Genomic DNA, 121,896 nt, shown 5'->3' with positions numbered 1-121,896 from the left:
AAAACAGACCACTTTAAAAAAAAATCAAATTTAGGAATCCTATCTATCTCTATCTCCTATTATGTGGACCTCGGTGTATCTGCCATTATGTTGCAGGGATGCACTTATTGCTCTTATTGTACATTATCACTGTAACTAATGGCATTGTGTGTAGGAATTTTATCTTGTGTTCTGTGTTTGTGTTGCAAACTAAACCAACCCAAAAAGAAACGTGTATTTTCCAGAATTCATCCTCTAACTTGACCCTGAGCGGAGCATGATGTGGCCTGCTTATCTTCTGTGTAATAATTTTTTATGTCCAATATCTGAACTTAATTTGCTCATATTATTTTTAATGTGTGTATTGTAAAGTTTGAATGGTGCATGATGCGTGGGCAAGAGAGCAGGACCACAGTTTGTCTGTTTAACTGCCATGAGGTCGACAATGAGAGGTGTCATGCTGACAGATGTAGAAGCCTCTCTGCCTCCTGTGACCAATCACTTCCTCTAGACAATTCATTTAGGTCTTTATGTATTCGGCAGTTTCACACTTACAAGTCAAACCACAGCTGCAACACTCATACTGCAGTCTGAAGCGTTCTTCTGTCATTTTCTACTCTCATCTTTACTAACTATGATGTTAAAGGGTCGCATGGGTGGATGGTCTCTTATCTTCTTGGCTATTATTTCAGGTAAGTTTGATAATATTCAAATTTCATTTTGTTCTGTTTTTTTGTCCTTTCTGTGTAACAAAAAATAAATAAATCTGTATTTATGTTGTTAGAGGAATACTGGAGGATTCTACACCCTCTACTTCCAAAATGCAGTTTTTCACTTTGAGCTCCCAAACCAAGACTATTATGTCACAGATGTAGAAATCAACTTCCATGATGAATCAACTAATGTTTTATCAAGTGCTTCATTCTGTAATAATGTGCACACATGCAGGGAGGTCCATAGTGCTGCGAGTGGATGATTTATATGTCTTTAATATTTTGAAATGGAATGTATGTTTCATTTTTTTCTTGTGATGTTTGCTCGTACTTGTCCCTTCCTTCTTCACACCATGGTGGTAGCTTTGGTTAGTGTCTTTCTCAGTCTGTGGTTTCAGCAAACGTGGGGCTATGACAAAGACAATGTTTTTCATGTCGTGTAGCAGTTCCACCACTACAAACTCTAATTCATGTTCATATGTCTTAGAAATGGAGGCTGTTAGAGAGCAGATTGTGTCAAAAATATGAAAACAATCAACAAAACAGCTGCCATTGTTTGTTTTTTTTGTTTCCAACATTTGCAGTAGAATAAAAAAACAGTACTACTACTACTACTACTACTACTACTACTACTACTACTACTACTACTACTACTAATAATAATAATAATAAATAATAATAAGAATAATAATTATTATTATATTATTATATTATTATTGTTTGTTATTATGAATTAATAAATAAAAGAACATACCGTACAGGCAAACCAAAAAAAAAGATCTGTATCTAAAATGAATAGAGCAGCTCCTGTATTCTGCCCAGCCTTTCCTCCCACAGTTCATCTGGCATTGAAACCCCTAATTCCCTAGGCTTCCCTGAGATGACTGGCTTCCACTGGTGTCGGAAAAGCAGTGACAAAGCGAAAGATCAAATGTTTAGAGTCTGGCTTTTTGTAAATTCTGAGATACACTCCTGTACAAAATGCCTGACTTGAAGGTAACAATAGAAATGTTTTTGAGGAAAGGGATATTTGGCATGGAGGTGAAGAAATTAAGCAAATTTATCACCTAAATGAAGATCACCAATACAGCACAGCCATCTCCCCCTCTGGTCCAGAAATATATATCATCAGCGCCGGCTTCAACAAGTGATTGTATGCAATTGAGCTGTGACATTTACTAATCCAAGACAAGCTGCCATAGTTAAATAACTGTAACTGTGATATCATGGTGTGAGCAGAACAAAAGACAGCCTAATTATTACTGTAGACTACAAATTAAAAAAAAACCTTCAGGGTGAAGGTTTTTTTTATTTATTTGTTTTTATTTGCTAATACAAGATTGTGTTCAAACTCTGCCTGTGCCTCCAATCCCAACAGGCTCACTGTGTGTCAACTAGTTGCACAAAATTTTACATTTTTGTAGGAATTTGCAACACTTGACTCGTCCTGCATTATTACATAATGTTGTGACCCTGTCTGTGAGAGGGCCATCACACTCTTTATTGTGCTCTAATGCCAAATATTTATGATGAAACTTGTTCTATTTGCATAAGAAGAACAAAAGCATCCTCCACTTTTGTACTCTACGTGCATCCTGTTAATCTAAACTCTCTCAAGAGAAAAACTAGGATTGTGAGTGGTAATAATGTATTGATTTTTAAATACTACATTTTTATATGATAATGAAAAAAATCAGGTGATGAACAGACATTGAGAGTGACATGTCTTTTCTTCTACTAGGTGTTCACCTCCAGAGAAATGACAGCTCTGTCCAGCCAGCCTCTGACTCTGAGCCGCCCTCTGAGGCTCAGGTCTACCGGGCCATCTTGCAACCTTCAGAGGCCATTCCTCCAATTGGTACCAAATTTTATTACAAACAATTAAACAAGCTTAACAGCTCATCTGTTGTGGAAGGAATTACAGTAAAGATGTTAAAGGAATGGATTAGTGATGGACTGAAGCAGGTTTGACAATTCTAGTATCAGATCCCTGCAGTATAGCGGGCGGCAGTACAGAAGTCAACAACGTACAACATTATAAGGACATAAAAACAATTTTATCCCCTTGATATAATGCATGAATTATCTGTAATGCAGTTAGTTTACTTGAACTCTGGTTTAGTTTAACTGTAAAACATCAATGTGTTCATTTTTTTTCTCATAGAGTAAAAAGAATAAAAGTGACTAAATAAAATATTTAGAAGTTAAAATATACTAGGACAATACTACTGTATTTAATGGTATCCAATGTATTATTGTATTTAGTATTTTCTATGGCGTGTGTGTGTGTTTGTGCACAGGGACCTACGTTCTGGAAAACAAGGACGGGAAATGCTACATCAAAGCCACTCTGGGAGTGGAGTTCATTGTCATTGAAAAGAAGGTTAGAGGCTGTGACCGGCTCAGCACTCTGTGCGTGTGTGTGTGATCAGTTTTCTAGTATTTCAGCACTTTTTGCTAAATGTGTGTGTTTGTGTCAGCATCTCTTTGTGAGGTGTTACATGTCGGCTTCACTGTAAAAACTGTAAAGATGTAAAATGACCATCAGCTCTTTTTAGAGAATGAGCATTGCGTGTACTCAGGTTGATTCAACTGACATATCAACTCTCATGTGTCTTCAGTATTCATGTCATATTGCCACTAAGTCACATTTTTGGCCTAGAGAACACACACTGACTTGCCTTTTGATACAAAGCAATATTTCTCTCCTATGCCTCAGAGGTGGTATTTAAGCCTGGATCCCTCCAGGGTCACGACCTCTGGTTACTGTGGACGAAGCTCTGCTGTATTGTCCCTCACACTTCCCGACAACAGTGCCAGTCTGCTGTTCACCTTTGTAAAGGTACAAAACACATACTAACATATAAGCATATTCTTCTCTGGGTGAAGTTTATATGTTCTCCCACAGTCTGAAGATATTTTTTCTTTTTATCTGTTCAGAAGTCACTGCTTTTTGAATCAGTTTCAACTTGTGTATTTTTGTCCACAGGACAAGAAGGTTTTCTACGTCAGCAAGCTGGATGTTAAACTGACTACGCCTGTCTGCGAAGAATGTGCCAGTAAGACCCCAGAGAGAGAGAGCAGATAAGATATAGCTTACAGTACAAACACTGAGAGTGTAATTGTCCCCGTCTTACTGTGCTCCTCTTCCTCACAGATAAGAATTACTCAGGTGTGATGGACCATGAGAAGCTGTTTAAAACAGCTAACGGACAGAGCTTCAGTTGCAAATCTGAGAATCTGTTTCTGACTTCGTCCCAGTTGTGGATCAAGCTGGTTCCACTGCAGATGCAGGCCTTCAGTCTGTCCAAAGGACAGTATGGAAAAGGTGATCATTTGAGTTCTTAGACTTGTTTTTCCAGTTACAGTGACAGTGTAAAACCACACATACAAACTCACTGATGGCCGTGTGACAATTACCACCCTGATCAGTCACTCAGAGAATCAAAAGCGTCAATCTCAGTTTCTAAAAACAGTTGTTCCAATCCATGCTTTCTATCGGGTTTTATTGTCTCATAGATCTGGAACAGGACTGATGCTGATAAAAATACATATAATCTAATGAAAGCCTGGATGGTGGCTGTTTTTTTTATTGGTTGAAAAGACAGGCCTGGAGACTTTTAAGAATCAGACACAGTTTTTCACAGTGTGATAATAAGTCCCATGGACTATGTTTAAGCCCCTCGAGAATCTGCTGCAGAACAGTAGGCCTTGTGAAACAATGGTTTAGTGAGGCTGTGCACAGTCACAAATGATGGAAGACAATAGCTAAAAGCAGAGGAGCGACTGTACCTGTGAACTGCAGCTTTCGTGGATAAGGATGCCTGAGTGGTTCAAGTGGTTAATGAGACACATAAGCAAAATAAACATGCGGAAAGTGACGAAATATGACACATGTTCCTATTTCTACTTAAATCAAGCTCCTTATTTGTCCTAAATCCTTCTCCTTTTCCTTCCTCTTCCTGCTCTCCTCCTCTCTTTTGATTCAGAGGTGGAGTGTTGGGCTGACTTCAACAAGCGAGTTATTCCCATCGTCATTGGGGCCACGGTGGTGGGCATCCTCCTGATTGCTTTGCTGACCTACCTGATGGTCAAAGACCGCCGTAGACAAGGATATGACAGGATCTGAGCTCACCCTGAAACTGGATGGAGATTTACTCCAGCTCACAGAACATTTCATTCTCAGTTCTTCCATTGCCTTTGGAAGCTGAATTACTCTTTGCATTTCATTTTACTTTCATTTTGCTTCCAGTGATATTTTTTGTTGATTGTTGTTGCATTATTCAAAAGTTGTTTAATAAAATTGAAGTGGGCTAATTTGTTAAAGAGCTTATAATTCTACTTCTTGTAGTATTTTATATCATCTGGCTTTAATACTGCAGAATAAACATCACACTTTTTCAGTTTCATTTCATTTCTGTGGTTGGCTGCACTATGTTGGCTACAGTGAGCATTAAAACATTAAAATGTGTTTTTGTTTTGAATAAAATATATTTTGTTTGTTCTTTTAACTGTGAAGGTAATACCTAACTCAAACTTATTATAATGTAGCCTATATTTTTTAAACAAATTTCTGTGTGTGAATATTGTTTTTCAAGCAGTTGTTGTCATGTTTCTGAAATAAAATGAGCTTTATTCAATGCGCGTGGTTTCCCTTTATTACAGTTTTTCTCAATTGTTAAAACACTAAAACCCCAGAGTTGCCCGAACTCATTTAGCCAATTGTGCAGTTTGTTGTCAATACCTTCAACCATTTCACGTGGTAAAACACAATTTGCGGATCTCACTTACACAAAACTCTAAACAAATTCTCATTGTCAAAGCACATTCTGCACTCTAATGCACATGTCATCCATACTGGTAAACATAAGTGGCAAAAATTAAATACAAATAGAGCAGACATGTCATTGATTGCAGTTTTTCTCAAGTGCTAAAACACAATTTCTGAAACCTTGCTCCATTTTCTGAAAACATTCAACACAAAACCTCATCTTCAAGCACTATTTTCAAAACCTCTGACTCCTCTTGCAAAATCAAACTTTGCCTCAAAACAGTTTTACCTGCGCTCAGACACTGTTCTTAAATCATAAACAGAGCCATGGATTTTTGTGTTTTAGCAGTTGAGAAAAACTGTAAACACAGCCACTCAAAATTGATTTCACTGGTACAAATGATGTGACACAGCCAATATAGGCCAGTTCAGAGAGCAAACAGGTTGTTGAAGGTGGGAATGAGAAAGTCTGAGAATGGACACAAGAAACTATGTGAGAGGAGGAGTACATATGCAAGGTGGAGGACGAGGAGGAATAGGAGGAGGACAAGAAAGAAGAAGAGGAGGACGCAGAGGAAGAGGAAGACAAAGAGTGGAAACATCCATGAAATTCGAGCAACAATCATAGGCCGTGTTCTTGTCCATGGACTGACAATGAGGGAAGCAGGAGTGCAACCCAATCTGTATACTACTGTATTTTTATAATTGCAAATTTACTGTACTACACTACATGCAGCTGTTTCAATAGACATCTGTGAAATTCATAGCTGTATGTATTGTACTGCATGAATATTTTTTGTAACTGCACATCTACTTCTTGTAGAATTGCAATAAACAGACTGTCTGGCCCTGAACATTGTGCTTTCCATTTGTTTACAGTACTGACTGCTTAATAGAGTTTGACTGGTTGCAGGTTCATATCAACAAAGAACAAGAATTACAGGATCACAGAGACAAAGGACAAGTTTGTAAGATGCAGGGCACAGTACTGTAAAAATAGAGGTACAAGGAGGAGGAAGAACAAAAAAAAAATATACAAAGAGCAAAGCAGAGTAGTAATTTTTGATCAATTTTGAGCTATTGTTTTCGTTCATCAAAAGACAATTACAGAAAAATATGAAATTTGTTTGGAGATTAAAAATGTACTCCTTTCTATTTTTTGGTGTATTGTTTACTGACTGCTTGATGGTGTTTATCATTTTGATCGCTTTGTTTATGATTTGATCGCAGTGTATGAGCACAGGTAAATCTGTTTTGAGCTAGATTTTGAGTCAGAGGTTTTGTAAATGGTGCTTGAAGATGAGGTTTTGTGTTTAATGTTTTCAGAAAAACTGAGCAAGGTTTCAGAAATCGTGTTTTATAGCTTGATAAAAAACTGCGCGCGTAGAAACGCCGCCACCTGCTGGTGTCTGTTGGTAACTGCAGCTCCCTCCCCGCCTCCGTATCTCTTCTTCTCATTGGCTGTCGACACTACGAGTACACGGAAAGGTCATAAATGATAATACACGAATTTACAAGCGTGTAGCAGTGCTTATTTGTGCCAGTGTAATATTTTAAGACTCGACGTGTTTATCTCCGGGTTAAGCTGAGTGATTTGAAGCAGTCCAGACAGGAGCGGACTGTGTATGAGCTGTGTGGTTAAATACCGCTTCGCCTTTTTCTCCTCAGCCGGTCAGTCAGTTAGCTACCTAGCGGCTAGCCTCAGCAGCTAGCTGGTAGCTATGGCTGCAGTTATTCTGAGTTTCCCAACTCTGCAGGGTCTGAGGGTGTTTACACAGTGAGTACATCAATGACACGGACTGCTGTCGTTTTGAAAAAAAGTCCCTCTCCAGCGTTACCTCATACTAACCAGCTTTATTTAAAAACAACTTATTTTTAGCGTTAGCTGGCAGCTATCAAGTTAGCAGCGTTGACGCTGTTATGAGCTAACCTGACAGATGCAGCTTCATGCACTTCACACAGGCAGATATCTGCAGGGCCTCGTGGTTAATGACGGGGATAATATCATGTTATTTGTTCCTTCAGCACCAGCATGTTGGTGAAACGTGTTTCATGTTACGCGGTGATGAGTCAGATCAGAGCTGAGCAAGGTTAAATAAAGGTAGCCACCTGCCAGCTAGCATGGCTACTGTCACATTCAGCCCAGTCAGTCAGGCTTTGCTCTGTAGTCGGTGTACGTGTTGTTTGAGAGACTCTCCTCCATGGTATGACGTTATTTTTTTGTAAACATGTGGTCTGCACAACTATGAATGGATCTGAACTTGTTGTCCCCTCCTCTCCTTTTAGAAAACTGTCATGGACCAAAAGAGGCGTGAGGCTGGTTTCAGGAGGTGAGTAAATGAAACGCACCCTGTAATATTATAAGCAATCATAACGCAAGTTTGCTCTGTTGTAAACTCTGTTTGTTATAAATTGTCTTTCGTAGCAGAGTTGTTGACATTTGTGTGCGGTGCAAGAGATGTTTGTGTGTCTGGGATATAAACTTTGTTGCCTCTCCTCCTTAGATCTAAGCTCGTTAACATGCTCATACAGTGTTATGGTGATATGTAAAAAAGTGGAACAAACTAATATCAATGTTTATAGTTTATATAATGTCAGAAAATAGAGATAAATTCCCTGCATTAGTTTTCTGGCGCTCATGGCGTCGACCTCATGACAGATCCATTTAGCTCAAGTCCAAAACACAAACATGATCAAGTTTCTGCAGTGATCATGTCAAATTTTACCCAAACAGATGATTGATGATAGTTGCAAGCTTTTGCATTTATTAAGTCAAAGATCATGACTGTTTTTTTTATTTTAAGAATGTTTTGTTGTCGTTTTGGAAAAAAAATCTCTGCTGTATTGTCTCCAGGGGTTGGAAGGATAGAAAAGGTGCTGATCGCCAATCGAGGAGAGATCGCGTGTCGTGTGATGCGCACGGCCAAAAAGATGGGCGTCCGCTCCGTGGCCGTGTACAGTGACGCAGACAGACACTCCATGCATGTGGCCATGGTGAGATGCTGAAGAGCTCTCGCTTGCACAATACGCTGTCATTTCTAGTCATCTGCTTCTTTGCTCCATGTGTTCTTCTACACTTTCTGCAGCTGCTTAAACAAACACAATGAGACAGTATGTGATGCTCAGTCATAGTTTTCAAACAGGCTGTTTTTGCTTTGGTTTGTTTGTAGGCAGATGAAGCCTATCACATCGGCCCTCCTCCCTCACAGCAGAGTTACCTCTCTATGGAGAAAGTTTTGGAAGTGGCAAAGAAGTCTGGATCACATGTGAGTAATCTTCTACTTGTTGTGAAGTGTTTTGGGCCTGAGAAGTGACGTTTTCATTTTCCTTTAGCTCTGTTGGACTTTAACAAGAAGGGTAGATTCTGACTTTTATTAAATCCCTTTACCTCTTCTTCACTTTGGACTGTTTGTCTTTAACAGGAAACCAACAGGTTTCATTGATAAATGTGATGCTGAAGAAAACGTGTGTGTGTGTGTGTGTGTGTGTGTGTGTGTGTGTGTGTGTGTGTGTGTGTAGGCGGTCCACCCTGGTTATGGCTTCCTGTCAGAAAACACAGAGTTTGCGGAAGCGTGTAAACAGGAAGGAATCATCTTCATTGGGCCACCTTCCTCTGCCATCCGAGACATGGGCATTAAAAGGTAACAAACACAAAACAATACACATTTATAGTCTCCTGTCTCTAATTAAAACAGAATAAAATAATTGTCTTATGTTTTTTGGCACAAGCATTATTGATCCTTGTGGAGGAATTGTTAGCAGAAGCAAAAATGAATCCGCTTAACTTTTATTGCTTTGTCTCTCCTTTTTTTTTTTTTCAGCACATCCAAACACATCATGTCAGCGGCTGGGGTACCGATTATTGGTGGTTACCATGGCGAGGACCAATCGAATGAGAGGCTACAAGCAGAGGCTGCACAGATAGGATACCCTGTGATGATTAAGGCAGTCCGTGGAGGAGGAGGGAAGGTGAGAGGACGTGAAATATCTAAATAACTTTGACAAAACAACGTTAGAAAACATAAAATAACCTACTGTGTGTGTGTGTGTGTGTGTGTGTGTGTGTGTGTGTGTGTGTGTGTGTGTTTTTAGGGGATGCGTATTGCACGGTCAGACTCTGACTTCTTGGAGCAGTTGGAGTCGGCGAGACGAGAAGCCAGAAAATCCTTTAACGATGACGTCATGCTGGTTGAGAAGTTTGTAGAGGATCCAAGGTGATTTGTATTCATACTGCTAATCGGCCAGTTCTACCACCTTGTTATGTGTATTTATGTTCACATAAAAAAATATTAACTTTTATAACTTGAACTCTGTCTGTTTGTCTCCTGTAGACATGTAGAGGTTCAGGTCTTTGGAGACATGCACGGTAATGCTGTCTATCTGTTTGAGAGAGACTGCAGCGTCCAAAGGAGACATCAGAAGATCATAGAGGAAGCACCGGGGGTGAGTGAGGAACGGTGGTCACGTATGAGGGATTGATTAGGGAACTGTGAACATTTAAAAAAAGGTTTCTCTTACAAAGATGGCATACGAGGAACCCAGTCATGAAACCAATCAGCAATCGTCTGTAAACAATTTAGTCTTTGGGGCGCAACAGCCAATGTTTTGAGGCTTCCAGTGTAGCCAAGACTTCCTCTTCAGCCTGATTAGACTTTATATATGAGAATGACAGGGAAAAACATATTTCAGGTGATCTGTATAAACAGATATCTGCATATAATTGTAGATTAAAAAAACAACAACTAGTAAAAAGCCTGATCGTTGTCAGATGATGGATCGCTTCACAATGACCGTTTAGCTGCATGCAACCAAAACTCTCAAATGTGATTAGTCAATTCTACCCACACTGTTAAATGTTTGACTATATTTTCACTCGACTTCTATGTGGAATCTTTCAGCCTGGTATTAGTCCTGAGGTTCGGAGGAAACTCGGAGAGGCAGCAGTCAAAGCAGCTAAGGCTGTCAGCTATGTCGGGGCAGGTGAGACGCACAAACACTCACCTGCACACATCTCACCACAGTGCCTCAGTCCCACAACACACCTTCTTATTGTTTGTCTTCCTGTGTAGGCACGGTGGAGTTTATAATGGATGCACAGCACAACTTTTACTTCATGGAGATGAACACCAGGCTGCAGGTGGAACATCCTGTCTCTGAGATGATCACTGGAACAGATCTGGTGGAGTGGCAGCTCAGGGTGAGAGTTGGAGGGGGAAAAAGGAGGGAATGCTGTTTGACGACAAAGTTTTGACGTCAGTCACACTCAGTACACTAAATCCCCTCCAGGTGGCAGCAGGGGAGCGCCTGCCTCTCCTCCAGGATGACATCATTTTGTCGGGACACTCTTTCGAGGCTCGCATCTACGCCGAGGACCCAAACAACGACTTCCTTCCAGGGGCGGGACCTCTGCTGCATCTCTCCACCCCTCCAGCAGACCAGCACACACGCATAGAGACTGGAGTCAGGGATGGTAGGAGTCTAGATCTAACTCGATCCTTTCTTTATGCAACAACATTCTGTACTGGCTGATTACACATAAAGATCTCTGATATGAAGTAAAGAGACAAGACAGAAACTCGGATGTCAGTAATGAACTTGTGCTACAGAGCTGCACAATGGACTGACTAAAAGGCACATTCACACATTCAGCTGATGCAGTCGTCATGTTTGAGTTGTTTCCACAGATCGTGGCCAAAATCGTGGTCCACCAACATCTGGTGCACTACTGCGCTCATACTGCAACAATAGAACGTGGACGTTTGATTTTAGCGTTTTGAGTTTCGGCTTCAGAACTACCATAATGCAAACATACTGAGAGCTTGACGAGTGATGCAGTGTTTGTGTGTGTGTGTGTGTTTTCAGGGGACGAGGTGTCGGCACATTATGACCCAATGATCGCCAAGCTTGTGGTGTGGGGAGAAGATCGATCAGCTGCATTAAAGAAGCTGCGATACTGCTTAAGACAGTACAATGTAAGAAGACGGCGACTGAACCCTGAAGTGTAGCATTTGATTTTAGATTGTACAATACATGCACAAACTGTAACTCATCCTCTCTGTCCTCTCTGCTGTCCCGTCTTCAGATCGTAGGGTTGAACACTAACATCGACTTCTTGCTGAGTCTTTCGGGCCACCCGGAGTTCGAGGCTGGAAACGTGACCACCAGCTTCATCCCTCAACACTATGCCGACCTCTTCCCCACCCCGAGAGCTCCTTCTGCGGAAACAATCTGCCAGGCTGCCCTGGGCCTGGTGCTGCAGGAGAGGAAACACACACAGGAGTTCACACAGACCTCCACTGGTGAGTGGATAACAAGTGATTTATGACACATTTGACTTGGAAAAAGTAAAGTAACGGTAAACTAAGTGCACATGATTTGTGATTTTTATTATTATTTTCAGATCCATTCTCCCCATTTGGCTCCAGCAGCGGCTGGAGGAGCAACATTCAGTTTAACAGAAACATGACACTACAGCTGGGAGACAAAAGTAAGTGACAGACATACGGTGAGTCTTTATCACCCGCTAGTTTATGGAAAGGGAGGGTGGAGGAGAGGTAAAGCAGGAAGAAAAGAGCCATAGAGAAGCAGAAATTTGATCAGCAGGATCCAAGTTATTTTTTGTTTTTCTTCTTCTCATTCTTTAAAATGTAACAAAATAGCACAATAGAGATAGTTAGTAATAATTTATCAAATTATCTTCCCACTGATAGACCAAAATAAAATATGTCTCCATTAGATACTTCCTCCTTCTTTTTTTTTTTTTCAATTAATTGTTTCCTTCGCATTGTTCAATGAGCTCTTTATACTTTCTAATGCAGAGTGAGGTGAATATAATCTAATATTATAAGAATTGTGTTCAGGTCTTTAATGTCTTTAATGTCTTCTCAAATGATAATCCAAACTTTAATTATAAAAAAAACATGTATTACGTTTTCCTCACAGAAATTAATGATATGCAGATATAGCTTCCTTTAAAATCAAGAAGATGACGCTTTGGTGACACCTAGTGGTACTCTGAGGATACATGTATATGTACACACACACACAGACACACACACACACAGTTAGTATGCGGCAAACAATCTATAATAAATACAGATAATACTGTACATGGATTATTTTGGTGTCTGTGTTCTCATTACTTGATCATTGGGCCTGTCAATACAAAAAAACAAACAAAAAAACGTTGAGGTAAAGAATGACAGAGGTAAGAGTTAAATCATCTGTTCTATTAGATGAAGAAATCCTCTTTTAATTTTAATGAGCAGATCAGTATCGTTAGGGTCGACTCATAACTATGGATCTGATTCATTTAATGACTGTTTGAATAATTAAGTTTGGAGCTGCTCTGCTCTGTGACAGTCTGTTAATGAACTCATATTCATTATTCAATGTTTCTATTAAAAATGTCACCGCGAGGCCAAAAATAAATCCCCCGGCTGCAGCTGTGTCAGTGTGATGATGATGATGATGTTCAGCTAACGCCGCTGGATGAAGTTACTGCGCTGTCTCCTCTTGTTGGCTTCAGTCCTCCTCTGTTTGGACATTTAGAATTCCAAAACATTTCCTCCTGTGTGTTTGTTTCCGTAGAAGTCGACGTGGTTGTCGTCTACAACAAAGATGGAAGCTATGCGATGCAGGTGAGCTGGAATATGTCCTCCATCATCCATATCCATCATCATGAATCACTCTTTATGTTTTTTTTTTGTGTTTTTTGTTTTTTTTTTTGGTTGATTTTCACAGGAAAATACCCAGATTTGCAGTCGATTGACAAGTCTAACTATTTTTTGTGGCGCTTTCATGTCTCACAGCCTTTATCAGTAAACTGAATACTGAGCAAAGTCCAACACGATTAGTAGGAGTAAGAGGTGAAGACCGAGGTGAATCTGCCCCCTTCACATTTCTAATAAATGCGTTTCTTCCTTCAGATTGGTGAGGAGGTGTACCATGTGACGGGAGAGGTGGAGATGGAAGGTGGAGTGTCATTCCTGCACTGTTCTGTCAATGGTGTGAAGTCTCGTCCCAAACTGGTGATCCTGGACAACACGGTGCACCTGTTCTCCATGGTATGAATATACATTTACACATGTTCTTATTCAAGTCAGTATCACACAGAATGAAACCAAACCACACGTCAACTTAACAAGAACTACATTTCACCTGTCACTGCAGAAACTGTCTTTAGCATCTGTCTTTGAAGACATGCGACTGTGGACAGACACTCAACGTCTGACATCTGGGGAGCGTTCAGATCCTCTCAGTGCAGCTGCCACTTAACTGTCATCTCTGTCTCTGACATCTTTACATCTTTCCCGCAGGAGGGAAGCTCAGAGGTGTCCGTCCCAGTGCCCAAGTATCTGGCAGGTGTGAGCGGCTCTGGAGCTCAGGGTGGAGCTGTGGCGCCCATGACTGGAACCATAGAGAAGGTGAGTTTGGTCATCTTAGAACGGTCTGGATTTCATTTATGTCATGCAAAGGAATGTTTCTTTTTCTTCAGGCCAAACCAGCTGTCTCTCTAGAGTCATTCAATAGTGAATTTTAAATTGAAATCACTCTATTATTTATGCTTATTTTCGATGAAGCATAAACAAAGAGGAGGTGAGAGGTGTGCAGCCCTCACTGCAGCTGCTCCTTCTTGTTTCATCACTATTCGTGATATTTCAAACTGACCTGCTGTCAAAAAAAGAAGCAGAAGCTCACTGACAAAGTCATTGAATTTCCTGTGATTCCTTCATAATAAAAGTCCAAAAAAGTTGCTTTTAATATGAAGCTGCAGCAGTAGTAAATGTTTGGTTTGCATTTTTTCCAGGAATGCGTGACCACACACAGTTTGTAAAACTGCAAATACATAAATATTGCAGTACTAACAGGCTCAGTTATATTCTGTCCCATTCTGCGATAAGCAAAACACAGAATTACAGCAGTCTAATTAAGAAGACATAATTACTTCCTCATTATATTTGAGATACAATGTCCAAACAAATAATAATAATGACCTGTTGTGTTGTGTTCAGGTGCTTGTGAAGGCCGGAGACAAAGTGGCTGTAGGAGACCCACTGATGGTCATGATCGCCATGAAAATGGAGGTGAGGGACTCCTGCTGCCTCACACACACACACACACACACACACACACACACACACACACATCCCTTCACTTGGTGTATCACATGTTCACACACTCTGCCACGCGCTGTCGTGTGTAATAATGTTGTTTTTGTCTCGGCAGCACACGATTCGGGCACCCAAATCCGGCGTGATCAAGAAGGTTTTCTTCAGCGAGGGCTCTCAGGCCAATCGCCACGCTCCTCTGGTCGAACTGGAAGAGGAGGCGGAGGAGGAGGAAGGGGGAAGCCAGTGAACGCACTCAAACACACAACCACACCCACAAACGCACACTGACACGTAGGAGGGAGACAGAACTAGTTACTGTGACAACTGGAGGGAAATGAGTCAATCTTAAAGTCAGGACGTCAACCTTCAGTTTGGTTCAGTCTGGAGTGGATGAGATAAAAAAAAATACCGTTCATGCTTTAGGATCCAAAAAACATTTAGGAAGGTCAGAAACGGTCACAGTGACCTGAAACATTTCTGGGTTTGACAACACTGCACAAATCTCTAATGTCCAGTTGCTTTTACATCCACATGTTACCTTTATGTTTGTTTCTGCTTTTCTTTTTCTCGTCTCATTAAATGTTTGCAGTAATCAGTAAATCTCTGATGATAATTTCAGTTTTTCCCCTCATGTTTCCTGTCTGTGTGTCTGACAGCGATGTAGTGTTAGTTGAAGAGCGAGCATTCTCCTGTTCAGTACAGTTTAATGCACTTTTGTACTGTCCCTTCTATGCACACTGTGTGCTTCTTTATCTTTACGCAGTGACACAGCTAAGTAGTGGTTTGTGATCATATCTGATGTAGAAGAAAATAAATAATGATGAATAAATGAGGTGGGACATTTGCAGAATCATGCTGTAGTGGTCTATAGGACTGGGGGTGGGGGACTTCATATTTATGTGACCTTTACTGAGCGAATCAACAAAGTTATTGTCACAGTCCAGTAAGAACCATGTAACACACGCTCCTCTAGAGCTGTCCTATCACATGTAAATATACTAAACCTGCCAGTATTTAAAAATGCGTGGTCACTGAGCTTAAACCAAGACCGTTGTTCTTCGTCATTAAAAATGAAGCCACATGACTTTTACTGGACAGTGATGATTAGAGGAAACAGGCTGGATGTAAACTTATTTTTGGTGTGTGAGAATATTTTGGGTTGATTCACACTTTTTGTCCTTCCAGACTTTATCAGCTACCCCCGAAGTGTGTTCGCTCTTATAAAACCAGCTGTAAGCCTGTTGTAGAGGCGATTATAACATTTCACTAAAATTGGGAGTCTAAAAAAAAACAAAACACTCCAGAATCATCAAACGATTCCCAACTTTTACAACCAGATTTGGCTCTGACGTGGAGAGAACCCTTAAAGGATGAAATGTCGGTCACAGCTGGCTTTGGACAGATGTTCTGTTTCTGTGTAAATCCTCCATCAGTCCAAGTGATTTTTTAGCCCACAGACCACGTGTGAACTTGACCTGTTTCTGCTGATCGCTCTCTTCTTACTAACTGGTGTGTTACGAGGCCTTGTAGACTAAAACTGATCAACACCTGTGGTCCGTTTGTTCATTCTGTAGATGGATGATTAGTGTTTGGTTTTTTTTGTTTTTTTAATGATATTGTAGTGGTCAGATACTGTAATAAAAATATTTCAAAAGTAAGCACAGCCTTGTGTCATGGTAATTATGTTTGAATGTGGGTTGTTTACTTCTTATTTTAGCTGATAAGACCTGTTTGTGTGTGTGTGTGTGTGTGTGTGTGTGTGAACTCTGGGACTGATTGATCCTTCACTGTGGAGGTCTAATCAATCAGAGTAAGTGATAATGCATCAGTGATGCAGTAGCTCAGCAGAGGAACAACCACATCTTGATGTTTCATGGAGCGGCTGCTCTGTCATGGAGGTGTGGAGTTTGCATGTTCTCCCCAAGTTCTCTCCGGGTACTCCAGCTTCCTCCCACAGTCCAAAGACATGACCTTAACAGGTAATTAGTATCAATGTTAACGCCTGTTTCATGTCAACATGGCTGCTGTAAAAAAGGTCTATTCTACGCATGTGTATGCAGACACTTTATTTGTAAGGGACATTACTTTCCAATAAATCGCAAAGGAAAGGGTTAAGGTTGCTCACAGCTGGAAAAAGTCTGATTAATTGTGGTGAAACAGCTTCAGAATCATCTTTAAAAAACAAAACTATTAAGAAGTTGATGGAAACATTTTTTTATTTCCTCTTAGTTTAATTAGTTTATTTTAATTAAAGTTTAATTGGCAGTGGAAAGTACTTTTCCCATTCCTGCCACATAAATCACTTCTGACAGTTGTTTCTGATGAACAGTTTGTTGTGCTGAAAAGTTTCAGGGTTGCAACTATGTTCATTATTATGATCGATCGATCAATCAATCAAAATATATATAAATAAAAAAAGTTGATTAATTTAGTTTCATTTCATCTCTTCATAAAAACTCAAGTCATTTATTTAAAAAGTAAAGACGTGCCAGCTTGTGAGTGATTTATATACTTGACTCTGTAACGGAACACGTCTCTTCAGGTCATGTTGGAGTACATCTGAGTCCGTTGCATTAATTGTTGCTGTCTGCCTCATTAACTACGTTAGGTTTCTCTGAAATTGCTCGTCTGTTTGGTCCTGGTCCGTTAATGTCGACTTCTCACATCATAACAACAGTTAAAAGAATGCAGTCACACTCCAAAGACCCATTTCTTAAAAATGTATTTATTTCGTAAATAGAACTGCATCTTCATAAACATCAGCTATAAGACAGATTTACAGACAAGAGGAGGAGGAGGGAGGACAGACACGTCAATAGATATCAGTCAACAGAAGACTGATGATGGTGGTTTATTAATTGTCTGGAGCAGCACGATTTACTGATGAGAACAAAAATGATTCCAACAAACCATCTCCCTGCAATGACATGATCTGCAGCCTCGTGTGCTGATGCTGAGTCACAGGACATTCTGCTGCAGAAAAGTGATCGGTTGACATTTTAATTTAGGCTCCTCGTTTTAGCTGATTTGATCAAGGAAACTTTAATTTGATTCAAGTCCTCAAACCGTGGCTGAGTTTTCCAAGAGCATCTCTGCACTGACGTCACCCGTCAGCATTTGGAAGTGATTTTCAGCTCCAAACTTTCCTTTTTTATGCTCACAACGACTATGAACTCTTTAATTGAAGAGTTCAGGATCATTCTCCAAGTCTAATGTCACAGACAGAAGGTCTGGTCACTGGATGATATAAAGACTGAAGAAAGGACACAAGACGCCACGAGTGATTCTGGTCTGGCCATTATAAAAGCACACCTGTGTGGTGTCTTTAATAAGGAATCAAATTTTATTTTGATGGGTGACATGATCATCATCTCTAGTCGAGGCTTGATAAAATATTAAACCATAAAAATAAAAAAAAAAGCAATCTCCTGCTTCCAGAAATACCCCAGAGGCCTCATATCTAAACCGTGCTGCTCTCCTGTCATAAAGCTCTGATATTTGATATGTTTAACAATCTGTACCTCGATATAGTTTACTACATGACCACCGTATTTATATTCTGGCTGTCTGATTTGAATAAAAACTGTGTGTGTGTTATATAAAGACCCAAAGAGTTCACAATGATAAATAAACAATCGGGGAAATTGTGGACTAGTTCTTTAGATTTTCAAAGCTGCACTTCATCCTGCTTCTTTCCACATTAGCGCTTTATTACAGGTCAAATTTAATGTCACTATGTTTTTATTTCATAATGCTGCTGGTTATTACCAACTCTATTAATCCAGATGAGCAGGGCAGAGCCAGCTATGACTTTGAAAAAAGAACATTTTGAAATAAAACCTTGATAATTTTGTCCTCACCATCTTTTAGCACTTTTATTATTTTTTTTTATCTAACCCCATAAATAGACACACCTTTCATTTGTCATAATGATTGTTTCATTGTGAACACTCTGGGTCGTCCTAGGTGAGCACAAGGGGGCATCAGAAATGCACCAACACTGCAGGTGTTTCTGCACATCACTGCCTTGTTTGCCTTTGGCAGGGGAGCGCTCGTCTTCCATCTGCTCTGATATCATGTAATAACTGAGCAGGGTCACAGCTCTGATGCCTCCAAATCCTCCTGAAAACTGAGTTTATTGCTGATTTCAGAGAGGACGGCTGTCCAATCTTGGTTTCAAGTCTAATGTAGTAGATTTTCTCATGCCGCACTTTAAGGCTGGGGGATTTAATATTGTCACCTGACCTTTAGTGCAATCACACTCTGACATTAAGATGATAAAGTTTTTATCAACTTCTAGCTGGTTCTGATGTTTTTCTGTATTAATATTGGAAACATTTCACTTGAAGTCCTGCTCAGCCTGTGCTAGTTATTATGTCTTCTGTGGAGGAGGATCCATCCTTCAGTCTGGATATTTCTGCCTCTGCTGCATCAAATCTGACCTTTTAAAAGGGTATTAAAGGGTCCTCTTTGATATAGTATTGCATTTACATACAGTTCCATGGAACCGAATGGTCATAATTAATGCAGCAGAGAACAAGATATCCTGAATTCATGTCTCTTGTTTCATGCTGCAGAAATACTGGATCCGTACCTGTTTTCACAGGCTGAGTAGTGGATGAGTAAACTGACCTTTATATGTGAAATAAACGGTTCAAACTGAATTAATGCACTTGTTCTAAATCCAGGTACAGATCACAGGTATCATAGGTGTATCAAGGTTGTTTTTTTTTAATAGCATATATGAGCTCAGGTGGTTAAAATGAACCGTTTGGTTGTTGCATGGAGTAACTTCAAGTGTGTCCTTACATATGTCCTGTAACAAGCTAACATTCGGGCTTACAGCTGACAGCTCCCAGCTGCACCGTCACCTTCAGGTCAGAGAAAAAAAACAAAAAAAGCTTCAGTGGAGGTCTGACCTCCTGATTACAACGTCCAATATCAAGTAAAACACGTTGGGAAGTTGCCGCATGAACAGGACACACATATACAGTATATTGATATGTAAGAACAGTTCAACACAAACACAGAAGAAGAAGTACGGCAATAATAATAAATAGACACTTTCATTGTCACCTGTATGAACAGAAAGGATATAACAGGCCCAGGTATGCATCAGACAATGTGTACCGTACAGAAAATAAAATATTCAATGAACTGACAGAAAGATCAGCGGCTCTCTGATTTTGAGCTGAATGTCTTTAAACTGTAACCATAGCAACAGAAACTCCTATGACTCTGTGTTTACCCTGTGTGAGCTGAGGCATGTACCGGTCATTGTTGTGTGGTTGTTGACATCAAGTTTAAAACGGTTGTCTTAAAAAGTTTTCTACGTTACGCTCCTGTCAGCTTCGCGATCTGGACTCGAATGAATTCTCCTAAAGCGAAAGAACCGTTAAACTTCCTCAGTTCGCCTGTTTCTGGAAGAAGAGGACACACTGAGCATCATAAAAGATTTGACCTTTGACCTGCAGCCAGCACGCGCCCACTGAGGTCATAGAACAGCTTACAGCAAGGCTACACACGTACTGTACTTCCTTCAACCAACACGGCTGCCACACAAGAAACACGGCAACACTTCCACACAAACACACACACACACTTAACACTTCATCAACATGCGGATAGAAACACACACGGCGACGACAACATAACAGCAAAAACATGGTTCAGATGAATTCAATGGTGAGAGACGAACAATGATTCAAGAAAACAGAAATGTGGTTTTGATATGTGAGTTGTGCAAACGCTCTGCTCTTCTTTTCATCTCTATCCAAGCTGAGTTATAGAATTCATCTGATATATCTATCTCTGGAAAGATAGAGACATTCTGCTGTCCGGGTCGACACGCATCAGCCGCGATTTGGAAAAAAACATCTCGTCATTAAAGCCAGCTTTGCCTCCCAGAAACAGAAGTGGTACCGTTATCGAAGCCGGAATATTTTTAGGCAACTCAGAGAGATGATTGTAACTCCGAGTCTGTCTGTACCGATGTTCTAAAAATATTCCTTAAAATATTCCAAGCGTCGTGGCCTTCAATGCTAAGATGCTTTTGCAAACCAGGCTGAATGAGAAAAGGCATTTCAGGGGAAACAAGTTTTTAAACAACACCAACAACAGGCTCAAACAGCTTCTATCTGCAGTACCTTTAATAATCTATCTAGAATATAACTTCTTGAAAATGTATGGCTTTTTTAACAGACCTCGTCTGGCGCCATTCAGAGCGACGTAGCGGCGAGACGGAGGCCTGAACAGTCAGACGAGAAAGCAGCACGAACAATAACCGTAGTCTTCATAACAATATAAGCTTCTGTACAATCAGGCACAAAAATAAACACTTTATATCTTTTCAACTCCAGTCTGAATCCTTTGGTCTTTGGTTCCACGGTAGAGATGAATCTCCTTGCACAGTATCGAGGGAGTACTGTAGGTCCGAAGGAAACAAGTCTAGATTTGAACAGAACCAGCGAGGCTCTGGAAGCTACAGGACTGTGGGCGGTTTATATGAAAAGGTGCAAAAATGAAGGTGCAGCGAGGCCAAAGAGGCTCAAAGAAGAAATCTATGTAGCAGTTTATGGAACCAGCATGATATTGGGTCACCTCTGCGGTGTAGTCAGAGTTTTGGAGCTTCTGTCCTGTTGCTACATGGTTGATTCCTGGGAGCTGGTGTCTATAAACCACATCAGTCCCGTGTTGAGGTTAGTCAGCATGTCCAAACCAGTTTGGTTAGGTTACAGTCCTTTTAGGCTGCCATGCTTCGAGCAGGACTGATGCCTGACATTAACTAACATCTGGAGCAAAACAAAAAAAAAGTCCAGATTGTCAGGAATCTCCTGTCTGTCTACAAATATATCAGACTTACAGTACAAGGTCGTGTTTATGCCAGTTGCAAGAAAAAATAAGTTTGGCAACTGTACTGGAAATGATTAAGTAGCTGCATGATGGTGCATGTACCTGTGCTGACCTCCTCTAGCTTTTAAAGGGTACTGAATTTAAATATGCTCCTTTCAGCAGCAGCGATCTGATAACTGTTGCTCCACAGATGTCGGCTTCATGCCACACTGACTTGCTCAACAATTCATGTTTTATTTAATTCCATGATGCAGCTCCCCTCTGAAAGCTCTCTACAAAGCATTGATTCAGCTCAACAAATTGGTGAAGGATAAAGCAGCTCGCTGCATCGAGACGATTCCTTTGGTTTCACATGATGCCACAGCTCCCATCTGTGTCCAGCTGAGGATGCATTGACTTTAAAGTGAAGTGGGATTATGAAATGGCGGCAGGGTGACGGTGTGATTTTGATTCATAGCACAGTGGAAGCTTTCCCCCAGCTCTGTGTGTTACAGTCAGTGGCTCTGGGAGTCAGCAGTGGGTGGCTTCGATGGGCGACAGCGTCAGGATGCTGCGATCGTTGGAGTAGAGGTTTTCCGTGTCGCTCCAAGACCTGAAAACAGGCAGCAGTGACTGAGGGTTAGGAGAGTGACTGAGTGTGTGTTTGTGTGTGTGTGTGTGTGTGTGTTGTCGGGGGGCAGCTAATACACTGCTGTCCAGAAGACGAGTGAGGGATGGAAGAGTGAAGGGTTAGTGATGGGTGTGATGGTGTTAGTGTTAGTGTTGAGTATCAAAAGTCTCTGCTCATCACCTCACATTAATCCAGAGCCATCAGTGGAAGAAAATATATTTTTCAAATCAGCTATGGGGTCCAAAAGAAACACTAATTATTATTTCAAGTTAGAACAGTTTTTGTTATTTCACATGAAAGATTTCTATTATTCCTGCCTGCTTTTTTTTTTGGTTTGAAGAGGACAGGCTCAGTGAGAAAAAGACGATGTCACTTATCAGAGATTAGAAATTAAAATGTTCAAATGGGGATGAAACTACACCCACACAGTCCTGATGATGCAGATTAGAAAATAACTAACAATGACAAATCAACTAATTATTGAGGAGCATTAAAGTCCATCTGTCTTTAGTAAAACAGGTACGGTGGTTGTGTCTAGATGGTAACCCTGGATTTGTGAACTCTTGAAGTTGCCAGGTAACATAGTATAAGGAGCAAAGGGAGGAGTTTGTGGAAGATTAATTGGTCGAACGCAGGTTTGAATCCAAGAGACGGGGATTCATGTCCCATGTTAAGCCAAAGTTAATGACTTAGTTGATTTTTTAATCTAGTCTTGGCAAGAAAAGTCTACTCGGTTTAGTTTAGGAAAAGATCATGGTAAAATAAAAATAAGTTAGTGTTGACTTTTACTCTCCCACAACACAAGTGGCTGGCAGAAATCCCTGAAGGCAAACTTCTCCTATTTGCAGAGACAACTTGTACAAATCTAGGGTTACCATCTAAACATGACCAGGTACAATGACTATTAGACTTTGTAATTCCAATGCTGTTCTGTATTACACTTAAAAAGTAAGATCACTAATTACTGCGCTAAGGCCTTCAATTCTAAAACTTAAATCCTGCTGATACTCTGATCGGGATCAAACAAAAAGCAGGCTGGGAAAGAAAAAATCTGGGTCTATCCACTATAATCTCTTTGTTCGTGTAAAAAGCAGCAGTCTGGAGTCAAAGTAAATCCAAGTCCCTAGAGTGCTTGGAAATGCAAATTATGCAAAGGCTTCGATCCAAACACGGTCTCAAGGTTTAGATTTAATAAAGGTTGTTCAGAGACAACTGCTTAGTCCTTAAATTCTGTCTGCATCCGATCTCACACTTCAAATATACTGTTTCTTTTGTCTTGTTTTCTGACTCGGATTAGTTAGAGGAGGTGAGATGAGACTTGAGCTACTCAACTCATGGATAAAAATCAATACAGTCATCATAAAGAGAAATCAATCATGATAAACAAGCATCAACAACATTCATGCCTCATATATCCACTCTCAGAATAACCAGGAACAGTGTCTGGTTTTCTGCTAAAATATACATCCTGAAGTTCACTTCTTTACTAGAAAAATAGCTCTCATCATACTTTCTTCCACAATATTAAACATATATGCATACAGTATAAAATTTATAATATATACCTTTCTCCTATTAGCTTAACCAGCTGGATTTCCTTTGGAAATGTCTAACAAAGTTCTCAACCACTGAATAAAATTAAAGCCAGAGATCGAGCTGGAGGAGAATACAACATGGATACATCGTGAAAGTCGCAGCTTGCCACCGTTGGAATGGAAAGGTCACAACAAACCAACCACCACCATCACGCTGACTCATCAAAGTAGTTAATGATCAGAGCGTGGTGCCTCAGAGCACCAGCAAAGAGAAGGTTCAACATCCTCTCAGTTCAAACAGTAACTCCATTCTGGCTTTCACACCTGATCTTCACATGACTGCACGAGTAAGAGCCACAAATGCGTGGACAGCTTTTAAACACGGAGGAGATATATATGACGAGAGCAAGACTGCATGTTCTGCCCCTCGCAGCACCTGTCCACCCACGTCTCCTTTTTGTTACCGTCTAAATGTCAGCTGCTCTACTTGTGACCCTTAATTTAATGCTGCTTTATGAGATGAAGACAACCGTTTTAAGACCTGCTGAACAGGAAAACAGAGCCACCCAGGGACTTTAAATAGGCTGATGACTCAAATTGTGGTTTGACTGGAGGCGCTCTCACGTGCTGCATCACCAGCTCGACTGTATACCAGGGCTTGGGTCAAACAGAAACATCTCAGTGCTAAAAACATCTTTGCTCCCCGGGTTATGACAGATGTTAGTACCGAAACACTTTCGGGATAAGCTGGTGGGAACATGAACCCAAGAAAAGAACGGAACAGGCAGACTTCTGACAAGACGAAGCTCACAGGGGACATTAACAGCACATGAATAATTAATCTGGAAGGTCAAACAACATTATGCAGATTTCAGACACAGAGAGAGACAGAGAGGACAGGAAGTGCAAGAGGAGGAGGAGTGTGTGAGGGGGCACAAATACATACAGGTTTACATTGTATACAAAGTACCAAAGGCAACAGCAGCCCCCATGCAACAAGACAGAATCTGGGCATGCTTGTTTTGTAGCCGGCAGTGGACAAGATGGAGTTATATACTGTAACTCCACCCACCTAGAACACCCCTGGTTATAAAACCAGCATGCCCTCAAAGTTGGCCTCTTCGCAGAAGCACATATAAGGCTTCAGGATCCAGTAGAAAAAGACTAATAGATACAGGAAGTAGCAAAAAAAAAAAGACTCTCTGAGACTACATTTCCCAGCAGCCTCTCTGGTTTAGGGTGTGGTACCCCTGTTCTAGGAGAAGGAGCAAGGGGTGTCAGACAGCAGCTGTGTTTCCATCCAAGGACCCCCCCCCCCCATAAACTATAATGTGTTAAGAAGAGAGGATGAACAGATGTTGGAACTTTTAATTAGATTTCCAACAAACGGCTGTTAAAGAATGAAGTCTGTTGATGAAATCATCATGTAGCTGCAGCTCACGAGTTTAGATTTTTAGTGGACGTGCTTGTTAACTGGTGCATCCAAAGTACATTTCTTTATTTGCTGATGTTCAAACAAAACCCCCCTACCCTTTCATATTTAAAGTTCAGAGTATGACTTTTTTGTGATTTGGATGGAGACGCAGCTGCCGGGATATGACAACTGCACGGGTGCATGTACATCATTTATTAGGAAAAACATCTTTGACATCCGCGTCCGTTCCTGCTTTGTCGCCCCTCGCCAGGGTTCAGCTGTGGCCAGCATTCAACAGGCCAAGTCAAGCAGCCGGCTACAGTTGGGATTCCGATATATAACAGATAAATACTTTATGCATTATATATGTTTGTAAATATGCTTGCTATATGTCCCGTCCAGTCATTAAGCATGTTATATAGGACTGGGTAGATATATGCCCTTTCCCTTATGGCAGTATTGTAGCATTAAGGCCAAATGTGGGCTGAGTCTCACTAGTCTTTCATTCGTTCTTTGTGGTTTTCTGCTTTATTTCCTGAAACCTAAAAAGGTAAGGAGGAAGGAGGGGAGGGACAGATGAAGGTATGTTGAAATCAGAGGAGGAAGAAAGGAGAGGCGATATTAAGGGAAGGAGATGAGGGGTTAAAAAAAATGAATTCAGCCCCAATTCTTTTAGTTGATCGTGTTTTTTGAAGCACACAACAGCAGAGCATTTCATTTTACTTATACTGGATACTAATTGTTTATTTCCCCCCTCCTGGGAGTACAAATTGGCTGCCATTTGCTCATTAGAAGAATCCAATTGGTTGCTTTGTGCCAAGGTCAGAAAACAAATCAATCATTCCCACAGGAAGAAATTCATTTAAATTGAATCATGCATTTAGTGGTAATTTGACCCCAAAGCAACGGGAATAGTTCCCTTTCTTCCAGTGAAATGACCCGACAACAATTGAAATAGATTATTTCATGGTGCATATCCCACCCATCTCTGTCTGAGGAGTAATGGACAATATAAATATCAACCCACTGTATGCTCCCAGCTCGCTGAATGTAAAGTTTAATGTGATCGGATGATGTCTAACTTGATACTTATTTGAACCAGCTTACTGCTCATAAGACTGCTGTACCCTCCCAGGCCTGACCAACTGGGATGACCCAGTCCTCTACTCGACCACAGAGAGTCTGCAGTTTGAGGTTCAGAGGAGCTGAAGGGAGGGTGGGGAGGGTGGGTGGTGCTTCCGTTATTTGACCTGCATGCCGTCATCACCTTTACAAACACACACTGTCATGAACGAACAAACATGCATGGCCACACCACCCGACTCCGAAAGGCCCACTGCGATAGACTCACACACAAAGAACAAGAATGCTACATCTTCATTACTGATGTGATCAATACTGAGTGTCCCAGGTTGTTTCAGGAAATATTGATTGCTCAGCAGAAAGGGCTGATCAGGTCAATTAATCAATGACCTCACTGAATCACTGAGATTCAGGATAAAAAAGACACAATAATACTGAAACTGCAGATTCGGGCAGCTCAGCAAACTGTGAGCTCAGCTTTGTCGTCTTTAAAGCTGCACTAGGCAAATTGTTTTATGAAGAAAACCAAAAAAAAAATTAAGTTGTGTATGTTTTCTCATCTTTTATCACAAAGTGGAATTGCAGGGAAAGAAGAAGTTTTATCTGCACTTACTGAGAGCTCGCTTTGCGCAGTAAACTGACATCATGTTTCATTATTAAACCTCTCTCTGCCACTTAGAGCCACCAAAATGCAAAAACTGCAAAGTGCAGCTTGAAAGTTAAATCGCTACAACCCGTCACTTATGAAGCACTATCACATCTATTCGATCACGGGTTAATACCAGACACGTGCTCGGATCAAACATGATTCGACCAGCTAAACATTATCTCAAGTGGAGAAACTCCTCCAATGAACAAGACGACCTATAGGAGTCAACCTAAAGCTAATAAGTCAACTTCATGGTTGACATATAGTATAGACATCTGATAAAGTGCATTACAGATTAGGCAGCTTTCCCTGAAAACTGCTTAATCCGGCTAACTCCCATTTGGACACCAACCTTTGATTTTCAGGGAGTATTGAACAGAAACAGAGTGGACAGACAGAACAACAGATCATAGCATAGATGATTAGGACATGGACACATGGGCTAACAGACAGAGCCGCCCTAATGTAGGGGTTAGACAAGACAGGTTACATAGTGTAATATTGAGACCTGTTAGGTGGTTGTATATCGCAGGTCTCCTTTGTAAGGGCCTTAATAAAAATGCTGGAATCCAAATTGTCCCTGCCTAAACTACCAAATATCCACATCTGCATGCTATGTAGTAGGCATGGCCATCACAATCTATTCAGTCATTGGTCTCTATAATTTTGGTTACAAGGTGTACTGATATATTTTTGATAGTACAAGACTGTGGATATGAGATTAAGCACACTTTTCTGGGTAATCAAAATGTTCAGACTTGCCCGACACTCGAACTCAATCGAGTCGATGAGTGTAGGACTCACGTTCGGCTGTTGTCCCAAAGTTATGCTAAGCCGCAAGCTAAAACCAGTCTTCTTCAACCGTCTGAGACCCTGCTCCCCCACAACTCTATGGTCAACTACAGATCTGAACATTGAACACTTACAGTAGGGTTGTAGACATATTAAGGCCTGCAGCCCAAATTTGTGAAACCAAGAGGTGAGGGTTCATCAGGATTCATAATCATAGTTTCCTGCAGTCGTCGGCGTCCTCCCCACCTGTTGTTGCGGCTGGATGTGTGGCAATGGTTGGTGCTGGCCTGGCACTGCCCGGTTATTTGCTCCAGGAGGTGGGCCAGGCGGGAACAGCCGCTCTGCCCATGTTGGTAGCAGCACAGGGATTCCACACAGCTGAGGGCCTGCGTCTGGGGGGCTGATAGAGACTGGAGGCAGGAGAAAGAGGGGAGAAATGTCAAGAAGTAAAGAGGAAGGAGGACAAAAGGGGAAAAAAAAGAAAGAAGAAGGAAAGATAGAGAAGTGAGTGGAGAAAAAGGAAGAAATTAATAAGATACACAAAACAGGTTTGCAGTCACATTATGACAGGATGATGGATGACTGGAAGATATTGCATGCTGTCACAGGAACAATGGTGTACAGGGACAACATTCAAAACATGCTACACAGAGGGCTGAAATGTTGCAAATAAACACAGAAAAAACGTAAGAATGAGGAAGAATAAGATGAAAAAGCTTTAAAAACCTCGAAATTAAAATGATTTGCAGCATTTTTTAGGGTGCCTGTAAAGCAGATTAGGTCTGTCCTTGTTTAGAAACCACATCAGACTGAAGAGCTAAAGTGGTCAGGTTTTTGCTGAACATTTTCTAACGATGTTAAACCCATTATTAGAGAACTGCAGTTACTACAGCATCTTTATTTTAACTTACTCAAGTCCAATCAAAGGTCCAGCCTGCTCATATATGTGAAAACAAATCTCCAAACTATCGTCTGTATTAATGTAGACATCTCTCACTGTCTACACAATAAGAATATATTTTATGACTAGTCAAACTTTTCAATGAGCCAGTGGTGCATTGGTGGGCAAAGCTGAATAAAGTTGCTGCCTAGAAACCTGCAGGATCAGGTGGCTGTGTTAACCTGAGTCAGCACTCAGGAGAGAGCGAGAGACAGGGTGTGATGGAAAAGAGAGAACGTGAAGAGCAGAGAGAGGTTATATTCACATAGTTAACCTTGTTTATCCTCCTTTTCTACAGCATGACATACAACATAACTACAGAATAACCTCAGACCAACTTTGGTGACCCACCTGGTTATTTCTTTTTATTATCATAGGTCCACAATTAATCTTTAGTTCAAAAAACAAAAACAAAAAAAAAACTACTTTTTGCTACATGCATTATTCATGGTGAGGTTTCTTATGACTAAATATTAACTCTGGTGTACGACAACTTTTAAGCCTTTGTAAAGTTTAAAACCTGCAATTTCTTCCAGCATACGAACAGTCAAGAAACTTACTTTACTTAAATACTGTATTAGGTAGTAATGGCTCCTGTGATATAGCTCAAAACTGTCCTGTTTTGTGGCTGAATGTGTGACTCTGTATTCCCCCGAGCTCTGGATTGTGATGCTGTTGTTACATTTCTCTGCGGCAGAAATTGGAGATTGACTGCTGGCATAAAACCAAACTTCTGCTTCTTGGCTGGCAACAGCAAAACACAGATGGGACAAACGGAATATGATTTATTCTGGCAGTGTCAGGTGTCCCTGGATAATAAATATATGGTTTTGTGCGTTCTCTGTTGGAGCATATTGCTTTTGTTTCTTGTGAAAAGGGTTGGTACTTGTTACTGTAGTTACAGTCCATAGCAAAGAGAAACGTTGAGGTTGGATGATGTGATTATTCCGAGCGCATACACAGTCCAAACCGCAGGAAGGGCAGTGACAGCAGCCAAGCCACAGCTGTAGCCATGGATGGTAATGTATCCTAGACTGGTGTTTATCGGTTAGTGAGGTGTCCTTGACGTATCTCTGCTGGTGTGACCATATGGGTGATAAATACTATCAGCTCATTAACTCTGACTCTACCTGCATTAATCTATCAGTAACCATTCGTATCAATCTTTGAAGCAGCAATCAGTCATCACAGAGCTTGTAAATCTGGAGCAATGGAAGGCGAAAGAGTTGAGAGACTGCAGTTTTCAGTGGCAGTTATGTTACAAAAAAAAAATTAATCTCCAGTGCTGTTAGAGAGATGACTGGATAAGATAGTTGGAAAAGAAATAATTACCAACTGAGTTTATGAACTGTTTGTCGCATGTTTTTTTCTTTAGTTCTGGAGAAGCAGAAGCAAAATGAAGCAGAGGATAAAAGCAGGCCAAACCTCATGATTAATAGTTCTCTTGTAAACCGAGGCTTTCTGAGAAAACGATGCCTGATTTGATGATTTTCTCATAAAATGTCCAAGGCCTCAGTGACATCATCCCCCTGGCTGATTTACTGGAGTTCAGATCAAGTTCATCTTCGCTGTTCTTTATTTAGCACAATATCACGTTGGTTTACACAACTAAGACAGCAGAGCGTCTTTGGCACGATCTTTTTTGAGGTTGCATAAGAAAACACAATGATCTTGGGTTTATAGTATGATATATAGCATTCGCAAAGCACGCTCTGGATGTAGATGCAACAAAATATTCTTAAATCATAGAACAAAAGAGAAACAAACTTACAAATTATACTTAAAATCATACTTGAAACCCAAAAGGGATTATATCAAATACTTAGAACATGAGTGAGACTTCAAAATAGAGCTTTGTTGAGTATGGCGGGGTTAGATGGTTGAACAAAAATACATGAAGACAATGAAGTCAGCATGCCAACAGCATTTTCTCACTCTAAACTCTGAACCCAGATCTGATCAATAACAGTGAGGGGTGAACTGAGACAGGATTGGGACAACTATGGTTGGGTAAGGGAGGACAGGGTCAGTCATACCAGTGTAGGGAAGGATGAGGTTATTCATGGAAAGGTTGGGATGGATGGAGTTGAGGGAGTTTGGTGGGAGGGTATGGGGTCATACAGTATTTTTACAAGTGAAACAAAAGAGCAGTGCAGGGGCGGCTGTGACATACAGTCATGGGTGAATGACTGAAAGTGCAGATTGTTTTAACCATATATGAGGACATATGTGGTTGACTGCAGCTATTACAGGGTGCACAGGCTTCCTCAGGCGAGGCTATAATGCTGGGACAATACGACGGGGGACAATGGGAGTGAAGTATGGTACTACCTAGGGGAGCAGGGGCCTGGGCCGGGGGCAGCAGGGGGAGGATAAGCAGCTAGCAGGTGCCAATTGTCCTCCCCTGGGCTCCGCTGGGCTTTAACAGGGTCATATTCTGGGCCGACTGAACCCTCACCCTCTTCCATCTGAAGGACACAAGATGCTTACAGTGAGCCCTGCTGGCTAGTCAAACAGCTCATCAGTCAGCCAGGTAGACTGTTGGTAGGTCAAACATCAACACAGCAACATAACCAGCAAAGCCAGCCCGTTCGCCAACCCACGCGCACTGCAAAAATATCTACATGAGTCACTTTGTCTCGTATGAAGTCTTTAAATTCTTCTTAAAACAAGATAACTCCTTGTTTTACCTTTTCTTTAGGGACTTTCTAAAAACATGTACACATTTCGAAAAAAAGGCACTATCATAAAAATATTAAATTAAAACTGTATCTTTGAGGTGATTTGTTTGGGGAAGGGATGAATTGCCTATTTTGGCATAATTTTACATTTTGTTTAGAAAACCTAAAGACTCAATACAAGACTAAAAGACTTCAGATATGTTTTTCAGTGCTGCACATTTACCAACCAGCAGAATCATTAGTCAGTTAGTAAGCAAGCGGTCAGTCAGTCAGTCAGTCAGCGAGGCAGTCCAAGCTGCACTGCAGGGGGGGCAGTTTATTAAATTTCTGACCCTCACTCTACAGTGTGCTCTAATAAACTCATGCATACAGTATATGGAGACCAAATAAATGCTGGTCCCCTTTTTAAAGCCCTTCACAAGTGACCTCACCAACAATCTTTTTTTTTTTTGGCTTACAAGGCAAATAAAAACAGCTGCCTCGTGCTTTTTCAAACAAGACACCAACGTGCAGCGCCAGGTCTTATTCCCCCGCGACAGACCTGAACCTCATTTTAATTGGGACTGTGAGATAATCATAAATCACTGCTTGAGAAGAGGTCCTTCAGAAAACTTGAGTGGGTTGATGAGGTCACCGGAGGAGGGCTTTAATTGAAGACACCGGTGAGAAGGCCAATGAGCTCAGAAAATAGCTTGAAAATTGAGCAGCAAATGAGCAGAAAGAAGCTGCGGGCATAAGAAAGACGTCTTGAGGGAGAAGGATCCTTCTAATGCGGATAAGCGCAAATCTATTAGCATCCAAACCAATTAACCTGCTGATGAATCTATCAGAGTTACAGAGTAGACAAACAACAAAAAACCCAGGAGAGCCCTCTGGTTCTTTTGTGATTACTTCCCCCTAATCTAATTAGGAAAAAAAAAGACTCTAAAAGATTCTGGATTCACACACACCTCGATGAATTGCATTATACAACACATTAACATAAATACATGCTTTGATTTTGAACCCAGTAAGAGCGTCTGGTGTAGTTCTACCAATTCAATAAACAAATTACTCAAACTGAGGAGATAGGATCTGTTTTGCATAATGTGCTTTGTGCCCTCCCATACCATAATGCACAAAACACTTAGAGTGAGTCAGTCTACAGTTTGTTTCTGCTCATTGAGTTTCAGGGATGAGACCGGCTTTGCCTACACTGTTAGTGACATGGAATATACGCTCAGTTGCCAGTTCTTTTTTAGGTATACCAGCTAAACCTAGTGCACTCAGTTCTACCTATGCAATGACTGTTTTTCAGTTGTTTCTATAAATGGGACAGAATAATATTAGCAACACCTCTCAGTGTTCATTCAATACAGTTCAACAGCCACAGACTATTAAAATGAGTCAACACCTCTCAGAATGTAAGCAGTAAAACCTTTGTGAAGGTACGATTGGAGGGCTGCTGTATTAGATTGCATTAGTTTTATTATTGTGTTTATACTGGCAGCTAAGTGTAATGTTAACAACTATAAACACATAGGCTATTATTTTTTTGTATTATTCTGCAAGTGCAACAGAATCATCAGACATAACATGCCAAATAGCTGTAACGATAAAGACATGCATGCAGCAAACATTAGCCTTGTAAAGCATCTGCGGCTGCTGATTATTTCCTCAATTAATTGTTTTCTCTATAAAATGTGAAAAAAATAATGAAAAATGCTCATTCTAACATTTCAGAGAACATGGTCATACATTAAAATTGATGGTTTTATCCCAGAGATAGTCGATTTACTCTCTTGTCAAAGACAAACTCTTTTCAAATCAAATTCTTATAATTGGGGAATCAAAGGATGTCTGACTAGAACAATTAATCAATTACCATAATAGCTGCTTAGCAATTTTCCGTCTATCAGCCATACACAAAACACACATAAGAATATACAATTCACAAGCTTTGATAAACATGATCTTGGCAAAATCAAAACTCAAAAATGTCCAGTAGTCAGGACAGAGCTGTCCAAGATCAATAATTATCTCTGGCTTTTGGTATTTTCCCTTCATCACAGAGCTCACACGATTTCCCTTGCAGGCAGTTTATAGTGATATCTGCTATGACAGTCAAGATCTTCAAGTCATCGGTCTAAAACAGCAGTGATAATAACACAGACTGTCATGCGTCTGACAGGGCAGCATCATGCCCTTGTCAGTGTGTCATGCAGCGGGGGTGGTGGGGGGTATCTGTCTTGTTCTGTGGGTCTGCTAAAACCATGCAGGTAGACAACTCCGAGGTGAGGAGGGTGTCTCAAATGGTGAATCCAGTTTAAGGGTGTTTGGTTGGACGGATGTCAAGACGGCGGACCATGCTGCAGATAAAAGGGCTGCACCATGCGACTGTATGATGTGGCATGCCAGACTGTGGTTGTGTGACAAGACCACGAGCTGATCAGGATAATCAGGAGGTGGGTTGGACCAGGTGATCACGATTTAGGACCCTAAATATGAACTTTAAGGGCCAGGCGAGTGTAAAAATCAAGCCAATGAGGATTCCCAGTTGATCTGACATTCATTCATTCACTCAGCCAGTCGTGTATTTGTTCATGCTGTAGGGGGGAGTAATGACAGTACCATGCTGTAACAGGCAGGAAGGGTGGAGGTCTCAGAACACATTCTCTATATCAGCCTCTCACTAAAATGCAACACATGCAGCGACTGAAGTGCTTGATGTCACATCATGTTGCTCCAAAATATCTTTATCTTCCCCATAGCTCAATCACGGAGAATGCTGATTGGCTTGTCCAGGGCATGCAGTCACAGACATGACACAAAAGAATCTGCTCCAACATTAACAGCACACATCTCTGCAATCAGTGTACTGCCAGTGTTAGAAACAGTCCTCAGAAGGACTAAATCAAGTCCAGACCTGAGAGAAAGAACATTTCAGTGTTATATGAATGATCATAAACAGGAGCGCTTGTTTCATAAAGCGATGTTTCTACTTTTAGGTTGTCCATGTGATTCTGTTCTGAGAACATCTCCTAATCGCTGCATCAAGTACACGTTTCAGGAAATTTAAGACATTCTGATTACTAACTGACCTAAGTATGTTTTAACCATAGTTTATGAAGAATGACTAATTGCCAAAGGAACATCATGTAAAGTTGTGTTTGTAACATGTTTTTTGTCACACCAATCATATGCTATTATTATTAATGTGAACATCCAATGCATTACTAAATGGTAAAACTTGCACCTAATAACTTCAGTGCTTCACTGATTTTATAAAAACACGTTAAAGGATTAGTAATCAGGATTTATTGACCCCTAGCAGAGTGGTTGCAAATTGCAACCCTCTCATGTCACTTTCAGTTCTAGTGTGAAGGAGAAAACGTGAAGGCTGAAAAATATAAAAGAAAATATTTAGAGGTGTTCTGGGCTACTGTAGAAACATGGTGGATAGTCATGTCTCTATGGTAATGATAGATTAGTGAAAATTTTATACCCGTTGTTTCTGCATGTGGTTTGTCTTCAGGTCTTTCTAATAGAAAGATGCTGTCACCTAAACATCAATTATTAATTTAACCCAATCCACAATCTTTTCCAAATCCTAAACAAGTAATTTAGGTGCCTCAACCCAACTCAACTAAGTCTATATACAATAAGACAACACAAATCCAATTGTTGCTCTTTAAAACAACTAATTCAGTTTGCTTTTCTTCTTATATGAGTGCAGATGCACCTCAAACGTGACAAGAATATTTTAAAGCAGAACAATGCGTCTGAATAAAGGAGAGGGCCAGCAACTAGACACACTATGGCAGTCTCCGTGAAAGAGGACCTGCAGCGGCTGTAAATATAAAAGGCTCATCTAAGGTAAGAAAATCCAAATGATTCTTATTTGTTGGCGATTATACACTAATTCAAACATAGTTATGCACGTTATGCTCCATTTCTGACATATTCTGTAAATAACTTGATCTGACACACTGGACCCTTTAATGTCAGATAATGGAAGAGCTGCAAAATAATGAAATGGATCTGTGTCCTGAGAAGGAAGAAGAAAGTGTGGTGGATTGCAAAAATATGCTTTAACATTTGAAATGGATATTTTTTTCAAACAAATGGAAGGGAAATTTAATTTAGAGATATCAGCATCAATGCCAGGAAACAGCCAGCCAAGCTGGTATAGATGGCTGATTATTCACAAAGATATACAGATGCATATAGAAATATTGCTTTTGAATGAAGCACTCCTGGGATACTTGTTTTATTTGAATTGATTTTTAGATGTATTTTAAGCCCAGGACTGAAACAGTCTCATCTCTACCTAATTTTGCCCAGCTGGCTCTTGGCTCTGGACAGAGGCTGCAGAGCGATGAAGTCATCACCTATCGCCACACGGTTGGAATACATCTACACCAGGGGAATACACAGAGAGAATAGGACGAAGAACACACAGAGACACGCAGAAAAGGTTAGATATACAGCTCTCACACACACACATTTAAACAATTCATACTGAGCCCACGTTCAGAACAACACGCGCACGCAGACAAAGACAAAACAAGACAAAGGTTAGAGCAGAAATAACAAACACCACACAGAGTTGGAAAAGGAAATTCCCTTTTTCTCCGAGAAACAAGAGGAGGCTTTGAAACATAAACAGTCTCCAGCTGGACAAATCAATACAGTAACAGTATGGGTCTGCTGAGAGGTGACCGTGCACGTGTGTTTGTGTATGTTCTTCAGCTTGAGAGTATTGGCACAAAAAGAGGTCATGCGGTGTGTGTTTGCAACCAAACGCCACCGTGTTCCTGTAAAGAAGTGGATAATTCAAGACCACAGAGGCTGAGAAAATAATGAACTACTGAATTTAAACATCGCGACAAGCAGACCCTTTTTTCTCTCTGTCTAGAATTTGAGTTACCGTGACATTTTAGTTTGTTTTCTGCCTCTAGGCTCTTGTCACATTACAGGAAATATAATTTCCATTTTTGTGATACAAGTAGGAATAAGTATTAAATATAACACTGCATGCGGAAGACAGTTTAACTACTGGAATGTATTCGGTCTTTCCTGTGCCATTTCATGACTTTTAATGAGTTTTACTGAGACTGCTTTTTAGTTCACTTCAAACAATTGGTATGACTTGCTTACTGTGGTAATGAACATTAGTGTGCAATTGGTCTCAGTGATTTTAGTAAAAAGGCTAACAAAGTTAAGACAAGATGAAAGTTTCTGAAGATGCTGCTGCAGACAAACTTTTTGGTTCCACTGCAACAATAACCTGATTTATGATCTCTTTAGGATTTGTGTCTCTCTATACCTGATCTTATACTCTCATCTTGCTTTTCATTCTTCTTTAAATCATTTTCACCTTGACAAAAAGGTTCGCTACAATAACAAATTACAGCGTGAGTGGATCCTACTCACGGATTTGATATCACCAAAACTAAATTTCTCTTGAGAGCAGAGAGCAGAGAGATCAGCAGAGAATCTGCTGCTCACATAGTAACTACAGCAGAGTAACAAATGCAAAAACAGATGATAGCTGTGAAAACCGCTGTGACCTAAGACTACACGCTGCACCTCAGAACCGGGCCAGCAGGTTGCAGAGCATGTGAAAGTAAACAGATTAATGCTGGAGGAGTCTCTTTAAATCCCAGCTAAGAAGCTGTACCTTTTAACAAAGAAAGTTTAATCCACTTTAGAGGAATGGCTGGACTTCTTTACAAGCGTTCCCAGACAACAAGCTGTAAAATTCTTCTCTACTTTCTGCCCCTCCTCCCCCATGTTACCTGACTCTTCTGTGTGCTGGTGGGCTGCAGATGTCTGTAGAAGACCTTCTTCACCACATCAGGAAAGAGGCAGGTTATGACGATGATGATGATGGCGAACCACGCCGAACCACTGGACAGAAGCTGCACAAATACAAAGTACATGTCCTGGGTGTGGAGGAATGGCCTGGAGGGGGTGGAAGAGACACAGTGGTTACATAAAGCAACATAAAAATGGGAAATATCATTTTTATGCATTTTATCAGTGAAAGCATGAAAGCAGAAGTGACAGCAACACTTTGGCTATATTGATATTAGAACTGAATGAGGCAATAAGCTTTAGGCCGGGGGCACCACTGAACTATAGGGGTGGGCAGCCGAGCTCCGCCATCTTCACTTTAAATCCAGGTGTCTCTGGCTGCTTGACTCGTGCTCTTTGAAAGATTTTATTGTTCCACAGAATTTAATAACCTGTGCAGATGTCAGACCACAAATATCAATTACAGTCCAATATTATCAGGATGGCTCCTTCAGTACGAGCCTGTGAGTTGACTGGACTTGGTAAAGTGGTTGGGATTGATCTGATCGATTCAACCCACCCCCAGAAAATCAAATCCAACCTGACCTTTTGTCTCGGTGACTGATCTGCCAAGTGAAAGATTTGGTAAATCTGGTGTAAAACAGCCTGTTTCACCCCAAACCCCAGCAATTAATAAACCTCTCTTATGGCAGATGAATCCTATTCAGCAGTGATTTTGGAGAGGGCAAAAATAATACAATTATTTAAATGTAGTTTTTCTTTTCCATGACATTATTACATTACATTACATTGCATTTAGCAGACACTTTTATCCAAAGCGACTTACAGAGGAGGACATAAGCTGAGAAAGGTGTAAAGGAGCACAGAGTAGTTGTTAGTTTTGTTAGGCAGGGAAGCCTTCTCGAAACAGAAAGATTTTTACAAGTTTTTTAAAGGTCGAAAGGGATGACAGACACTGTAAAACTGATTCTACCTGTTGCATGACCACTGAGTATCTATTTTCTAAAGGCAGCGGCCATTTAAGAGGTGTTATGTTAAGCTGAGACACTAAATTGTGCAGAGAGACGGTCTAACACTACTGCAAACATCATCTTTGAGTGTTAAAGCAGCGTCAACTAGAAACATAGACTTTTGTAAAAACCTGTTCTTACCAGATGATGCCTCCATAGAAGAGAGAGAAGATGAAGTAGAAGGCAATCGAACCCCATGTTACGAAATGGTTCATCCACGTCCAGAAATGTGTCTCTAAAGCAAGCTATCATGACACACACAGGAGGGAGGAGAACAGAAATATAGGTGTAAAACACTGAGACAGGGACACAGAGAGCATCAATAAACCATCTGCCTCTGTGCTGTAAAAAAAAGACCTTGACCCCAAACTGTGACAAATAATCTTCTCCCCTCTTAATGGCCACTGACATCACCCTAATACTTCACAACAAACTGAATTTCATGTATCTCTGTGGACATAAACATGCCACGCAGCTCTCAGCTGATGCACAGAGAAACACATCTTAAAGCTACATTGAGCTATTTTTGACCAGGAGAGGGCGCAAAAACCTCAAAACAAACTTGACAAATAAAAAAATAATATTCCTCACAAAAAGTCAGCTCATCAATTTCCTACAGCAACGATGTTTACAAACAACTGCCTTTTTCAACTGATGGTTTTAAGCCCAACGTTTAATTTCTCTTTATAATTAATTTTCTTCACTGACTCCAGGGTATAAAATCAGTCTTTACCTTGGTTGAGTTATTTTTTGTGCTTTGCAGGCATTCAGTTTTCTGAAATGGCTGCTACAGTACAAACCAAACACTCCCCGCACTAACATTACACAGTCGCCATATAAGAAAAATATCACATATTTACAGCTAAATATAACATAGACATTAAACCCTTACCTTCAATGTAACAGTGATGACCATGACTGTAAAGACCAGCGTTCCAAATGTCCAGTTTCCAAACATCTAAAAAAACAGACATACAACGTTATTGAGACTGTTAACGGTACAATGTAGTGATGACATAACAGAGAAATATTGGCCATGTTTACATGCATGGACTATATACAATATGATCATCATATGGTCGACCTGTTTAAATGCAGCTTATATGCAACCTTGCAGTTTCTTCTTCCTGCTGTCAGAAATAACTAAACATAATGAGATTCCTCTGAGTCAGCGCTATTAGATCGGCTGAAAATGATTCAAATATAAAACATTTTATTTGCATTTCACTGCGATAAATAAAAAAACATTAACACCAGGCACAGCTGCTGTATTTGACGTTTAATGATGATGTTGCTCGGGTAGTATAACTTTATAAACAGTTCGAGTTGAACCATAAACCTTGATGAAAGTTTGGAACCAGGACAGGTGGGATGAGGTGAGTGGTGCTGTGCTTGAGTTATGGAACAGAGAGAAAACTTCTACAAGGCTCCGACCTCAGTTAACAAGTCGACTGGTATTACAGAGTCTATAATGAGGCTTTGCCCTCCGACTGTGCTCCACCACTTGCTATGTGAATTACTCTACTTATAGGTCGAGAGCTGTGGGGGGCTTTGATTTGTTGGCAGCCAATTCAGGACCCTGCTGGAGTCTAAACACGGGAAACCAACAGTGAGAGGACTAAGATGCATCCACTCAGGGGAGCAGACAGCAATTCTGACTCCTTGTTCTTGTTCTAGTTCATCTATAGCTCAGTTTGAACATACTTTTTTTTTTTCATACTTTTAGAAACTCTGTTCTCTATGACCATCTTTGCTAAGTCCTCTTCAACCATCACCATCTTTCACCCCACCAGTGATGACATTTGTAACATCTGAAAAAAACTTGTCCAGATATGTCACAATTAAAGTTACTATTCTATCTTGAAATAAATATTCGCATTTGTCAGCCTATGAGGCAAATCTACAGCATATAACTGCACGAGTTCACATTTGAATCTCATGTGCTGTATCTGTGTGGATTCAATTTCCATTGTTTTAGAAAGAAATAAAGAAATTAAAAATGGAATAAAAACATTTTTCAACAATTACTAAAACTCAATTCAAGCAGGAGACCTGAACACTCAGGAATCAAAACTCATTACAATTTAGCAGAATCATCAGGGGCCAATGAGCCACTGCATGTTTTATAACAGTCGTCGTGTTGTTCAAAAGAGAAACTAAATGTTTCCTGATTCAGCATCGTCCACGATAGCCAACATGTAAATATACCACGGAGCATATGTTTTCTACATCATCATTAGCAAGACGAAAATATGTTGAGGAATCATCCTGATAGTCCTCTCATTAACCCCCCAAGGAGACATGCATTCAACTGTAGAGCAGACTCTTACCAGCTGCCTGTTAGCTCGCAAGATCTGAAGACATGCACAGCGTGAAGGCAGAAGGAAAAAAAGAGTAATCAACAGAAGATAGAAGAAAAAGACAAGCGAGCGACAGGAGTGAGTGCTTTCTGAAACACCAAACTTCAAATGGAGAGAATGACGGCAAAGATATGCAGCAGGAAACAGATTTGGTGAAGGACCAGAGAAGATATGATAAGAAAAGTTAAAACTGCAACAACTGACTCATTAACAAGTGAATGGCATACAAGGTGGCACAGTAATAGAAACAAACTGACTGTATTAAATGGCTATTAAACAAAATGACAGAATGACGAAGTGTTATGAAGGAAGAAGTAAAATTTAGGGGTGGAGAATCTGCAGAAAGACCAGCAGGCAACCAGCCCTATCAGTAACAATATCTCATCATAACACACACACACACACACGCACGCACGCACGCACGCACGCACGCACACACGCACGCATGTTGCCCTGCATTTCTTCTACCATTCATTTCCTAAAGAGACATTTTCCTAATATAGTTTGGAAAATCTTATCGGCAAGCCAATTTCTTTTCTATGGATTTTACTATAGTGTAAACATACAGCAGGTGATATACACACACACACAGCCAACAACACACCTGTCCATTTCCCATAAGTGTGGTGTCTTCTCCCATCAGGATGTAGGATCCAAAGAAGAAGACAAAGGCGTGACAGAAGCCCAACAGAGTCCAGTACAGGAATGTCCGGAAAGACAGCAGAGAGTTCTTGCTGATGTCCCTGTTGGATTTTTTTTCATTTTTTATTTGTTAGTATAAAAACTGCACTTTTATGTTTCACAGTGATGAAGAAGTTCATATTTCGGGGTGAAAATAAATGAATTATGGACCAAAGAGAATGCAGATAACAATAAACGTTTGTTTTATTTTTTAAAAATGGTACATAAAATTCTTATTAGCCTTATTTGCTAAATATGGTTTATATAAAAATGTTAATTTACTATTTGATACATGTATGCAAACTGACCTAAAACTGTTTAAAAAACTGTTAAACAATAATGTGCACCTACAGATTACATGTGAACTCACCTGTACAGGCCAGGTTTATTCTGTAGTACATGAGGATGGACCAGCTGTTCAAACAGACTGTACACCAGGATGGGCAGCGAAGTGAAGCAGATGTTGTACAGTGTCAGATAAACACTGTCATACAGAGTCTGGGATGGACAGAGACAGCATTTCACTTAACACCAAACTATCAGCTCGAACTGATATAAATGTATTGAACTGATTAATTCATATATATAAATCATCTAACCTGATGTAAACCAACCTGACTTAGGACATATTATAGACATATTGCAGGGTAGAGTGTGGCATACCCTCCCTCTATATGTCTAAAAGGTATACAGTCTAATAGCTTATAAATAATTCACAGGGCTGATATCATTTTGCCTAGATCCAAAGTGATATCCTTTATTACAGACTAAAGCTTTTTGTAATAGACTTGATGCTGACAATAGTTTGATAAATCATTTAACATGACTCTGTTGCATTAATATTTGAAGAGTTTAAATGCACAAATTGAGATTCACCATTACAGCAGCTTTTCCAAACATTAAGTAAAAACCAATGATGTTTTGCCTGCTCAGCTTTTTGAAACAACAGTTAAATCAAACTAGGTTTCCAATTGACTTGAGAAACCTTCATTGCATTCTTTAAGAATACGTTCTCTGAAGTGAATGACAGACTGTGAAACATTAAATCCACAATGACATATGAGAAAGTGCAGCGATGGAGAGATAAAGAGACTTACTTGTTGTGAAAACAGACAGAAGAACTGGTATAAAAACTGGGGCGTGATAAAACACACATTCTAGAAAAGACAGAGTGAAGAGAGAAACATTAAAAACTGCAGTGAAAGAAGATGTGCTAACAGCTGATCTGTCAAATTTTATTTATTGCAATTTAGAATTTATTGCATAATTTAATGTGTGACTGGGAGATGCCCCTCCTAAAAAAGAAAAAAACTTCAAAGTGTATCACTGATGAACTCCTGAAGACCTCGTCTGCTCAAGAAATGCATTTAAATTGACCCTTTCTTTTCGCTCTGTCCTGTAACAGCAAACCTCTGTTCCAATGTTCTCCTTTTCTGTCCTGTGCTTGGTTGTCTAAATTTTGAAGATGGTTAAAAGTGTCATAAAGTTGTATATAGTCACATCTCAAGTTGGGTAATGTTAGCAAAACACATGCTTACTAGGTTACAATTCAGTTCAATTCAGTTGATTAGTGCCACTTTAATATTTTAACAATCTTCAGTCTTTGGTTTCCTTTCCACATAGACTAGCCTAGCACAGCACGCTGGGTATCTAAGTGCATGGAAGGAGAAAGCTGACAGAGGCTTGCTAAACTGTTCTTAATTATTAAAGCTACTTATAAAAGGCAGTGCAAGTAAAGTTAAAACAAAAATGTAATCACAGCCAAGGCTTACCTTGTAGAAAAAGTACTGTACAAGCGTTGCTATTCGAATGTAGTAGAAGTGACCGTGGACCAGCAGAAGTTTAGCCAGGAACTTAAACCTGGCAATTGCATAGTCACTGTTTCTCACGGCCTGACGACCCTCCTTCCCCATGATACCTGGAGATACATGAGTGTGCGCGCACACACATATATATATTAGAGGACACACCGCAGAATCTAACTAAATCTTTAAAAGAGACTATAATGTGTGTGTGGTGAGTGTTTACCTATGCCCACGTGAGCTTCCTGTATCATACTGACATCATTGGCTCCATCTCCAATAGCTAGTGTGATGGGTTTCTCTGGAGATGTTTTTAAAAGACGCACCACCTGGACAAACAAAGTGATATTAACATGTGTATTCAAATATGAAAATGCATCACCATAAGCAAACAAAAATAATAACTCAAAACATGTACATATTTTATTAATCAAACAGGAAGGAAAATTACAACACTGAAAAGATGGTGGCACCATCCAAAGGGTTGTTTTAAACGGGAGGGTAATACATTTGTTTGGGTGGTGTGTGTGTATAACGGAGGACTGATTACCTTAGCTTTCTGCAGCGGGGCCATACGGCAGCACAGCACAGCTGAACAGTTTTTACACACTTCCATAAAGAGTTTCTCGTGCTCCCTCAATGCTAAAGACAGACTGGCACCATCCACGACTAACCCGTGCTGTATGACGTGGTCCTCCTTTATCCTGGAGACAAATGGAGAGAGTCATGAGATGAGATAGATGAGGAGAGGACTGAAAAGAGCTGCTGCTACCATGCATTGCCATTTTAAAGCTTACTGTTAGTTCATTCACAGCAGATGTTTTATTTACGGCACACTGAACACATTTTAAAGATTCAGGAGCACCTCTGAGTTCTGACAGTCTCAGGTGGGTTGACAGTCTAGGTTTTATTGATATTTTATTGATAGGAGACAATTATGAAATTTATTTAAATATTTAGGTCCAGCCTTTTCCCATGAGGCTTTATCAAAGTAACTATAAAGCTTTAACCAATCAAGTCAACCTAATCAGATTGTATTCTATCTGTAGGAAAGTGCAGCAGTTTTAGCTCACCTAATTCTCTTTTTGCAGAAACTTATCTTCCAGAAATTGTCCTCTAAAAACTTAATCGTATTCTAATTTATTTTTAAGTAATAAAATGCGACAATTTTACTCTAACGCAGACAGTAACAACAATCCACTAAAAACTCATCATCTAATCGAGTTATGAGGATACAAGGCTTAAGACTAGTCTAAAGTAGACTCACCTCCTAGCCAGTATGCGGAGCTGCTCAGCACACTCATTATCAGAGCGTTGTTGCAGAAGCTCCAGGATGTTCATGGTTCTGTGGAAGTGGCCACAGGACAGGCTGACGCTGACTGCCGTCTCATGTTTGTCTCCCGTTAGCACCCATACTTTGATCCCTGCCAGCCGCAGAGCCTCAATGGTCTCCTGTACTTTGTCCTGGAGTCTGAGGGAGACAAGGGAGAGAAAGGATATGTACTGTATATGCAAAGGTTTCAGTGATTTCTATATCTAACTACATCAGGTCAATTCCCAGGTAAGCAATGAGTGCTGTGGGTGTATAGTGATGAAGCCCTAAAGGCTTGCTAATAAATTATAGCGTCCATAATTCGACAGCTTTTGGCACTACATTTCTTAAAGCTCATTTTATCATGCTGGTAAAGGTAGGTAGTGGTAGTTTTAACAGTCCGCTTTAACAGTAACCCCACCGGCCGTGGCTCTGTGATGCTGCAGTTGCGAGGCTGTTTTGATTCATAACCCACCAGAACATTTCAGAAGCAGAGCGTTTTAACTGCCAGACACTCAGATTTTGTTTTTTTTCTCTTTGGTTTGGCTGGTTGGTTGTTGTTTTTATGATCAGATAGATTCTCTATGCTGTTTCTGTGTCTGTGACTTCATCTGTAAAACCAGCTGCGTATTCTCTGTGGAGCGGAGGGGAGAGCTACTTATGGGACACTTCTGAAACACGCTGTGGCACTTCTGCTGGAATCACACGCATTGAAGAATGAATGCGTGATGCTCAGGCAGCTGCAGTGCTGTAAGAACACTTCACAAGCGTGCCCAGTGGCATTAAGGGGCAACACATGTAACTAAAGGCTCTCACAGTTACCTTGATGTTATCCATGTCTGATGAGAGGAGGAGGGTAAAAACTGAACAGTACTGATTTTACTTATCCAATTTCCGACCACAGTTAAATGTTCTTAAAGAGGTTAATATGCAATGAATATGATTTAATATTCCATGCCTATCAACGTTGACTTAAAACAGAGGAAAGTTTTATATTTTAGTCTTGTCTTCCATTATGGAGGAGATCCTGTGATTGTGACCATGTGTGCCTGAGGAGGAATATTCATTCCAGATACAGAGACCGAGCATCAGAGGGAAAAGAGAGAGACAGAGAAGAGATGAATGGAATGGGAGAAATGAGGGACCTATGCGAAGAGCAGATGGTGAGTTGATGTAAACACATATCAACATCCATTTCCAGAGAGGCTCATTTAGGTGACATCTCTTATCTTTCTGCTGACTCTAAACTGTGTGACATTTCCCCACACACTGCGTTTGTGTCTGTTCCTGGTCACGTGTTTCTTACAGTCTAACCCTTTTTAACTCACATATCTGATGCACATCTTCTGTAACGTAATAATCTTTATTTCTCTAGCTCCCACTGACTCCCATCCTGGTCAGAGAACTGTTTGTAAATTTTCTAGTAACAAAACATTTCACTAGACTAAGAGTCTGTGGCCAAGCTAATGGCTCTGTTCTAATGGCTCTTTAACGCTATTCCTAGGCACAATGCTAACGTATGTGATGTTTTTGCTAATTAGCACTAACATTAAGTATAGCTGAGGCTGATGGAAATGTCATTAGTTTGCAGGTTTGGTCCAGAACCAAAGTACTGGATCATTCTGAACTAATGATGGCTTTAGATGAAAAGTCACTTAAGTCATAAAGATTCATCTTCTGGGGAACATGACAATCAATCAAACGGCTGTCAAGACCTTTCACTAAAAGCACAAAACAATCAACCTGCTGGTGACTTTAATGGAAAAGTCAAGAGATCACAGTAGTAGTCAGCAGGCTAATCCTATGGGGACCATGAATGGCTAAAAATGCATATGAGGATATAGAAAGTCAATCTGGTACCACATTATATACACTGTTGTTAAAACCTAACCATGCAGAGATGTAACATATGTTTTATCCAAACAGTAACTATATGTTATCTAGTCACTGCCAGAGGCAGAACACGATAAAAGAACATGTGTTACATAATTTGATCATAATGTATGTTGAATATTATTGCAGTGGGAAGTTGAAGTGGCTTTAATTACATACACCATCCACTGTCTTTAATTTAATGCCAGTAGCCGTACTTTTGGAAAATTAGCAAAAGAGGGTAAAATGGGTAACTCAGCCAACACTGCATTGTACTGCCTTCTGTATGAAATGTGCTGATATACTGACATATACACGAGGATATGAGGATTGGTTTTCAGGAAGGACAGCTGCAATATATTTAAATTTATTTGTTAATTTATTTATTTGTCTCCATACTTGTCCTCAACCCCTGTCGCTCCCAGCAGCTGCAGGTCTCTCTCGATGTAGCTGAAGGCCTCCTGCAGTCTCTCCTCCCTCTGCTGCAGCGCGGTGCGGGCAGCGTTCAGACGCCTGTCCACATCAATGTACTCCTCCGGGCTGAAGTGGCGACATGCTACCACCAATGTCCGCAAACCTTTCTACAGTGGGAGGAGGAGGGTAGAGAAAAAAAAAGCAGAATTACAATCAGAGTCGGGTTTAGTGCCAGGTAGGTTTTCACATACAAGGAAATTGCTTTGGTGAATTGGTGCATAACAAAAGTTACAAATATTTGGATAAGAGAAGGAAAAGAAGATGAACAGAAGCAGAGAGAGAAAGAGCAGAACAAACAAATTATTAAAGCTCGGCTTTAAATCACAGAACTAGCCTGAGGGGCAGACGACCACAAATCAACCCAATCCAGAGCACTGACTCCTGGGTACTGGCGTCTGATAACATGAAGTGGGGGCTGGATGTGTGCATATTTGTGTGTGTGTGTGTGTGTGTGTGTGTGTGTGTGTACGTGTGTACATGTGGCTGTTGAGGCTAAGAATTTATAGTCTAATGGGAACAGAGACTGACGGAGCCAGAAGTAATCACTAGAACACTGGAAAATGCCAGGTCTACGTACCGCAGTTGTGAACATATGCATCAAGAGGCATGTCAGAGTCAGGTTTAATTATTACATTGAAGAGGAACCTTTCTGTGAAGAGATTCTCTGAAGAGGCATCATGGTATATTAAGTTTAATCAATGTGCCTCGAGGGATAAGCAAGGATGGGTCCTTTGCATGGGGAAAAGATGAACACAGATAGTCTCAACTTAAGACACACCACAAAATAGTGTTGCGCCTGTGCAAAAGTGCAATAATGTATGTGCTGTTGATCAACTGTAGGGAACATATCAGCAGAACTCCTGTGACTCCAGCTAAACACTCCCCACTGAATAGACGTTATAGCAGTTATAGTGCAAGCTTCTGGACAACATAATGAGTCAAGATTTTCAAAAAACAAAAAAATCTCACCAAGGCGAATTCGTCAACGTGCAGTCTCGTCTTTTCTATTTCACCACCAGTAGCAAAAGGCAAGATGGACGACTCTGCACCCTTGGTGAACAGCACTGTGCCTCCTTGATAGTTGAGACAGCAAGAGGACGACATAGAAGACATTTGTATTGTATGTAGATTAACTCAACATACAGTATTTACCCTAACTCTCTCCAACCAATTTAATTGCATTTATTTATTTATCTAGAATGTTCCTTTCTTTTTCTCCAGTCTTCTGTTTGACAATCTGATAAATTTGTCTTTTGTCAAAGTTTTATAGTTCGCTGCTGCAGTCACAATTTGGTCAATAATGCTAAATATACTGCACAGTTCAAGGTGGAGTTACCTGAGGGAGTCTGCAGTATGACGCTCATCCTCCTGCGGTCGGCATCAAACTCTAACACATGGAGCAGTTTATACCTGACAGAGCGAAGAGAAACACTCTCGTTAACTTACTCTGGACTCAGACTGACCACCTACTTTTCACAGGAAGCTCAAATAACCATTCGTTATTTGCCTGAGAAATGCACAGGGTTAGAAGTACCTCTCTGATTTGCCAAATGTTTTGATCTCCATGATATCTCCACTGCTGCAAGTGAAGGCCACTCCAATCCTGAGGAAAACAGACAGCAGCTCAAACTAGAATTATTGACATTTTTTTACCTTTAAAACACTGGGTGAAAATCCAATTTAGAGTTTGGAAAGTTTGAAACGTAACTGGTCTGTTAAAGAATAAGAAATGTAACTTTTAGCTATAGCTCTCCACTCGGGCCATTCAGGGCACTATTTTAATTGGGCAAGCACAATGACGAGTGCAAAGCGGTCACAGACTGTGTAGGCGTTCCAAAGCACACCTGCTATGTTGGTGCAAGTATGTGGAAAGTGCAAAATGTCTGGCTGAGGTAGATAAATGTTTTCACTGTATTTCAAGGGTAAAACATGAAACATAAACAACCACATCCATGTGGATGTGTGGTTGGTAATCATGTAGCAGCTTGGTATCATTTGCATGCGATTTCATAAAAGGTAAACACAGTGGACGGCCGTGCATGATGCCACTGTGCTCTGGAATGGCACTTCTCAAATCAGAGGTTGCGGATTTGTGGGGGATACTTGTCTAGCTGCCTTCAACTGGATTGAATTAAATGTAGGAAAGAAGCTTTTCATACACTATAAAGCAGCTGTGGACCAGAGATACTGTGAGTGAATGACTCATATTCACCACTGAAATCACTGTATCATACCAAGCTAATTAGTCATTTTTTAAACACACGGACATATGTTTTGTGTAATCTAACCAGTGGTGTCACAATTCAGTAAGAAATACAACTATCTTTAGATACACCACCTCTCTGCGGTCAATGCTGGCTTAGAGTTTAGGTTAAAGTTCTGTTTTCAGCTTGAATTATAACATTAACTGAGAGTCATAGTTACGATTGATTACTGAGGTTATGGTGAAAAATGCGTCTCCTTTCGGTTTAAATCAACGCAGATACATCATTTGCAGCTCAAAAGAGCATGGAGGCATTGAGTCATGGACGCAGCGTCTCATGCCTCCATATATTATAATATGATGTCCTGAAAGCGACATTGACCAGGATCACTCACTTCATGCATCATGAATCTTCAAAGTTTTGTGAAGTCTGACAGTCTGACAATTTAGGCAAGTGCTCCACAGACACATGTGTACCAGCCATTGTTTTCTAGTAGAACAGGAGGAGTTTTATGGCTTCAGCGTCTTCAGCTACCCTTTATCAAACCAGTATAGTAGAATCTGGTCATTATATATTAATGTTTTTTTACCTGCTTAAGGGTTTTCTACCGCTCCCTGAGCATTAAATTGTTGCCTACACTACATTTCTGTCACAATGAAATGAACAAGTGAGTAAGTAAGAAAAAGTTCCACTTTGTGTTTGGCCTACAGTCCAACCTCTAAAAGTATTTCAGTGTCCCTTAGCAGCTGACACAGTCAGAACATGCAGTGCAACAAGAAGAATTTAACATCATGTCAACAGCCATAATTTACATAAAAAACCTCAACATGTCAAGAAATGGAATATATTTTATGATCAGTGCTTTTTGGCTAAACAAAAGCCCGAACAGACTCTGAAAATCACAAATAGCTATTAAAATGATTGTTTTCTTGCAATCCTGTGGCCCCCATACAGACTAAATATCACTGAAATCACAATATGGCCAAGTGCAATGTCCAAATCTCAGAAGCTGCCGTTTTCTGCATTATAATAAAGCACTGTAGTACTGCCCTGTGATACAAATCTTGTTTTCCAGAAGTAAAAAAAAAACCAAAACCGTACAGACCCCACTAAATGTCACATCATCTACTGGATTTTTGTTTTAGCGAAAATGAAAGTCGTGAAAGTTATTAAAATCATAATTTCTGCTATCGTGACTCATATGGATCCAATACAGACAAAGTAAAGACACTTCCTGACGCAAGCAATCTGGTGAAACCACAAGCTCTTATGCAAATACTGGATAACCCAACAATGTGCATGAAGATAAGAGCCCTCTTCAATTATAGGTTCCATTCAAATTTCACTTGACCATCACTGCTAATAAAGAGACAGAATCAGGTTCGTAATTCGCCCACATGTGCCACTCCTACAAGATAGTGCAGACACAATCCAGGCTTGAAAATGAACTGTGGGTGAACTCCAGTACAATATACAAGTACCACCAGCAAAAAGAATATAGCTGCAGATAAGTTTCTGTGTTTTCAACTGGTCACAGAGTACGACTGCTTCTAATTATGTGCATTTATCAAAAAAGGTTTATACTGCTTAGCTGATTCTCCAACCTATGCCTAATATTTACAGAAGTGTCTTGAAGGACTTTACCTCTTTGCTGCCTCTACTAAAGCTTTCTCATCTGGTGAAGAGGCGTAGTATTCCATGTGATTGGAGGAGAAACCGTTTGCATGGGAGAATGGATCTCCTCCTCCAACCATGCAGTCTGGCTGGTCGTAGCTGATCTGAACCGTGTGACACAATGACACCGCCTTGAGAAATAACAACTCTTCACCAATCTGGATAGAGAGACAAGAAGGAAGCATGAGAGGAAGACATACCATCAATTCTTATTCTATACAGTCACATGGAATATGATTCACTTTGTTTGCACAATCTCTGGCTGTAGCAGAGGTTCATTTGAGTACAATTATAATTCACATACTGTATGTTTATACATTTTGTGCATGTGATGTTTACAACAATAAACTTGCAGCATTTTATAGTTCTACTCGGTAGTAGCATGAATGCATTTGTCCAATTCTCTATAGCTAATTACATAAATAGCTGGGGGCAAAAAGCCATCCCTGGCATCTGAGGTTAATTTGTTCATATGTTATTGTTGTGCTTGTTTGAAGGCAGCAGTGAGAATAGTGCATGTGTACATTATGTGCCTGCCAAAAGAAAATGAATGTAATGCATGCGTGAGTTACCAGGTGAGGCATAGAACCATCTGGAGAATCGTCAGTCATTCCCTCTGGTACCAGTTTGCCGTTAACTTCCCGGTACTTGGTTCCGTTAATTGAACACTCACGGAAATGCATCTCATTTTCTGTTAGCGTACCCGTCTTATCCGTGAACACGTACTCCACCTAAGAAACAGAAACACACACACATGCACACTTAACTTGAGTATTATGTAGTTGAGTACTAAAGGTGAGGCAGAGTTCAAGTCTCTATTAAAAGAATCCTATTAAGTTCTACATAAGACCTGAGTGTAAAACTCTGTTCAGATGAACAGAAATGTGTTTAGTGTATTTATATGATGTGATGTACAATGCAGGTTGAAAGTTTGGACACACATCCTCATTCAAGTTTTTTCTGTATTATTCTTGTGTTGTCCTGTTAAAAAACAACTAGACTAGTGGAAATCTGCACTCTGGTCTGATGAGTAAAATGTGAATTCTTTGGTTTGAGCAACAATGTCTTTGCAAGACAGAGAGAACGTGAATGGATGGTATCTGCATGTGTGGTTCCCACCGTGAAGCAGGGAGGAAGGGGTGTGATGTGTTGGGGTGTTTTGTAGGTGACACAGCTGTCGAATTATTTAAAATTCAAGTCCAGAATTGCTATCATAGCATTTCGCAGCAACAAGCCATTCCATCATTTGTTTTGCAATGGGACAATGACCCAAAGCACACCTCTGGGGTATGTAAGGGCTATGAGTGCTGCATCAGATGATCTGGAATTCATAATCACCTGACCTAAACCCCATTGAGATTGGGTCGGGTTGGACCACCACTGCTCAGCATATACAGACCCTTTCCAAAAAATTATAATATCATAGAAAAGTTTACTTATGTCCATAATTCAATTAAAAAGGTTAAACTTTCATAGATTATAGATTCAGGGCCCACAATTCAAACAATTTCAAGCATTTATTTGTTTATTTTTACATATTTTGGGCTTCTAGCTCAAAAAATCCATAAAAACAGGAATTTAAAAAAATTGAATACTGTGAAGAAATCACCATTTACTTCTCAGTTTTTGCTATAAAAAAAGAAAAAAATTAGGATCACATCAGTCAAAATATGGTACTTTCTGAACGATATGTCAATGTTCAATACTTGGTTGGGAATCCCTTTGCCTTAATCACTGCCTCGATGCGCCGTGGCATTGAGGCAATCAGCCTGTGGCATTGCGTGGAGGTTATGGAAGCCCAGATTTCCTTGATGCTTGCTGTCAGCTTTTCTTTGTTTTTGGGTCTGGTGGCCCTCATTTTCCTCTTGATAATACCCCATAAATTCTCACTGGGGTTTAGGTCTAGCGAGTTGGCTGGCCAGTCAAGCACTGTGATGGCATGGGCATTAAACCAGGTTTTGGTGCTTCTGTCGGTATGGGCAGGGGCCAGGTCCTACACTTCCTACGTTGGCTCAGGCTCAGAAGTGGCTTGACCAGAGGAACCCGACAGTTGTAGCCCATCTCCCGGATGCGTCTGAATGTGGTGGTTTTTGAAGCTGTGACTCCCGCCTCATTCCACTCTTTCTGGATCTCTGCCAGATTCTTGAATCTTCTCTGTAATCTGCTGAAGCCCACGGTCAACTCTTATGCTGGTGCATCTTTTCTTAACACATTTTGCCCTTCCACTAGACTTTCCATTGATATGCTTGGACACAGCACTCTGTGAACAGCCAGCCTGCTTAGCTATGAACTTTTGTGGCTTACCCATCCTATGGAGGGTATCAGTGATGGTCTTCTGGTCAGTTGTCAAGTCTGTCAGGTGCTTTGAGTTTAGTAGATGATTAGTGTGTGACACACTTAAAAACAGTAATGCCCTGCAAAATTTGGGCTGATTTCTTCACAGTAATCAAATTTTTTGAATTCCTGTTTTTGTGGGTTTTTTGAGCTGGAAGCCCAAATAAATACTTGAAATTGTTTGAAGTGTTGGCCCTGAATCTATAATCTATGAAAGTGTAACCTTTATAATGGAATGGAATAATGGAATTATGGAAATAAGTAAACTTTTCTATGATATTCTAATTTGATTGATCAACACACATTAAATGAGAAGGTTTGTCCAATTATTTTGACTGGTACTGCATGTATCTTTATCTTTCCTCTTCCTTTGCTATTTGCCTGTGTTCTTCTGGTTCTAATTCCATACCTGCCCCAGCTCCTCATTGAGGTCAGATGTGTTGACCTGAGCTTTCTGGTCGCTCTCCTCGTGATAAAGGTCCAAATCCCAGCCAATGAAAAAGGAGCCCAGGAACTTCTGCATCTCCACAGTAACGTAGAGCGAGATGGGGATGATGAAGTTATAGAGAACCAGAAATGCCAAGAAGTCCGAGATGAACTTCAAGATCTAAAGAAAATGAGAGTACATTTTATCAGAATGAGACACAAGAGGAGTGCAAATCAACAAATAATAAACAAACAATGGAACAAACTAGGAAGGTAAACCAACGTCAACTTAACTTCAGGGTAACAAATAAAAACATTTTGAAGTGAGATGGAGAGAGGGAGAAAGGATAGAAAACACAATGATGATGAATAAAAAAGGGAAAATAAGGAAAGTAAAAACAAAACAAAATGAGTTTAATTTAATCAGTTTTAAGTTGCCTCAAATTTTGTCCGATTGACTTTTGAAAGAATCATCTAATTAATTTGGATGAGTGTCAAAGATATTCTTTTTAGTTTAATTCAATTTCAGCCACGATTTATCTGACTGAAGATGCAGAAATGCACTTGGCAAAATTCACAACCTAAGAGTTGAATAATGTGAACTTTATGCACCTTGTTAGAGGAACAGCATGCCTAATGTTTGTGCTTTTTTTTTTAAGATATTTTTTGGGCCTTTTTGAGCTTTTTATTTGACAGAGACAGGAATGTGGGGAGAGAGATGGGGAATGACATGCGGGGAAAAGCCACAGGTTGGATTCGAACCCTGGGTCACCGCGGCAAGGACTGAGCTCCGTACATGGGGCGGATGCTCTACCGACTGAGCTAAACGACCCCAATGTTTGTGCACTGATTCGCTTCAAAGGTGCACAAAATGATTTTTCCCTACTTGGGTAATTCTTTCACATTTTGCAATTCCCATTTAGCCTTTTTAATGGAACTGATTATTTCAGAAAGTGGAGGTAAAGATTAAGATTGCAAAATAAATTTGTTTAATGTACATCTAAGCCACACACTGAGTGATGGTGCTTCAGGGCTAGTCCTTCTAAATCATAGCAGGCAGGATAATTCATTCCCATTACAGAGTTAATTACTTTATGTGACAGGAAAGGTGAGTGAGGGAGAACGGCACATTGATAGAGTGTAAAAGCCAAGTTTATGACATGCTAGACCTGGAACTGAACTGGAACTAGCTAAAAAGAAAAAAGAAGAAGAAATAAACTAAGAAAATTTTCTGATGTCTAGGAGATGGAACATGCAACAAAACTGTGATGAAATGTTACAAATACAAGCTTCTTTTGGACTACAATATTATAATCTTTAGCATTTAAACCTTCACACTTTTGAAGAATTGGTAGATTCATTGAAGAGAGGAGATAAAGAGACATGTAGTCATTGGAAGAGGATATAAGCAGTAACAGGGCCCGCAGGTTTCGGGAGCACCTGTTAAGACTAAATCTAAAAAAACAGCCATTCATCTGTTGCTGGTATTCGTCTCTCGATCACCAGGGATGGGAAGTGAGTGTATGACTTTCTCCCCCTCTGTCACAATTCAAAGAGGCTACTGATCATTGTGACTGATTAGTGTTGGCAGGTATGCTGATAGACGGGCAGACTGGCCCTGTGAAAGGCACTTCCTCTTTTATGTCTTGCCACAAAAAGCCATTGACACTAAAACTGCCCAACAATCACCCTGCTAGGACTCTGCGTGTATTTGTGTACATGTTCATTTTTATATCTTTATTAATTCTCTCTATTAATTTAAATCTGCAGTACAGAGAAAATGGCCGTTTATATATTTGGTGAGGAGATGAAGTGGAAGGATGAGGAATCGTCTTCATCTTATCTCTGGGGCTGATAGCCTGCACTACTTACTAAATTAAATCAATAAGATGCATTCTTCTACCACTTAATGTGAAGCAGACTGACCGGACTGCTGTTTCTCTCTTGTTCAGTCTTTTGGTTGTAAAAAGGCTCGTCCCATTTGTCCTCAGCCTGCCAGGCGTACTTCAGGATGGTGCTGAGGATGGCCTCGAACAGCAAGATGCCCAGGTAGATGATTAGGAAGGTATTCATGGACCTGACACAGGGAAATATTTCAAAGTTGAATGTTAAACTAAGCATATCCTAAAACAGCAATATTTCGCTTCCTCTGAGAGACAACAGAAAGTGCTCACTTCTCCACCGCAGAGCGTTTCTGGGACTTGCACTTATAATTGAGGGCCATCTTGGACTCCATCCCTGTGTAAACTGCAACACCTGCAACAGCACAGTTGGTTAAAGTATTACACAACCAGGCTGGTTGGGAAACAGACCATTAGACTACTGATGGATTTCTAAATGAATTCATGGAACATTATGAAATTTTCAATGTTTTCATGCAAGATCATTGGCTTCCCCAGACCACTGAAGCATTAGGGCAATGCTATAAAAGCAGTTTACGTCTTTACAGATGGGGTATGCAATTATTTTTTTTAGACATTCAAACATAATATAAAAAAATGGCATCAAACAAACCACATGCAAGCAGACAAACAGCATCCAAACATAAAAACTAGCAAGACTTTAGATTGTTTCTATAAATCTACAGTCACTGAAGAATTAACAGTGGCAAGGTATCGCTGTTGTTTTAGGTCACAGCAAGTAATGTAACGTCTTGCTACAGTGGCTGCTGCGAAGCTAACATGCACAGACTATGTGAGAGTGATACTCGAGTCTCCTGCTGTGATAGCCAACATCACAACAACAGCGTATCTTGGCAAAAGTATGCTGAATGTCTGTGGGCAAGTAATTTAACGTTACATGACACACAAATCATGGCTGAAATATTGTTGTCTGGCTCAGTCCAAACCACTGTTTGTTTCCCATTTACAGTCCCAGGGCTGTATAGAAACATCTAACACAGGCAGCATGTTTGCATATTTGCTGAATTTGACAAAAAGTGCATTGGATTAGAATCGCTGACGCCACCTTTCTTATACCATAATCAGACTTCAGCGATATGATAATGAGTGGCTTGTGCTAACCATAATGTCCCCTCAGCTTGGCTTGATTGTGTCATAGCTGCGACATGGCTGTGTCACCTCTCTGTCATGCTTTCAATATCCGCAGGAAGCACTTCAGAAGCAACCTGTTCCTAAGCAGCTATATTTTCTCTCTCTCTCTGTCTCTCAAAACCATTTAGCCCCTAAGGTGCTTTCCTTTCATGTGGAGTTTTTTATTTTTTTATTTTGAACTGTATAGACTCACCAAAAATCTCTTTGGTATTTTTCAACCTGGCTCCTCGTAGCAGCAAATTCTCTGGCCCCAGCGGTCTGACATGAGCAAACAAAAACAACATAAATACAGAGAAAGATGGATGTGGCTATAGGATATTGATAGAAACAAGACAGTAGGACCTTGCTCAACAGCAGTCTGAGGCTCATACATCTTCTGTATATGTAATTGCATTTAGCTGCACATAGCAGCCCTCTGGTGATTAAATATCTGAAACAGTTTAGTCTCTTTGGACCAGTGCTCAGTCATAGTAAAATTTTCTCTGCTAAAACCCAAAGCACTGCATGAACAATTACTCACACAGACATGCTTTCATGTTTCACCCTTAGCTATTGTCCCATTGTATTTGTCTGATGGCGTACCCTTGGTCATACTGGGGATGTCTGTTCAGCAATGTCTTGGCTGGCACACAAATGATTATCGATTTAATTATTAGTCAGAGCAGCTGGATAAATCTGGTCTCACCTGACTATCTCCTCTCCATGCTGAGTCACCGTAATCCGACCGACAAACCTGGAAAACACCAAACTCATTTTAGTTGAGTGGTCTGATAGACAGAAAAGACACCCACATGCACACAGGAAATCAGGCTATTGTTAAAAAAAATTCATGAAAAAATTCATTCATGTCCTTCAATAACCTGGTTACTATAAAACCTATAAAACACATACACACATGTACCAACCCCATACGCAAACCTGCTCAAGTGTAAAAAATCATTTCCTCCAGCAGAATGCTAACAAGGTTTATTTTAATTTGTCGACTTGATGAAGTCAACCAGGTTTCTGGTTAATATCACATGGAAGAAATCAGATTACTGCAGAAAGTTGACATCAGCCGGGTTAGTGAAGTGTATTTAAAGTGAGTGAGCGTTAATAGACAGCGACAGCGACCATGATAGGGGGAGGGGGGAGAAATGTCACTGAAAACAAACTGCCCGATCTAAAAATACACTGATCGATCCTGAAGTAGCCAGCTGAGACCGACAAGAGGAACATGTGTTGTTGAAGAGGTGATGAAGTCATCTCGCGCCATCACACATTTAATAACACATCTCTGGCAGTGCATTTCTACCATGTATAAATCATAGTCATCATTTGCTTTTAATGTTTAATGTCTACTGTGTTTTTAGTGTACTGTCTTATACTGTTTTTGATGATTTAATGTTCTTCTCTGTAAAGTGTCTTTGAGTACCCTGAAAAGCGCTTTCAAATAAAATGTATTATTATTATTATAGTGGTTTTCAAAGTGGGCTCTGGAGAGTTCAAGGGGTTCTTAGAGAGTTACAGTTAAACATAAAAATGAATATAATAATAAGTCTTCCTACAGGAGGATAATATTGTAATTTCTAATGTTGTAATACGTGTTTATACACAGTTTATTGTACGTGACTTCACAGTGGACATTCCGTGCTCTCATCCTGAACGTGTGTACACGCGTGTGCAAACTACCTGTACAGGTCAGCTTCCGGTTGTTGACACTCCACCACAGCCTGAAGAGACTCCAGTTGAGACACTGACTGACACACTGATGTCTCTGCCACAGAGTAGTGAGTCTATAAATACACAAGACATGAAATACAGTTGAACACTGATGAAAGGGAAGCAGAGTTTAAATCTGGACAAATATACTTGAAAAAAGTGTGATGTGATTACATTTATGGCTTCCCACAATTAAATAACCATGACTGTGATATTTCTGCTCATTGAAAACTATGCTGCATATCAAATCAAGCACTTCCTCCTCAGGAGTGATTGAGATGTTTTAGCTTCACTTTTAGGGAGCTCTTAAGCCGCTGGGCATGCGTCTCGCAAAGATTTCCTGGATGCTGTGGCAGCAGAAGTAGAAGTGTAATAAAAAAATGTTTTAAAAACAGAGCAGAGTGGCAAAAATCAAATGTGTGGAGTAGAAGGTGGAGAGCCACTCCCTCAAAACAGATTGTCATCAGTTGTTTGGAAGTAATTTTAAATGAGATCAAATCATATGCAAAGAGTGTGTAGGACTTGTGTCTGTGCCACAGAATAACACAACTGGAAACCTGGAAAAATACCACAAACTGCAGTGCTATGAATGCACAAAAGCCAAGAAGAATAACATTGCTAACGTTGCTGTGCAGTGTGTCACCACATTGATCCTGTGTAAGTGAAAGCAGTGCTGATTCGACTATGGGCAAAATGATAAATGTTTTATATATTTTACTTCCAGGAGGATGCACTGTAAATACGGACCAGTCTTATTTTGATGCAGAGATCTGCACAAGAGCAGGAATGAAACATGAAAGTAAAAGCAGCACTGTTTATTTAAATATGAAAGTGCTGTAAATGTATGTGGTCCCTAAAATCAATGAATAATAGTGATGAAGAATTTATCAAAATGATTGTGATTATTATTTTAGTCAGAAATGTGGAGCCAGACAGAGCAAAAAGGTTTCTATATATAAACAAACTGGTTCAGTCAGTTGTTAGTTAGTACCTCAATTGTTAACCTGAGGGCAAAAATGTCATCTACTCTATGTCTTCAAACAAACTCACAAGCGAACAAAACACTAAATATTTGTTATCCACTGCTCAGGCTCTATCTTGACGTGATCAGCAGCTTAACTTAACTTAAGACATTTTTACCTTCACTTGCTTCCTTAATTTAAATATTCTTGACTTTATCTGTGTTGACTCAGTTTGGGTCCCCTGTTAACTTTCAACCTTGATTACTAACACAACTTATTCCGACCCTGCCCAAAACAGCTGAGCTCTTCTGTTTCCCAAACCTGTCATAAGTATTTGGTCGGATGAGCCTGATCCAATAACACTGCATTGTAGCTACTGTATTTTTTGGCAGGCTGGGTTTAGGCAGAAGAAGACAAAAAAAAAGAAGAGAGAGAGAGAAATGATGTGGGTGCACTGCTACAGTATCACTCTAACAATACAGTACGGCATACAGCTGCAGCCGACACCAATTTATAAAGATATCAAGAGGTGCAAAGATTGTACAAACACATTTCTAGGCCAACACTAAAAACCCACCCTGCTGTATAAATAAAGTGTAACGGACGCAGCAGCAAGTTGTTAGTTGAGAGATAATTAAGCAACATAGCCTCTGGCAAGACTGGGAGGACGGGTGCAGTGGGGAGGGGAGAGGTGTTACACACTAAAATCAAAACATGATGTTGTGGCATTAATTGACGATGCCCACAGGTCTGCCTAACAAACTATTTTCTGACCAATTAAAAACTAATTTTCATTAAACAGCTTTTAAAAAACTGGGTCCATTCATAAAACTAAGAATTTAAAATGTACCCAGTGGTCGTGTTTTTACGACACAGAATTAGTTGTGAGTTTGTGGGTACTTGTTTACTTAATCAAATGGTTTGCTCTGCTATTTGTCAAGAGCAGTCTGTCTTTTTCACATCACAAACTCAGACAGAGACATTCTCACATATTCTCCCAAGGGCAACACACTCCCACACACAGACCTTAAGGTTGGTCTCTCCATCGAGGCTGGCTGTGGTGATGTGACAGGTGCCATCTGCACGATCTGAGGACAGCAACACCAGGTCAACTGGGAACGTTTCATCTTTAGCCACACGAACAATGTCCCCCACCTGGATAGACAAGCATAAATACACACACACATTTTATACCAGCATTTTGTTTAATTGTTTGGACCTAACATTTAAAAAAAAAAAATTGAAATACAATTGTTATTGTAAATTCTCAAACTTGCACTGACAGGTTTGTGCCTTTGTGTTGTTCAATCATCTTGTTTTGTAGTGAAATAGTGTTTTTCAGATGTATTGTTAAAGGTTTTCAGCTGTCAACAGAAAAAATTAAGGTCTTTAATGTCTTTTCATCTAAGCTGATTGGACATGGCATGTGTATGTCGGAATGTGGCTTTGACTGACAGCAGCTATCTCGCCTGCAAACTGATGTGAGCGGCGCACTTTTCCGGGCAGCGGTGAATGTTTGTTTGGGCACTCGTTCAAAAAGCTAAGGCGCAGGGCAAGACGTGCATTTATGTTTGTAAGTTAGATAAGAAGGAGACTGTGCTGCTGTCTGGCTCTGTGTGACCCTCATGTTAGTGCTTTGAGCAAGATCTGATTAGCTATATCATAATGAGGTGTCCATCTACAGTACGTAGGCAGATACCTGAAGGATATTCTGAACTAGGTAAATAAAATGTAAAATTCTTCCTTTTGTTTTTTTTCTTTTCACCCCTAAAGGAGAACATATAACTGCTGATTTGCAGAACAAATATGTATGCTGAGGGACACCAAAAATAAATAAAAAATCTCTATCAGACAGAAAGTCTCCTGGCTGTGACTGGATAAACAGTACCAAGTGTGAGAGGTTCATTTCGACTAAAGGACACGTGTCATTCAGGTAGAGTCGTGTTGGCTGCAAACACAATAGTTACAGTGTCTCTGCGAAGCCAGAACTCACAGAAAACTGTGTATGGCAATGTTCTCAGTTACAGGCAGGAAGCAAAGCCACCTCTTCAGTGACAGGAGAGTTAACAGCAAGGTTGTTCATGCTAATGAGCAGCCTGTAAATATGCAAAGAGCTCAAATACAGTGCGAAGCAATACAGTCCAATAATACATACACAGGCATAACATGAAACAAGCAGCAGCATTTATATTATAGTCTTGTGTTACTGCAACAAATGCATCATTCACAGGACATTCCAATCCAAATTTGTGCTGAAGACTGTGAATGCCTCGGTTTCTATGTGAAACAGTTCTCTTTTCATTGACCACATTATTCTATATTATCTCTCTGTACAGACCTGAGCCTCAGAAACACCACTGGCTCCAGGAATTTAACAGCCCAAGCTTAGTTCTGGCTGGTGGCTGTGAGCTGTGAAAAGCTATTTTTAGGTGCAGGTACCTGTTCTTAAACAAAGAGTAGAACACTGATCTTGGACTCTGCAGCTTTTGTCATCTTACCCTAATGTTCTTGGATCGTGTCTGGACCAGACTTCCACTGCGAACCACAAACACTGGAGCTCCATTCACCTCGTTGTCTGCCTTGTGTCTTAGCCAATCCTCATAGCCCTGTGATGAAATTCATTCTATAATCAGTTGCATAAAAGGAACTGACAGATGCCAACTTCACAATGAAATGTAGCAATATTGATCAGCAGTGGAGAAATAAGGACAAGGACAAACTCCAATAAAGCATTGTATATGTTGAAATGTTTCAAGTTTTCTTCAATCAATTTGATTTCAACTGAATACTGCACTAAGTTGGAACAAGGTGAATATCACATGACGGTGACTGCAATGCTGATGATAAATGTGCTTTAAGGCCAACAAAGAGGAAGTTAGTAGCTGCTTGTGTTCTCACCTGTTTTATGGCAGTTACTGTGATCACAAAGAAGAGAGGCAGACCACTGGTGACTGGGGAAGTTGGGGTGTCTATCATTAACTGGAGAGACAAATAACAGACAGGAGTGGTGAGATTTCAACAAATCTAAAGTGCAACAGAAAAAGAAAAGAAAAAAAAAAAAGATGGCATCAGAGTCTCAGTAAGAGTGGATATGCCCAGAGAGAAAACAAGCCTAAACTAGAGAGACAACAGAGAGAAGTAGTGACAAACAGGAAACCCCTGCAACTTCCTTCAAAGGTAAACTGTCAAATCAGAATTACACACACAATCGGGAAATTAAAAGATTCAAAAGCAACATTTGTTGCAGCAGAGACGTCTCAGCTTGTTTGAAAAGCTTTACGCTGAATGCTTCACGCATATTATTCCCAAAGGAAAAGACATTCTCAGTACTGTTTTACTTTTAATTAATTTATAAACAGATTTTCAGCAATTATTCTTGGATATGACGTGCAACAAAGCTCCCCAACTGGTTTCGACCCAGCGACGTTGTGGTTATATGGAATGTTGTTACATGGCCACTCTGCTCCGGTGTATATAAACTTGTTTTGCAGACTAGCTTCTGACAGTTTAGAGAAGCACAGAATATGGAAGTACACTGATATGTCCTCTTAGTGTTTCTGTGATTACTTCCTTGATTACATTTTACATCATGTCGATCCAGACAAGTGACAAAAATGATCTTAAAATCGCTTGAAGTGTAACTACACCCTTAAATAATGCAGCTCTACCATGAGAGGCTCAGTGGGGGAGGGTATAGTCGTAGCCCTGCTATTTATCACTGTCAGCATCTTTTTGAGCTCTGAATATAGCAGTTATCTGCAGACCCGTGTGTACCCATCGTATTTAGGTGCAACACCATTTTTATTGTTATTCCAATGCTAACAGCACATTTATGTGTACAGTTAGCCAGTGTTCTGCTTTTTATACTTGACCCAGCAGCTGCTGCATCAAACTTTCAAATCCAAGTAGACACATACAGGTAACTGAAAACCTGTATCAACTGTATTTATATCATACGTCAACAAAAATCTATGTGACTGTGTACAGTGAAGGAAATGTGTGTGATTCCTCTTTATTATGGATCATTAACACATGGGGAAATGCTTGTGTGACTGATGCTCTCTGTATTTGGGCCACTGTGATGAGATTAAGTCTCCTTCTAGCTAGGAAGGCAGGCAGAGGTGTAAATCAAAGGTTACCCTGTAGCTTCAAGGAAAGCAGCAATACTCTGGCAAAGACTGGGAACAAGAAGTATACTGTATATGAAGTGAGAAAGTAAATATGGATGTAAAAAAACAACAAAAAACACATGTTTCATTTTAACAAACAATTAAACTCTACAATGAAACCAAGACTTTTCTTTTTTTTTTGAAGGGATATATCAACATGTTTTCAGCATTTCAGGTTTTCAGGATACATTGAAACCCATCTAGACTTCCCAAAAGTGGTCAAATTGGACATCTAGGAAAATGTCATGTTCACAGTGTCAAGATGAAAAGGGTCCCGCCGTTCAGTGACTTGAGACTAAGCTGACTTCAACTTCACTGACAAGTTGAGTGGGTGAAAAGAGAGCCTTTCTAGACAGAGTCAAGTCGATTGCTTTGGCTTCACTACACCGGCCCAAATAAATCAGGAGGAGATGGAAAATTTGAAAGCCAAATCCTACTTCAGCACAGGCTGACGGATGCATAGTGAAGACCTACCGCCTGGGGCTGACTGTAAAGACGCGCATATTACTTAATGTGTGGGTGTAATGTTCTAATATACAGGCAGACCTGTCTCTCGAGCAGTTGATGAGTCACTCACTCACACACAAAGGGACACGTTTGTACTTAGGGCAAGAAAACTGAGGTCACACTTGACGTGTCGCCATCTGAGTGCTGAGAACATGTACCTGCAACAAAAAATGGTGTGAGCATTTGTGAGCTTTATTACCTGTACAAGGAAAATGATGAGAAAATAGAAGTTGGCTATCCTTCTGAACTGCTCAAACAGATTTTTAGGGACAAAATTCCAGATTGTGTACTGAAAGAGAAAGAAAGAAAACAACATTTAAGACAAAGACAACAAAAAAAAAACAGGCTATTTAAGCAGGTTTCATGAGAAATTCTATAATGAACACCATGAACTAGTTGTTAAAGGATGTGCTGAGAATGTTCTCTACACGGCTGCTGTTTAGGAGAATGTTTTTGTTTCACTCTTGTGTTTCGTTTCATCACTTCCTGTGTAGCATGGTCTAGAGAGAACAGCCGATGAAGGAAAAGGTGTGGCTGCATTTGGTGTTCACTCTTTATTACTAGAAAAATCCAGCGATTTAACTTTCTGCTTTTACCTTATTAAAGTGAGTCAAGTCGTCACATTAGTAGACAGCTTGGTTTTTATTTCAGCTGTTTCTCTCTCTTACAGACAAGACTTCAAATGTATTTAATTCTTAACCTGTTGTCAATCATTTAAACAAGTGTCTAATCAATGCCTGCCATCACTGCCGGTGCTGGGCGGCAGCCTCTTTGGATTATTACCCTTTTGTCCAGCCGATCTTCCAACTGACCTACTAATCCTCTCAGCAACACAAAAGTTTTTTTGTCTGAGTTGATCCTGTTATCAACACATCATGCTTTACTCCCTATCTCTCTCTCCCACCACACCAGAGTGCCGGATTAATTTTTTAACACTGGCTGAGCTTGCAGCAGATATCAGCTTATGAGTTTAGAGTTGCTGTGGGTGCCTCAGACCACCGAAACTATAAATTAACAAATACATATACAGAGCTTCTATCACTCGTCTGTTTGGCACTTGGTGCTTTTGTACTGTTCACACAGAATTTAAGGACATAATTATGTGACAAAATTAAGCAAAAATCTGAAGATTCATAATATTAGTTAACCTGAAGATTATAAAAGCAACAAAGTGAATCTGACTGATTAACTTCCTGTGCTGACACCCATGGACAAAATTCTAAGAATGACTTGAACAACATTTGGTACCTTGGAGGAGATGATTCTGTTGTCAGCAAAGCGTTGTGGTACGTAGTGGCCATGCTGGGGGAAACGGTTGGCTACATAAACTGTCCTGGTCTCGCTCTGATGAGGGGGGTCAAAGCCCTGAGGGAAGGGAGGATATATGAGAAGAGAGAGAGAGAGGGGTGGGGCAGAAAAGAAAGACAAAGTGTTGAAAAGGAGGGAAAAAGGAGACAACCAGTTACTTCCATAACAGCTCTTAGTACATCCTTACACTTAACCTAAACTGATATAAACAACTCTACATAACAAGTTATTTTACTGAGTAGGACAGTGTTGCAAAGTTGTGACCTCTGAACTTTTTTAATGTACATTACTGTAGCTGGTGTAGAGATAATTCCAAAATCATTATTCAATCACTTTTAAATCCAAAATGCCAAATATTTATTAGTACTCACTTTCAAAATTGGAATATTTTGCACTTTTTTTTCTGTTTGATCAAATTAATAAATTAAATATTTTGAGATTTTTGACTGTTGGTTTGACAAAAGTTTGAGACATGAGACCTTGAGCTTTGGGAAATTGTGATGGGGTTTCTTCTCACAATTTTTAATCCAAAACAATGAATCAAGACATTATCATATTAATCAAAAAGCTCTACACTAGTGTGACAGAAAAGTGCATAAGACTGTGGTAAACATATGATCAAGATCGCTATTATTATCGAGTAAAAGTAATACTATTTCTACTGCGATTGTCGAAACATTTTATGAATTTGCAGGAAGTCAGACACTTCCACTAAATAGGTACTTCCACTAAATAGGCAAACAGAGTTAATCAAAATCTAAAAGTTTTGTCATAAACATGCGAAGCACAAATAACTGACAGGAAAATACTATTTCCTTTATGCTGGAAGAGGACTTACATTCAAAATAAATCAAAATGCACAATCAAAAAGAAAGTGTTGAAACATGCAACTGCACCTAAAGTGTTGATCACAGCATGTGATACAAATCAACACCTTGATTATCACAGTGTAGTCACCAACCGTTACACCCTAGCGACAGAAATAACATGATATCTGGGAATTAAAGCTGTGGTTGTGACTGTTGATTTTATGCGAACACTTGATACACCCTAGGTGTGGTTATATCAGCGTATATCGTGTAGCTGCGTTTCTGAATGTGAAAAATGCAAAAAAAAAAAAGTAATGTCTTAAACACTGCTTCATATTACCTTCATATTGCTACCTACTGATATACTAAGAAGGTTAAAGCAAGCGCTTACAATCATTTGCAAATTTCATATGACGTAGATCTAACACTCACACAACCACAGGCACACACAGAGGAATGTACCCGAGCCACATCACTTGCTCCCACACAGATTCACCTCTGTTCAGGGACATGTGTGAACTATTACCGTCTTTCTGTTTCATTCTCTCAAACCCTCCATCTGCTGCTGCTTTCACATTGTTTATTAAGTAAATGCACCTCACCTAACACTGATTGTGAAGACCAGCATGTTTATTGCAGTCTTTATAGACTGATGTTACTTTCTGACACCTACGTTATTAAGCCTAATAAAAACTAAAGTAGCCAGAGCAGAAAGTCTTGTTTATTCCTCGTACTGTTACTCCCAAAACTGAACCACATGAATGTTTTCAGGGTGTTGTAAGCATTCTACGTCAGGCTTTCCACAAACACTGTCAGTGATCCACTTTCTGGAATGAAAACAATATGTTGAGAATGTTCCACTGATCTATTCTTTTCCACTTTGCTCACAGCTTACAAAAGATGGTCTGTGTCCTTTCTAACTCAACGAAATGTTTTTTCATGTCCAACTCGTGGTCCTTTATCCCAACTGACGCTGCCTCAGGTGACATCTCTTGTGGCAGTTTTTTATATGCAGATATACAGTGGTATTTTCCGAGACCAGTAAACTGCCTCTGATATGTAAACAAACACTATAGTAGAGTTAGTCTGTTAGATTTAAAACCACATATGCACATACTACAGCCACACCAGTCTAACCAGTACTGACTGAGTTAGTTAGTCATGGCAAACAGCAGCATTTGTCATCCCAATGAAAAAACCCGCCTGGGGAAGTACAGCCAACAAAAGGAGGCTCTGACATAGTTAGTAAATGAATGAAGCTCTGGTTAAATGTTCTCAGTGTCCTGCAGTGTTAAGGCAACTAATTCTGAAAAAAGATCTCTGCTCAAAGAATGACAGTTTTCTTTTTATCTGTCTTTGAACTCAATCTGTCAGAAGGTCAACTAAGCATGAAAAAAACCAACTTTAAAGCAACATTCTGCATTGCAATGATACACCTGTGCACACAGTTCTGCATTCATAGTTTAGAGTTGCCCTCTAAACTAAAGATTACTGCTGTAGGAAACAGGAACCGCCCAATACCTCCACTGTTTATTAACACACACACACACACTGCAGAGCACGTCTCCTGAGTTGAGACATTAAGTAATACAGGATTTAAAAAAAAAAAAAAGTACAAACTAGCAGTTTCTCACACTGACAGAGCAGGAAGTGAGTTTTGTAAGCCACATATCCTCATATCTAACAAAGTAACAATTGAGTCACTGGCATTGATCAATGAGCTATTACATCCCTGCAGAGACATTATGACAATTTTGCACTTTAGCATGGTAAACATCTTGCTTTAAAGCTTTACATGATTGCTGGGAGGAAACTTGATGATGGTTGCTGGAGTATGGATGGTCTGATAAGTGACAGATTCTAACTCACCACCACATCAATCGACCATTAGTTAAGTTGGTTAATCATTAATATGATTGCACACAGCTGGCTGCGTATATTCACAACTATGCACGGTCCTATGGACAAGGAGCTGTTGATTAATGAAGCTGAAATGAGAAGATATCTATAAGACACCTCATTCTGTTTCTGTCATAACAACCTACTTGCCGATGGCTCTGTTGGCTGTTGGCATGTGTTTTCTGTCTAAAAAGTACCGATGTAGGAAGTACTCATCCAACTTTAACTTGAGTGGCACTGACTATGTCTCGTGCAGACAGCTGAGAGCTATGTGGTTTGTTTACATGACAACAAAGTGGATATACAGTGTAATGGATTCGGTGTGGACAGAAAGTGTCTCAGTATTTTGCAATGCAACGCCTTAGTCGTACGCTATCGTTCAGTGAGAATACTCATGACACTTCACACTGACGTGATCTGTTTCTGGTTCATCTTGTCGAAGTGATCGATCAATAAAGAAGGCTGATCGTCATTCATAGTTTATAGAGCTACAGAAGAAAACTTGAGTTGGCTGTCCCTGTTCCTTGTTACTCATTCAAGGATGATCTGTTCTCAGCATACACACTTCACGACCAAAAAGCTCATAAAACTAACATTGTCATTTGGCGGCCGTTGCACACTGAGCTGAAGCAAAACAGAAAAACAGCTGTAGAGACAGAATATGTTTACATCTAACTCTGTGAATTAAGGGTTTTCTTGATGTGTTTGAGACCATCACGACACCACCAGTGTTGGCATACAATAAATAACCCTATTTAGCTACAGTAGTAATGCATATTATCCAAATAACTTCTCAGCAAAGTAAAGAGAAATAGGAGGCTAACATTATATAAGACAGTCAGTCAATCTAGAACATGGATGCACTTGAACTTGAATGTCTCTAAGTGCAGCAGCAGAAACCATCAAACTCTGTGACTCTCATAAGGGCCCCCTCAGGAAAGGAACACCAAGAATTACTCTGCCGCAGTGGATAAGTTCATCACAGTTACCAGCCACATAAATCACCAATTAACAGCATTTCAGTTTAGAGCCCACATAAATGTTTCACAGCATTCAAGCAGCAGAAACATCTCAACATCAGCTGTTCAGAGGAGACTGTGTGAATCAGGCCTTCATGGTCAAATTACTGCAATCAAACAAAGAACTCGGGCAGACCAACAAGAAGAAGAGGACTTCTTGGGCCAAGAAACACAAAAAATGGACTTAGGACCAATGGAAATACTTATCTTTGGTCTGATGAATCAAATTTAAGGTTTTTTGGTTCTAACTGCAATGCGTCTCCGCAGATACAGAGAAGGTGAATGAACCGTATCTGCATGTGTGGCTCCCACCCTCAAACATGGAGGAGGAAGAGGAGGAGGGGGAGGGGTGATGGTGTGGGGACACTGTTGGCCACTGGTTAAAAATTCAAGGCACACTCGCATGGCTACCATAAAATTCTGCAGCGACATGCCATCCCATCTGGTTTGTGTTTGGTTAGGCCATCAAAACACAACTCCAGGCTATGCGATGGCTATTTGACCAAGGAAGAGAGTGACGGAGTGCTCTGTCAGATGATCTAGCCTCTACAAACACCCAAAATAAACCCAACATGACACAACATGGTTTGAGGATGAGATGGACTGCAGATTATAGAAGAAGTAGTCAACAAGTACACAACATACAGTATATGGAAACTTTTTAGAGAACTTCAAAATTGTTGGAGCATTCCCGGTGATGACCTCATGGAGCTGAGAGAATGCCAAGAGTGAGCAAAGCTGTCATCAATGCAATAGAGGAATACTTTAAAGTATCTAAAATGTAAAATTTATTTTGTTTAAAACATGACTTCATGTGAATTCTTTCATAGTTTTGATGTCTTTAGTGTTAATTGACAATGTAGAAAATAATAAAAATAAAGAAACACGATTGAAATAGAAGGTGTGCCCAAAAATTTGGTACTGTACATTGGCAACTGCTGGGTGTTGATAGTGGCTGGTTGGAAAAACATAACATATTACCCAACCCTAGTCCACAATATTTCAATTACGGCAAGAAAATAAGTCTTGCCTGTATATATTTCCATTAAGACTACAATAACATGTTACACATAAAGCATCATGCTGCATTTACTTTCAAGAAATAAACTATAGTTTGCCTTTAATGTTTGAGGAGGAAAATACAAGAAATCACCTAAATAAAGAACATGAAATCATAAAAAAAAGAACAAACACACGGGCAACCCCATTGCTGATTCACAGGCATGCACCCTATCATTTAACTCTCAAGACAAACATCATACAAAACAGCCAAAGCACTTATTTACTTGATCCACATCTCTGTACACCTCTGTCACACCACAGCACCCAGCAAGTCTCAATATTAAACTGATTTTTGGTTAATCCAATGCAGGCTGTGATTTTATTAAGCATGTTCTTGAACAACCTGACATATTTGAGGAGCAAATAAAAATAAAAATAAGCCAAAGGTCTAACCTGGTGTCTACAGTGCCAGATTGTGTTCATTTGGACTCCAGTTGTAAATAACAGATTGGTGAAATGTCTGAAAAGTCCACAGGGCTGATGTCATACTTGGCCGATGAACAGGTGACTGGCACATATTGGAGGCAGTTTAATTAAGTGAACCAATGAGGTGAATCCATGCAGAAGCCATTTCTCATTTTTTATTTCCTTAATCAAATTTATAAAACAAAGAAAAGGTAGATAGAATGGCGATAAAAAGGTTTTCAAGACATTTGGACCATTAAGATTTATATTGAATATTACAGAAAAAATTGAAATTTTTAATCTTAAGTATATCAAACATTTTTTAACTGAACTTCAAAGTTAAGTGTCCACATTGGCCATAACCCAAAAGAAAGTAACAGGACTCATTCTCATTTTTCTGGCAGTACAGCAATGACAAAAAATTATACAGTACTACTGACAGTACAGCAACAATTTCAGTGTGGCTCTCTCGTAAACACTCGGTGTAGCTGAAATCACACTTTCTATTTTATCCCCTGAATCGTGTGACCCCATCCATTTGAAACCTGACAGGTAATTACTCCCTGCATAAGGCCTACAAGTCCCACAGTGCCTTAGGGGAATCACTGCCTTGAACAATGGCTGGGTGACAGACTAATGCACCACAACCAAGGCAACGCGCTGAGTCGTGTCATAGACCACGAGGCTTTTAATCAAATGGGATGAGCTAATCAGAGATATAAAGACGGAGCGAGGGAGTTGAATAAAAAAGCAAGCGGTAAAGACAGAAGGACTGCAACACGGAGAGGGAGAAGAGAGAGCATTAGTGCTGACTGTCAGACGCAGTAGGTGCCGCTTTTGATAAGATTACTGACGACAACTGCAATACTAACCACAGGCCAGAGGCACGCCAATCATATATCCAACAACATGTGGCATGAAATTGATAGCTTGAAGCAGAGTTAGAGATGATAAGGAACATAGCAATTTAATGAAGGGTGGCATGGGATAGTTAATTGATTATTAAATGTTTTTCTGCTTTATTATCATGGATTATTAGGGTCACTGCAGCACTGACAAGCAAGTGACCCCGAATGATTATTTGGAATGATTATACCAAATAAAATGTATCCACATAATCGTCTCCATTTCCCACTTCTTCCATCACACAGATAAGACTCATGAAGATACAGATAGTGCATCAAAGTGAGCATTCATTTAATAACCTCTATATTTGTTTTGTTTTTCAAAATGATATCATGCTTATGTCTGCTTCCTAGAGAAGTTGCTAGCAATGACTATTTTGTGTCTTAGTGCACTGAAGCAATATCCTACATCAGCCGTATCAAGCCTTGCTGCAGAGCTTTACATTTGCCTTTGGGAAATTCAAAACACAAGCAGTAATATTATAGACTTATACCTAAAGTTATGAAAAGGACACTGAGTCCAGTAGTTTCTTGCATTAAACCAGTTGCTGTCCTGCAGCCAGATCACACATCTCAGGTGTCCTGAACATGTGGACACATTCTGCCTTGGAGGAAGGAAATCAATGGAAAAACCTGATATGCTTTGGACCATGGTCAGCAATAATACATATACTGCAAACCGTGATTTCCCTATTGAAAGTTCTGCAAAAAAGGTTCCTATATGATGCTTGCAGAACAAAAAGGGTTTTCCCAGTTCCTTGCATTGTAATTACGGTGCATCTTTTATGATGTAAATGCAGTTTGACTAGATTGTCAGCACTGAGTGATACTAAAGTCCTGCTACACTTACAATCTGGACCCTCCAGCCTTGTCCTCCCCCTCCAGAAGAAAAAAAAAGCAATTATGTGAAAAAATAAACATCACTGCTCTACCATCCAGCTGATGTCAAAGTCAGACTAAAACCCCTGACAAACTTTTTCATTGCATTTTTAACTTAATTTGAGTCTGTCAGTAATACTACTAAATATTAATACTGGCCTATTTCTGACATGTCAATAACAACATACATGTTGTCTAGTATGATATAGCATCAGGTGGACTGTGTTTTACAGTACTGTGGCAAGCAGCACAGATAAGAGAAAAGAAGAAGCTCCGAGCAGTGTCAACTACATATATGTTTAACATGTTAAAGACAAATAATAAAGAGAATATTTAACTTTAATATTCTTAAAGTGTTATTTGTTTAAGAAAACAACCTTCAGAGTAACTTAGCATAGTCATATTGAGCAAAATCCACATGGAAAAATACTATATTATATCAACCGCCATATGGTAATCAGTGAATATTTCCTCTCTAGATTTAGTATCAGCTTTGGTCAGGCTCTAACTTTAATTACACTTTTAATTAACTAGGCAGGCCAATTAAAATATGAGACGAGTCAAATGACCTGCACTATCTCACATTAGGAGGAGGCTACCATTTTTTTTTTCTCACTCCCTGTGGTGTTTCTAACAAAAGTAAAAGGTGAAGGTTAGAATTAACCTTTAAAAAGCAGAGAGAAAACTTTTCTTTACAGACTGACAAAAAGTCAAGGAGTCACTCTTAATCAACCCTGAGTACAGGGAGCACACAGTGACTAAGACATGGGAACTCAGAAACACCCTAACATTGATTAAACTCGCTGCAACTTCACAGACAGTGTGGCTAATCTCATATCATGCGCTGATTCATTCATTCATTCATTCATTCACATGGGTATCTAATTTAAACTGGATGCCAAGGCCGGTTCTTGTCCAAACTTTAAACAGTACTGACAAACAGAAGTTAACACAAAACATACAAACTCTGTGCATTGAAATTCATCATTCATTCATCCAGTCAAAGTACCTCCTGTGACTCACTGTACTAGCAGCATCGGTTTTAAATCAAAATCAGGCAGGACTCATTTCCTTGACAGGGAGCATTATTGTAGCCTCACTGCCTTTATGCCTTCGCCTGTCAATGCGTCAACACACGCCATGTTTGTTTGTAGGCAAACAACAGGTTACAGCAAATACAGGATGCTCTCTGAGCACATTTAATTACTCAGAGAGCATTAGAGGAGCTACTGCGTGTAAGGAAATGAATTAAAAACAACTCCAGGCTGACCCGAAAGTGTCAGTAAAAATAAAATAAGCGGTGCTAACGTGAGTTAATATGTTCGAGACTTGTAACAAACCCTTAAACAACTGTTAAAGTTTGTTAGCTCAAGTCAGTGAGAGAGAAAAACAACAACTCCGTGTAAGTTGAGGTAGGCGTGAGGCAGCAAGAGAGAAGGCGACTGCACGAAGACGAGTTAGCGACGCTGCTTAACTTTGTCAGGTTTTAGTTAGTTAGTTAGTTAGTTAGTTAGTTGGCAGTTACTCGCATACTATGTTTTTACAGTGGCAAACTTCACACGAACTTACAGCTCAAAAATTAAAGTTAACCCCCATTCTGTTTGTTGTTTAGGTCAGGGAGGTAACAGGGCAGGAGGCTAACATAACCTACACCTGCCTGTCATCGCTGCATGACAGGCGACAACGTTTAGGACACATCGGCAACAGCTAGTTAGGTTAGCCTGCTAAATGTTACCCAAATAAAGTTCATACAGCTTTCACCCGGGCTAAGCCTCGTATTAAGTAACAGCTCATGTGAGAAAATGAAGGCTAGCGTTGTGTGAAATGTATGAGAGCGGTGTTTTTTTTTTTTACCAGCTGCTGTCGTATCCACCGTAGCATCCTTGCAAAAAATACGTCCAAGTAGCCAGCACAGTCGCTAGCCCAGCGCTAGCAACTAGCTACTCCAACAAAAACCGACGCGAACCATAAATGTTTCCCCCCGGAGGAAGCTCTCCACGGTCGCATTACGCGACACATTCATGCGGTGGAGCTGTGAAAGAAAACAAATCCGGCCTTTCCCATTCCGTGTTAATGTCAGACAAATGATCCCCCGGTAAAAAGTGACAGACGGATGGCCACGAAGTCCCAGCGAGATACACTACATCTCTGCTTTGCCACGAACTGTTTCCCCCTGCCAGCAAACACAGCTCAGAGCACACACTGACTGCTGTCTAGCGGTCTCTGAACGCCCCCTACCTGTCTGCCTGCCTGCCTGTCTGTCTGCAGATAGATAGATAGATAGATAGATAGATAGATAGATAGATATGAAATTCATTATTTGTATTCAGTTTGTTAAAGAGGTGGAGGCTGTATCCATCCAACTATGGATAGTTAGACAGATAGAATAAAGATGTGTGAACTAAGAATACAACTGGGTTACTAAATGGGGAAATACTCCTTAATAAGGCCATCATTCAGGCCATCGGGTTAATTTTGCTGCTTCAGTTTCCTTGTATTGTTGTTCATGCTGGCTCACTGTCAAACTGCCGGGGATTACCGGGATACTCGAGTAGCCCGGGCCATCATTAATGTAATAACACCGGTTCTTTCCCCACTATGACCACTCAAAATGTCAACATGAAGTGGGTTAAAGAGTGTTTTTTTTAATGGCCCTGAACATACACTAGAAGTTGATTGTATGTAAGTATTGCAGTGGTGCTATTACATTGCCCACTGTATTGCAAACTGCTAATACTTTATACACCAAATAGTGATAATGCAGGCCCATGAGTCATATCTAAATTGCTTACTGGGCACTTTTTCAACTAGTGAATGCTCTTTGCCAACAGAGCAGAGACTTTTAAGTGGCTCTGCTTACTCCGAGTGTGTTTTGGATATCTTAAGCCACACAGAGTTTGTTTCTCATCTCCTGGAGTAAGTCCTAATGGAACATGAGCTGAAAAGCTGGACCCTTTAACATTCTCTTTCATGGTGTTTCTTCTAAGTCTCTCAGTGATGCAACCCAGTCTCCTAGTTCTCCCAGAATGTCTCTCTTGTAAGGCATCTCACATAAAGTGAGGTCATCTTAGTATTAGTGGCTCTCTCCCAGTGATGAATCCATTCCTGTTCCCTCCCTCCTCTGAGACTTGGCTGCAGTGCGTCCCAGTCAGTCAATAATGTATAGACAATAAATGATACCACTGAGAGAGGATGAGAAATGCTCAGACCTTTGAAAATCTAAGTATGTGGGAGGTGTGGCTGTACTTGGTGCTTTCTAAATTGATCCTATACATGATTGAAAACACTGAAGTGATTTTCCCACCGATGGCAAGAGAAGCAAATGGCAGATAATAATGATCCTGTGTAATCAATGTGTTCCAACAGCTATTTTTAGAGCAGAATAGCTGCAGCTGGCCAGCAGTGAAGTATTTCTCTCTTGCGTTCCCGCTCCCCCTCTCTCTCTCATTCTGGCTACCTGAATGAAAAAGTGAAACATACAAATGTATTTGCATGTTTTTGCATCATTCTCAACACCCTCACGTTTGTTTCTTAAGGTGCTTGTTTGTCACTGCCACACAAAACTTGTTCTCTATCATGAAAAAAACAAACACTGAAGTTAAGCCAAACACCACCAACATGCATTTATCTTAAGGATGAAGACAGCTTAAGGCCACTCTGTGAGTCAGCAGAGTCAGGCACTGAATGTGCCACAACATCTCATGTTCAAATCTGACTCATCTATCACATACAATAGCCCGTGTATATGCTGTATATTAAGCAAAAACATAAATGTCATAAACCGATTTAAAAAAATATTAAGCAAAAACATAAATGTCATAAACCGATTTAAAAAAAACAAAACAGCATTACTCTGCAAATCCTGTGGGTAATCCGGTATCTGTCTGTGTTTAGATGTGAGTCCTGAGCTCAGCGGTCATACCCATGTGACTGTTGGGGTAATCTCTAGGCTGCACTGATTTACATAACGCCGCTGCAGCTGCAGCAACATCTGGGAGCTCCCACCTCACAGCTGGATTGAATACATCATGTTCAAGTCTTGAATGTGAGAGGTTGACAGAGACGTGCATGTTTGTCTGTGTTCAGATGAGAACTTCACATTTAAATTTTTGGAAAATTCTTGCATGATAGAACTGCAAACTCTGAAGTAGTCTCTGAGAATTAGAATGCCGCTAGTACAAGTAGTGCCTTTGTGTGAGTCAGATCAAACATCTATACATGCTGTGCTGTCAGGAACAACTTGATCCCTCTGTTTAGGATGTGGAATACTCAGTTTCAATATCCCTTGTGCCATATTGCGTCCGCTCTCAGAGCCTCTCCCTATCACTTATGTCTTGAAATCATATAACTCACATTATATTAGCCGAAGTAATTTCATATACTTTCAGCTTCGTGGAGCATAAGTCAGATCATGTACTGCGGTCACGCACAGTTGAAATGCCGTATGCTTAATGCACATCTTTATTCCTCAGGCAGGAGACTGCTGGCTAGTGATCCACAATGCCCTTGATGTCTGTGATGGAAATGGATGGCAGGGTACCAGATAATGGCTGGCTGCTTTCCCAGCTCTGTATTGAATTTTACTTCTGTTATACTTCTAGCTTACAAGTGCTTGTCATATTAAATGCTGTTAGCTAACAGGTTGAAATTATTCGCCATGCTGCATAGATAAGCATAGAAATCCTGCATGTGTGCCCCGTGGGCTATGAATAATAAATTTTAGCTGTGTACCTTGGAAAAAAAATGGGTTTAAAATTGGATTATATTTTGGGACCTCACTGGTCTTTCAAGACACGCACATGTAGTGGAAGAAGTACTTAGAAAGAAGTATCAACACCACGGTGTAGAAATACTCTTGAGAGTAAAATAATATTAGTTAAAGTTATTCCTGCATCAAAAGTAGGAGTACTAATTATGGAGAATAAACGGTGTTATGTGTCATTCATGGCATTTCATTCCTATGTAATATAAAAAGTTATCATTTCCCTCTGATATGTGGTGGAGAAGTGTAAGGCAACATAAAACTAAAATGCTAAAGTACAGTACCTCAAACTTAAAAATGCAGTACTTTAGTAAATCTATTCCATTGCTGCTTGTGGACCCACTGACCAAGCAGGTAAAGGCATCCATTATTAATTCAGTCATCTAGCAATGAAATAAGTGCAGTGTCAATAACTGCAATGCAGCATTTAAAACTAATAAACCAAGTTATGCTATTAGGATATTACCAAAATCAAATATCTAAGGTGCAGCAGTAAATTAGACTTTTTATTTATTGTTGATATTATTTTTGATTATATATCAAAAGTAGGTCAACAATCTTGTATAGTTACAGAAGAAGAAACTAAAGTCCTCTGGTGTCACTTTGAAATATGTCTGTCAATTATAATTAAGGAAAAATCGATTTAATTCTGCCCTCAAAATAATAAAACCTACAAAGTTATAGCTCACAGGGTTTGGTTTTATGTACGAGGCAAATGATCCTCATCAGTTTGTGGTAGATTTTGGCAAGCAGTAGAGGGAAATGGAACTTAAAAAAATGGAAATGGATCTGAAAGGACAATGTACACCATCTATATTTTTTATGTCGTCTCTTCTCTTCTCTTCTCTTCTCTTCTCTTCTCCTGGTCAGTGTACACATCTCAGTATTGGACAGAGTTAATCCATCAGGCCTGTTTAACCATGCTGTGGCTGATCCTCTTGGTAAATACACCAGCGCTAAGTGGCTTTCAATCATTACCGCCGAGTATCACTAATAGTACTAATAGGCTTAGGACAAGTTTTCCCTCTCTCTGCCAAGACCCCCTATTTCTATGTAACGGTTGCTTGCTCAAGCTTTGGCTACCACTTTGTATGCGTGTATATTAGTGTGTGTCTTGTTGCATTAGCATGAATGTCTGTCTCTCTGTGAGGACCGGGACTCCCAGGAGCCTTGCTGAAATGGCCATCGTTCCTCTTAGGGAAATAGAAAATAATTGGATTGGCTTTTAAACTGGATGGCTGAATCAATACCAATTGACCATTAGTATAGAATAAATAAATAAATAAATACCTAATACATAATAATACATAAATAAAAACACCGCTTTCAAAACAGGACAAGCATTTACTTATTAACTGACTGAAAAAACAAAAGTTCTTGTTAAGTAAAGTTGTGTTGGAGATCTGTTCTGGTAACGTGGTGTGAGTCTCCCTCTTAAGGACAAACTGAGGTGTTACAACTATAAGATAAAATTTACACTAATGGGATACGTACAGTACAATGTAGCACAATAAGACGTTATGGGCAAGATATTTGCAGAATTCAGAGGGAAAAATGACATTTTTAGTTATAAGTGCCAATGTATTTTTAGTCTGTGTGTGTGTGACAGCTTCTAATCGCCTGCATATGATTCCTGAAGGCAGCTGGTGAATCACTGCACCTCTACTACTTGTGTGTATGTGTGTTGTTCACCTTCTAGGTATGTGTGTGTCTGAGAGTGTATGTGTGTGGCCAGGTGGGTGGTATTGGGTTTCCTAAGGAGCTACTAATTCTTCACCTAACACCCTGACCTCCTTAGTCTGTGACCCGGAGAGACAGGAGGAAGGCAGCTCTTCATCCACTTCACTGGACCTGGTCATGGATGACTAATTGTGTGTGTGTTTGTCAAATGGATCACCGTTGAATGAACTTGAATCTTTATAAATAATCCATATACAGTGCAGAGGGTTTTTCCTTTCACTGAGGAGAGGTAGAAGAAGAGCCGTGAGGAAGGCAGTGCAAAGTTTTTCTCTCCAACTGAAATACAGCAAGAAAAACATATTGTCTTTCCTGAAGCTTATGAGAGCCCTGAGGGGGCCAGTCAGTGATAACACCAAACTATGAAATTCTTTCGCTCAAGTAGAGTAAAACTGGAGAAATGTAATAACTAGGGATGTTTTTGTTGAAGCCACCCATATTCAGTGGTTTATATCTGATGAGATTAGTGTAGTTTTACAGCAGCTCCTCTCTAATTCTCATATTTACTTCCTTGCAGCACATTTCTCTGTGATGTCATTTGTTGTTCATCCAAAAGACACTGAATCTCATAGATGACTCATGGTTTTTGGAGGTACAGTCTTGATATACTGTGCCATGCGGCAAATGCTGCCATACAGCCACCCACAGAGCACCCAAAGTGCTCTGTATGTCACACGGAGTGAAATGCGGAGGTATGTGTGTGTGTGTGTGTGTGTGTGTGTGTGTGGGAAGGGGCTGTCTGCTTTTCCGATCTGCTTCATTTCTACCGGGGCAAGCAGCTGCTTGAAAATGCAAACCCTCTCTCTTCCATCATTCTGACACAAATAAACACGTTTTCTGAGACGTTTGGTTCAGGAGGGTGTAAGATGAAATCTCACAGAGAGAGGATTTAAAATGACAGAAACTTCATGCTTTATATATAATTCATTTATATGTTTAAACGGGGTGAATTAAATACTGCAGAGCTTAGTGTGATTTCATTTGAACATATTGCTTATGACTAATCAATGCAAACTAAATAAAACCGACCAAAACTCACTATTATGAGTACGCAACTGCATGTATAAACGGTAAAATTCAGTGTTGCTCATTTAGGGTTTTGGTTTGGTTTTTTAGGATTTGGGTTTCAGGGAGACCTTTAAACAGATTTCCTGTAAAAAACAAACAAACAAAAAAAAAACACATGAAGACAGCTCTGCAGCTGGGACGTTCCTGTGTGAATAACTTTTACTCCAGTCATTGCCGTATGATGTGAAAGCTGTACTCCACCCTCTGGTGTTTTCACTGAACTCTCAACTGATCACCTCTTTTTTTCGATGTGTGCCAGTAAAACAAACGTCAGTCTAAAATATAAAATGAACTTGACAACGTGATGAGACACCACATGACTCTACCTGCATACATAAAGGTGTCCGTAATCAACTGTGATAAACCCTCCAAAGTCGATGAGGTGTGTGTGTGTGTTTTGTATGAAGTTACTGTGGTAACCTTTTAGCTCCCAACATGCGTCTGCCTGTGTGAATGCATGTGAGTGTGTGTTTGACGTTGCCATGGCCCCTGCTGACCTTGGCCTTTCCGGGCCCCTATCCCATCTCTCTCTCCCTCGCTTTCTCTTGGCTCCCCAGCTTGTGGCTGACTGAGCGGCAGCTGGTTCGGACTGGTGTGTCTATATGAGTTCAGACATGCTCAGTGACATCTGATTTGTTTTAGCAGACAGCTAGCTTAGCTTAACTTGTTTCTACTCAGCCAGGGGTTGGAGAAGAACTCAGATCCTTTGCAAATGGTGAACCTTTAGCACCTTTTGCAATTATAATTTAAGTTCATTTTAATGACTTAATGTACCTAAGTAGCAAAAGTTAAAGCACACATTGTACAAAATAGCCCCTTTCAGAAGGTTAATTGTTACAAATATATTAATATTTGAATATTGATGACGCATGAACATGATAGTAGCATTTTTAATGTCACATTTGGTCATGGAGGTGCTGATTTTACTTCATTTTTTATAAAGTGATTATACTTTTAGTATGTTTTATGTGTTTATACTCGAGAAAAGTATATATGCACATCAAAATTGTGGTAAAATTGCACTTAAGTACTTAAATGCACATCAAAATTGTGGTAAAATTGCACTTAAGTACTTAAAAAAAGGTTTTCACTTCGGTGGTACCATATAATGATGCACACTGTAAGGATCTTTCAGAGTTAGGAGGGCTGTAGATGAACTCTCTGACCGTTTGCAGATGTACTGGAACACTTCTAGAACACTTTGGTCCAGACGGAGAGTAAAACCTGTTTGTACGTGATGCAATGGCCAGCCAGGTCACAGGTGTGCATGTGCAACTGTACATACGAGTGAATGTTATCAGGAAAACCTCTGGTTGAACTCTCGGCGGATTGCGCAGATCTAAACTAAGACAGCGAGCGAGTGTACAAATGCATGTGTATTTGTAAAGGACTTAGCCAACATCAGTCATTAGTCATACATGTCCAGGGGACTTGAGGGAGATTCTTCTGCCCCTATGTTCATCATAGTGCTGCTTTTATGATTTAATAATCATAATGATAAACAAAAGAGTTTTTTTTCATGTTGCAGTGTAAAATACATGCTACAGTATCAGAGAATCATGGACCTTTATCCTCTCTACCTTCCAGACCTTTGCAGCCTCCATGCCTGAGGCATCAAACCTGTCTGTCCATCAGCGATTATAAGCCTTCTAATAGTTCGCTCTATTTAAATGACAGGCCTTTCATCTGTCTGTCTGCCCTCTCCAGCTACATGACTTTAATGGCCCTGACATCATGTAAGCCTCAGCAGCTGGCTGTTTGAGTGCATGAGTGTGTGTGTGTGTGTGTGTGTGTGTGTGTGTGTGTGTGTGTGTGTGTGTGTGCGTGCGTGCGTGCGTGCGTGCGTGTGCGTGTGCGTGTGCGTGTGGATGAACAGGGAGTTGTTGGTACCTGCATGATGGTGTGGCTCTAATCCATGTTTGTTCTGCTCCAGCACCAGGAGAGAATGTCCCACACACACTTACTGCACACCTGCAGTCTTACGCACACACAGACACACAGACACGCACGCTGAATTCGAAAGGGTTGTACCTCATGGCGCATAACACAAAGAAGTAGTTAATACATCCTGTTTGTGCATAAGTAGATATTTTATCATCAGAAGCACGAGTGATTGTGATCTTCAAGGCTTGAATGTGCGTCAGTGCCTTGTGTTTTGCAATGCAGATACACTAAACAGTGTAATATAATAAGTCAATGTATTTTATTAAAGTGTTTTTAATGCATTTGAATATCTTTTTTTTATCTAAGTAGTATACTAAAGATGTACTGTAAGACAGAATGTTTGACATATTTACAGAGTCTTTGGGCCAAACTTACTGCAACTCACGGCTGTTAAAGTCTGACTTGTATGTCTGGGAATTGAAACGTACATACCAGTCAGTCAGTAGGCTAATCTAAGAAAGAGGCAGACAAGAGGGGGAGAGACCACCAACATAGTTACCAAGTATATCTAAAACTGTGTGTGTGTGCGAGCGAGAGAGACGTTATCGCTCCACAGCTTTGATATGAGACTGAGTTTGAGCTGAAGTGGAAAGATTTGCACAGTTCGTTTCACAACTTCTCTTATCTGCGCTGACTGAAGTAATGCCTGATACTACCAATACTGCTACTGTGTGTGTGTGCAAGCATGCACAAAATATGAGAATATCAGTGTGTGCATCCACGGAATCTATGGAGGGAAATATATGTGACTGGAAGCAGGAGCACATAATGTAATACTGCACTACTGGTAGTGCAATATAGTATTTTATATGGAGGTTTGTCAATGATAAAAAGAATCTAACAAGCACAAAACAAGATCTCACACTTTTGCAAGTCCAGCAGATTTTCATGCTCAGAATCTGAGCCCATGAAAAAATACTTGAGGGGACAATGGTAACTTCTTTTTTTTTTTTCTTTTGGCAAACATGGCTCTAATAGAAACTCAGAGCCAGGTGTTGGGGTCAGATTTGTTTCACAGTGATGTCTGGACAGATTAGACTGGAAGTAACCTGACCATATTTGGAAAGCAGGGTGAAACTAAAAGACACTTCCAGGTTACATTCAATTTTGGAGTTTGCATGTAAGGATGAATGGATGTTTTCTGCTGGCTCAGTAGTCTGGTAATTCATAAACTTCCAGGTGCTGGCTACACCACCAAATTCAAGTTAATCTTATCACAGTGTTAATAAGTGAAAGCGTGATGAATCATCAAAATAAAACAGGCTGCAGCACTTAAACTCTTTCATTTGCAGAAATTAGTTGTTGCTAAATATTTATAACCAGTAACCAGTAACTGAATCAACCGACACAGCTAATGGAAAATATTACCTGTCAGGACTTAGAGAGTTAAGGAGTTACAGTTGACATGTCTGCCCTGACACTTTTACACTTGATCAAAATAGTTTTTAATGATGAACTGAAAGGCTTATGAATAACATTCTAGAAAGACAAAATAATGTATTCTAAGTTATACAACAGTGTGCAAATAACAAAGGATTAAATGACTTTTAATGCCTTTTGGAAGTTATGTTAATTGGAATGGTGCAACGGTTTCTACTAAGTGATTTACATATAACTAAAGTCTTTGCGAGTTGTCCGTTGCCTGCTCTTTTCTCTCTGCTACATACGGAGTCAGGTGTGTGTTTGGAGGCAGCCAGACCTGCATGTTTATCTGAAGCCTCTATCAGGCACAGACCAAACATTTGCTCTACCTGCTTCTCCCTCTTTCCCTCTTTTTCTCCCCGTCCCTCTCCATACCCTTATGTCTTTCCATCTAAAGAGGCAGCATGCCACTAAATGCCCATAACTATCAAAGACAAAGCAGGAAAGCGAGGAGGACAGGGGCTTTTGAAAAGTGTCTGTATACACACGTGCTTGTGTGTGTGTGTGTGTGTGTGTGTGTGTGTGTGTGTGTTCTTTTGTCTGTAAGGTACTGTATGCTCTACTGTGTATTTTTACATTTTTGCTATTATTTACTATTTCTACATTTGCATATTGCATTGCATTGTATATATGTATAATATATTCTGTATATTTTTCAAAAGATATTCAACTAAGAACTAATAACATTTTCTTATTTTCATCTACATTGTATCTATGATTACACTATCACGAAGTAGTAAGAATATTCAAATTATCAAATTATCAAATGAAACATAACATACAGTACTTGACTTTAAAAATGACTAAATGTCAGAAATATCTGCGTAATTATTTCATTGACTGACATATAGTGCAATATGATAGATAACAGTATGCACGCACGCACACACACACACACACACACGCACGCACGCACACACACACACACACACAAACACACACACACTCAGCACAGCACCTTCAATAAAATATTATAGGAACATAATATTTTCAATTTTTGTCAGTTCTTTGTTGCACAACAAAGTGTCTTTTTTGTTATCAAGTGTCTTTTCTTTGAATTACATTTTTATCTTCTGCTGTATTATTTATTTATTTAGTAATCACCATCAGTCTTTAAGTTTCCCTCATACAAGTAAAATACATTTGTACCATCCTGTGGCTCCACAAATTCTCCTTCTGACCACTAGATGGTGATACATCCTCAGCAATAAGCACTGAGCAGGACAGCTTTGTGCCAAGAACTGCATTGGTATTTACCTCACTGTTTGGTACATTATGGTTTCTTAACCCTTACGTGTACGATACAACTGATAATAAAAAGGTAAAAGTCTGAAGGTGTTTCTAAGGGACTCTAATAAGGGACATGAACACAAATGGATTCAATGCTAAAATACACATTATTGGTTTTATTGACACAGACTTGTGTTGTCTTTCCAAGTCTTTGCGTTTGTGTACGTGGGCCCACATGGATGTCAGTGTGTTATGCGTGCCAATGTGTTTACCACTCCTCAATCTGCCAATTGTTACTGTACACCTGTAGGTAACTGCTCTCTTTACATTGGCCTGACATGCACACACGCACACAAATATAGTGGAAATTCTCTCTTCATGTTTATCTGCTGTTTGTCTGATGCAGCTGCTGTCTCTTTGTAATAACCACACACATAAATAGTATGCACACACTCACACACAGCACGGCACCTGAATTTATGAGACCTTCCTGCCTTGCCTTTTTTAAATTGAGTAAATATTTGCCTCTGAGTGCTTCAAAGATGTTGGCTGCATTTTCTGTTGAATCTACTGTCACTTAAAACCGCTTGTACAGGAGAACAGATTGACTCTAATGTTTTATAGGCACAAAGAGAGGATAAAAGAGAGCATGAGCTGGTATAAGGCTGGGCATTGTCCTGTTTTAGACATGATGAATGTAGAGGTACTACTTCTCACATTCTTTCTGCCATCAAATCCCACTAATGTGAGTCTTGTGTGTGTATCTTTTTGGTTGACTTTGTGTTGAAAGGTATTCACAGATTTTACTTATTTGAAGGTGGGTGAAACCAAAAAATACATTTAAAAAAACAGAAATATTCCCTAGTTACATAACTATAATGTACCATACCTGTACATTAGCAGGAGGAGTAGATCATTTTCCTCTCCAGCTGAATTTGACACTGCATCTTCTTATATAGCACATAAAAATCCTGATATCTGATTCTTCCATTTTTCAAAGAAACTCCTGCTTCAAAAATGAAGCGACTGAAGCGATTTTACTTGTTTATTACTGCAAAAACAGGTGGGACAGCTGTCTTTTTGAGAAAAAAACAAACAAAAAAATAAAGGACTTTTTCTGTTTGTCTGTTGTTTTGTATAAAGAAGCTGATACTACATTATGCGTCCCTTTGTAGCTTCGATAAAAAGTGGGACAAGTTGGATCAATAAAATCTGATATATGTCACTATTCAGACCAGGTAGAATACAATACAGCTGAGCAGCAGAAATAGTAGAACACAGCTGGGTGTCAATTGTTTAATTAAATTATAAAAGTAAATTGTTCTAGTATTGTGTTGTAGAAGTGAACTTGCTTAAATTAAAACCTAAAATAAAACCTGCAATGACTGTTTTTGGCCACTTGAGGGAAGGGTAAATAGAATTTAAACACTGCATTGATATATTATCACCTTGTTATGCTGATGTATTAGCAAATAGTTACATTAAACATGTAACTATTTGCTAACACATCAGCATAACAAGCATAACACATCCATCAAACTAAGAGCAACATAAGCATTGATTTGTCATGTCGAGTCATGTTAAGCTCTGTTTTTGGTCTCCACCACTTACTGAAGGATATATCTGAGCTTTTTGGCTGCTCCACTATGTTCACCAGCTGTCACTTTTCAATTTCAATTCAGTTCAATTTTGTTTATATAGTGCCAAATCATAACAAAAGTTGTCTCATGACCCTTTCCATATAGAGCAGGTCTAGGCCATAGTCTTGATAATATTATTTACAGAGATCCAACAATTCCCACCATGAACAAGCTTGGCGACAATAACAAGAAAAACCCTTAAACAGAACCCGGCTCATGGTGGGAAGCCATCTGCCACGACATGTTGAGTTTAGAGAGGAAAGAGACAAAGATGCACAGCAGCAGCAATAATAATAATAATTCTAACTATAATTGTAATAGAAATATGACTAATTATAGTAATAATAAAATGATATACCTGCTGTTTAATGCTGAGAAGGTAGCAGTCAAAACAGCCAAAAAGAAGCTGAGACTGACAGGAAGGTCGATGTGAGACTGAATAACAACAATAAATTCAATTAAAGTTAAACAAAGTTGTGGATCATAAAACCAAAACAACAAAGTGAAAGAGGCTAAAATGCTTTGTAGCAGAGGGGAACTGCCAAATGTGATGATCCATTTGAAAATAGTTATTTGTTCCACTGATAATAAAAACTATTGATTATAGAAAAGAAATTGTCATTTTTTGAATAACTAAGGTTGAATCCGAACATGTCCTGCAGCAACACCATGACATGCGCACACACTAAAACTAAAACTAGACTATTTCCTCTAAAGTGCTGTTCCCGTATCAGCCCACTGAATGGTTTACTTCCTCAAAACTTAATTTCACTTTCCAAAATGCTAATAGCATGGACGTGGAGTTGGATCTGGAGCCTGTGACAGCCAACAGGAGGAAATTAGAAAGTGGTGATTAAAGATGATGGTTGTTAAGGAGAGAGAAATGTCTCCCTCCGTCCCACTCTGCCTGTCTCTCTCTCTCTCTCTCTCTTTGCCTGTCTTACGCCCATTTCACTTTGCCTCTATCAATGGGAGCTTTCACTTTGCTTTGCATGATAAATATGATGGTTGCATGTGTGTGTGTGTGTGTGTGTGTGTGTGTGTGTCCGACAGAGTCCAACAGTCCACTCCAATGCATGAGTGGCTTGGAGCGTTGCCAGCATGTAAAACCTAGCAACAAGATTTGACTTGGCCCACTGAGAGAGGGAGAGAGAGAGAGAGAGAGAGAGAGCTGGCATAGACACAGTATGGGCATATGGATCTTTGTTTGTTCGTTTTGGACCATTTAGTCATTCTGTCACTCCAACTGGACTACTTAGCGAATTGGTGCTACTTCTGGTTCTGAATTGCACACACACACGCACACACACACACACACATACACAGTCACATTCGCACAGACACACATTTGCAAGCCAAGGCTTGACTCTGCTGCTTTACAGTCTGTTACTGTTCACATGACCTGAATGAAATGAAGAACCCTTTCCAATCAATCCTTTTAACCAACATGTGTGATCCCTGGCTCACGCCGATGTGGCCTTCAAGCTAACGGGGTCTACGCCAAGTCAAGTCAGTTTACAGCCTCTGGGGCTTTTCCTGACCATCAACACTGAATTGGCTACGGAGGTAAGAAGCTTCAGCATTGATTTCCATCCACTTGAATCTAATATAATATATGTTTGGCAAAAAAAAAGGTCTGTTTCTTTTTTTTTCACCTCCGTCTTCAGTGTCATTATGTTCTTACCTTGAATGGGAATCATACAATTTTTACATTTACTTTGCCAATTTGAGCCAAAATCTATAATGAAAAAGAACATATGAAGTCTGGATTTTGGGCCATTTAGTTAACAAAATGTGTATATAAACCAATTTAAAAACCCTTTTTCTTTAAAAATAGTAGACTTCTGAGTAGGCCACACCTCTGTGAGACCTCAACCTATATGACCAGCGCTTGACCACTTCCACAGACCACAGTTGAGAAATGTGAGAAATGTGATACCGAATGTCACCATTACCAAAACTATGGATATATCCCAAGTTACCTTAACTTTGGATTAAGGTTTTAGGTCTCGGACAGAATGGGTCATTTGTTGCTAGAAGCTCGCTTAACAAACTGATTGGTCAGGGGTGCTGAGATGAGAAAGTTTGCAGGATCTGGACATCTTTTGTCATTCACATTTCCAGTACACAGCTACATAAATGATAAAGAGAGAGGGAGAGAGAGAGATTTGTCTAAAACTGTGTAGTTTGGATTGTTTCTTATCCTTTGGTATTAGAATAGATCCATTCCACTGAACTGAACCACAGTTGAGCAAACTTCTTGGTGTGTCATTTAGTCAACATGGCAGCGTGTCAAACAATCCCCCAGGGTTCCTAGACCAGCTTCAAACCTCTGCAAGAATTAAACCATTTTTTAAATTAGCCCCGTTCAGAAATACTCTAAATCTGTCATGCTTTAACGTGGTGTCACATTCCCTGAGATTACCATCATTACAGTAATTAATGCTTTAATTTTGGGTATGTTTTGAAATGAAACCCAAAGTGCTGTGATTTTAATGTAATATGGGACTAATGTGGTGTGGAACATTTGGTAATCTGGCTCCCACATGCCTTGGATCTGTCGAATGGGTTTTCATCTGCTGTAATACGGTTCAAACACTGAGCTACTGGAGAAATAGACTTTGTGTCCAAGTATTGAAACATTTTTAAAGAATATTTTTTTCAGTTTTCTATTTTTCTTGAGGTGTACAGTTCAGAGTGTGACAGAGGTTGAAAAAATGAAATTGCATGACACAGTAAAACATGATGATTTGAAAAAAAATGCAGCCTGAACAACAGATGGAAAGTAACTAATTTATTTCAGTGCTTAAACTGGCTTCTCCAGTTTTGTCTGTAACCAATTTAACACCACAGAGGCAAAATGGAAGAGAAATAATGGGATAAAAAGAGTATGCAGATTTCATAACCTGTGACTTCTCTTTTTTCGAAATGAACCCCTTGAGTGAATAAAATGAATAAGCTTTTTTCTTGTCACCAACAGATGAATCGCTAACTAGGTTACAGTTTCACATAAATGACTTAATGGGCTGCACGTCCTGCAAGCCCCACCTGGCCTTTCTTTGGCCTTATATAAATCATTCAACCACTGTTAGTGATAATGAATATTGCCAGTCGTGAGGCTACGATAGAAATATAATATTAATCCAGAGCAGATGAATAACCCTCTGTCTCATTCCCTGATGTAAATGTAGTCTTTTGTCTGAGGGGGGTTGTATCTTGTTGTTAGGCTTTGTTTAGTTTTGATATGTTCCTCTCCCAGTTGTTCTGTATATTAACCACTGTAGGACCTCTCCTATTGGCTCAAAGTCTGTATAAATTCTCCTCTAAGAGGTATATGACAGCCCTATCCCAGATCTGATTAGACACTTTAGTTATAAAAGGCTTCCTTTCCACCTGAGACAGCAGGATCACCACCCTCTTGTCAACACAAAGGTTATCTCTCGGACACTTGGGACTGATTTCTTTCCTTGGACTGTAATGAATCAAGTTATAGAAGGCTTAAAGAACCAAAAAAGGATTCCTCCTGACTTTGTGTGTGCTTTCATATTTCTATTTTCACTTTACTGTCATGTTGTTCAGATCTGGTAACATTAATATTTATAGGGATGCAGCAACATCAAAGGCAGGAACCTCTGATAATCACAAAGGTTTAAATTATCTTCATATACACACACAAATGTGAAATGCTTCATAAATACAGAGAAATTATCTAAATATTTTATGCATATAAAGTATGCTCACAGTATGGGCAGGGAAATAAACCACTTATTCTTCAATGATATACCCTGGAATCAGCAGAGAAAAGATCTAAAAATTAAAAAATGATCTGTTAAGAGTAAACGAAGTTGGCTGCTTTGGGCAAATAAAACAAGATATATGGGCAAGAACATTAATTTGATTTTGTTTAGTCTGATATGATTTTTATTCATATATTCTGATGCACCGTGAGTTGCACTGAAGTGCATTCAGACAAAACAAAGCTGCAATGTCTAATTATTGTTTAATAATACATTAAATTAGATGATAACATATTGAGAAACACACTGACAGCAGACACACACACACCCTGAAAACCCCTGTGTGTGTTGATGTGTAAAGTCACATTAGTCCCATATAGCAGAGGTGTGAGGTATTAACTGAAGTCGTTAACAAGGTGACAACACAGACACACACACACAGACACCCACAGGGAGCAGCAGCTGTCTGTAAAGCATCCTTTATAGAGTGTGTGTGCGTGTGCGAGGATTGTTTATGTGAGTGCACACACCCCGAGAATAAATGTATGTGTGTGGCTTTATGTGTGTGTGTGTGTGTGTGTGTGTGTGTGTGTGTGTGTGGGAGGGGGGGGTCTAATAAACAACTGTTTACACCCATCAGGAATTTCCTGTACTTAACAAGAAAGGGTTGGTCAGGGGTCATCAAACACACTGTGTGTGTGTGTGTGTGTGTGTGTGTGTGTGTGTGTGTGAGTGTGTGTGTGTGTGTGTGTGTGTGTGTGTGTAGTATAGGAGGCAGTGGTGGAGTTCCAGTCTAGTAGCTCTGTTCTCTGGAAACAGCTTCCCTTGTATTAATCATACTGGACCAGCAGGTCCTTAGTTACGGAAGCCCTAAAAGGCCATACATACATACTTTATATTCCAGATCAAGTGTATCAACCTTTGTCAGAAATTATGGATCAAAGGGATTTTACAGTGGCATAATAGGTTTGCTCTGCCTGTATCATGAACTACATGCATTTGCCATACATTCTGTGATACGGGCGCACTTCATTTAATACACTAGACTATAATTTTGTTTTCTCAAGATCTCAAATTAATTATCTCGTTATCACGGGAAAACAGAGGAAAATTATCTCGTTATCATGAGAAAACGGGTGGAATAAAATGTATCTATGTATGGCCTTTTAGGGCTTCCGTACTTAGTTACCTATCTCTGTGGTAGTTTTTGTGTTTGAGTATGTTTTTCTCACGTCTCTTTGTGCAAATAACTGCATGTAAAAAATGTGTGTGTGTGAGAGAAGTAAAGCAAAAGAGATGGAAAGAGTGACAACACATTATGAGTATGTTCTCATTTCAAGACCATCTGTTGGTTTATATTGAACTGACCTTCATTTTCCCATATTGCTGTTGGTGTAGTGTCGTGTTAGTGTTTCTGTCTTCTCCATTCTTCAAGGTCATTGCAGTAATTACATGAGTATGTGAAACTGTACGTGTATGAATATATTTTTCTATTTCGAATGGTCTGCCTCTTATAGAAACTCTATATGTTGTCGCTGTTCTTTCAATAGCACTCACATCCACTAATGTATTACTTAATTTAATGTACAAATCACTGAAACATTTAAGATAGTGATGGTTAGATTCTACTTTTCTTTCATTGTCAATAAATATAAAGAAAAGTCCTGGCATGTTTGTAGCAAATTTGACCTTATACATCTCAATAACGGCAGACTTAACCGTTAACCTCATTGTAGCATCATTGTGGCATTAGATTTATTGTACATTATCAGTCTGTGTTATGTGTACCATTACCAAAAAAAGAAATTTTACCTGTCTGAAAATCAGATTAAACATTGTGTTAGCCAGTTATCGCAATCCCTGATTTCACTACAAGCTGATAACTGTAGTTTCATGCGATTCTGTTTCTACAACATTCATTTGTCAAGTTAAATAACAGGCGTCGTGCCCACTGAAAGTAAATGCTGTTTAGTTTTGAATTTCATCAACTGGAGCTGGATTTCATCACTTGTTATGTGTGCAGTTAGTTTGTGTACACAACAAACTAAATCTGATCAATCTTAAATGCCAGGAGAGCGACCTGGCTGGCACCCCATAACCAAATATGAAAAATTTCAAAAACACAGAATTAAAGTGTCACAACATGACGGGAAACTGTATTGCCAGTTCTGGAGGTGGCGCCCACAACAAGTCCATGAGCGACTGTATGCTGCTAAAGATGTTTACAGATTGTAGATTCAACCCTGAGTAGATTTTCATATTTATATTCTCACACTTCTCTGCTTCAGTGAATTCCAATTAGATGATTCAGACCATGGCAAGCTCTCTGTTGTTTCTCTCACTGCTTTTTTCTTTTTTTTATTGTTTTGGGTTGACTGAGTGGGACAAGGGAGGGCTGCCTCTGCTAACACTGGAGGAATTTACTGGATACACTGGGAGGTGTGTGTGTCCTGATTTTAAACTGTCCCCCTCCTTAGTGCCCTTGAACGACACAGCTCACTGATGCATCTCGCTCATTATCATCACACACACACACACACACACTAACGGCTGTCTGTGAGAAATGCTCAGGAAAGAGGCTCTGTATGCAGCAATGTAACCTCTTCAACCCCACTGACCAGCTGGTGGGTCAGTCATTAGAAACTTGTGTCATTTGAACAGACTTCAATTCACAAGCAATAAAACCCTACACATTTTCTATGTCAGGCTGAATTCCAGGAAAAACTCTCAACAAAACCATAGACAATAAAACTATTAAATATACATTTTTGGCATCACGGTTGGTACTGCCTCTTTAGGCCTCAAAACTGCCTCTTTCTGGTGGTCCAAATTGCCTGTGGTACTAACACTAACACTCCTGTGGTGCTCTGAGCTCACCAGTTTGGGCAGCCTGGCTAACAACTGAGCACCAGAGCACAAAGTTACATAGTGCAAGAACAGAGATATGTAAGATAGACACCGTTCACCCGATTACACATCAATGTAGCATCAAGATGATTCTAAATCTCCAGCCCAGTGGTTCTACACAGCCCTGACTGTGTAATTTGTAAACACTTTATTAACTTGTTATTCCAACCAGGATTCGTGTAACTTCAAATGACTTACGCACAGACATTCATTTTACTTATGCTGTTGTTGTGATGTTGCAGTAGAGTTGTGAGCATTGCTGTCACTATCAGAAACCGACTGTTCTTTATGCATGTTACCTGCAAAGCAACAACTTTAGTGAATATTTGCTAATCCTAATATTAGCTACATTTCTTGCTGTGTCATTGTTTGCACTATATCATGGTATTGGATTTCAATACCATGTTGTCCTGCCGGTATGGGGAAAAAAAGGTGTCTTATTGTGTGTTATTCTAAAGGGAACAAACACATTTTCTCATTTAATATGGAGGACTTGTTGGTTTCAACAATAACCTAAAGGAAGAATAAAAAATATGGGAAAAAAGGAAGGAAGGAAGAAAAGGAAATATTATTTTCTTTGTGATCACAATTTGAAACTGTCATTGTTAAAGAACTCACTTTCTGTTTTTTAAAAAAACTGCTTCTTTCTTCTGTTCTGTCTAGTTCTCACACATGGCCACGTGCATAAAAACACACTTGCACACACACACCCACACACATACACACACACTCATACAGACCTGATTAATGGTACCTAATTAGCAATGGTAATGACCAGGTGTCTGAGAACCAGCCAGTTTCTTCCAGCATGAAGGGGCCGAGGGGTGGGGAGGAGTGTGTGTGAGTGTGTGTGTGTTAAATGTAGTGTGGTGTTCATGGGGGCTCCCAGTTCCCAGAAAATCTATTCCCACTGACTGTCACTCCCTCTCTCCCTGTCTCACTCTCCCTCTGTCCAGAAAACACACGCACACACACACACACACACACACACACACACACAAAACCAAAGGCCAAGATCAATTAAGGTTTTGGGCAACAAGGATGGGAACTGTGTTGGATGGTGCTGATGGTGGTGGTGGGGTGACTGGAAGCTGTTGTTGGTGGTGCATATGTTTGTGTGTGTGAAGGTTGGAGTTCCACAAAATCATAGAAGGAAGTTATGTTAGGGGGAAAACTATTGACTTTTTTCAACATGTATAAGTTGTTGTATAAATGTCAAGACTTTAAATGACCAACTTGGTAAAGTTGAAAGCAATCAACGTAGATCCAAAATCAGATACTCCAAAAGGTAAGCAATATTATATATATATATTAGGGCTGTCAATCGATTTAAAAAAATTAACTAATTAATCGCAAAAATTTCTGTAATTAATCGCGATTAATCGCAATTAATCTATCAATAAATATATCAATAAATTAAATGCATTTTTCTGAGACTGAAGCTTATAATGAATATTTATTTATGTAAAATGATCAAATTAATGTAGAATAAACACAGAGAAAGTATATTTAAATTCATTCATTTTATTGGCTTAAGGTGCACATATTGCACTATATCCTGGTATTGGATTTCAATACCATGTCGTCCTGCCGGTATGGGGAAAAAAGGTGTCTATTGTGTGTTATTCTAAGGGAACAAAACTTTTCTCATTTAATATGAGGACTTGTGGTTTCAACAATAACCTAAAGGAAGAATAAAAAATTGGGAAAAAAGGAAGGAAGAGAAAAGGAAATATTATTTTCTTTTTGATCACATTTGAAACTGGCATTGTTAAGAACTCACTTTCTGTTTTTAAAAAAACTGCTTCTTCTTCTGTTCTGTCTAGTTCTCACACATGGCCACGTGCATAAAAACACACTTGCACACACACACCCACACACATACAACACACATCATACAGACCTGATTAATGGTACCTAATTAGCAATGGTAATGACCAGGTGTCTGAGAACCAGCCAGTTTCTTCCAGCATGAAGGGGCCGAGGGGTGGGGAGGAGTGTGTGTGAGTGTGTGTGTGTTAAATGTAGTGTGGTGTTCATGGGGGCTCCCAGTTCCAGAAATCTATTCCCACTGACTGTCACTCCCTCTCTCCCTGTCTCACTCTCCCTCTGTCCAGAAAACACACGCACACACACGCACACACACACACACACACACACACACACACACACACACCACACACACACACACACACACACACACACACACACACCACACACACACACACACACACAAAACCAAAGGCCAAGATCAATTAAGGGTTTGGGCAACAAGGTGGGACTGTGTTGGATGGTGCTGATGGTGGTGGTGGGGTGACTGGAAGCTGTTGTGGTGGTGCATATGTTTGTGTGTGTGAAGGTTGGAGTTCCACAAAATCATGAAGGAAGTTATGTTAGGGGGAAAACTTGACTTTTTTCAACATGTATAAGTCTTTGTATAAATGTCAGACTTTAATAGACCAACTTGGTAAAGTTGGAAGCAATCAACGTAGATCCAAAATCAGATACTCCAAAAGGTAAGCATTTCTTATATATATATATATTCTATATATATATATATATATATATATTAGACGAGACCTCCACGCACCTGGTGACTTTCACACCCACAGCAATTTTCCCTTAAATGTTTGAGGTGGGAAATTGGAAATACAGTTTTCCCTGAATATTGATCCTTGTTCCCATTCACACATGACCCTATACAGAAAATGTTCCTGAACATTTCAGGGATTGCCTGCATGTGTGAAAAGTGTTCTAGATTTAGATAATGAGAAGAATGCATTAACATAGGACACATACCTTTATGTTATTTGAGAAAAACAAGGTAATGTTTTATATTTTTGAGTAACTCTGATTCATATTTATTTTTCTTGTTGTGAAACTCTCCTCCAGTATTATTATACACACATACACATACACAAACCCTTCATCAGCACACACACATTTGCAGGCAGACACACACACAGACCTCCTGCTGTGTAGGATTTGGTGATAACCAGTGTTAGGTAGGCAGGTGAGAGGGTCATATGGCAGCAGTGGGAAAAGCTGTTATCAACCTACCCTGTTCCCACACACACACACACACACATTCACACACACATACATACACACACAAACACACACACACACACACACACACACACACACACACACACACACACACACACACACACGCACACACACAGGTTTATCACCCTCTCCCGTTCCCACACACTCACCTTACATCATTACCTGGCTGCAAGAGCCAATCAGCCAATCACACCCCAAGGCAGCGGTCAGGTGACTCGATCAGGAAACTTTAGGAGGGGGATGAGGTTACACACACCCCTGCTCTGATAACAGCTCTGTGTCTATCCCTCTCGCCCTCTCTCGCTCTCTTTCCTTTTCCCTGCTCTGCAATTTACAGATTCAGTTTCACCTTTGCTTTCATGCTAAGCTGTTGGATCCCAAAGCCTGATGAATCTGTGTGTGTGTGTGTGTGTGTGTGTGTGTGTGTGTTTGCTGTTCTCAGGTTAAACACTTTGACATGTTGGAACAACCAACAACAGAACCTTGTCTCTTGTTTACTTGAATATCCCAAATGAAGAAATGGACAAGTCTAATTATTATATGTGTTTGTGTTCGTTAATAGAACTTCACGTCATTTATGTTGATTTCCTGAACTTCAGGTTTTTCTGAGAATACATAAAAGAGCAATGTACAGTACAGCATGCTGCATAAAAGAATATGAGATTAACAAGATGCAGAAATGAACATTGTGGGGCAAATTAAGATATGCATTAAAATCAAAGCTACAGAGAATGAGTTAACAAATGTGAAATAAGTTTATGTTCAAGATTTATTTCCTGAAAAATGTGCAGTATAAAACAAAAACAAAACAAAGCAAAATAAAACAAAGCTGCTCACAGTCATAATCCAGTAGTCAGGGGCCTGTTAGCACTAGAGGGAGACAGAGAATGAGATTAAGAGAAGACAGACTTTGTAGTGGCCTTGTGAACTATATGCACATGCAGATTTGAATCTGATATTACATTTGAGATATTCTATGGAGATTTAGAAAGAGTGGGAGCGGGCATATAAACAAAAATGACATGTCATGACATCACATATTATGACATGACACAAAGTCATGTGTGACAGACACGACATCAAGAGATCAGTGACCTAAAATGACACAAAGCACTCATAAAAACAACATAATATGATAAGACAGTGCACCACAGAACAAAAATTACATCATAAAATAAAATTAAACAAAACAAAATAAAACATAATGTTGGCATGTTTGTTTATCTGCACCTCAGCAGTGCTTAGAAGGTGAACTGGCACCTCTCCAGCTACCAGTCCACCCTCCATACTTTGGTCCATGCCGGACTTGAAGCAGTCACTCTGCAGTTACCAAGCCACGTCCCTACAGACTGAACTACTGCTGCCGCTTTACAAGGCACAAGGTTTTACTACGTTTATGGTATTTTTTTGACTTTATTATTGCTTGATGGAAATGTTGATTACTTTATTTAGTGGTGGTGTATTCAACAGCACTAAACACATATTATAAACATTATAGGCATGGAAAAAAATCGACTTTATGGCAGAACAGTTGTATTGGACTGCATTAGTTTGTACAGGTGACCCTAATAAAGTGGTTATGCATAAATGTCTGACATCCATAAGAACAACATGAGGTTTTCTGAGGTGACAGTATAATGTAGAGCCCCCTATGTGGATTATACTAGAAAGGTTTTGAGTGTTTGTTGTTAATATTAAGTCATGACATAGGCCAATACATCCCCCATAGCAACATATCATGACACGTCACAGTGTCCTCCAACACTAAATAATAACAAAATTACATGATATATAACTAGCAAAGTTGTGACCCATGTTAAATGTCTTCACTTGATCACTAGGTTTGTTTAGGCTGCAAAAATTAGTTGCAAAAATCAGTTTGACCAAGAAATTTGGATAAAACCTAATTTTGATTTAAAATCTGTCATCATCTCAAGGTCAGTAACCTAATATCGATCCATATTCATGTTTCCTGGTCTGACTCTGGTCCGTGAAGGTGCAGTCTGCAGTGATGAGACATTTGTCAGAGAGGTGAAGGTTATGGTTCAGTGCTGTGATCTGTTGACAGTGAGTGACAAGACCCCTTTCCTGTCTCCTTATGTGTAACAGGACCCCTGCACCTGAGCCTAGCCCTGACCCTGTGACCTTTGATCCTTCCTGCCAGGTCATTCTCATGCCACCCTGACCTGCCATGAAACCAGAGAGCACCACGGGAGAGAGGAAGCAAGCCAGCATCAAACGGTTAACCCAAGTATTATTAAACTTTTTGGTTCATAACTGAAATTAGAGACTAACCCTAACCCTCTACCCAAAAGAGAACCGAACGGAAACTGAGTTTCTAAGTACAATGAAATACAAGCACCAAAAGTAAAGAAGCACAGATTTATTACTATCACTTTGTCATTTGCAGTGTGTAGTGATTTATATTATATTTAACAAAGCCAGAGGACGCTTGTTATTAACCTGAAAAATGATTTATTATTTTGCCAAAGATTTCTGCAAAGTTTTCATCCATCCATTGTTTTATACACATTTCTATAGTTCAGGATCATAGGGGAGTTTGACAATACATCCAGTGAATTAATGGATGCCATTTATTGCCCTCAACTTTACTACTGTAATATGAAACACAAATGACGATTAGAATTCTAGATTAGAATTTTGAAAGAAATCTCTAAAATGTGAAGCCATATATGGATTAAAGTAGAAATAAAAGTTCAATAATTAAATAAATAATTAACTTAGCAGCACCATGCCTCAACCACACCTCTAACAACTTGTCGAGCTACTTACCTGGCTTACCCTCCTGGTCCTGTTTGTCTTAGTCTTATCAACCGACCCACCCTCCCTTCTTCCTTTCCTTTCATCCCTTTCCCTTCATCCATTCACTTTCCTGCCTCATTCCTCTCTACCTCATTCTGCTCATTGAATCCATATGCATACTTCTGCCACATTTCCTTGTGGTATAGTCTGGAAGCCTGAAGAAATTCAGGTGGAAATACACCTGACACCCCAACTCCGAGGTCTGAAGCAGCACATTCTTCCAGATCAGACGAACAGATGACATCCCCCTCCACATCTATGTCCATTCCTCTACCCTTAACCTCAAACCTCACAAATTTCCATTAAGCCATTAAGTGAATGATATGGTCCTTGTGATGTGTACTTCACGTCCCTGCCAGAGCTGATCTAAAATTATTGTTATCAGAAGTATCAAATATATATACAAATCATTTCCAGTTTAGTGAAAAGACCAGGCTATTAGGCCAAAAGTGGGAAAACATGGATTGGTAGAGAACCACATTCAAGTATGTCGCCATTTTAGAGTCTTAAATTCACCTGAGCTGCATGTTGTTTCACTGACAGGGAAAACTAGTACACCTACAGGAAAAAAACTCCACTGAGAGGGAATCAGGGCGAAGGCTGCACCACTGATCTCAGTGCTCACCACTGATCCCTTCTACAATCCACAACCTTAGGGTTAGCCAGAGGAACAGAAATGCATTACGCTCCACTGTAACTTCAGTCAGCTTCACATCCTCATGCTCATGAGGACAGTTTGATTAAGACAAACAGATGCACAACGGTAATTTACTTTTGCTTTTAAGTCGCAACACTTGATGGAACTGACTAAACAGAACCTCCATGTTAGCTCCCGCCTTCCTGATAGAGAAACATGCCAGATAGCCAAGGACACCCACCCCCGGTCTGTATCAAAGCATCTGGATACACTGAATGCACGTTGTTACTTTGATGCTCACTGAAGCTGTGGAGTGAGATGGAAGATCAGCATCTTGGAATCGTCAAGGTTAGCTGTTAGAGCTGTCGAATCTGTCCTTGCTTGTGCGTGAGTGTGTGAAAGAACAGCACTCTATCAAGGCTTCTGTCTACCACTCAGATTCTTGTTTGAAAGTGTCCCTGCAGTTTAATTAGAGATGACAGAGCAGCGAAAGCTCGACTATCAACACAGGAAGGAAGGAATTTTTCTTCTGTCATTTGGGAGCAATGTGTATTGATTCTGTTACTGTTAGAGCTAAATGCCTAAATCTAAACCTTCATCTGAAAACTCTATAAAGCCTTAACTCTAAATTAAATGGTTAATCTGGGTACTGGCTTTCTGTGTCCACGTGGGACACAAATCTCCACAACGTGACTGTATAAAGCACTGTCCAGTCCTAGTTTGTCTGGGATTTGGTCCCACCAGGGTCTTAAAATTGGGGCAGGAACAAGACCAGACTATCACTGATATCACTAAGCTCTTCTCAAAACACATTTTTTTTTTATTTCACCTCTCCTTTCTGGCAAAGAGGAAGTTCAGGACGAGAAAGATCCTTCATTGTTTATTCTTGTCTCCTTCCACTGGTCAGCCCTGTTCCCATTTCACTCCCCTGGGGTTGGGTGGAGGAACTCTCCTCTCCTCTCCTCTGTTGATGTAGATGCTATAGATACATGTTTATTGAAAAAAAAAGCCTAAAACAATTGACAAACAAATGGGTTATTAAAAAGAAAGAATATGCATTTCATAATGGAGTACATCGGTTTTCTATATATAGAAGTGACTTAGTTCGATAACGTAAATATTGTAATAATGTAAATATTACTCCTGCCTTTGGCCTTGGTCCGGCCAGGATCATTGGGAGGCTGCTGAGCCTGGTTCTGTTGCACAATAGCAACAGCTACAACAGCAGTTGAGTTAGAGCAGCCAGAGGACATCAGAGGGGAAACCAGTGCATATTTCAAAGTTGTGTTTTTGTACAGTAATCAGTGAGGCCCAGCCCCCTGAAAGATTCTGCTCCTGGCTAATGAATCTTAGCTGTCACTAAAAATTGATTGGTAGGTGGATGTTGTGATAGAGTAGGTTGACATTGTTAATGGGGACACTGACATCTCTCCTTGAGATAGGGAGCAGTTGTATATCTGTTTTGAGAAAAGCAGGTGCCATTCTGACCATTACTATGATAGCCAAGGTTAGAGGAGATCTGTGTGACTCCATACACACAATAGATACAGTACAGCAGAGAAGCCTCTACAGATTGAAAAATATAATAATATATAAATATATTTCACATGGTCCAAAAGACAATAATCAACCTAAGACAATGGCCAACTGGCAAATACCTTATACCGCAGATGCATTGAGTATGTCGACTTTGAAACTTGGAGTATTTATGTCAATATCCTGAGGGCATGTATACTAGACTACTGAATAGACTGACCATTGATGAATAATATTCTTCACATCAATAATTACATTTTTAAATATGAATACAGAGACATAGAGTGTTTTGTTTTTTTGGCATGTGTTGGTAAATAGGTGCATGATATGACCCAGAAGGTGATCGAGAGGGATTAAAAAGGCCTTTTTTGTTTTCCAAGTTTAGCTAAATAACCAAAAGTCTAAACTTTGATGGATGTTAATAATGGACATTTTGGGTAGTGATATATGGTATAATAGCACCACTATTTTTCACTTTGTCTTCCAAGTTTGGCCAAGCTGTGTTTGTGTTTTTCAAATCTGTCTGATCATCTGACTGCTTATGTTGATCTAGCAACTACAATTCAGCAAATAATAATACAATGTTATTATGACTCATATGATTAAGAGGTCTCGTGTGTAGTAGGATTTAGTGACATCTAGTGACAGGGTTGCAAAATGCAACTAAATGAATACCCTTTGCCTCACCCTCCCTGTTTGGAGGAGCCACTAAATTGCTTGTTCTAAGGTCAGGAAAATGAAATGTTTCTTATTTTCAGGTGTTTATACACTAATGCAAAACATGTTTAATTTCTAAATCTGAACTTTAATTAAGTAAAATAACTCTTTAAGTACTATCCAAATGTGATGCTTTCCCTTCGACTGTCTTTTCAGGATGGTAGAGCAGCTTTATGTGTCATAAGAACTTCCCTTTGGGCAATGTGTTTTGTCATTGTACGTGCGTGTGCCACAAGGGGTTCCTGTCCCACTGACCTCAATGGAAAAATAACTTGATATTAACATAACTGCTTCCGTTTTCTCCTGCTCTCCTTCTCCCAGTCTTTCCACCCTCAGCTCTCTCTCTCTCTCTAGCTCTACCTGGTTTCCGCTGGTTCGATCCTACCTTTGTCTCTTTGTAACTAATATGACACATAAAAGGCCTCTGACAATAGAAATGGTGCTAACTCCGAATCAGGCTTCACCTGATACTGAGGCTTTACTCATGAGCCTCAGGGTGTGTACACAGAGTGGAGGAGGAGGGAGGAAGGAGGAGGAGGCAACCACAGCTTATTTATCTTTTTCATGTGGCTTTCTCTCTTTTTCAAGAAGCTATCAGGCTCCCTCCTCAGTAGCTGTGGGATTGTTATTCTGTTCAGGTGAATCTTTTGTCCGTCAGGAGGAAGAGTTTAATACTCAGACCCCTGGGGTTAATAATAGGTTTGACCTCACAGATAAACCCATGTGTGTCTTTGCCTCTGTGTGTATAAAAGTGTTTGTACATGTCTGTGTCTGCTGCTTCCTCTCCTCTTTAAGTTGATAGTCTGTGTAATAAGTTGTTTTATAGATAATACCAATTGTCTTTGACTGTAGCAGCGCTGCGATAAGCTGCCAAACACTCTGGGCGCTTGACTCTTTGTTCTTTTTGATGCGCCTTGGTACATGTTATTATTATCATTAAGGTTGGATATTGTTAAGTGGACACCTCTGTAGGCACAGGGTAAAAGAGATAGTGCTTTCTGTTCGTCAAATAAGAGCTACATTAATCCTCATGTTTTCAGTTAACAGATAGCTGCTGTGTTGAAGAAAAGACTGTCAGAGCAAAGGATAAAAGATACAAATGAGGGGAAACTTGTATCTTGCAGTCTCAAAAGACAGCGTCATAGACACAAACTGCATTCAACACTGCATTAACACACAAGCTACAATCCTATATACTGTACTGAAAATAGCTCCGAACAAATATTGTATTAAACTGGAGTAATGTTTTCTGCAGGTTAATTGGTGACTGTAAATTGCACATCAATGGTTGTTTGTCTCTATGTGTTAGCCCTGTGTTGAACTGGTGAACTGTACAGGATGTACCTCTTGTACAATGTCAGCTGGGATTGGCTCTAACCACACACAACCCTGCAGAGGTATATGTCTATGTGTGCTTTAGTTGCTTTATTTTAGTTTCATCCATCTATTTTCTGTAACCCCTTATCCTCATCAGAGTCACGAGGGGCTGGAGCCTATCCCAGCTGGGGGGCGAGAGGCTGGGTACAAGTCACCAGCTCATCACAGGACACATGGAGGCAAACAACCATTCACACTTACATTCACACCTACAGACAATTTAGACCAATTAACCTGATAAGTGCATGTCTTTTTGGACTGTGGGAGGAAGCTGGAGTACCCAGCACACGGAGAAATAGAAACAACCAAGGTTCGAACCAGGATCCTTCTTGCTGTGAGGCGACTAACCACTGCACCACCATGCCCTTTAGTTGTTACCTGATTATCATTTTGTTTGAGCTCATTGTTTTTTAAGAAGGAATATATATTAAACAAACAAATAAAGATGCAGATTTCACATGTAATGAAAAAATGTAATGCTTTAACTTACAGCCATTATAAATACAAATTTCAGTGTAAATCTTCACAAGTATAATAATTTTTATTTATCAATATATATACATATACTACTGCTCAAACCTTTAGAATCACCTGTTGTTTTAAAATGTTCTTCTTTCTTTTAATAATGGATACTTTAATATAGATAATAATATTACATAGACATAATTTACAAACCTTATTTACACTTTAATATTACATAGACATAATTTACAAACCTTATTTACACTTGTAGTAGTAGCTTTGGACTATGGACTTCCATTTAGCTGATGCTCTCTAAGTGTCTCATGACACCACCCCAAATACCTTTTGATTTTGAATTAGTTTTCCAGTCCAGACTTTTTTTGCTGGTTTTGCATTTGTTCTTTTCTTTTACATGAAGAATTTTGAAGAAAAAAAAAACGGCGGGGCATTGCATCTGCTTACTTGCCCCTAGTAATAATGTAGGAAAAATGACACTGTAAAATGAGGAAAAAATACACTCCATTGTGGAGATCAGAGAACAGTTGAGAACATTTTAAAGAAAATGGGGTCCTCTGGTGGTGAGGATCTTTCAGAACATACTTCCAGAAAAAAGAGAAGATGGAAAACACCAAACAAGCTATTTATAGTGCAGGTGAAGCAGGACATTTATTTTTTTCTTAAATCTGCAGAATATCAAGAATTCCACTCCACTCCACATTATGGTCTTGTTTCACACAAATATCCATATAACCACCATAAGATCCTAAACTGCTCTCAGCTTAGCCCTGTTTTTGAGAGGGGTCTCAATTTCTCAGCTTATACAGTACACACACACATGTCTGACAAGTAACCAAATAAAGTTTTTTGGTGTTTGTCATGACTTCAACTTTCAGGGAAACGTTAATGAGGTGCCAAGAAATAAGTCATGGTATTTTAAGTGTGTGTGAGTGTGTGTGTGTGTGTGTGTGCTTGTGTGTGGGTTAAGTTGACACTGAGGTGGAGCGCTGAATCCTGTCCAACAGTGATAAGGCTTTTGATGACAGGGCTACATTAACCTACCTGACACACACACACAAACACACACACGTAGTATGGTTGGGGAGGGACAGGGGAGTGTGAGAACATGCTTTAAGAAGCCTTGGCTCTCTGTGTGTGACACTAAATCCCATTCATAGCAACAAACACACTGACAGAGAGGCAGGCGTGAGATGGAGGCGCAGAGAGGAGGTTTATTACACACCAACATGACATACAGGAGGAGGAGGAGGGAGGAGACTGTGAATCTACCAAGACACACACTTGGCTGTCATCTTTGTACAGAGAAGGGGAAGAGACGATGGGAAAAGCTTGCAGCGAATGATACTGTGATACCCGCAGGAATGTGTCCAAATGTAATCCAAATACCCCTCCAAATGGGTCAGAAACACAGTAAAACCTGTTAATCTAAGACTATATTGCAGACAAAAATATCAAATATAACTTGGATTTACTATATGGAGAAATTATTAACCTTCTTTGTTACGGCTGTTTCAGATCAAATGCACATGGGTGGAGTTTATTTGAGGTGGAGTGCAAAATGAAGAGCAGCACATAATCCCACAAGGCAGCAACTTTAAAGACTCTCACAGGAGAGGTCTCTAACTGTCTCCATCTTCAAGCTGTGTTGCAGTTCATTCCAATAGTAAAGTATATAGTACTGGAAACCAGTTTTGACCAGTTCAGGATTGGTATGAGGAACTTTTCGATTGAACCTATTCTATGATCTGCTGTCATGCTATTTTCTCTAACCAAATAAGTATGTTAGATATTTTGACAAGTTAGATAGCAAGGCCTTATGAATGAAGACACGGGTATGCTGATCCCTTCTAGTCAGTGATGATTAGTGAAGAACATACAACCTTTTTATATAACTTACAATGGTGTGTGCAACAGCTATTATGTGTAATAAATCATATTACAATGTGGTAGATAGTGTCCAGTGGTTTAAAGGTAATGGCAGTATGATCTCTCCATAATCCAGTGTAGACCACAATGTGGGTTGTATAATGTTTTTCCATCTTAGAAAGGAGAAACTGCCAAGGGTTCCAATTTGAATATCATAATTTGTAATAACATGAGTTTTATAGGAAAGTTTTCAATCTAACTAACTTCCTGAACATCATTAATGCTGTCCTGTATCAATTCAACCTCCATTTGGAGTGTTAGTAGATTTGGGAACATCAATAGTTTAACTCACTTTTTGTTGTTTGGATTTCAGATCTAAACAACTTTGCTGTGGAGGTTATCGAGACATATATATAGCAGACTATAACCTGAAGGAAGCCTAATTTGCAGTGTGGCCAATGGCATACAAGGTGGTATCATCAGCATATAAATTATAGTGCTGAGCTGGAAAATAAATATTATTCATGGACAGAATAAATAGCAGGGGTCCTAATATTAATCTTTGAGGAACACTTATGTATATCAGCTATTTGGAGATTTAATTTGAAACCATTGTCAACAACGACAAAAGCATGCCAGAGAGATATGTTTTGAAACAGCTGTAAGAAGAATCAACAAAAACCACAGAAAGAGGCTTATTTAACAAAATGGTCAAAGCCTTCCTCCTGTCAGTGACAGATTCCCACTGGACGCACATTGTGGAGGTTGGAATACTGAGGAGGAGACAGAGAGATGACGAATAAAAAGAGCAAGATGGGTGGAGTAAAAAGAGATTATGAGATATGCGTGATTCTGATCATTCTCCATATGGTGCAGTAATGACAACCCTCCACCCCCAAACCGACCTGCTCCGCTCACCAACATGCCTCAGGGTTTCTCCCCATGTTTGAGTTTATGTGTGTGTGGGTGTGGACGCCCTGTACCTGTCTCATTTACCTCCTCACAGCTTGCAAGTGTGAGATAGCTGAAGGCCAAAAACAACACTGAAGTACTTTTTTCTTTTTCAGTTTTTTATTTTGATTAAAAATTGTAAATAAAACTACATCTGTGTATGTAAACTAAAAGTAAAATCACTTATAAAATAAAGAAATAGTGGGATTAATATTGTAATTAAAATTGCAGCAATAGTTGGATTGCAGTAATATATTGTATTTTTCAGTGAATTCAGACTGTCCCATTGTTGCTTTGTGTAAACTCAGTTAATGCTTAAATACTATAATAAATTCTGAAACCACAGCCGGAGAATGAAGGGAATTCAAGATGGTGCTGATGCTGAAATTGTTTTTTTTTTTTTTGCTCTGTTGTTGTTCTAAGAAAGAAACGATGATATCACTCTGTTGTTGCCAAATTGTAACATAGCTTATGCAGAAAATGTTAAGTGTTAAGTGCTATGCATGACTGTCTCCATCTATCTATATAATCAGAGACAGCCAGGCACCCAGCCAGCCAGACAGCTGTGAGAGGCGACAGTTGTCAGGCCAGCACCAGAAAAACCCCCTTTTGCATAATTGAACTGTAACCGTCTGTCCTGTCATCAGCAACATCAACATCCAGGTATCTCATCATTAGTCAGCTATAACTGTCTGAAATATTATCACTTGGTCAGTGTATTACATAGCCATCTGCTGTGAACACACATACGTTTAAATGATCTGTTTATAAAATGAGTATGTTAAAGTTGAACTTTAAGCATTTAGTGGTACAGAGGAATACTGAAATCATTCTGAATATGTTGCTGAAGTATTATGACATTTTTTTTTTAGCTTTTTTAGTTGATCAACCTGCCTGTTTGAGGGAAAATTAAGTAATTTGCTGTTATACCTAATTTATTAAACACATGCAAACATTTGAACAAAATCTTTTATTGACAAGCCCAAGCGTGTTTATAATACACACTATCTTCTTATTCAATGTCTCTCTCTTTTTCTAAGGTCAGCAAGTTACAACCAGGACTTCACAGTACAGTTGTGTCAACTAGCCATCTAATCACAAATTGGTGCATTGACTTTTCTATCGTCCAAAACATTAAAAAAACATTTTCTTAAAAATATCCTGTATGGATACTATCTAATCAATCCGTGGCTCCTCCAGTCTGCATGTCGAAGTGTCCTTGGGCAAGATACTGAACCCCAAATTGCTCCCGAAGGCTGTGTCATTGGTGAAGGGAAACGTGGGTTCGCCAGCAACTGCCCCAGCCGTGGAAAAGGAAAGAAGCTTTCCTAGTCTGATTTATGGCAGAGCAACCCTCAGAAAGGTGTATTACAGTAGGTACAGTCTATTTTCCATTTACAATTTTAATATTCTCTCAACCAATGATTTGAAAATTCCGAAAAATGGTAATATTACGTGATCATTTTCTAGCTGAAACGAGGTTAAGAGGGCCTGTAAATATAAGTAAATAAAACTGTACTAAATTGTAACTGTAAACATGAATTGATAGTATAACACAGGGCCATAATGGAGGACTCTGATGTGGGCAACAGGCTGTGACGACCGACAGACCAATTGCACAAAAACATGGCGTTACCCTTGTAGAAGGGTCAGACAAACCTGAAAATAATCCTGTGAAATAAATAAAATCATTACATTAGCTCACAAAACAACAACAACCAAATAAAGAGGAAGAAACAGATTCTTCTGACCTTGGATCAGGATATTACAGTGAGCAAATGAAAGAGAAATGAAGTATAGGGAACATGAAGGGTTTCATGACGATATGAGTTTTCTTTCAGATCATGATTTGTGATATTTCTCTGTTGTGCTCAATGAGAGAAATGAACAGATAGAGATAAAATACTCGCTCATCTAGATTTTTAAAAAGCGCGACAGAAGCCTGCTAAATATGTATCAGTTTGTCAGTGGAGTTTATATATTTTGTCTAATATAAGAATGATCAACGGTCTGTTCACCCTATTGAATTGATATTAAAATATTACTTTCCATAATGGTTTAAAGAACATGTTTTTACATGTATTTATTTAGTGAAGACATTGTAGTGTCTTGATTATAGGACGTTGTATATGTGAAAATAGTGAAAACATAAGGTCAGACAGGAGAGAAACAGAGGGAGAGAAGGAAGGAGAAGAGAGAGGTAAAGAGGGAATGAAGAGTGTAAAGAGGGAAGATAGAGTTGTGGAAAAGAAAGGTAAAAAAAGTAGAAGCAGGAGACCATCCTTCATGTATAAGATGGAGCTCTGCGACCACCAGAGACCTCCCCTGAGACTTACTGCTGCACGTGCACACACACACACACACACACACACACACACACACACACACACACATATAGGGAGGGTACCATGGGCTATAGGCTGAGGGCTGCCTGTCTACCTGCCTGGCACACAGTTACCTGAAACTGCTTCAAAGCTGAGGTGAACCTTCCCCCCTGCTTCCCTCTCCCAACACACACAGGCACGCACACACGCACACACACACACACACAAGCCTTAGGCTAGTAACGCTGTTCCTTCTGTGACAAAGTAAGATTGTCACTCAGTGTCAGGAAAACTTGAAAAAAAAACGAGGTTCACCTGAATAAGAACGTTCACGTCATCAGCCTTCATGCTTTACGCATGAGTCAATTCACAAGTACTAATTCATCACATTGTAACATGATTTGATCATGTAACAAGGAGTGACTATGATCATGGTCATTAAGGCCCCATTTACACTTGCTATTTATGAATTTACATGTATTTGGTTTAAATTTAAATGCATCTCAAACTGTTTTCCAAGAGTTTTTGAGCCTTTGTATATCATTTTCAGAGATCTGAGCACATGACACATTCATAGTCAAATAACCGCACAACTAACAAGAAAAACTTGTCTCAAGTCAGACAACCAACAATCAAGCGACACAATAGAGCTAATAGACGTCATAAAGAATCATAAGAGTTTCACTGCCTAAAAGAAATGCAGTGCTAAAGTGTAAATAGGATATCAAAGAAGATAAACTAATGCTTTTAAAAGTAACAATTAAAGTAGTGAGTGATATTTTAAAATGGACACATAGGGTTAGGGTTAGGGTTACCCTAACTATTTCATATATATTTTCTATATTTCAGATCATAAAGCAGTCACATTTGTCTGGTTAAGTAGCTCATTCCAGTGAGAAAAAAAAAATCTGCAGCAGGTGAGATGAAATAAAAGTTTATATTCCCACAGTAATTCGCTTCATTTATGAGTAATGAGGTAAACAGTCAAAGAACCAACTAATAGAAAGTAATTTTCATTTGATTGATGTGTGATCGTTCGGAAGTGAAACGTAACCGCATCGACTTTGTGCCAATAACAACATCAAAACACAGAGGAAGTCATGCATTCACGTTTTGATTTATTGCCCTATTTCTTTGTTAGATAATCTGTCAATTACAGGAAATATTTCTCTCCCTATGAGTTCTTCTTCCTCCCTGTCTCGTCATGCCAATTCTTTGATGTTAATTTGACGAGTAGGATTAGACCAAAAATGCACTTCCACCGCTCATCTTAATGAAATGGCCTTGTTAAAGTGGAAACTGAATCTATATTTGGTGTCTAGAAGGGTTGTGTGGTATGTTAGTGCTACTTATTATACATCGGATGAGAGACTGTCGGAATGGCAGAGAGAAAGAGAGAGAGCGACTACAGTGTCCTTTAATAATAGTTACTTGTAATTGAGTTAATCCAACCAGAGCTATAGCGGCTGTTATGATTTAGCCAGGATTAAAAGACATACCAAGGCTAATTGATCTCCGGTATCCATAGCAACGTAGTCCTATAAGGACATGTGAGGGAATACAACTGCTAGCACATAGATAAACATATACGCTACTTGGCCAAAAGTATGTGGACACCTATCACTATTTTCATTCCAAAACTATGGGCATTAATATCTTTCCACAAGAATTTAGAACCTGGCTGCAGAGATTTCCTCCCATTCAGCACTACAAGAGCACGAGGGAGGTCTGGGTAACATAATGTAGATCAATAAGGCCTGGCTCACAGTCAGGGATTTTGGTTCATCCCTAAGGTGTTGAAAAAATACAAATGACAAAATACTCTGTTCTTTGATCTTACTGCTCAATATGGAGACCGACATCAATCATTATTACAAAAACAAAACCATTTTCTGGTCTGACCTGATCACACAGTATATAGTATATAGTATATATCATACAGTAATCACAGCAACAAGGAGCACCACCGAAACCAAGCGTAAACAATGGTCTGGTTACCAGTCTCACTGAGGCTAGATACCTGGGTCTCCCCACCAGTCAGTCAGTCAGTCAGAACTGAAGCCTCTTGGATGAGAGGTAAAATGTCTTCACAGATCTACAACCAAGTCCAGTTGCCCCAGATTGGACTCTTCTCAAAAAAAGATGACCTAGACGACTGAGAGCCTTCACAGACTTCCTGTTACAGTTAAAGTTTGGTTGGGTTTATGCACATAATGACTTAGTTGGAGTTCAGGAAAGTTTATGGCTTGGTTGTAAGCTGGTCTCCAATGTCATAGTCTGACTTTGTTGGCCCATCCGACCACCCCAACCTCTTCCCTTTGCAAACTTTGAGGCTCCATATTATGGTCATACTATTTCCCTCTTTGCTCCCGAAAATCCCTGCTAAAGAGTTTTGTCACTTCAACATAAACTCATGTTGTTTTGGATGTTTTTTACTTGGGAGTAGTCCTTTTAAATTAACATGCTAAAACTGAAAAGTTTCCCTAACTTTTGTCACAAAGTTAGGCACACACAACCATTTCAAATCTTGAAAACAGACCCAAACAAAAAGTACACACACAGCATAGGACAAGAAGTATAAAGTGTGGTAAGCATGAAATAGTTAACTCTACCCAGTGTTCTCTCTTTCGCTCTCACTTGCTCTACCTGCTGTGATCTATGTCTCTCTGCCTCAGGGGAAACACAATCATCAGTCAGTGGATCCACCCATCCGTCCCTCCATCGTGCCCAGGGGCCCCCCGGGCCACTCCTAACCCCAGAACACTGCACCCTCCCTGGGATGAAACCTGGCCGCGCGCCCCCTCTCCCCTCCCTGGAGCCTTCGTGGAGCCGCTGGCTTCGACTCGTCTTACAGGGCGTCGATTCAGCCTGAAATCAAACCCTGGTGAGAGAACACAGGCCTGGATGGACAGACAGATAGATGGATCGACAGACAGTGAGGTGTATACGTGGGGAGCAGATGAACGGATGCATCCAGGCCAGGTTGAGGGAACAAGAAGAAGTCCACAGGGACACGCGCTGATGAATAGAGGCTGGAAGTGTGTCATTTTCCTGCGGGAGGTTGGGAATGTAATTTTGCAACCCTCCCAAACTTGATCAAGCCTGATTCTCCTACTGTATCCAGTTTTTGACCAAAAAACATGAAAACTATGAAACAGAGCTGTGGGAAGCAGAGAGTCTGGAACAGGAGACTCCTCTATTTACCAGCTGTTGTTTCAGTGAACACACTCACACACACACACACACACACACACACACACACACACACACACACACACACACACATCCAAGACCGATTCCAGGGAAAAGCTAGAGCTACTGTAAACAGGACATATGGGAGATAGGAACACACATAAAACTAAAATGTGAGCCCTTGCTGCATTTAAAAAAAATGGGAACATGTGTATATTATTGATATTATTTGATATATTTAATCCATATTAAATGTGCTTGGGAGAGAAAATGTGGCCAGTGTTGTGCGCGCGTACTGTAATATCATCTTCTGTCCTAGATTATTGTGAGGCACTGACACCAAAAACGGTTTGTGCTGCTCTCTCAGGGATCATCTCAAACTATGTAAAACTAACAGGTATACTGACAGAACTGTTACATTTTGGTACATAAATGTGGTTAGGAGAATAGGCCACAAGTAAAACGACAAAAATGAGAAAGAAAATCTGTAAACAATTCAATTTTTTGAGTTTTTCATGTGTGTGGCACTATCTAAATTACTATCAGGTGTTCAATATGTGAATACTCTATATTACTTACAGTATACTGTATGTATACATGATAACATACACTCACCGGCCATTTCATTAGGTACACTTTTACAATCTAATGTGATCCAATACAGCAGCTCTGACTGATACCGTTGAAGATACATTCATTTAACTATATGTTTATTATTGATGCTGTAGTTTGCAATGGTGTTGAATATTGAGAGGTTTTCCTGATTGTTGCATGAGAGGACCATAATATTGGAAACACATTTCAGTATAATGCACTCCAGTAAAGCAGCAGCACCACCCACCTCAATAATAAACATAAATTATAGTTATTACCTTTTTGGCAGTGTTGCCAAAAACTGCTATAACTTTCTCTTGGCAAAAAATTCATGACAGAGTTATATTGGATCACATGAGACTGTACAGGTGTACACATATTTTATTTTGTCCTCAGAGGGCAATTGGTCTCCCAGCAAGGGAGAGTACAATACATAAAAGAGCACTGACATAGACTACAGTAAGGTACAGTACAGTGAGCCTGAAGTCCAACAACAGTAGTTGGTATTAAAATACACTCAGCCAAGTGAGTAGCTTTAGGACACACTGTGTATTCAGAAGAGAAATGGCTGTGGCAGTGTGGAGCTCGTGCCTGTTACTCTGAATGAAGTGGAAACGTCCTTAACCTTAACCATCAGACTACAATATTATTTGTGCTTCGAGCATGGATCTTCATCTAATTACAGTTGTAGAATCATGACAATGACACACTTATGCTGAATGTCAATAGATCCTGACCCCACTATACAACCATACCACACATATAAAGACATCCTGCCACGCGTCAACAAATTACATACAATATGTGTGATTGTCAGCAGATAATTAACAGTCAAAGCACTTTTCATTTAGTTGCACGAAGATGAGTGCACGCTGAAAGTGATTATTACCTTTATGCCAGTGAAGCCACCACAGTGGTCGGTAGTATTGTCGTATTGACATCAGCCATAGCTTTTGGCTTCTGAGTGAAACCAGTAATGAGGAAATTCATTTACATCAGTGCTGTGAAATCCACTCAGTTGAATGTATAGTGTCAAAAATCACAAATTGTCAAGACTAGAAATATTATTATTTGTCAACTGAAATCAGCTTTTATAACTCTTGTTACTTTCTGTATTTATGGTTATTGCAGTGCACAATTTATGGGCCGCAACTTATTCTTTTAGTCGTCAAGTTTCAGGAGGAGCCAAATAATGAAGATTATTGCTGCTCTGTACTACTGAATCCTTCTCTTCTCTTCTCTTCTCTTCTCTTCTCTTCTCTTCTCTTCTCTTCTCTTCTCTTCTCTCTTTCCACTCTCTCCATTTCAAGCATCCTTCTACAAGTTAACATGGAGGGAAATAAACTTTGAAGCTCTGCAACCTCCAGGCACGAAGGAAAATGAGAGAGAGGGGGGGAAAGACAGCAAGAAATGCAGGTAGATGAAGAGAGAGTGAGGAAGAAACTTGTTACCGAATGTTTCCGTGCAACTGTCAAGAGAATTTTACGCAAACTTTTGAAAAGTCTCAGAAAGTAAAATGTGAATTTGACGCTCTACCATCGAAGCTGATGAGAAGAAATTGGGCACATAGATAGAAAACAGAAAGAAAGTTTATTTTTCCTGTTCCTAAATCAAACACTAAACAACTGTAGTCTCTCCATCTGTCTACGTAGCTTTAGCTGAAATCTTCCAGCTCGAGCCGCAGTATTGGGTTTCCTGACATTAGCGGCCCCCGTGGCGGCTCCGAGGCTGCTGCTCTTTGAAGCTTCAGCGGCGCTGCTCCGGCTCATTTGGTAACAGGTTGGGAATGGGCCGCTGGCGAAAAATGAGACCCCGGTCGTCTTGGAAACAGGTCCCCCACCCACCTTCACAACGTGGTTTGGAGGGAACGTACAGTGACATTTAGCCGGTTTCTCACTGGCGAGCCAACGACACATGGAGGGTCAACAGGTAAATCAACAAAGATTAAACTATGATGAGAATGTGCGCTAACGGATCCCAAAAGTGTATGTGTGCACTTTATCTGTGTATTTGTGTGAGTGTCTGGTTATAAATACCAAAACAAAAGTCTTTCACTCTCCGGTTCTCTGGTTCACACTTAAAAGAAACAAACTGATACATTTGATTAATTTAAAGAATAACTGAAGATTTTACTACACAGTGCAAAGTGGAAAAACAGCTCCTGGCTTTTAGTTGGAAGGTCGTCAAGATATCCTGTTACTCTCCTCACAAGGAAACCAGCCCAGAATCAGACCCCCAGGCCCATTTTGGGTCCCGACCCGTAGTTTAAGAAACCTGGTTTTGGACAATTGGTTTCGGTGTAATGAGTTTGTCTTCACAGTGATACCTGCTCATTACTGCGCCATGGCAGGGAGTTAAAAGGAGCTAAATGTTACAGTGTGTTTAACGCAACAGGCCTCTGCTAACTGACCAGCCAGGAGCAGCTATCAGTTTACTGCAGCTGTAAGCCTGAAGGCACCACAGCATCCTGGGAAGTGTAGTAAACATAATTTCTGTAAAGCAGTCAAAAAACATTTGGTCCTATCGCTTATTTGCCTAATTCAGTAATAAAACCTGTGGAATTACCAGTTTGACACAAATTAAAAACTAGTTTTATTATGACAAACACACACAACTGATTCCAATTCACCTTCAGAAATTGTTAAAAAAAAAAAAGAAAAGAAAACTATAGAATGTGGTGCCCTGGTAGCCCATTTGGTAGAGTAAGTATGGCCTGTACTGTATAAAGGCTTGCTCCTTGCTGCAGTGGCAGGGTTTGATTTTGACCTATGGCTCTTTGCTGTATGTCATCCCACCCCTCTTCTTCTCTCCCTGCTCCTGTCACTTTAAGTTACATACATGCTCTTTGCATTTTAGTTTACTTTCTTATTCAGTGTGAAAAGTATCTCTGGGAAACAGACCTTGTTTTTGGTAAACTTTGTCTTTTCTCAGTAAAAAAGAACAAATTATAGACACACTGGGGAAATAGTTCTTGAAAAAGAAATCAATCGATATTAAAGTGATGTGCACATTAAAAAAAAATCCAATATGTTTTGGTGACAAAGTGAAAGGATGAGCCTCATTTTTCAGACAGATTGTCATTCACTCTCTGAATCATTACCAATACAAAAACATGTCTTTATACTGGTTACTCCAAAGTACTTTAAAGTACAGTTTTTACATTATTTGGTATTTAAGGAAGCTACTCTGTTATTATGTGCCGCAATTTTTGTTGCGCTTGTCAGCAACTCATAGTGAAGTACTTTGTTCTCTAGTGTTTGGTGCTGCGGGACTTTGTCCTCCAGTACTTTACAAAAAATTAAGTTCCTCTGCAGTTTAAGCAGTTAATTATAACCATAACTAATTATCAGCTGGGTGTGTCATTTAGATGGATAAGACTGTAAGCAGGTCGTGGGCATAATCAGAAACATGTTTTTTTTTTTTTACTGCTGCAAACAGCTTTTCCCAGCAGTAATCAAGCTGAGAGCAACCTGATGCAAAGTAGTTTACATGTCAGTCTATATACTCCCCCTTTCCCTCTGTACCAGTCTTTATCCTTCATAGTCCTACTCTCCCTTTCTTTTTCACTTGTTTTACCTCATCCTGTACATCTTTCCCTCTCTGTCTCCCTCTCTGTGCTGCTGATTAAGAACACAACCTGTTGTTGTCGCCACTCTTTCCTGATTACCCACTGCTATTTTTTTTTTATCCCTTCATCTTCCTCCTCCTCATCTCCATCTCTTTTTGGCCTAGCTGCTCACTCAACCATACAGTGCGTGTGTGTGTGTGTGTGTGTGTGTGTGTGTGTGTGTGTGTGGCGGTGCGTGGCAGCCTAACGAGTTTGATAGCTGTCACCTGATCTCGGTGATGAGGGTTGCTGTAGTAGCGAGAGGAGCGGGAGCGAGAGGAGAGTTAGGTTTCTCCGCTGTAATTAGTTTTCCCAGCCTCTAATTATACCAGACGGAATTACAAGCCTGATTGACTGTCATTTAAGCATTTTAATTCATGGAATTACCCTTTTTCTCTTTAAAAAAAGAGGGAGAGTTGTTGTTTTGACAGGCAGGCGTGTTGGGATGGAATTGGCAGAGTGCAGACCATACCCATACATCCTGGCAGTTTTGACAGAGGTAAACATACTTTGTCAGAGTAAAGCAAAGAGACATACTGTAGAACAGTGAGTTAAAGTGAAGATCCTGAACTGGTAAACACACTGACACGGGTGAGGGTGGATTCATGACAGTCTAATTTATAATAAATAATAATAATTAAAAAAAAGAGTCAAAGAATGAAAAAAAACAACAAAAAAAACAACTTTAGAGAGTAGATCTAATTCGGCCTACTCTCCTCTCCTCCCCTCTCTTCTCCTCTCCTTTCCTCTTAACCCTGGAAGCTGTGTTGTTTTAACCCTCATCTTTAATTCATCCCGACTGAGCAGCCTGCACTCAGAGCAGATTAGAGAAGCCGAGAGGCGACACAGAGAGTCATTTGGTTTCTCTTCTGTTTGTAATCTTGTTTTTCCTCTTTCCTCATTCAACATGAGAGGTTTCAATAAGCCTCTGGACACTTTATACTGTACTCCTTCTCGCTCCTGTCAGCTTTTACTGGTTCGTGGTATGTGTGATGAACTATTGAGAATGATCAGAACCAAAATCATCTCTTCTGCTTTTCTCCTCTGGATGGAGAGTTTGGAGTACAAGCACAAGGTCTTACAGGGTGATTTTTTATTTCTGCCATCAAACTGTTAAATGTTCACCATGAGTCAGCAGAAGATGAATCTTCAGTGTAACAGTTGGTGGGTGATGATGTTTTAACCTGTAAGTTTTGGGTTGGATGAAGGTGTATTTTATTCGAGCGTGGCTGGTTTTAGCATACAATCACATGCTTTTATGTTTTATACATTTTGCGTATATTCACCCAGCTGCAAGACAAATTTCACCGTCGAAATAATAAAAGGTATCTTTGCTAGCTTTAATATTGCTGACATTATGGTCATTCTCAAATTATTATTAGTGCCTGTGTGAAGCTAGTACACACCTGGGATCATCGGATCAAGTTTTGTTTCTGTTCTGCTGAGAATTACCACGATGTCACTGAATTTTCATCCTCACCAGTAGCTGCAAAGTTTTACATTTTCACATGACTTTGTCCACCTTGGATCTGTTTATAACTTTCTCTTGGCAAATCTGGTCACACTCACACCCTGGACAGCCCAGTGAATGTCTCGGTCTAAAAGGTCAAAGGTTTCCATGAGTCACGTCATGTGATTATTCCTCCTACATCACTGCTTCTGCTCTGTGAAGCTTGATGAAGCTAGAATATTGGCTAATGGACTTTGCTCTTATACTGTACATCTGATATCCAACTAAAACACACACACACACCCACACACGTCTGTAATTGGATCCCGTTCCAAATATCAGGTGTGATTCCCGTCGACACACTGAAGTGATAAATGAGTCAGCGCCTTGTTTGTCTGCCTGTTTCCGCACTGAAACGTCTCTGTCACCGTCAAGAAACAAGGAGAAATGAAACTACACTTGAGTGCTTGAAACTGAACTTATTTTTAAAGGGTGAACATTACTGTGAGCCACTTTTTGTCCTTCAACTACTACTACTACTTTTTGTTTTTTGTTTTGTTAGTTTACCAGCAAAGATCACTTTTTGCAGATGGTCACACCACATCATTCTTAAGAAATAAAAGTGAAGCCACATTTAGTCAGTGTGAAGTTACTTTTCTTTGTTTCTCTCTTCTTCACCTTTCTGCCTTGACACGACAATGCTCTGCTTGTTTTGAGTGTGTGTGTCTTTTGCCTTTGCGGTGCTGCTCATGCCGCTGTAGTGACCTGAGAACTCGCTGATCTCATTAATAATCCGTCTGACTGAACTGAGCGCGCTCCACAGAGCTCTCACCCCCCCTTTCTCTTTCCTTTCCCCTTATTGTCTTTTGTTTCTGTCTTCTCCTCTTGTTTTCTTTTGTCCCTGTTTCTTCTGGTCTATTTCTTTCCTCTCCATCCTCACCATCCTGTCTTTCTTCTGTCTCTGCCTCTCCTCCTCCTCCTCTCTGTGCATTTCTTGCTGTCTCGCTCTCGTTTTCTGTCTGTCTCTCATTCGCTCTCCCTGCAGACTTCTGCCTCTGATAGAGCGGCAGCCCCTTAACCGATTAACTCTGCAATCCCTTAATAACAATCTCATTCCCTCTATCCCTCCCTCCCTCCCTCCCTCTGTCTCTCTCTGAAGCCCTCCCAGTTCATTTGACCACTTTATTTCAACCTCCCATTCATGGGGCTCAGATCACACAAGGGGCTGTAATGACAGCACATTTATTAATTAATTGCATGTGTAATTGCTAAAATTAAGTTTTGGAAACTTGGTAATGATGTGAGGAATTACAGGGATGGAAGGAGGGGACGAGCTTTGAAGACAAACCCCCCCTCAAGTTCTTTTGGGGATGGAAGATGTGGAGGGGGGAGGTGGGGGTGGTGGTGGATGGATGGATAGAAAGGAAGAGATAGAAAAAGAAAAGAGGAGAGGGAGGGGTGGGAGAGGAGTAATCCAGGAGGAGAGCCGCACTGTACGGCTGATCAGAGCTGCGAGTTTTGTCTCTCAGCTAATCTTCTCTTCTGAAGTGGTGTCATGGCCATCACTCCGCTCTTCCCGTCAGTCTGTTGGTCTGTCCGTTGCGCTGCAGCAAATTCCCCCATTGATTCAGACCGGGCCACTTTAATTAACTTCTTCCCTGAGATAATGGCTAGCTCAGAGGAATCTGCTCGTCGCGAAAAAACTCTGAGAAAAACTTTTCCCTACGCCTCAAGGATGGCTAAGACGGCCCCTTCAGCAGCGGCGTAATTTATTTCTTTTTATTGTCAAGACTTTGTCCGAAAAATGAGATTTGAACATGAGTAGTGAATTGTTTATTGTCTGGGGTATTCGGGAGCAGATGTGGGTTCTGGGTCTCTCTGTGCTGAGACGATAGGAACAGATTCCATTATGTGTTGAGTGTGTAATTTCACTGGATGGATGCTCGGATGGGAAAAACGTCCTTGGAGGGATAAATGGTTTATCAGGCACGTGAACTGTCGAGAAGGAGAGAGCGCGAGAGAGATGGAGAAAAAAAGGGAAAGTGGAAGAAAAGAGGTGTCAATAGTGCAGTTCATACTCAGACATATTCATACCAATGAAAGAGGTAATTTGGCAGAAAACAGAGTCCATATGTCCACGCAACTGGCTTCTTTCATTCAGCTTATTTGGCCACTGATCTTTTAAAGATTTTTTTTTGACAGAGACAGCTTGAAGAGTGACAGGAAATATGGGGATAGAGAAATGGGGAATGACATGCAGGAAAGAGCCACAGGTCGGATTCGAACCCTGGGCCGCGGCATCAAGGACTGCTCTACCGAGCTAAACAACACCCCTGGCCACAGATCTTTTCCTTGTCACTTATTTAATGGCAGTACGAAGGAGACGTTAATGGATGGACAAAAAAAACAAAACACCAACACCTAACCACACTAACCACTTGTTGCATGGAGTCAGTTAAAGCTTAGAGGACATGTTCCTGCTAACACAGGCCTGTGACATGCTTGTGTTTCCTCTCTTGTTTTCTCCTTTTCTTGGGATGTAAAAATGTCAAAGTGTGTGTGTTTGTGTGTGTGTGTGTGTGTGTGTGTGTGTGTGTGTGTGTAGACACTTCTGTGCAAATACTGAAATATTCTAAAAGGAGTAGCGACTGTGGTCAAAGTGTCATAGCCATGAGTGGTAAGTGTTGAATCAGTGCATTGTCAAAAAAGCACATTTTTATTGAGAGTAATCACAATCTGATGTTTTCATTCCATTTTTTCATGGACTTATCATCATGCAGGTCCATTGAAACAGTGGTAGGTGTAGCAGAAAAAGTATTTTCCTGCTTGGTTATTGGTGACCTCGTGAGCCACAGTGAAAGGACAGACATAGAAAGGGAACTTAGTAGGGTGTACCCTACCTCTCACCCAAAGTCAGCTGGGACAGGCTTCAGCCCTACCGTGACCCCGATGAGGATAAGTGGTTACAGATAATGGATGGATGGGTGAAGCTAAAAGGGTGCAACCCGTCAACTGTTCCACACCCTGCTGACCTGCAGATTACATTACATTACTTACATTACTCCATATATAGTTCTTGCTTGACTATGTCCCAGCTCCTACAATACCCACAATTGTAGTTGTAATTTGGTTGTACTATGCCACTCGTGACTAACATAACCTCTAAGCTGCTAGCCTCAAACAGAGATAAGAAATGGGCTACAGACTCACTTCTTTCTAATGAACTAATGCTGCCTCAAGTGACAAGAAAATTCATCAGATTTTGTCTTTATAAACTTTTTTTTTGTTTTTCAAAAGAATCAGTACTCCCCAAAACCTGTAAACAGACTTCAATGTATAAAATTGGTGGTACTCGCCTATTCATATTCCTACTCACCTCCTATTCAAAGGTGTGAGGGAGAAACAAAGTTTGCTGCATAAGGCCTGAAAAAATGCAAAAATCCCCATGTAGGCAGTGTTTGGTTTGTCTGTTCTTGGCCACTTTAGAAACATGACAGTGCAATATGAAGGACTCTGGAAGAGGATCCGCAGCATCTGTAGATATAAAAGGCTCACTCTAACATAACGAACAATTCTTGATATCAGGTATTAAAAACGAATGAAAACATACGTATATGTTTTATATGCGTTATGTATATTTTATGCCATTTCTGCCATATTCTATAAACAGAACACCTTAAATCTGACAAGTCATGAACCTAACATCTGTGTTCTTCCTTACTGGAATGAAATGTGTTTCACCCAGGAGGTTTTTAAAGTAGATCAATCTCTGACAACTGTAATGTGAAAAGTGATCACTTATAGAGATGAGCCTACAGACAACTCACCCAACATTTCAGTGTCTTTGAACTGATGATTTTGGATTTATGGACCATGACTTGACTTTTTTTCATCATCATTGTTTGTAAGAGAAAATGCTAAAAAACTCTGCCATGCTACCTTCCCAGCACCAAACTGCACACACAGATAAATAGGTGACAAACACAACTCCAAATTAATGCTAATGTTGCCCCAAGTCTGCTCATGTGCAAATACACCAAACACTGTTTGCGAACATGTCAACCAGATGAACTTAATCACGTGTTAACAATCAGGGTTTCAAAAAAAAATCAATGAAAGCAGGTTTAACTATTGCACAGCAATATCATCACACTTTGCAATAGGAGGTTCTTTTTTTTTTTTTTTACATTTATGTTATCTATCTGTATTCATCTCAGCAAGTTGTTTCTGGTTTGTTGCCTAAATTATCCAGCAGGCCATGAAATGACCTTTGAGACAGAGAGGTCTGTCCGAGGTTAATGATAGCCGCTCAGTGTCGTTTTACTAGTGAGAGCAGGTCTGAAAGGTCTGCAAGCCCAAAATGACTGAACATCTCCTCATCTCCTCTACCTGTCTGCTTCCACTGAGAGGCACAAAGAGGGGGCAGCTAATCCATGTTGGTGTAGAGGGAGGAAGGGGGGGAGGTAAACCCAGCCAGTCAGCCAGCCAGCCAGCCAGCCACTCCGATGTGAGGGCTTGTGATAGCGGAGACACTTGATCACATTTATCTGCAGTTTACACCTTCCTGTCTTGATCTCTGAGCTATACAGGGGATCGCCTTTCCTAGTCAAAGAAAGAAAGCAAGCAAGCAAGCGAGGATTGGGGGTGGGAGGTGGAGGGGTGGATGGATGGAGGGAGAGAAAAGAGGCCAGGGCCCTCTGTGTGAATGCTGGTTGGGATTGTAAAGCGAGCTGAGCGATGACAGCTAAATGCGCTAATTTTCTACTGGGACTCTGGCTTTGTCTCACAGGGAGGGCTCAGCCACAGAGCTGTGACATCGAGGGTCCGATGAACTTTTTTTTTTAAGATCTCAGCGATCCAGTTGCAAGTTTGGTGACCGAATTTAGGTACAAAATGTTTGCCAAAGGCTTTGCTGCCTGAATTTGAACAAATTGGATAAATCATATATAAGCATTTACGTGTTTATTGGTTCTTTCAATTGTTTGAAAATGCTGTATTAAAGATATATACATGCAAAACAAGGATAGAAAGCTGTGAGGAGTGAAACTCAAAAGAAAATCTCAGCAGA

The 121,896-nt window shown here is 39.9% G+C and overlaps 3 protein-coding genes and 1 long non-coding RNA gene across 5 annotated transcripts; 3 read left to right on the top strand and 1 right to left on the bottom strand.

Annotated features, from left to right (window-relative positions):
* Positions 1–531: 531 nt before the first annotated feature.
* On the top strand, positions 532–5,045 carry lamp3 (lysosomal associated membrane protein 3). Its single transcript, XM_010736614.3, has 7 exons — positions 532–671; positions 2,434–2,550; positions 2,993–3,075; positions 3,412–3,534; positions 3,682–3,751; positions 3,850–4,020; positions 4,682–5,045. The coding sequence occupies exons 1-7, from the start codon at positions 614–616 to the stop codon at positions 4,819–4,821; spliced, it is 762 nt and encodes a 253-aa protein (XP_010734916.3). The 5' UTR covers positions 532–613; the 3' UTR covers positions 4,822–5,045.
* Positions 5,046–6,943: 1,898 nt separating this feature from the next.
* On the top strand, positions 6,944–15,854 carry mccc1 (methylcrotonyl-CoA carboxylase subunit). The gene is made up of 19 exons (XM_019261790.2): positions 6,944–7,240; positions 7,750–7,793; positions 8,318–8,457; positions 8,634–8,729; positions 8,983–9,104; positions 9,285–9,432; positions 9,556–9,677; positions 9,795–9,906; positions 10,362–10,443; positions 10,533–10,660; positions 10,750–10,933; positions 11,326–11,435; positions 11,546–11,762; positions 11,864–11,950; positions 13,054–13,103; positions 13,392–13,529; positions 13,782–13,889; positions 14,478–14,549; positions 14,692–15,854. Exons 1-19 carry the CDS (start codon positions 7,185–7,187, stop codon positions 14,821–14,823), a joined length of 2,148 nt encoding a protein of 715 aa, XP_019117335.1. The 5' UTR covers positions 6,944–7,184; the 3' UTR covers positions 14,824–15,854.
* Positions 15,855–17,281: 1,427 nt separating this feature from the next.
* On the bottom strand, positions 17,282–74,016 carry atp11b (ATPase phospholipid transporting 11B). Of its 2 annotated transcripts, none has more exons than XM_027289958.1 (30): positions 73,613–74,016; positions 64,721–64,837; positions 63,672–63,761; positions 61,695–61,775; positions 61,295–61,402; positions 59,823–59,951; positions 57,805–57,908; positions 56,819–56,866; positions 56,327–56,391; positions 55,255–55,336; positions 55,007–55,157; positions 53,064–53,261; positions 50,893–51,051; positions 50,291–50,478; positions 47,977–48,045; positions 47,779–47,852; positions 47,412–47,515; positions 46,368–46,549; positions 44,052–44,255; positions 43,335–43,488; positions 43,011–43,113; positions 42,755–42,900; positions 42,080–42,139; positions 41,353–41,480; positions 40,906–41,044; positions 38,834–38,899; positions 38,083–38,186; positions 36,913–37,078; positions 27,646–27,921; positions 17,282–22,020 (listed from the first exon to the last, which is right to left on the bottom strand). In XM_027289958.1, the coding sequence occupies exons 1-29, from the start codon at positions 73,637–73,639 to the stop codon at positions 27,664–27,666; spliced, it is 3,504 nt and encodes a 1,167-aa protein (XP_027145759.1). In that variant the 5' UTR covers positions 73,640–74,016; the 3' UTR covers positions 17,282–22,020; positions 27,646–27,663. The 2 variants fall into 2 exon arrangements, with proteins under 2 accessions (XP_027145759.1, XP_010734911.2); XM_010736609.3 differs by having other exon boundaries at positions 27,758–27,921; positions 73,613–74,015.
* Positions 74,017–97,393: 23,377 nt separating this feature from the next.
* Positions 97,394–106,897, top strand: LOC113748023 (uncharacterized). Its single transcript, XR_003464062.1, has 3 exons — positions 97,394–97,515; positions 106,195–106,324; positions 106,702–106,897. It is a non-coding gene; the product is annotated as an uncharacterized LOC113748023 (long non-coding RNA).
* The last annotated feature ends 14,999 nt before the right edge of the window (positions 106,898–121,896 follow it).

The sequence above is a fragment of the Larimichthys crocea genome, chromosome XVII, assembly GCF_000972845.2.
Source record: "Larimichthys crocea isolate SSNF chromosome XVII, L_crocea_2.0, whole genome shotgun sequence".
In the NCBI taxonomy this organism is placed as follows: Eukaryota; Metazoa; Chordata; class Actinopteri; family Sciaenidae; genus Larimichthys; species Larimichthys crocea.
This window is presented reverse-complemented; position numbering and strand designations above follow the sequence as displayed.

Bases quoted from the DNA above. Each gene is read 5' to 3' on its own strand.
- lamp3 (XM_010736614.3), top strand. From the start codon at position 614: ATGATGTTAAAGGGTCGCATGGGTGGATGGTCTCTTATCTTCTTGGCT. The intron at 2,551-2,992 runs GTACCAAATTTT...GTTTGTGCACAG, and splicing joins AGAGGCCATTCCTCCAATTG to GGACCTACGTTCTGGAAAAC. The intron at 4,021-4,681 runs GTGATCATTTGA...CTTTTGATTCAG, and splicing joins CAAAGGACAGTATGGAAAAG to AGGTGGAGTGTTGGGCTGAC.
- mccc1 (XM_019261790.2), top strand. From the start codon at position 7,185: ATGGCTGCAGTTATTCTGAGTTTCCCAACTCTGCAGGGTCTGAGGGTG. The intron at 11,436-11,545 runs GTAAGAAGACGG...TCCCGTCTTCAG, and splicing joins ACTGCTTAAGACAGTACAAT to ATCGTAGGGTTGAACACTAA. The intron at 11,763-11,863 runs GTGAGTGGATAA...TATTATTTTCAG, and splicing joins GTTCACACAGACCTCCACTG to ATCCATTCTCCCCATTTGGC.
- atp11b (XM_027289958.1), bottom strand. From the start codon at position 73,639: ATGCTACGGTGGATACGACAGCAGCTG. The intron at 56,392-56,818 runs GTGAGACCAGAT...TGCTCATGTCAG, and splicing joins CATGGAGAGGAGATAGTCAG to ACCGCTGGGGCCAGAGAATT. The intron at 47,853-47,976 runs GTACTTCTAACC...TCGCTCTGTCAG, and splicing joins ACATTTGGCAAATCAGAGAG to GTATAAACTGCTCCATGTGT.